Raw genomic sequence first — 144,179 nt, 5'->3', positions numbered from 1 at the left:
GAGTCCTGTATGTAAAAGCAAAGAGCCTTTATTCTCACACAAGTTCATGAACTTGGACTGTCCATGTGATCAGAGAGCCCCAAGCTCAGTTGGGGTGAAGTTTCTGTAATAGCGGAGTTTGGGGTGAGAGATTTCTAAGGTTCAGGACCCCTGATTGGTTGACATTTATCTAGGGGTGTCCTAGTGAAAAGGCAGGTGATCCTATCTACAATGGTTGGCACGTTAGGAATTTCCTTTGGATGGCCTGTTTCCGGGTGGTGCCTGGGTGGTCTCAGTTTGTAGTCTTTCTTGGAACCAGGTATTTATTGCCTTAGGGTAAACTACTGAGACTCGGTCCTCTATTGAGCTTGTGATGGCTGGGTCCTACAGTACAAATGTTATGGGAGTAACCACTTTCTGATGGGATTTAAGGCCCATTCTATGAAATGGAACCCATACTTGACACTGCTAAAGTGGCCAAGAAACTGAGACTAAATAGGTCATGGGCCTAGAGGAAAACCTACTACTATTGCTTGGCAAAAAAATAGCAATGAAGGCCGGGCGGTGGTGGCGCACGCCTTTAATCCCAGCACTCGGGAGGCAGAGGCAGGCGGATCTCTGAGTTCGAGGCCAGCCTGGTCTACAAGAGCTAGCTCCAGGACAGGCTCTAGAAACTACAGGGAAACCCTGTCTCGAAAAACCAAAAAAAAAAAAAAAAAAATAGCAATGAAATGGTTCTTAGTGATGTTGTTATACCCAAAGGTCAGTGCATTATGCAACCCTCATCAGAGAAGCTTCTTCTTGCAGAAGATGGAAATTAACACAGAGACCTACAATTAGACAATGTGCAGAGGGTGAGAGACTCAGCTGTAAATGGGATGTCTTCACCAAACCCCCTCAAGGCGTGGGGATCTATGTCGAAGAGAAGGTGGAGAGATTCTAAGAGCCAGAGCTGGTGGGTGACTCCAAGGAGACAGTGTCTTCCAGACACAAAGGACTGATGCACACATGAACTCACAGAGAATGTGACAGGACACACAAACCTGCACAAGTTCAAGGCAGATGGGGTCTCAGCACTGGGAGGGGGAATTAGACACAAGGTCCCGTTCCTAACCAAGATGTTGTTCATAATTGACAACTGCTGGCAAAGAGAAAGTCGGTTTTCTCTAAAGAAGCTACACCGCTACCTAAAATGTTATCTCACCCCCACCTTGGTCATAACCTGCTTTGGGTTCTTCTGTGAAGGCTTCCAACCTCTGTGGGTATCACTCCCTCGTGGCCTCTTCTGGCCACGCACCCTGGATACACCTGCAGCACCTTGTCCTTGGTCTTCACAGCACTTGCCATCCTTCAGGTCACTTCTTGATGATCCAGCTTTCCTACTACAGTGGAGCCCACACAAGGTCTGGAGCTAAACCTCTGCTGGTCAGTGCTGAGGAGCAGTGCCGCCACGTCCACAGGAGCCTCTGCTGCATGTTTGTTAAACAAACAGAGGAATGCCTAGTCCATGGGGACCCCAAAAGACCACCAAGGAGACCGACTCACTGAAATGCAAAAGCAAGGTTTATTGTGTGCCCAATACAAGTCAGCAGGGACCTCATCAAAGCAACTGGTGCAGCAGCAGCAAAGGAGTTACCCCGCCCTTCTAGAGGACATTATTTAAAGGCAAAAACCAGAAAAGTTACATTAGCAGGTGAGGAGTGATGGGTTCAATCTTCATAGGCTTGTGTCTAGGGACTTTTCCGAAATTTTATATTCGAACCTCTCCTGTTGCTTGTCAAGTTTTCTTATCGGCTGACCTACGGGTGGGGACATTCTGTGGTTGTCTGCACTTTCCAGATGGCTACCCTGTTCCTTTTGCCCCTAGCCATTTCTGAGGACTGGAATGTTTTACAGGAAATAGTTTACACAAGACACAAGATGGAGGCGGAGGACAAAATGGAGGGAAGTTTGGTTCTTCAAAATGCAAGTTCACTGAGTAGGCAAGGAGTTCACAGCCTGGGAAATAGTTCATGATCTAAAGCAAAAAAAAAAAAAAAAAAAAAAAAAAACACATAGAGTGGGTAAGATGGTTTAGCAGGTAAAGGTACTTGTGGGTAAATGTACTACCCAGGGCCCACATGGTGGAAAGAAAGAACCCACTCCTGCAAGTTCTTATCTAACTGCCACATGTATGTATATGCATGTGTATGTTTGTGTGTATGTGTATGTATATATGTATGCATGTACACATATATACACACATATATACACATACACACAAAGACACACAGAAACAAACATAGACACACACAGTGTAATAAAAATAAATCAAAAGAAATTTTAAAAAAGAAATTCACATAAATGAATGAAGGAGGGGCATAGATTATATAGGCAATATAATATAATTCTAGGAAAAAACATTCACAGAAAAATACTAGGAGAAAAGAAGGAATGAAACACAATAAAACACTGTCCATAATTAATTATGAATTAACTATGAGGGAGCTAAATGTGTAAATAATCTTTCATAATTGGGGCTGGCAACGTGGCTCAGTGGACCAAAGTGTTTTGAGCAAGTGTGAGGACCTGAATTCAGATTCCAGTACTCTGGTAAAACTTCAGTTGTGGTCACATGTGCCCCTGTAACCACAGCCCTAGAGAAGGTGAGGACAAGAGATGCTGGGGTTTGCTGGTTGCCAGCCTGGCTTCACTGTAGTGAGAGACCCTGCCTCAAAGGAACTCGAGGGACAGAGATAGAGCCAAGACACCTCTGGTCCTCCTATGGCATATGTACCTGCACACACATTGCACACTATATACCATGCACACACATAATTAGTAATCTCTAATAATTTCCAAATTCTCTGTAACATTTTCCTTGACTTCAAAATAAACTAGGTGGTAGTCCAAGCCTGTGATCCCAGTTCTCAGGAGGTTGAAACAGGAGGAGGGGCTTTAAGGTTACTTAAGGGGTTTAAGGTCATTCTCAGCTGTATGGTGAGTTCAAGTCAGCCTGGGATACGTGAGACTCCATCGCAAGAACACAGAACGCAGAAAATAAAAATTGTACAAGCATGCAAGATGCCTGTAGGGAAACTGGGCACTTGCCAGATACGTGCTAAGCACACGACGTCAGGTCAAGAAGACAGCAGCTGGCAGCAAGCCCGTGTGGTGACAGGCACAAAAGTTCTGCCTCGGTAACAGGGAAACTCCAAGGGAGGGATCAGGTGTGGGGACACCACCAGAAAGGAGTGATCCCTAGATCCAGGATGTCAGCTGAGCAGGTGGGCCAGGCAGGCAGAAGGCTCCCTCTGGTAGAGCAAAAGCCAAAGCAACAAGCTTGTGGTTCCTGTCCTCCCGCCTCCAGCAGTCATCTTCAATTGTGGCTGCACAGAAGCAGATCTTCCCAGATATTGGCTTGGGCCACCCTTTCACCCTCAGTCGGCAAACACCTTTGCCATGCTCAAGGCCAGTTCTGTCCTGTTCCAGTTCCGGGAAGTGAAGCACTAAGGTCCCTCCAATGATGGCTGGGGTGAAGAAGGGCGTGTTTCAGGGCCCTGTCCACCTGCCTCACCATGAGCTGGGGTGTATTTATAATTTGTCTCATTTTTATGATCGAGGAAGTAGCCTGGGATCTTGAGAAACTTGGAAAATCAAAAGGGGGAGGATGAAGACAGTGGGATGCAAGGTGAGATGGGAAGGCCCAGAGACTCCCAGGCAAGTGGCCCCAGACAGGGGGTGCCAGGTACATGGTCTCTTTGAGGTCTGTCGTGCATTGGACAGTGGCCGTTTTTTCCTTCACAGCACTCACTGGAGCTCACAGAACACAGTTGAGCTGCCAGTTGGCTATTTACCCTCACTGCTACGGTTTCTCTGCATTTTTCAAGGTGCTCCATGCTGGTAGGAACAGGTTGCCGGGCCCAGAAGCCTGTCCACACAGCTCACAGTATCACCACATTTGAACCATGAGGAGCTGGTCCTGACTCAGAGTCACACAGAGTGTCAGGATTCCAATCCATAAATAGTTCAAAGATGATGCCTCTTCTTCTGTCACCCGTGAGCTTAGTGTGACTGAGGCACAGGCTCCTCACAGTGATCCAGACTGACGTGAGCCTGTGCCCACAGGACAGGAACACGGGTCTGTCCAAGCTTCCCATGGGAGAGAGGGGAAACGGAGGCCCCAGCATCGTATCAGAGACTCCCTCTGCGGCATCTACCATTGAGCCTCTGAACACATTTATTCATCCCTTTGACTAAAGGTCAATGCCTTTGCTCAGGGTTATTGGAGGGCAAGCATCCTAACTCAGGTCTCGCGATTCTTTGTCCTACCTCTTCTCTTGTCTCCCAAAGCTAGCCTGAGCACCTGCACAATGCTGGTCATCCTGGGATGGGTTCGCAAAGCCCAGAGCCGTCAAAGGCTCCTGGAGACAAGCCACCTCTGTTTGACAAGCAGAGGCCTGTCCCAAGAAGACACCCCTGTGTACAATAGATGGTACAAAGTTAGGACTAAGGGTATGGATAAGTTGCTATAGCATCCACAGGCTGCTGAGCTGTGGGCCTTCCTTCCTCAACCCACGGCTCCCCCAGGACTCAGGCTCCTAATTTGGCCACCAAAGCCAAGTTCAGCTCCAAGGAAGGCCGCGTCTGGCACAGATCTTTGAAGACACAGTCCCTCCTAAAACCTTGGGGAAGCCAATTACAGTGGCAGGAGCTTAATCACTGTAATAAGGGTAATGAGTGGATTTATTATAGCTGACGATAGGATTTTTTTCCCTTGAGAAAGAAAAGAATTTACTGATATTAAAGCCTGATTTAAGCTTTCCTTCAAACCTCTGAGAAATGGCTCAAGGTCTGGGCTTTGTCTCAAGAAGCGGAAGGCTGGTAAGACATAAAGCAAACAGAAGCAGCTTTCGTGACGCGGCTCTCTCGATTGAGACTCTTGTCCTCAGAAGCGAAACTGATGGATCACAGGAGCCAGGAAGGTGCTGGGAGGAAGTGGAAAGAGCAGACACGGGGCTACCAGACTGGCATTCACTGTGTGTGCTCAAACTTCTCGGCACCCCTGAGCTTTGGCTTTCTCATCCATAGAATGGGGATAATAATACTAACGCTTCGGGGTTTGGAGGAAAATTAAATGAAGCTACGTTACATTAAGCTTAATTAAAGTATGTGTACATGTCTGGCAAGCAGGAGACAATCCATAAATATTAGCAGCCTTCCCTAATAGCAGGGATGCTCTGTGGAAAGAGCCCAGGGCTCACTGTAGAGATGTGTGTGTGCATGCATGCGTATGTGTGCACGTGTGTGCCACAGTACATGAATGTAGGGGTCAGAGGATAACTTGTGACACTTGCTTCCAGAAATCAACTCCGGGTGGCCAGGCATGGGGGCAGGTGCCTTTACCTGCTGACCCATCTCACTGACGCAGAATTTTTTCTCTCGCCTGCAAAAGCCTAGCGTTAAATAGACCAGAGCCAGTGTGGTGTTTGCACGATCTTCTGGGACCCAGGATTCTATGCTTGCCCTTCTGCCAAGATCAGAAGAAAGCTGCCACCTCATGGTCTCATCTGGCTGCCAATCTCCAGTAACCTACTTCCAGCTGGTGGGAAGTAGTAAGGTCCGTGGTAGGGCTTTCCAGCTCTTTTTGAAGGGATGGCCCAGAAGTCAGCCATTGCAAAGAATCTAAATTAAAGATGGACATCTTCCTTGGCCCTTTCCTTATGATCTTGAGGCATTTTTGTCTTCTTCCGCCCCCTTTTGGATTTTCCAAGTTTCCCGAGATCCCAGGCAACTTCCACAGTCATAAAAATGATACAAATTATAAACACCCCCGGCTCACAGTGAGACAGGTGGGCAGAGCCCCGAAGGCTGCACTTCTTTGCCCTATGCTCACTTTTAGGTATTTGAGACAAATACCTGTTCCTTGTATCAGTCAGAAATGGAGATCATAGCCACAGGTCACAGGAGTCCTGGAGAGTGTGGGCTGCCAGGTTCTCTGATCCACGGAAGAAATGGTCTAAACGAGCCAGCAGCAGGCTGGGTATGACCCAGTGAGCAGGACTTCTCTTTGGCAGATCCTCACTCTGAACGGCCCCTCCTCAGGCTTCTGCTTTCCTCTCTTGGGGGAGGTGTGGGTGTGGGTGTTACCTCTCAAGGGAAGTCAGAGCTCCAAAAGCTAACTGGGCAGAGAGCAAGGGGCCATAGGTCTAGGTTCTGGTCCCAGCTTCCAGCCTCAGTTGTCCTAACTGTACAACAGAGAGCTGGGGCCTTACCTCCAGAGCTCTTAGGCCTGAACTGCAAAGGCTCTCTCTCTACTCAGCACTCAGATCCACGGAATCTCTGGAGCAGGCTCCCTCTGAGGAGACCATTCGCCTCTCTCTAACCAGGACAGCCACTGTCCCCTTGAATGTACTGGCAGCCACCTCATATCCTGCCATTGAGCTATAAGAGAAGAGGCAGACTTTTGGGGTGTGGGGAGGTGGCCTCTTATTGAGGCAGGCGGAGAGGTGGGAGTGTACAAGATGGTGGGCACTCAGTCACCCCCCCTTTGTTCTTCTCCTTCATTCAGGCTGGTCTGACACTCGAAGCCATCTTCCTTCCTCAGCCTCTCAAGTGCTGGGGTTACAGGCTTGAGCTACCATCTTCTTCCCCCTACCTTTCCTTTGGACTCTTCCTGAAGGAACCCACACTTAGCTGGGTGATCCCTCCTGAACCCCGGATTAGGCACAAACCTCACCCAAACACCCATTTCCACAGAGAGATCCTTTATTAAGCAGGGAAGAAAAAGTAAAGGGGCTGCTTTCTGACCCACCTGTGTGGCCTTCCTTCCCCCTTTTCCTCTCCTGCCTGCCCCAGGATATAGATGGTTCCTTTGTCGTCCTTCCCTAGATGACAGACAACGTGGTACTGCCCTGCTCCTCAAATCGCTCAGCTCCCAGAGTCTCTGGCTCTCACCTTCTGAAGCCTCTCAAATTGTATTCTCCTAACACCACCAGGCCCTGCTTTCAGACCTCAGTTCCTCTCCAATTAACCTTCTACAGCCAATCTACTTCCCCGGCTTCTCTCGAGAACGCACAAATAAGGACTCCTCTCAACCAACAGCCTCAATCTCCCTACCTGTCTGTTCCTGAGGGTGGGATCCCTCCCCATTGTTCCCTGGTCTTCCCAACTACCAGGACTGTGGACCTAAAAGTTTCAATTATACATCTAAGACAATTTTTTTTCCTTAAACTTAACTCCACCGTTGACCCTAAATATCTATCCCAGCAGATTTCAAACCAGCTGCAAAAGCCCCAGCAACTTCACTGTCAGCCGTTACTATTTCCTCGAGATCGACATCCCCATCCCCTCTCCCCCTGCACGCACGCCATGGTCCTGCAGAACCTGGACATAGACCCACACAGCCTGGTCTTTCTGATCTTGACCGACAAACCAGGTTTCTTGGGTCTTAACAACAACACCCCAATGTCAGCAGGAAGCAGCCAGAGGAAAAAAGATGCCCACTTACTCAACACCCAGAAACCCAACAATAAAACAAAAAAGGTGGGAATGTGGGGTTCCAGCAGGCCTGAGCATGGCAGACATGGTACCCACAGGCTTGGTCATTTTGCCCTTCTCCCACACCCCCTCTGCCTTGCTAAACCATTAGCTTGCATCCCTAAAGCTGGCCACCAAGGTCTATTCCCTAATTTGGCCACTGTCTCCTTCTGAGGTTGATCACCAATGCCCAGCTATCCAAGTATTGAAGTTCAGCAATCAAAAGCCTCCTTTTGACTCATCTAATTAAAATGCCCAATCCAATTAACCAACTCATCCTAACACAGGGTCCCCCCTTTTTTAGGTTTTTCAAGACAGGGTTTCTCTGTAGCTTTGGAGCCTGTCCTGGAACTAGCTCTTGGAGACCAGGCTGGCCTCAAACTCACAGAGATCCACCTGCCTCTGCCTCCTGAGTGCTGGGATTAAAGGTGTGTGCCACCACTGCCTGGTGGGGTTTTCCCTTTTACGTTTATAAACCGCCATTTTCCTGCAAGCCACTTCTGTCTCCTCCCTGTCCAGAGGCAGTTCTTTGTCCCTCCGGGGCAAACATCCCTGACCCCTCTCCTCCCTTGTTCCTTTCTTTCCCCTTCTCCCTCATCCTCTATCTCTTGTTTTTGTCTTCTGTTCACTGCCCTTTGTCCGTCTGGGGCAAACAGATCTCCTTTGTGTTGGTCTTGGGGCGTTTTGTGCAGACACCAGTTTTTTTCCCCTTCTTTCTTCCCCCTCCTCTCCCCTCCTGCTCTCTCCCTTCTCCCACTTCCATTGCAGATGCTTTGGTTTGCAGTTCCCCCCATCTCCCTCTTGCAGTTGACTTCTGTTCTCCCCAGTCTGAGCCTTGCAGCCCACGGCTGCAGGCAGCCCATATTCCCTGGTGCAGAAGCTGAATGCCTCCCTTATGGGACACTAACTGCCTTGTGCTTCAGAGCATCCTTCATGGCCGCCCTCTAATTTAGTCAACTGCCCCACTCTCCTGTAATCACCGGCTGTCCCAGGAGCCTCTCTGTCTCCCTCCTTCTCAAGTCCCTGCGGGGCCCTCACAGCTCCACAACCAGGCTCCAGCCATCACTGGTCCCCCACTCAGGCTCCTGCACTGGGTGCTAACGCTGCTTCTCCCATTGTGTCAGCTCCTGACCCCATTGGATGAAGCTATTCTAGGCAAACAGTGGAGCCGGCAATTTCGGACTCATAATTACGTGTTATTTTTTCTTAAACAGGGCTTTGGAAACCGAATAAGCCTCAGGGCCCAGAAAACCCAGATCCACCCTGTCTCCTGTCCTGGCAGCTGTCACCAAGCAGCTCCTGAGGCTGGGGCCCCATGGTCAGTGTTCCAGCTAAGAGCCAGTTCTGTGAGTCAGAGCCTAGAGCGATACAGGATATTTTGGGGTGTATTTGAATTTGAAGGAGCCGTTCTCAGCTCCTGCTGAGCCTGGAGCAGGGGTGGGTCTCAGAAAATTCAACAGCCCCTAAAGTTGTCCTGAGTAAGTGGTTTTCTAGTTCTTTATTTTATATATAATTTTGGTTTTTCAAGACAGGGTTTCTCTGTGTAGCCCTAGCTGTCCCGGAACTCACTCCATAGATCAGACTGGACTTGAACTCACAGAGATCCTCCTGCTTCTGCCTCCTGAATGCTGGGATCATAGGTGCACACAATTTTTTGTTTCTTATCTGGGATATTCAGAGAATGAAATTCACAGACCTCAAGAAGAGTTTTAGAAAGTTTTTGGCAGAGTCATAAGTTAGAGCTTGGGAGTGAGGCGGGGATCTAGTGCCTATGTATCAGCAGCTGGCTCCCGCAAATGGGATGTTCTCAGGATGCTAGTCTGGGCACTGTTTGTCGAACCGTTGGCAGAAACTGGGGGTGAAGCATGGGAGGTGGTTAATGCAGTTGGGGCACCAATGAGGTGTCCAGGGGCTTCCTCTCAGGGTTCATCAGGCCTTCGCTGTGGCTTCCAGGCAGGAATGTGAGATAAGGAGGAGCCAGATCTCTCAGCATCCTGGCCTCCAGCAAGGACATTCCCAAGCTGCTGTTTTGGAGTCTCTTACCCCACTTGGACTTATTCTTATCAAGGTCAGTGCTCTGTCAACGCTTTCCCCTCCATCCCTCCATCCCAGCCCCAAAAGAGGCTTTAGATGAAAGTGGAGAGGCCAGAACACGATCATCCTATGGTCACTGTCCACCTAGCCTCCTCCTTTACCTGTCCCCTACGTGACACGGGTGTCCCCGCTCTCCACACCCCATCACCCCTCCCAGGAAGCTGCTATTTGCAGAGATATCTTTCCTAATTACACAAGGGACACAATGTCACTCCTTCCCATTTGCAGTCCAGTCCCCTCTTGATATCTGACAGGGGCAGATATTTCTTGCAGGGCATCTGATTTCTAGAACACCCAAGAGCAAATCTGGATGGATGCTCTCTAGCCTCAAGCTTGATCGGTAGAGCATGGGACTCTTAATGCCAGGGTTGTGGGTTCATGCCCCACTTTGGACATCAAATATCATTGGACTTTCTTTGCACTACCAACTCCCAAATAAGGACATGGAGGATTCTTATTAAGTATAAAAGCTTGGCCTTAGCTTAGGCTTGTCCCCAACTAGCTCTTAAAACTTACTTGACCCATTTATATTAATCTACTCCTACGTTCTGTCATGTGGTTTGTACATCTGACTTCCTCTGCAACTCACTGGTGAATTCCTGCCTCTCGGATTCTCCCCAAGTCGTCCCCCCCCCCCCCCAGCCTATCCTCTTCTGCCTAGCTATTGACAGTTTAGCTCTTTATTAAACCAATCAGAAGGTGCCTTAGGCAGGTGAGGTAAAACAGAGACATCTTCACACAGCGTGATCAGACATCCCACAACAGATGTGGACAGCTATAGAGCCTGCACTATGGGGCCGTTAGCTAGCCGGCAAGGGGCTGGAGATTGAAACACACACACAGAGATGTGGGTCATCCTTGAAACAAGAATGCCAACTTTATTGTGCCCCAGGGATGCTTATATAGGGATCCTTACCTGGGATAGCCACACCCCAGCTCTTGGGATTTTCAGCTGTAAACCCACCAGAAAACACTCCCTGCCATCAGGAATTCCTGAGGATCTCGGGGTCAGAGCAGCTGCAGGAACAGGAAAACAAGCTGTTTACTCTGTTCACTCTGGCAGGCAAAGGGTTGCAGAAAGTCAAGTGTCTGAGGATATGCAGCCCAGACAGACAGCCAGGTGGGCTGCTCACCACCCTCAGATCTGGGATTAAAGGCTCTGTGATACTACAGGGGGCCACAAAGGCAGGGTTCACACCACCTGGTCATTTAGAGTCACCCTTAAACCACTTAAACCAGGTCCAGCTTTCTCCCCAGGACACACAAGTATCCCACCCAAAGACAGGCTGAAGTCTTGATCCCTCAACCTTGGAATGCAACCTTGTTTGTAAATGAGGTCATTACAGACTTAATCAAGGTGAGGCTATCCTGGAACATGTGACCCATTAATCCAGTAAAGTCTATGTCCTTAAAATAGGAAGGAGACCCAAGCAGGAGCCGGAACACACAGGCAGAGCCCTGACACACAGGCAGAACCTGACACACAGGCAGAACCCTGACACACAGGCAGAACCCTGACACACGCACAGGCAGAACCCTGACACACACACAGGCAGAACCCTGACACACACACAGGTAGAACCCTGACACACACACACACACAGGCAGAACCCTGACACACAGGCAGAACCTGACACACACACAGGTAGAACCCTGACACACACACACACACACACACACACACAGGCAGAACCCTGACACACAGGCAGAACCTGACACACACACAGGCAGAGCCCTGACACACATACAGGCAGAACCCTGACACACAGGCAGAGCCCTGACACACACACACAGGCAGAGCCCTGACACACATACAGGCAGAGCCCTGACACACACACAGGCAGAGCCCTGACACACAGACAGAACCCTCACACACAGGCAGAACACTGACACACAGGCAGAACCCTGACACACACACACAGGCAGGACCCTGACACACAGGCAGAACCCTGACACACACACAGGCAGAACCCTGACACACAGGCAGAGCCCTGACACACAGGCAGAGCCCTGACACACACACACAGGCAGAACCCTGACACACAGGCAGAATCCTCACACACACACACACACACACACACAGAGGCAGGACCCTGACACACAGGCAGAACCCTGACACACACACACAGGCAGGACCCTGACACACAGGCAGAACCCTGACACACACACACAGGCAGAACCCTGACACACAGGCAGAACCCTGACACACACACACACACATACACACACACAGAGGCAGGACCCTGAGACACAGGCAGAACCCTGACACACACACACAGGCAGGACCCTGACACACAGGCAGAGCCCTGACACACCATAGGCAGAACCCTGACACACCATAGGCAGAACCCTGACACACTATAGGCAGAACCTCTTCCCAAGGAAAGGTGGCCCTGCTCACCCTGACTTGGGATGCTATCCTCCACAATTGCAGGGCAATGCGTGCTGTCATTTAAGCCATCAGACTATGGCTCTTTGCTTTGGTAGCCCCCAGAGAGCTAATACACACATGACCATTGTGACTTTCTTTGGGACACAGGCTTAGGTCTAAGGAGTGTGAGCACCTGCCCATTCAAATCGCCGTTTGCCCTTTGTAGCCCAGGGCACATCTCTCGCCTCCCCAGGGAATAGCCATATCTACATGACTTGCTCCCACCACCGTCAGCTCATGTTCAGGAACACTGTTCCCTGAGGTACCCATGATATCCAGCTGTGGATACATCTTTCAGATGGAGATGGGTGCTCTCTGCCTGTTCCAGGAAAGGGCAGCCACGCCTTTGTTTCAAAACGTTCCTATGACGACCTTGTTATGAGCACCTTGCAATCATGTCTTTGCTTCAGAAAGTTGTGATAACCAACTTGTTAGGCTTACTTTGTTCTTCTGTAACTCTGCCTATTGGCCTGCCAACCCTCCATCTGGAAACCCTCTACCCTGAGCTAGAAAAACTCTGTGAGAAGTTTACTTTCTGAAAGCCTCCAACCTGCGATGTCCAAATTTCTCTTCCTCTCTGGCCTCTCACCTCTCATTCTACCTTGAGGAAGGTCTTAGAAATGAGAATCCATTCCACACACAAGTCGAGTCATAGGAACCAATACTTACAGACAACCATAACATGTAGGAATAAGACTGGAAGTGTAGAATAGTGGCAGAGCACTTGCCCAGAGCACACAAGGCCGTGGGTTCTAGTCCCAGAACCCAGGATACAGCTAGCATAGCCATAGGGGCCCTGCTTTTTGCACTTTGAAATTGGTGAATGTCATTGAATCAAGCCCCTCATCCCATGTTTTTATTGTATAATGGACTTTCAGATTCTATAGCTGGCACTAACTAGACTGGGTGGGGGCAGGGGAACCTCACCATATCTGGAACTCTCCGCAGAATTCCATATGTCATCTTGGAGAACATAGGAGATGCCCGGACAAGGATATCCAAGGGGCCAGAATAGATCACACCAAATGAGACGTCTTGGAGTTCAAGGCCACTTAAAAATCCTCATTTTTCCATGTCCAAGACTGATCTCTTGAACCCCACTTTAGGGAAAAACAGTCCATGTATACGAATAAAGCCAAATTAATTGTCATAACAAGGTGATCATAACAACAAGTGGTCATAATAACCTTTTGGAAAAAAGGTCACGGTTGCCATTTTGTGGAACAGGAAGTACAGGTAGGGCGTAGCCCAATCCTCAAGAAACAGATTTAATCATAATCAGAAATAAACCTATTTTGTTTTTACTATAAAATGGCTTTTCAAGTTGAAGATGGAGGCAGGCTGGTTGGTTCATCACTTCCTGTCACCCGAGCTCCTTTCCTTTGGTTTAGCTGGGATGATGGATGCATGTGTGTCTAACTTACTTTTCTGTTGATAAAACACCATGACCTGGGGCTGGAGAGATGGCTCAGAGGTTAAGAGCACTGGCTGCTCTTCCAGAGGACCTGAGTTCAATTCCCAGCAACCACATGGTGGCTCACAACCATCTGTAATGAGATCTGATGCCCTCTTCTAGTGGGCAGGCATACATGCAGACAGAACATTGTATACATAATAAATAAATAAATCTAAAAAAAAAAAAAAAAAAACACCATGACCTAGGCAGCTTACAGAATTTGGGCTCATGATTCCAGAGGGACAAGAGTCCATCACCACCAAGACAGGGAAGCAAAGCAGGCCAGGCATGGGGGCCAGAGCTGTTGAGAGCTCACATATTAAACCATAAGTAGGAAGCAGAAAGAGCACACACTGGTTTTGTTTTGTTTTGTTTTGTTTTGTTTTGTTTCGTTTTGAGCCATAAGAGGGCAAACTAATTTGGAATGTGGGATAAGGAATTAGTAGCTGAGTTCAACCACACAGACAATGATCTGTGAATATATGTAATGGGACCCTGGAAAACTCGGGCATTGATGCTCTGGCTAGATATTCAGGCAAACTTGCAGGGCCATAGTCTTTGTACATGTCAACACTTCAACTGGGGAATCTGGTGGGACCCTGAGGATGACAGAAGCTTCCTGTTGGGAGCCTCCTAGTTTCTCCCCAATTTCTTTCTTTGTCAGCTCTAATTTGTATCTCTTTGCTACTAAACGCAAGAGCAAACAAGGCCAGGAGATGGCTTAGTGGGCTGAGCCTCCCGAGCCCAACAACAGGAGTTCAGCCTCTAGAAGTCACGCTAAGGTGGAAAGAGAGAACTGGTTTCAGAGAGCGGCTGTCTGATTGTCACAAGCACACAGTGGCACCCACCTCCCCACACACATCCTACACCCCCACAAGGTTAAACAGACCCTTCCGCATGGTGCTTTCCTGAGCCCTGAGAGTCATTCTAAGGAACTGCAGAAACTGGGGAGCCTGTGGAGACCTCTGCAGTTAGTCAGCTGGTCCTAAGGGAGGTGGCCTGAGACCCCTGGACTTGTAGCTGGTGTGTAAATGAGGCCAACATTGTGTGGATTGTGTCCTTAGCCTTGAGTCTGACTGACTTCAGGCAGCACCCCCTCTCTGGGGACCTCATCTTCTTTGCCCCTCTCCACAGCAACATTGACCTCTCTGATTGGCTTCATGCTTCCGAGTTCTTCCTTGCTATGCCAATTCCACGCATTGTGAGAGAGATTATCCTAACACCCTAACAGGGTCTGGTCCCCCCCACCCCTCGGCTTCCTTGGAATAACTCCTAGCCACCTCAAACCTTCAAGGGCACCTGTGACCTCCTCATCCCGCACGGGAAGACCAGCACTGTGGCCTCCCTCTGACCTTTCTTTTCCCCTGGGCCAGTCTCAGAGCTTTCTCCATGACTTCAGTCTTCCCTGGTAGCTTGCTGAACCTTGTTGGTACAGCGTAGGTCCTCACTCCACTTTGACCTTGAGAGTTTAGCAACAGGCGCCACATCCTCCGTCCTCTGGGAAGTTTATCTTTGACCCTTTTCCCAGTGACTCAAAACCAACTCAAAGCCACTTCCCTTCCCTCAGCTCCTCCAACCCCCAACTCCATTTGTATCCTGTGATGGAATTTTGGGTTTGCCCCTTGGTGACTGAACTGTGGCCTTCTCAAGGGCAAGGATGCTGTCATCCAACCTTGTGATTTCATCTAGACCACGTTCATGGGGTGGGTAGACCCATGAGTCACCAACTCTCAAGGATCCTCCATGATTCAGTTTCTAAATAGAGTAAGATTTACAAACGTTTATCAAATGGATTATCACCAGTAACCCCTTGGCCACAGGTTAAGCTAACACTGCACGAAGACGATTCAGACACCCACCCACACCTGTCCCTTTGTATCATCATGTGACATATTTCATCATATGTATCCTATGAATAGGATTCACTATGGAGATCAGATTACCTAATTTTAACTAAAGTAACTAAAAATAGAGAAATGGTTGGGCCTGGCCAGAGAGTTGGTTCACTGGGTAAAGGTGCCCATTGCCAAGCTTGATGACCCGAGTTCAGTCCTCAGGACCCACACAGCCAAAGAAAGAGCCAACTCCCTACCAGTTGTCTTCTGACATCCACAAGGGTGCCATAGCATGGGTCCTGGTGCACATGGGCATCTACACACACACACACACACACACACACACACACACACACACACCATGTAAAATGCTTCTAAAAGTAGAAAAGTGACTTTAAAACAGTTTAACAGGTTCCAATGAGATAACTCAAGGGGTAAAATGTTGGCATCAAAAGCTTAGCATCCTCCACTTGTGCTTTGTGGCATGAGTGCCCCCACAAATATGAAAACAAACCTAATCTGGGCATGTGGCTTAGTGGCTACTAAGAATGATTAAATGGCAAGCTAAACTATTGGGGTGGCTCCCAATAGAGATTAATCCCAGTATCTGAGCTCAAGTGAGCAATAGGTGCAGTTTAAGAAATAATTGAGTGGTGGTGGTGGTGGAGGTGGTGGTGATGGTGGTGGTGGTGATGGTGGTGGTGGTGGTGGTGGTGGTGGAGGTGGTGGTGAGGGTGGTGGAGATGATGGTGGAGGAGGAGGTGGTGGAGGAGGAGGTGGTGGAGGAGGAGGTGGTGGAGGAGGAGGAGATGGAGGTGGTGGTGGTGGAGGAGGAGGTGGTGGAGGAGGTGGTGGTGGAGGAGGAGGAGGTGGAGGAGGAGGTGGAGATGGTGGAGGAGGAGGTGGTGGAGGAGGAGGTGGAGATGGTGGAGGAGGAGGTGGTGGTGGAGGAGGTGGAGATGGTGAAGGAGGAGGTGGTGGAGGAGGAGGTGGTGGAGGAGGAGGAGGTGGAGGTGGTGGTGGTGGAGGAGGAGGTGGTGGAGGAGATGGTGGAGGAGGAGGAGGTGGTGGAGGAGGTGGTGGAGGAGGAGGTGGTGGAAGTGGAGGTAGAGGAGGTGGTGGTGGTAGAGATGGTGGTGGAGGTGGTGGAGGTACTGTAGTGGGGTTCGTGGTAGGCTGAAGACTTGACTCAGCAGTTAAGGGCACCTGCTGCTCTTCCACAGGTCCCAGGTTCAGTGACCAACAGTCACATGGTAGCTCACAACTATCTGTAACTCTAGTTCCAGATATCTGACACCTTCTCTGGCCTCCTTTGGCACCAGGCATCCATGGAGTGCACAGACATACATGCAGTGCACAGATATACATGCAGACAAAACACACATGCACATTATATAAAACTAACTTTTTAAAATATTTTCACTTTCAGTTTCTGAGACATGGTTTCTAAGACATTTGGAATCTCCTAGTGACAAGAGTATCTTCCCCTCATCATATGAATCAGGGTGTATAGGGGCACCTAGACCACTTCAGAGTGGTACTGGTCATCAGAAAGTGCTGGAACCTCAGCCCCACCCCAGTCAGTGAGTGAGATTAGGAATTGACTTAACTCTTTTTTGGGGGGAGGGGTTGGTTTTGGTTTCTTTGAAATGAAGTTTCTCTCTATGTAGCTTTGGCTGTCCTGGAACTCATTTTGTAGACCAGGCTGGCTTTGAACTCACAGAGTTCCACCTTCCTCTGCCTCTCTGGGTGTTGAGTGCTGGGGTTAAAGGTGTGCCACACCACTGCCCAGCTAGGTTAATTCTTAATAGCCATGTTTTTAATCAGCCATGCTTATGTAATTAAGCCTTGATTTAAAAAATTTAAAAGAAGAGTTTGGGGTGCTTTCAAGTTACCTAACACATTCATGTGCCAGGGAAGATGTCCCTCCCACCTCTGGGGACCGCTCTGATCTTGCTGATGAGTCTCCTCATGTGGTGGTCCTCAGGCATCATCTGTGACAGACGGTGACAGAAGGCAGAGCACTTCCCTGACAGCTAAGAGCCCTCCAGTGAGTGATCTACCACAGCTGAGGGGTGGGGACTGCAGCCCTACCTGCTGTCACCCAGGCAGGAGAGTTGTGCTCTGGTGACTCCATGTGTGGCTGCCAAGTGACCTGAGAGAGAGTCTTCGTGGGCATGAGACCTTTACGTTTTGAAGTCTGGGGCTAATTCCAGGCAGGTAGTGTCAAGACTGAATTAAGTTGCCTGACATCAAGGTGGTGTTGAGATTGACTGTTGGGGAGAGCAAAGTCCACTCAGCCAAACAGGTGGACTGGGCCGTGAGTCACAGAAACTGCAGAGTGAACCAGACGTCAGTCACTATGTCAAACGTGGCTTCTTAGCTGCTGACCGTGCTGAAGAGCCTCCTGCCCTGCTAAAGAGGTGGCCATGCCCTGGATGCCAGCTCCCCCCACCTGTGGAGCTGCTTCTGTTAGCTGCACATTTGAGGATGGGACATCCCGATCTCAAGACGAACCTTAGCACAGCTGCTCCTGCTTGAAGTGCCATGCAGCCCAGCTCTTCGCAAACTCTTGAAGACTGAGCAAACGTTCTTGAGAAATGCGTTTGGGTTGTTGTCAGCTTTGTTTTGCTTTAGTAGAAGATGTCTAGGAGGTAATAACATCAGGCAAGTATTGAATATGGACTAAATAACAGGTTGTAAGAAAGCTCAAACGCTGCTGGGCATGCTCACAGAACACAGCTGAGGCTGGGGAGATGGTCCAGCGGCTCAGGCTACGGTAACTATTGCTGCAATGGAACACCATGGCCCAGAAGCAGGCTGGAGTGAAGGGCTTTATTTTGCCTACACCTACACGTTGTAGTCTATCATTGAAGGAGGTCAGGAAAGGAATTCAGAGCAAGAACCTGGAGGCAGGAGCCGATACTGAGGCCATGGAGGGTGTTACTTATTGGCTTGCTCCCCATGGCTTACTCAGCCTGCTTTTTTATAGAACCCACCAGTCCAAGGGTGACACCACCCACATTGGACTGGGCCCTCCCCCATCAATCATCGATTAAGAAAGTGCCCTACAGGCTTGCCTGTAGTCCAATCTTACAGAAGCATTTTCTTAATCGAGGCTTCCTCCTCTCTGAAGACTTTGCCCTATAACAAGTTGGCATAAAATCATTTAGTACATAGTATGTCTTAGTTAGGATTTTATTGCGGTGAAGAGACACTCTGATCACAGTAACTTGGTTTTCTTTTTATTTTGTTTGTTTTTTTTTTTTTTTTTTTTTTTTGAGACAGGGTTTCACTGTGCTGTGTAGCAATGACTGTCCTGGATCTCACTCTGTATACCAGGCTGGCCTCAAACTCACAGAGATCTGCCTGTCTCTGCCTCTCAAGTGCTGGGATTAAAGGTGTGCGCCACCACCACCTGGATCGCAGAAACTCTTACAAGGGAGGACATTTAATTGGGGCTGGCTTACAAGTCAGAGTTTTAGTCCATTACCAGCATGGAGGGGAGCATGGCAGCATGCAAGCAGACATGGTGCTGGAGAAGGAGCTGAAAGTTCTATATCTTGACCTGCAGCCAGCCTGAAGCGACACCTGCCAGACTTGAGCTTCTGAGACCTCAGAGACCACCTCCCAGTGACACACTTCCTCCAACAAGGCCACACCTCCCAATAGCAGGACTTTCTAGGAACCCACGGGGCCATTTTCATCCAAACTACCATGCTGTGTAAACATGATGGCCTGAGTTTGGTCCCCGGAACCTACATATGAGTCAGACACAGCTGTAGGAGCCTGTAAAGCCAGTGTTAAGGGACAGAGACTGGTAGATCCTAGGAGCTTGAGGTCAGCCATTCTAGATGAAATGGCGGGCTTCAGGTCAGTGAGAGGCTCTGTCCCAGAGAATAAGCTGGGGAGCAATTGAAGAATGACATCTTGATGTTAGCCTCTGGCCTCCATACTGCACTGGTGAGTGCTCACACACACACACACACACACACACACACACACACACACACACACGCACGCACGCACACACGCATGCACACGCGCACGCGTGCGTGTGTACACACACATACCACACACACGCACGCACACACGCACACACACACGCACGCGCACACACACACACACAAGAATGAGCACACATACACGAGATACATTCAAATTTAATTAATTAAAAAATTAACAAACTACTGTTGAGGGCTAGGGATGTACTTTAGTTGGTAGAATACTTGCCTAGTATGTACAAAACCCTGGGTTTGGTCTTAGCACCACACAAGCCTCATCGTGGGAGCATATACTTATAATCTCAAAACTCAGGAAACAAGAGGATCAGAAGTTCAAGGTCATCCCTGTCTATGTAGCAAGTTTTGTTATCCGTCTGGGCTATATGAGATCCTGTCTTTGAAAAGAAGCAATAGCAGTCCCCACTGCAAAGGTACAGTCACAGGATCCGGTTATTCAGTGGGAACATGCCGTGTGCTGGAATAACACTCTGGGTACTGCAATTGGGGCCGACAAGATTTGCTTTTGTTTCTAGCCACCGAGGATGGACAGGGAAAGGAAGTATTTTCTCAACTGTAACTGACCTCTCCAGGGAAAAACAACATGTTATTGAAATACTTGGAGCCGTTGAAGTGGCATTTAACCTGGAATTTAAAAAGAAAAAGTCAGGATCCAGTTACAGAGATAGGACAGGAATTCACGGCCTTGTCCCTGGCAGGGGGAAGGGAGGGCACATATTCCATGGGGCTCTCCCATGATAAAAACAGGAATTTACGCAGACGTGGATTTTTTCCAATGCTTTGAAATGAGGGAAAGAGGGAATAAAATATTTTGTTCCAAAAATTCAGAGATGATCAGGGGACAGAACATTAAAAAGATTCAGTGAGCTTAGAACAAGCAAACCAAAGATTAACCTGTGGATTCACTGACCTTTCCTCTGATCTCAGTTGGTGTGGGTGGTGTGACCCTAGATTTTAAAAACACACACGCATATACATACTAATACATACACTTGCTCATGCATATATACATGGGCATGCATACACACATATACACATGTATACACAGGCACATACTCACACAAACATACACACACATACACAAACATACACACACATGGGCATGCAGATATACACATGTACACCACATATGCACATACACGGGCATGCATACACATGGGCACTCACATGTACACATACACACACACACACACACACACACACACACAGGCACACAGGGAAAACTGGTGGGCTCATCCTAAGAAAGCAATCAGTGGGCTAAGGATACAGCTCAGCCCAGGGTTCAAACTCTAGCACCATAAAGTTTAAAAGCAGGGGAAAGCAATGCTTCATTTGTACAGTGGAGCAGTTTGAAACATTACAGTGCTGTGTAAACAATTAACAATCGAGGCAAGCTTGGTCTACAAAGCGAGTTCCAGGACAGCCAGAACTGTTACACAGAGCAACCCTGCCTCGGGAAAAAAAAAGGAAAGAGAGAGAGAGAGAGAAAAAAAGAGAGAGAGACAGAGAGAGAGAGAGAGAGATAGAGAAAGAGAGAGAGATAGAGAGCAAGAGCAAACCCCTCTGGTTAATTTGCAAAAGCAAAAGACTGATAATGGGGTGTTGGGAAGTTAATTAGTCACGTTTTTAAAGGAAACAACTGGTGGACTTAAGCCAAAGTCCAAACTGGTGGACAACCGAGTCCTTTCTCCTTCGCGAGTCTGTATCTTGGCTGGGTGTTTCTCAGTTATGAAGACCATCCAAACCAAATCTGAAACAAATCAATAACTTAGAGGCAGACATTTAGCTCATTAACCAAAGCAGGTGTCTCTCTAGACTGACAAGCCCCAGTGTAAGCCGCCACAATTAGATGATCTCCTTTAAAAGAGTTGCCTTGGTCATGGTGTCTCTTCACAGCAACAGAAACCCCAAAACGACATGGCACCAAGGACGTTTTCTGTTAAGCCCTGCCCTGCAGAGCTGTGGCAGATGAAACAGTAGCTATGTAGCCTAGGCTGACCTCAAACTCATGGACCCTCTGTCCCAACCTCCTGAGAGCTAAGATCACTGCCGATATCACCAAGCCCCACACTGTGTATGAGTGCGCGGTTCACAAGTCCTACATGTATTCGTGTTGTTGTGCAGCCAGGGTCAACATCCATTTCCAGAACTTTCTTACCCTGATCTCACACTCTTTACTTACTCAGTACCAACAACTCCTCATTCCCCCTACTACCAGCCACTGACGGCTGCTACTACTTAGCATCCTGGTTCTACGTATCTGGCCACTCTGGGGACCTAAGACACCTGTTTGTCCTTCTGTGTCTTCTGTTGTGCCTGCCTAATACACCTCAGAAGGAAGCCCTGGTGCGTGTTTGAATCTCCATCTTTTAAAAGGCTAAATCCTATCTCTTTTTGTGTCCCAAATATCTCCCTCTAGGCCCTGCTACAACCTTGGCTACTCTGGCCAGGCTGCTCCATTGTCGTCTCCCCGCTTCCTCCAGTATGCCTGTCTCTGACCTTTGCTTACTCCATTTCTCCCTTCTGGAAGGTTCTTCACCTTCTCAAGCATGCCCTACTTTTGTGTCACAGCTCAGTTCAACCCGAGTTTCTTGCAGGAAGTATTCCCCTATGATAACTGTGTCCCTGGAGGGGCTTTGTCTGTCTCCTGGGGTCTCCATATGACTTCCCTGCCACATGCTTCCAAGCCCCTGCTTCCTAGCCACGGGTCAGCTTCTGGGAGGAAACCTTGGAGTCACTTTTTTCAGACCTCCATTGAGCTCACCAAGAGGCCTTGCACACGGCAAGTGGCTGATAAGGAAACATGAAGTGTCGGAATAGGAATGACCTTTGTTTTAACACCCTCATCAGTTTTGAGGCACGCACAGTGCCTGCCAGCCCATTCAGCCATCCAGGACTATTACAGATGGTTCAGATTGGGGGACTAATGGGCATGAATTCAAAGTCCTTCTGGGCCATTCAGTGGCCATTTGGGCAGTTGATAGAGACCAAGTTGGAAGAATCATATACAAGATTTAGTTGTTAGACCATCTTGGGTTAGGATAACGGCTAATTCTATGTTTCAACTTGACCAAACTGAATGAGATTCAGAGAGCTGACTAATATTATTGCTGATATGTCTTTGAAGAGGTTCATTTTATCTGAGGAGCCAATAGTTGCCAGGTCCTGTTCTCAGGGAAGACAGCGGATGGTCCAGGAGTTGCATGGGGTCCAGGAGGCAGCAGGTGGTCCAGGAAACAGTGGGCGGTCCAGGAGACAGCAGGCGGTCCAGGAGACAGCGGGTGGTCCAGGAGACAGCGGGAGGTCCAGGAGACGGCGGATGGTCCAGGAGACGGCGGATGGTCCAGGAGACGGCGGGTGGTCCAGGAGTTGCATGGGGTCCAGGAGACAGCGGGTGGTCCAGGAGACAGCGGGCGATCCAGGAGACAGCGGGCGGTCCAGGAGACAGCGGATGGTCCAGGAGATGGTGGGTGGTCCAGGAGACAGCAGGTGGTCCAGGAGTTGCATGGGGTCCAGGAGACAGCGGATGGTCCAGGAGACAGCGGGTGGTCCAGGAGTTGCATTGGGTCCAGGAGACAGCGGGTGGTCCAGGAGACGGCGAGTGGTCCAGGAGTTGCATGGGGTCCAGGAGACGGCGGGGGGTCCAGGAGACGGCGGGTGGTCCAGGAGTTGTATTTTACTTGTTACTGGAAAGTCTACTTCAAATGATGCTTTTTAACTGGCAAGAATAAGGAATACGCAAATAAACTTTTTGTTTGTTTTGGTTTTTCGAGACAGGGTTCTCTGTTTAACAGTCCTGGCTGCTCTGGAATTCACTTTGTAGACCAGGCTGGCCTCAAACCCACAGAAATCTGCCTGCCTTTGCCTCCTGAGTGCTGGAATTAAAGGTATGTGCCATCATCACTTGGTACAAATAAACTTTTAAAAAATATGAACAATGCTGATGTGTACATAGAAAAATCTAAAGCGTCCCAAATTCCCCCACCTTGAGCCAGAATCGGAAGAAGGAGCCCCAGCCAGGATGAGATTCTAGCTGGAGGAGAAAAACAGCCTCCAGTTATCTCACCTCTAGACCCAAAGAAAAGTGACCCTATGGCCCCCATAGATAGTGTCCTGTTTATTCCTGTCGCTGTAAGGACAAGGGTCAGTGTCATACCACCCCAGGCGTCCCTCAGCTTTCAGTGGATAGCAGGACTGTATGCTGTGGCCATCCCATGTGTGGAAGTCCACACCGTTGTAGGCTGTGCTTCTGTCTGACCTTAGCCCTTCCTTCCAGGAAGCCTTTCTTTCTCCGTCTTGATCTTTTGCAGCTTAGCTAGCACTCCATACAGCAGCCCCCGGGGCTTCCCATCCCGGAGATTAGATCTAAGAAGCGAGGTCATTTGGCCTTTAGTGTGAGCCGTGGGTGCTGGGTCAAAAATGAGCGGATCCTGTCAGGAACTGTCACAAAGCAATTTTCAGAAGGAAAAAGGAAGGATGGTTGGAGATGGCAAGAAGTCATGCAAGCCGTGCCATCCCGCGGATTTTAAAAGCACACATCCAATCAAACCAAAGCGCTTACTGTATGCCGTATGCTACAAGGAGCGAAAGGGAGGAAATGCAAGGCTTTGTGTCTCCAAGGAAAACCAGCCGTGGATAGCGCAGGCACTACCTGTTCATTAGTGGGTTCGGTCTGCCAGCCTCCAGGCAGAAAATATCCGAGTAAGGTCATCTCACATTCAAGAGATTAAAACTGGCTGGGCAGTGGTGGCACATGCCTTTAATCCAGCTCTTGGGAGGCAGAGGCAGATGGATCTCCAGGTTGGAGGCCAGCCTGGTCTACAGAGTGAGTTCCACAGGTGGTGGTGCACGCCTTTAATCCCAGCAGTCGGGAGGCAGAGGCAGATGGATCTCTGAATTCGAGGCCAGCCTGGTCTACAGAGCTAGTTCCAGGACAGGCTCCAAAGCTACAGAGAAACCCTGTTTAAAAACAAACAAACAAACAAACAAACAAAACAGAGTGAGTTCCAGGACAGCTAGGGCTACACAGAGAAAGCCTGTCTCAAAACACACACACACACACACACACACACACACACACACACACACACAGAGAGAGAGAGAGAGAGAGAGAGAGAGAGAGAGAGAGAGAGATTAGGACGGGGTTGAGGGCTCTAGCTCAGTTGGGAGAGTGCTTGTCTAGCACACATGAAACCCAGCTGGATGTCCACCTCGTACGGAATGTGAGCTTCCAGATATAATGTGCCTCACTTTGGCTCGGGTCTCTTTGCACACAACAGAGAGGTGGAGGCAGTATTCTCTCGCTCAGGATGTGTTAGAAAGGGAAGAGAATGGGGTGGAAGCTTTGTGAAGTAGCACATGCACACTCCAGGACACACGGGAACACTGTGCACGGCAGGCAGCTGGCAGAAGCTGATCTGAACTTGGGAGCAGCCTGTGGAGTTCCGCCACCGTGACCCTCGCAGGCCGTTGTCCCCACACCTGTGTATAGGCACTGGTCACCTGCAGGCCCTCGCCTTCTTAGGTCTTCAGCTTGAGCTCCAGCAAGCTCTTAGCACTTGTCTCCTGGTAAGGAGACACAGCCCGCTTTGTGCTGGACAGGGAGGAAGGAGGGGACCAAGGAGGGAGTTCTCTTTCCAGTGTCACCCTAAGTCCAGTAGTGGAGGGATGGTGACCAGTGACAAATGAGTCCTTGCGTTCCCCAAGGTGTGTGCAGTTGTGAGGCCTTGAAACATAGCTCCTTGTGCATGGTGAGGGGCAGGAACCCTTACAGAAGGGGAGGCTAGAGGGGGGGGCACTGGAGTGGGGCAGCAGGAAGGTAGGCTGGTGCCACCAAGAAGAGCGACTAAGGACTAAGGGACTGGTCACTGCTTTTAAACACTGGGAGTCATGGGCTGTTTCCCCACGGAGAGCCCCATCTGCAGTTTTCTCACTCTGGCCCTGTCTATTCTGCATCCCTCAATCAAAGCCCTAGGCACTCACAAAAGCAAACACTGCTGCAGCAGCGGGGAGCCCTGCTCCCCGAATGCCAATCCCCTCTTTGTCTTACCAGACCCCATAGTTCTCGGGGCTCTGCTGCTGTAAAGGTAGGAGGTGGAATCCTAATATCACTGCTATGAGGTTGCCCCCAGGCATGGGGAGCTGGGGCTTGCAATGGCCATGGCAGGGCAGCTGGACTCTGGTGGGCTACACCTTCAGGTGACCTGCCCTGGCTCTGCTGGCTTTTTCCATATTTACCCATGAACTATCTTTTAAACAATCAAGAGGAAATACTCTCAGCCCCAGATGGCCAGGATACACGTGTCTGCAGCTTTTTTTTCCAGGGAGGGAGCTGCTAGGTCAGGGATGTTGGTCACAGGAAGGAAACCTAACCCTCGCCATCAAGGAAGCAATAATCCCACGTCGCTTGCCTGAATGCTGAAGGCAGCGCATCCTCTAGGCCCTGAGAGAAGAGCGGGGCAAGCTGCAGGACACGTCTACAAATCAGCAGGCCTGAGTCCCCTGGGATGGCTCTCTTCATGCACCGGTAAACAAGTTCCTCAGCCGCCATCTGAACACCCACAGCCTCCCTTCTTTGCTGGTCAGGAGGTAGGAGGGGGATTTGGATTTCCTTTCTCTAGAACATTCCTTTTCAGCCTGATTTATAGGGCAGAACTTCAGCTTCACAGACTCTGTCCTTTTACTGCCCTCGAGGGATTGAGGAGGAAAATAAATACCGCTGGAACCTGTACGGGTGTGGGCAGTGCAGAAACTTCCCTGCTGGGACCCATGGTTCCTTTGAGTGAGTCCAAGTGCTGTGACTAGGGTCTCCAGAAGGTTGGCTCATTGTCACTGCTGTAGTGAATCATTACCAACAGATGGCTTGGACACAAGCTTATGGTGCTACAAGCCAGTGGCCCTGGTATGGCAGGGCTGTCACCTTCTCAGGCCGGGAGCAAAGGTCTGCCCCAGGTCTCTCTCAACATTGGTGCTTTGCTGGCGTGCTGGACATGGCCACTCAGCTTATGAGTTTCTTTTTCTACTTCTGCTACCATATCTACATACCATATCTACAGTATCCTCCCGTGTGTGTGTGTGTGTCCAAATTTTACTTCCTTTGGGGCACCAGTCATATGCGTAGCTCAATTTAAACACAGAATCTTGACCAGGGTGTTCCTGTAAAGATCCAATTTCTATGTAAGGTTATATTTGGAGATCCTAGGAGACCTGATTTTTCAGGGAGTAGGGAGATGGGACACAATTCAGCACCTAGTTCATATGTGGGGATCCCATAAAATAATTGGGATGTAGTGTTAACTCAGGTTGCCAGGCTTGGTGGCAAGTAACTTCACTCACATCATAAGGGCCTGCCTGTGTGCCCTGTTCTCAGGAAAACATGTGTGACCTCATGTCACGGTAGTGACCTGCAGAAGTACCTCAGTGCCCCAGCTCTTAGGGACATTCTGCATTGGAACCTTAGGGAACAACCTCGTGCCACCAGTTCCTGTGCTTGTGGCCCTCTGGGAACTCCCTGATGAGCCAAATTTGTGGGGAGACTTCTCAGCACAAAGGCAGGGCAGTTGTCCTCTGTGTCCACCTAAAGTGACAAATGACACCATGGTCAGAGCAAGAGCCGGGTCACCAGGCCATCCCCATGTAGGATTTACCATAACCAGAGCCTTCCACATTTCAGTCTTGCTGGCATGAGGAAAGGCAAGCTTCCTCTAGGCCTACCAGCTGGCTGTAGTGGGAAGTTACCATCCAATATCCCACAGAGGGGCACGGAAAGGAGCCTAGGGACCATACTCCGAGGTTGGCTTCACATCACATTGAGTTGAGAAGCTGAGCAGCAGGAGGAACGGGCAGTCCCAATTGCCTGAAGAAAGAGCCAGTTTCTCTCACAAAACAGCCTGGAAGAAAACAGACGGAGCTGTGGAATGGCTCTGAGCCAGGACCCAACCTCGCTGTGAGGCGTCATCTCATGGGGTCATGAAAGCGAACAGGGAGCGTTGTGAAAACTTTGGCAATGGTAAAGGGTCTCTGAATGTGCAGTCCCCAAAACTGAACTCAAATGTGTAGCAAACCCGATATGTTTCTGCCAGCTCTTCCACGTTGTACCATGTGACCTCACTGCAGTCTTGGTTGAGAACACCCAGCATGCAGTTCGTGTGGTGAATGGTGTCATAGAACACGACACCAGCCTGTGCTGCCTGAGACACCTCCGTTCAGCTTCGAAGCTCTTCCGTGCTAGGATTTGCAGTGTTTTTACCATCACAGACTCTCTCGCTCTTCTAGAAACAACAGTTCAATTATGAAAAGCAAAGACCTGAAATATTTTTCCACCATCACTCCTGAGCACGCGAGTATCAAATCAGGCAAATCAGGCTACCAATCAGAACGTGCGGTGCTAGAAGGCTACACTTTCAGAGTTCCTGTTTGAGCTGTGGATTTGAGTTTCATTAAAAAAAAACAAAACCTTAAATCAATGGTTCTCAACCTTCCTAATGCTGTGATCCTTTAATACAGTTCAGGTTGTGGTGACCTCAACTATAACATTACTTTGTTGCTATTTCATAACTGTAATTTTACTATTGTTATGAGTCATAATATAAATATCTGATATGCAGCATATATGATAGGTGATCCCCAAGGTTATGACCCAAGGTTGAGAACCACTGCCTTAAATAAATCTGACTTCAGATAAGGTCAGAATTTCTAACAGCTTCTGGGATAGCCCTGGGTATACTTTTTCCATTTTACACTAATATTTAGCAAAGCAGCAATGCATTATCAGCATTGATGATTATAAAATACAAACACTGATCAATCCTGAAAAATAATGAATATATCCCACAGAGTCCAGCCAAGATTTAATTCTTTATGAAAAAAGCATAAAAGCACATCCATCATTAGTATGTGAATGTACATTCCTTGCTAATACATAGCAAAATCACAGGTATTCTGAGTTGTTTTTCAATAACGTTATGATTTATTGTCAATAAACATTTGATTTGTATGCATCAGTCTATATACTTGTTTACTCAAGGTCATGTCAAAATTGTATCAGGTGGGGAGAGCCGAGTCTCAGCAGGTTGTCTTAGCCTCATCTTCTGCAGCCAAGTCTTGCCCCAGGACCTGGCTGACTGGGCTATATTTGCAGTTGGAAGCTGGCACCTGAGCCTCCAGCCCCAGGCACACTGTGCAGAGGAGACATTCCACTCGGCTCTGACCCAGAAGGAAGCTGGAAGCACGAGTCCAAGAGCACCGAGGAGGTGCGCTTCATCCCTTCCCATGCTGTCATGGAGCACCTTGGAGGTGCGCGTCATCCCTTCTCATGCTGTCATGGGGCACCTCGGAGGTGCGCATCGTTCCTTCCCGTGCTGTCATGGAGCACCGCGGAGGTGCGCATCGTCCCTTCCCACGCTGTCATAGAGGACTAAGACACTCAGACCTGGCTGGACATAGAGGAGCCTGGTGTTGGAGCCTGCGAGCTGGACATACTTGCAAGTGTCATTCCGCGAGGTGCGTCACCTGTGCAATGACCTGTCACCTCAAAGATGACACCACTGTACAGAGCCTCCTGCAGATGCCCCAGCCGCTCACCACGAGACCAAGGATGCACTGAGATCTTTGAAGATGATGAGGTGGAATCTGCCAGTGTGCCTGGACCAGAGTTCATAGACAGCGATTCTGCCAACACTGTTCTTGACTTGAACAAGAAGCTCGCCTGCCTACTAAGATCTTAACTTGGGCAAACGCCTAGTGAGCCGTTGGAATGCTTCCATTGTGCCGCTGGAAGCCTGCTGGAGTAACAAACCGTAAGGAGGATCCTGGTTGAAGGAACTTGTTAATTCTTCAGCAAAGGTATTTTTTGCTGATCATGTTGAAAACAATGACTCCTGGGCTGATTATTTACGACCGTGTCGTGACGAGGAAAGCTTAGGGACAGTGACACAGGGAACTGTGCAAGGTGTTCCCTGATGTGAAGTCAGATGACATCACCACTTGGCATTTTGAAAAGGAGTTTAAAATGAAAACTTTCACTTGTTCTCAAACAATCAGGACAAACACGGAGAGCAGGTCACCAGGACAGCTATCCTTTTTTGTTCATGGATGTTCTTGTTGTTTTGAAGACTTATTTTTTGTGAGTGACTGCATATATGAATGTATACGCACTGCATGCATGCCTGGTGCCTGTGTGGGTGCGAAGAGGGTGTCGGACCTCCCGGAACTGAGACTACAGGTGGTTCTGAGTTGCCATCTGGGCATTGGGAACTGAATCCAGGGCATTTAGAAGAGCAGCAAGTGCTCTTAACTTCTGAGCCATCTCTCTCCAGCTCCTGTTTTTCTTTTTTAAGACAGGCTGGGGTAGTTTGAAAGAAAATGGCCCCCAAAAGGAGTGGCACTATTAGGAGGTGTGACCTTGTTGGAGAATATGTGTCAGGTTCTGAGGTCTCTTTTGCTAAAGCTTCCCTTAGTGTGACAGCCAGTCGACTTCCCGTTGCCTTCTGGTTAAGATGTAGCTAGCACTCTCAGCTCCAGCACCATGTCTGTCTGTAGGGGGCCATGCTGCCCATCTCAATGATAATGGACTGAACCTCTAAAACTGTAAGCACGACACCCCGATTAAATGTTTTCTTTGTAAGAGTCGCCATGGTCATGGTGTCTTCTCACAGCGATAGAAACCCTGACTAAGACACACGGTCTCATAACGGTATCCCGCTCCTCCTTTTCTCTTTTCTTCTTTTGAGCCAAGGTTTCTCTGTGTAGCCCTGGCTGTCCTGGAACCCCCTTGGCCTCTGGAGTACTAGCGGTCCTCTGCCTTTCCTGCCTTTCCTGAGGTAGCACCGCCGCTGCTACCACCACTGGCTCGGCTTCACTCCTCCTATCTTATTAATTAAATTAAATTTACTGTAAGAGAGAGGAGGAAGGGGAAAGGGGGAGAGATATCACAGATGGGGAAGTTTAAGAATCCCTCCTCTAGAAAGGTACTTGAAGACCCAGATTCCTTTCATCTCTGGGTTCTGCTACATCCTATAGCTGTGTTTCTTAACCTTCCAAATGTTGTGACCCTTTAATACAGGTCCTCATGTTGTGGTGACCATAAAATTATTTCATTGCTACTTCATAATTGTAATTTTGCTATTGTTATGAATTGTAATGTGTTGGAAGATGGGGGCTGCTTGTTGATTCCTGGCCCGAAAATAATCACACAGAAACTGGATTAATTAAATCACTGCTTGACCCATTAGCTCTAGCTTCTTATTGGCTAACACTTACATATTAATTCATCCCATTTCTACTAATCTGTGTATGGCCACGTGGCTGTGGCTTACCAGCTAAAGTTCTGGCATCTGTCTCTGGCAGGGCTACATGGCATCTCTCTGACCCTGCTTCCTTTCTCCCAGCATTCACTTTAGTTTTCCCCACCTAGCTCTGTTCTTTTACCCTATCACAGGCCAAGACAACTGTTATTCATTAACTGATAAAAGCAACCCATAGTCAGAAGGACAATCTGTTTTCTTAGGCAAAATATCAGTAAATAATAGAAGTATCTGATGGTCTTAGGCAGCCCCTGGAAAGGGTTGATTCCAAATGAATCATGACCCACAGGTTGAGAACCTGTTCTACAGAAATGCTCTTGTCTTCACAGCTCAAACTGGGCCAGCACACTTTTGGTGCAGATCTCAGAAGAGAAAGAAGGGGAATGGATAAGCCATCACTCCTCTACCTAAGCACGTGGACTCTGCCATATCCATGCCCAGCTCCATTTCTTTGCCCAGCTATTCCTTCTGTGGGATGAGAGAAGTTCAGACAGTTAGATGTTACACCACACCTGACAACATCGGGGAGAGTCAAGTGTGAGTGGTCCCCACCCTTGGCCATGTCACCAGTCCCCCCTTCTGACCTAACTGCCACCAGCCTGGACAAGTAGCCTGTGGACTCCCATGCGGAATCGAGTAGCTGTTTGCTTCTGCCTCAAGGACTACTGGAGGGGTTCCATATTTGCCTGGGATATTCTGGACACACCACTGTGTCAGAATTTAACAATCTGTTATTTATTTCCACAACCTCGAGAATGACCGGTTAGTCCAGACCAGTGAAGGTTTACTGGGTACACGTTAATATACACACACATGGTACAGGATGGACACGTTAATATACACACACACATGGGTACAGGATGGACGTGTCCTCTGTCAACCTGAAGCAGGTCTCCTAAGACAACAGACTGTCCCCTCGCAGACATTCATCACATTGGTTTAGGAGGCACAGAGCGGAGGCCTCCAGTCACAGAATTTACATTTGACTCAATATAGTGTCCTGTCTCTTCCACAAGAGACAGCTACTTCCCAATGCCAGACTTGCCCACTCCCAGGACAAGTCTCCTCCCTGGGAAAGCCTCACCGTGCTTATCTTTGTAGTTTTGACCCTGAAATCTGAAAGGCCTGGTAGTCCCTGTATTTGTCTGTGGGAATAGGTCGGGGCAGCCTGCTGTGCCGAGAGGGAGCCAGCCAGAGGCCAAGCTGAAAGAAAGAATGTTGCATTCCTAGTGACCCTTTTCTAGGAGCCAAGTCTGGCTGGGTTACCAGAGAAATGCTGCTGGCAACCCTCTTGGGTGATGTCAGGGGCGCCTGGGTTAGATTGCTCAAGGATCGTCTGGCCTGGGGGGACATGCTGTCACCTTTGGACACACTTCTGAGTCCATATAGGAGCTGGGAAGAAGCAGGCTCCAGTCCATCTGTCTCCAAAGGTACCGTCTAGTTTAGGTTACCATTGTGGTGATGAAACCCCATGACCAAAGCAACGTGAAGAGGGAAGGGTTTATTCAGCTCACACTTCCACAGCACTGTGCATCATGAAAGGAAGTCAGGGCAGGAACCTGGAGGCAGAACTCAGGCAGAGGCCCTGAAGGGTGCTGCTCAGCCTGCTTTCTTACAGAACCCAGGACCACCAGCCCTGGGGGAGGCAGAGACAGGTGGATGGATCTCTGAATTTGAGGCCAGTCTGGTCTACAGAGCAAGTTCCAGGACAGTCAGAGCTACATAGAGAAATCCTGTCTCGAAATACAATACAAAACAAAATGTCAAGTCCCAGACTCCCTGCAAACCGCCTATCATTCAGACTGCCCTAGCCCACCCCAATGATTATACACCCCTCTCCAGCAAATAAAACCATCACCTACAACAGCCAAAGAAGGCTCTACTTTTTAGGGACTACCTCTCTTTCCTGTGTAATAAGATCCTCTGTGTTAGGATTATGGCTGGCTGTCCCTGTCACCAGCCCAGGGGCCTATGGTTGCTTATGCAGGTGCACAGGCCCCTGTAAGAGAAGCTCTGCCCACTTCCAGTCTCTCTCTTCCTGCCATTCTTCTGAAGAGGCAGGTGTCTGTCTCTTTCTCTCCCCCCTCTCTGTCACTATCTTTCTCTCCTCCCCCTTACCCCCCCAATTAACCCCATACCCAAGCTCTCTCTGCGTGGCGTATTGCTTCCCGCCCATGTTCCTCACCTACCAAGGGACCCACTAAGGTCTCTCTTGTGCTGTATCTTACACTCTGGACCTACACTGGGGCTGAGTCGCATGTTCATTTGAGTAAATTTCCATTCTGTGGGCTGAATTCTATGCTTCTGTGTTCACTTCTAATAAGTGCGCACTTTCCATTCTGTTCTTGTTGGACTGTTTGCTTGAAATACAAAGAACCCGGACAATGATCGTGGTACCCTGGAGACTCCCTCTAGTAACACTGGAAGCAGGAAGTGGCTAGGAGGCCTTCAAGTCCATTCTCCACAAACCCGACTTCCTGTTGCAGCTGTCAATGCATGTACAGGTACTAATAAAATACCAGAACAGGGGACAGTGTCCAGGGTATGTAAAAAACTTCTGTAAGGCAACAACAATACAATTATGACCCAATTAAAAACGGGCACCGGACTTGGCTGGTGGTTCCTTCTTCTGGTGGGAATTAGGTACTGAGAAAGATCCTGAAAGGCAACAGGGAAACCCAAATCAAAGATACAGGGCGGGGCCTATGCTTTGGCTCAGTGGGTGATGTAGCAGGCCTTTTTGGATCTTCAGACCCCAAATCATGACACAGAGACTTATTAGTTATGAATGTTTGGCCTTATTTATGTTTGTACCACTAGCTCTTGTAACAATTCAACCTGTTTCTCTTTATCTACGTTTTGCACTAGGGCTTTTTACCTTTCTTTCCTTCTGTACGTCTTACTTCTCCTGCCTATTCTGTGTCTGGATGGCTGGCCCCAGGCATTCGTTCTCCGGGTTCTCTCCTCTTGAGCCTAGATTCCTCCTCCTACCAGTCCCACCCTTCCTCTACTGCCAAGCTATTGGCTGCTCAGCTTTTTATTAGACCAGTCAGATGCTGTAGGCAGGCAAAGCAACACATCTTTAATCATTAAACAAATGCAGCATAAACAAATGTAACACATCTTTACATAGTTAAAGGAATATTCCACAATACAAATGTAACACATCTTTACATAGTTAAAGGAATATTCCATAACAAGTGCCTGCAGTCAAGTCTGAAAACTTGACTTTGCTCCTCAGGACCCAAGAGAGGGGGGGGGGAGGGAGGGAGGGAGGGAGAGAGAGAGAGAGAGAGAGAGAGAGAGAGAGAGAGAGAGAGAGAGAGAGAGAGAATCAACTCCAGCAGCAAGGTTTCTTCTGACACACATACAGACGTACATACTAAATAACTCTTTCTTTATAACGATGGGAAAAACCTTCGTAACTCCTCCCAAGGTTGAACAGTGTTCACAGTTGTACAATGCATGCTAACCAGAAGGAGGGAGTGAGCCAAGTGTCCCCCCAGTAACAGAGGAACAGATGGGCAGAAGGTGGTGTGCGTGCATCCAACAGGATTACTCAGCCACAGGAAGGAGTGACATGCCACCATGCTACCACAGGGATCAACCCCTGAACATGACTCGGTTAGTGGAATGAGCGAGACACAAAAGGTCAAGACTGGATGATCCCATGAGATGAGGCAACTTCACAGTCAGCAAGTAGAACAAAGGTCACCGGCAGCTGCGAGGACTAGTGGTCAAGGGGTCCAGAGTGTCATCCAGGCAGATGACAAAGCTCTGGAGGAGGACGGTGGGGATGCCACACAGCAGTGTGCATATACTCAGTGCCACTGAACTGCGGGTTTAAAAATGGCTAAAATGAGGGCTGGAGACACGGCTTTGCGGTTAAGAGAGGCTGTGCTTCAGGAGGACCCGAGTTCAGCGCTCATGGCCTACATGGGGCAGCTCATGACCGCATGGAACGCCAGCTCCTGGGCACCCTCTTCTAGCCTCCACAGGCACCTGCACCCGCGGCACACGCACACGTATTGACACACCTGCATCGACACATAAAAATTTAAAAATCTTTTAGAAACGGTTGAAAGGTCACTTGGCATGTGCCCCAAGCAGTGGCTAACTTGACAACTTTACAGTATCTAGAGTCACCTAGGAGACAAACCTCTGGGCGTGTCCGAGAGAGTTTCTAGATTAACTGAGGCAGGAAGACACACTTTAACTGTGAGCAACACTGCTCGTTCCATAGGATGCGGCCCTGGACTGCGTGAAAAGGACAGAGAGCTGAGATGCAGCCTTCATCCACTTTGCTCAGTCTGATTGCAAATGCAACGTGTCCAGGGGCCCCAGGCCTCTGCAGCCATGCCTTTTCCACCGTGGTGGACTACAGCCCCAAACTGTGAGTCAGAACCAACCCCTCCTCTCTCAAGGTGCTTTGGCCAGGGATGCGCCACGGGGTGAAGCTGCTGAGCTGGGCTTGCCTGCCGACTAGGCTCTGAAGCTATGGAGGTGGAATAGCAGGAGGCTGGCCATGCTGCCTGACTCCCTGCTGTGCTTGCAGACAGGACTCCTTCGGGCACTGGCCTCCTGCATGGAAACCACTGAAGAGTCGGGAGGGAAATTCAAGTTGAGTCATTGCTGCCGGATGTACACAGGCAGGGCAGGACCCCCAAACTTGGCAGCCTCAGAGGAAATGATTTTGCTTCGTGGCCTCCTGACACCTAGACGCGCATCAGGGACAACTGTGTTTCCTATCTTAAGACGTTTCCAACCGGGGCGTGCTGGCGAGCACTTCTGAGCACTTCTGCAAACATATCCGGGAGGAGCCGGCCACGCTCCAGCTCTGGGGCCCAGGGCCTCCCAGGCTTCCACAGGAAAAGGCTGCAGCTGGCAGGAAGCCTGGGGTCTCCTAGAATGCTTTCTGGAGTTGACCTGAGCTAAAAAAAAAAAAAAAAAAAAAAAAAAAAAAAAAAAAAAGCACCAGAATGGAGAGGGCCACCCAGTCTCCAAAGGGTGCTCACTCCACCTGCTCCCAATGAAACTGAGACCCCCAGGGGATCCTGTTTGTGCTGGCTTGGGCTTCAGCCTTGGCTCTTCTTCTCACAGATCCGCTCCCATGGATCATCTCCCCCTCCCCTCCCCCCTCCCCGTCCCCCCCCTCCCACCAGACCCCACAAGTGCCTACAACAGGAGCAACAGGCTCAGCCTCTGCTCTAGCCCCTGCGGGGTCTTCTCAAGGCACCATTTTGCCTCCTTGCTCTTTCAGCATTTCCCAGGCTGCAGATGTCACACACACACACACACACACACACACACACACACACCCCTGCCTTGCCACCACCACCACCACCAGTGCCCAACCCAAAGGGATGAAGATGATATCCAGATGGGCATCTCACTATCTTCTGACACATCCAGCGGGTACCTATGCTCCCTTCAGTTAAATGCAAACCCAAGCATCAACCCTGCTCATCATGGTCCTAGACGCTATGTGGCTGAGGGCACAGGGTGGGCAGTGGCAGGGTTGTCACTGGGACCAGAAACGGAAACCTTGTTAACACAGTTGGGAACACTCACCTCCCTCAGGAGGGCTGATGGCTTTTCACATTGGTCTTTTCAGGACCCTTAGCTCCCCAGGGAGGAGACATGTTCTGCTCATGGCCTTGCCCATTATCACCGTAGTCACCTAATACCTATCACTTGGCCAGGAGCCAAGTACACAGAGTGTCCTTTCCGGAAGCTGCCAGGGCTGGGAGCGGCTAAGTGAGGGTTCAGTCAAGAGCCAGGCCTGCTAAGAGAGGAGCTAAATTTTAAAGTAATAGCCAGAGGGGAGCAGAAGGAGATGGGGCCACTCTGGGCTGGTCTCCTAGGATTTGAACATGGCCCTGAGAACTCCCAGCCTGTGCGCGGCAGGGGAGATGTGGTACCACAGCACTGAGGTGCACAGAGCCCTGGCCCCTTTCCTGGCCTCTCTTCACATGGAGCTCTGCTTGGTTACATTAAAGGCAACGACCCCACTTGCAAGGCCAACCCCTGAGGGGGAAAATCATTCTTTCTCAGCAGCAGTATCTTCAGTGAGTCTTCGAAGAGCTCATGGGGCTCGAGCAATTTACTGCAGGCTGGAGACCTACCAAGCTGGTGCCCTGATAAAGGAGATTCCCCCACATCCTCCCCAGTGAAAGCCCACCCCACACCCCTTCTCAGGCTTCTGCTTTAACCTCTGCTTCTCTTCCACAGATGCTGTTAGGGAACCCCAGGGTTCTGTGCTCAGTCACTTCTCTCTAAAGCACACCTTCCAGGTGGGGTCTAGCCACACAAGGGACTTTACTGTCATGTTCTGTCCAGTCCCTGGGGACTTGCCAACTAGCCTCATTGCTTTCAAATCCCAGTTCTGACACTTACCAACCAGTTACTTCTTAGTTTCCCATTGGAATTCGAGGGTTTTTTCCTTTCGTGTTTTTTTTCTTTCCCTCCCTCCCTCCCTCCCTTCCTTTTTTTGGCAGTCACCTCATAGACTGTTCCAGGCAGCATCAAGCCCGCCACTTAGTCAACCAGGCCCCAGTTTGGTCTACTCCATTGTTTTTTTTACTTGTGAAGCCTGAGTTTCTGGATCTATGACAATTTGTGACACCTAACACTGTCCCAAGGTGCACTGGGAAGACCTGTGTCCCTAGGAGTATTGTAGGCACAGGCACACTGGGGCCCCCTCCCTGCTTCCAATGAGATGTGACCAAGTTCCACATGCATGAGCTCTAAGCCCCACTGCAGTCTGCACAGCTCCATAGCCAAGGGCGAGCAGCATACTTGCCTGCGGTGCGTGCTCTGCTTATAGAGTGCTCTGCCTTTGGAGTGCTCTTCCTGTGGAGTGCTCTTCCTGTGGAGTGCTCTTCCTCCTCTGCCTGTGGAGTGCTCTGCCTGTGGTGCGTGCTCTGCTTATAGAGTGCTCTTCCTGTGGAGTGCTCTGCCTGTGGAGTGCTCCACCTGTGGAGTGCTCTGCTTATAGTGAGTGCTCTGCCTGTGGAGAGTACGCTGCAGAAAGTGGTGTTTGTGGTCAGTGCTCCGGGCTGGCTTGTGATTATAGCTCTGGCTTTTGATGTTTGGGAGGGATCTGTACTACCCTATTAAGTTCACATACACTGAGCACATTTTGTAGCCACAAGGTAAGAAAGACCCGAGTGGGAATGAACACTGGCTCTTGTTTACCTATGACCCTGACTTCACTAATTAAGAGGGAGATCCTGTCATCCTTCTTAATTTTTTAAAAATCAGTATTAATCTCTGAGTCATCGAGTTGGTTCTCAAACCTTCTTCACTGATGTATCCAGACAAATGCGAAAGCACTAGTAACTGTGGAAGCCGGTGGCTGGGCTCCACTAGGTCCACGTGCCTGTGAGTACAAGGAGCCTCAGAAGAGGGAGGACTCACTGTTTGAAGCTCTCACCTGGCTCAGCACAGGGCCTGGGGAAAGGCTGCCCAGGACAGGCAGGCAACAGGCCAGGTGTCCTGTGGTGTGGGGACTAGCTGCAAGGAGCTGCTTGTTCGTCCCAGCCGCCCAGAACTGAAATAATCACACAGATACTGCATTAGTTAAATCACTGCTTAGCCCATTAGCTCTAGCTTCTTACTGGCTAACTCTTACATCTTAATTTAACCCATTTCTATTAATCTGTATATCACCACATGGCAGTGGCTTACCAGCAAAGATTCAGCATGTCTGATTCTGACAAATCCATGGTGTCTCTCTGACTCTGCCCTTCTTTATCCCAGCATTCAGTTTAGTCTTTCCCCGCCTACCTAAATTCTACTGTACCAGGCCAAGGCAGTTTTCTTTATTCATTAACCAATGAAAGCAACACACAGACAAAAGAACCTCCCACACCAGGGACTGTCACTTTGCGTTTGATTTTTTTTAAAAGTAATCTGTTGTTGTTGTTTTTGCTTTTCGAGACAGGGTTTCTCTGTAGTTTTGGAGCCTGTCCTGGAACTTACTCTGTAGACCAGGCTGGCCTCTGCCTCCTGAGTGCTGGGATTATGTGCCACCACCACCAGGCGTTTTGTGTTTGATTTGAGGGAGGTGATGCTCAGAGAATATAAATGACTCTGAGATTTTTGGAGCTATTTTTAGACTTGGTCTTCTAAAACTGGTGTGAGCAAGTTGGGAGGACTCTTACCTGCCTCCCTTGGTAGCTGAAGCGTTCCCTATGTAAGCGCTGTCCACCAGTCTCACATCAGCTGCCACTGTGTGGGTTTTCTTTCAATGACATCTTCCGTATTACGTGACCTCAGGGCTGAGCCACACCTCTAGCCTGTCTTGCATACTAACACATTCCACTAATTCAAACAGTGGAGTCCGCAGGGCCAACCACTTCAGTTCAGCCTCCCTCCACCCCAGTCTCTGTCACCATAGTACCACGGTGGTGATATAGGGGGACAGTCGGGATGCTGCTGCAGTATTGGAGAAGGCAGGAGAACACATCTGGTCTCAGGTGACCCAGGGTGGCAGAGTCACTAAAGGCAGAGATGACCCTATAAGAGCCATCAAGGTTCCTGTGGATCTTGGTTTGTGGAGGAGAAATGGGCCTTACAAGGCTCTGAACCTCCTGTGGAATGCAGGCTGGCATCTGTTGATGCCTTGAAGGATCACTCTGTTGCTGAACAGGACTCATGAGGTAGGTACTGTTACTAACCCCATCCTTTGGGTGAGAAGATGAAGGCTCCAGGCAGGAAAGAACTTTGCCTCAGGCCAATAAGTAGGTAAATGACCTCACTTCCTACCTGACCAACACTGGATGAGAGAGTGTGTAAACCATTCAGTTCCAGGCCTGACATTACCAGAGCATGGCACGTGTCAGGGTGACAGGAAGTCTCTGTGAGCGTGACTGGGCCCTGTCCATACACTGACCAGGAGTGCTGACCTCACCCAACCCATGGAAGGCCCGAGTGGGATGGCAGGGTGTGGCTGAGTGCCCTCCAGCTCTGCCCTTTCTGCAGGCAGAGCAGTCTGAAACACCAGCTCTTCACAGGTCTGTGAACTGTGTGTGACCTGTGGACTTCCATTGCTAGCTGCCCTGAATCTCTGGCTTGCAATCTGCAGACCTTGGAGGCTTTCAGCCTCTCAGAACTCCAGATAACGACTTTCTAGCAAATTCTGTTTCTAGTAACATCAGGACAGTGTGCCACCACCCCCCGGCCTGGTGAGTCTTAATGAACACTGTTCAATTAGTAAGTTCACAGCACCCAGCGCTCAACAGGCTCAGGATGGTTGTTGGCTGCATGGAGGAGACACTGTCCCTTAATGTCTTTTACAGATTTATTTTAGCTGGGCAGTGGTGCCTCACACCTTTAATCCCAGCATTTGAAAGGCAGAGGCAGGCGGATCTCTGGGGTTCGAGGCCAGCCTGGTCTACAGAGAGAGTTACAGGGCAGTCAGAGAGCAACACAGAGAAACCCTGTCTCAAAAAGAGATTCACTAGGCGCTAGGAGGGGTACTGTGGCCCTTGCCACTCAGAGCACAGAGGTCACCCTCAACAGCAACAGTGGGCATCATCACATGGCAGCTGGTAAGTGGCTGTGAGGCTCCATCCCCCCCATGACAAAACCCAGCAAAATAAAATTCACTCCTTATTGGGGACTTACAGTTCTGCCTTTGAAACTCAAGATTTTAAAACAAATCCATCGTCATGGTAACCCTCTTAAAACAAGATCCAACCTGGCCCGAGGACCTGCAGGGTAATTACAATAGTGCTTTGTGTTTAGCTCCACCTTTCTTCTGAGGGCTTTAATGGACCTCACTCATTAAGCTCCACAAACTCTCTCTGAAGTCTTCAGGGGACAGATACTATTAAACCCATTTTACAGATGCACTCACCAAGGAACAGCAGGTTAAGTGGCTGTGCCACTAACTGGCAGCTCAGCTGTGAGCAAGTCCAGACCAGACTGGAGTCTCCCCTTGTTTCCTCTGTTGTCTTCACTAACAGACTCCATGCTGGCTTTGGAAAGCCTCCGTCATTAAAGGATTACAGTTTCTCACAGCCTGGTCTGAGGATCCCTGACTCTGCCTTCTGTGTACAAACACTGATGGGTGTTAGAAAAAGTCTTAAGAAGAGCCTCTCCGCCGACGCAAAACAACTCCAATTAAACCAGATTAGACCAAATTAAAAATGCCTGCGTTTAATAAATGCGAGAGCAGGGCGGGGGAAGACAGCAAGGAAGCACCCGCAAAACCTGGCGTTCCTTTTCCGGTGCGAGCCTAAATAGCCTGTGGGAGTGGTCCCGGCCCTCCCTGGGGAGGGGTCAGCGTTTGGTGGGCTTTCAGGGAGGTGGAGTCTGGCCCAAGGCAACTCCCAGGGGGAGGGGCTGGGGTGACACTTCCAACTCAATATTACATTCCAAACTCTTTGAATATAGGGGTGTTAGAGGGCTGGGGGCTCACTTTCAATCAAACAGTTGGGTGCACTGGGAAAAGGGGGAGCAGGGGCAGTGGCCATAGGAGAATGGGAAGATTTGCAGGGGACACACCCACCCGGGAGGGATGACATGACCTAAGAATACAGAGCATCTCTCATCCTGATGTCCCAGGGGACACAAAGCTGACACCCATCCTAGCTTGGATCCCCTCTGCTGTGCCAGTCACAGTGGTGAACACTCTGTTCCATCCTCCCCGAGCACCATGGCCGGGCTCACCTCTAAGTCTCTGCTGTGGCTCTGGAGTCCCCGGGTCAGCCCCACACCACTCCACAGGGAGTATGGGCTCTAGGGCCTACTCGGATGTCATTCAGCCTTGCTCCAGAGTACTCGGCCTGTGTCCGTGCAACTCTTCTGTCGCCCCGCGACAACAGAAGCTGTGTAAGAGCAGGGCCTGTTTAGTCACTTGCGAGGACAGCCAAGGAATCAACACGGCAAACCACGTCTTCTCTGTCACCGGGCCAATGGTGAAGAGGAAAGAGGAACGTCACTGTGGGACACTGCGCTTTACTTTGAGTACTATGGACTTGAGGGACCAGAAGCCACCGTGAGTCTGATAGATGGTTCTAGAACATTAAGAAGAGATGACTGACACCATATAAAGAGAGGAATGAAGCCAAGAGCCTGTCCGCCGTGTGAAAGGGAACTGCAGGGGGTGGGCAGGTCCAGAGTAGAAGGAAAATTCTCAGAAAGAGGCAACCATTGATCTGGCAATGCTTGGCAATACTGGAGGGACACGATGGGGCTCCAACAGAGGGATGGTGGCCACTGGGGGTGAGGATACAGAGGCAGGAGTGGAGTCTGGGGAGGAGAGCTTCCAAGGTTACACTCACGCTGCAGAACTCAGGAGGGGCTAGGGGAAGAGAAGGCTATGGGCCTGGGGTCAGCCAATGTGAGCAGAAACCGGTGCGAGCAGGGGAGGAGGGGGAAGGAGTGCAGACAGGGAAATCTAACCGAGTAGGTGTTCCGATCAGTTGGACTTGAAAACCCTCTAACCCCGAGCCTAGAATTCATCACTCTGTCTTCTACCTAAGAGAAATGCAAGGCTACTTGAAGAATATAGCTGGACTCATTCCCATCTGATGGCTGTGAAGTCTCATTTGGGTTGGGCTGGGAGCAAGGACTGTCAGAGAATAGTAACTTCCTCTCTCTCTCTCTCTCTCTCTCTCTCTCTCTCTCTCTCTGTGTGTGTGTGTGTGTTTGTGTGTGTGTGTGTGTGCGCGCCCAGGAAGGAGCACAGCAGGCCTCTGCCTTCCTGCTACTCCCACCTGAGGCTGCTATGCCTCTAGGAAGCCCCCTCACTAACTGTGGTGGAGGCACCTTCTCAACTGAGGTTCCCGCTTCGAAGATGACTCTAGTTTGTGGCTAGTTGACATGAAACTGGCCAGCATGCCATCTCTTTACAGCCACCGTGAACCGATTTCTCTAACGTCATGCTTTCTCCTTTCAAGATTTTTTTAATTACAACATTTATTTATTTGGGTGTGTGTACACACGTGTACGGTGGACATCTTGTGTGAGTCAACTCTCTCCTGTCACGTGGGTTTCAGAGACTGAACTCGAAGTTGCCAGGCTTGCGAGTGAGCACCTTTGTCTACTGTTGCGTCTCACCGGCCAGGGGCACCAACCCACTGCCACACTCTCACCTGAAAGAAAATGCATTTTTCTGTTCCTTTATATTCCAGTTCTCCCAGGGGTTACTGACAAGGGTCATTTCCAGTTTCCTTTCCCCCAGTCTTCCTCTCATCTTTCTGGAGTAATCTTTTTAGCGTCCTACCCCCTCTGAGACAGCTCAGGCGGGAAGTTCCTCAGGCACAGAGTGTAACTTGACATTACGTACGCAGTTTAACCTTCCGTTCTCATTCAACGCAGTCATTCGTAACAGGGCAGGACAGTGCAGGGGTCCCCCATCTGGTATTCTTGCTGAGGCCACTCCAGGTTTTACTAGAATGGGATCTCCTTGAGGGAGAATCCCCTGGGAAATAACCCAGTTCTGTTCTGAGAACCTGAGGTCAAGATGCCCAGCTAAGTCGCCTTAACCTAAGTCGCCTGTTGCACTGCCTGCCGGGTAGACCTCCCTCTCCGGGTGCTCATAGTAACTTCTGCTAAACTGCTTGTTTGTACAAAGCTTTCCCCTGCAGCTGCCAAACAAGATACCAGGATGTGGTTTTGCCTTTAAAAAACAAAAACAAACAAATGAAAAACAAACCCTTAACCTAAAGGTTTGGTGTTATCCTTGGGTCCTGAATACCTGTGTATGGCTGGAATAAAGACTATATCGGAGTGGTCTTTTCTGGCGGGTACCCCATAACATTGTTTGAGAGATTAGATATACAGCCTAAAACATACTGATAAGACATCCTCCAATGTTGGAACAGGAGGCAACATTGGACAAGTAAACCTCCTAGAACGTTCATGGTGAGCAGGTGCATACTGCTGTTATCTGTTGCCTCAATGCAGAAAGGAGGTGGAAGTCACCAGCTGGGACAGGTTGGTTCATTCATGTATGTACTTGACATTTTCCACAGTAAGGTTCTAATTGGTTATTTATTAGTGTGTGTGTTCATGCACGTCTGAGTGTGTGTGCATGCATGTGTGTGTGTGTTCATGCATGTCTGAGTGTGTGTGCATGCATGTGTGTGTGTGTGTTCATGCACGCATGCCCAGAGGATGATTTACTGACGCTTCTACTCAGGAAGCCAGCTGGTGCCTCTACCCACTGGGTGTCTCTGTGGCCCCACAGAAAGGTTTTAAAAATGTGTTGTATATGGAGTATCATTTGTCATCTTGGCTTTGGGGGTGTGTGTGTGTGTGACAATTTAAACAGGGAAGAATTGAGCAGCCAGGGAGAAAGTAACCGGAGAGGCCTGGCAGGGCTTCCGAGTTGAGGGGATGGAATGTGAGGCTGAGGGAATGCTTGGAATGCCTCAGAAAGAGGAAGGTCAGTGTGGGGACCGACTGCAAACAAGGGGCCTTCAGGGACTCAGCTTGTTAGGAATGAGAGGTGAGCCCTGGGGACTCTGAGAAGAGCAGGATGATCGGAACTAGCCTTCCTAGATGCCCTTCTTAGTCTCTGGGCCTGGACCTGCCCCCTCCGCAAGCTGCCATGACAGTATGGCCTCCTGGTCTATCACGCGGCTCTGAGCATGCCTCCTTCTCTCCAAAGACTACATGGAGACGACTGGAAACAAAAGATTTAGACACTGGGTCTAGGATATCAGAGCTGTGATTGGGATCTGCAGCAGTGGAGGAACTGTCACTCCGGAACTCTGTCCCCGCACCCTGGAGCCCGGCTTTGGAGCTGCACTTCTCACACCAGCTCCTAAGCGCTCAGGGGAATGAATGCTGGCAGGGCTGGGAGGATCAAAGCCATGTCCTTGGGCTGTAACCAACAAGTAGGTAGAGGTTCGAATCTGAAATGTCCTCCTCAAGGCCCCTGACCCTCCAGACAGAGGTGCTATCTTGGAGAATGGGTGCTTTTGGAGTTGGGGACTAGCTGGCAAAACAGTCCCAGGTTCTCAGACAAGACCTTTAAGGCCATGGCCTGGCCCGGAGTCCATTTCCTGGCCTGCGGCGCTCTTCACCGCCTCTGCACATGCCGCCACCCCGAGAAAGCAAGAGCCAAGATGAACCTTCCTCTAAGTTGTCCATGTTGAGTGCTTTGGTGAAACCGTACCAAAGCAACTATAAACACAGAAAAATGGCAGAGTGGGGTGCACAGCATGCCCAACAAACTTCAAGGCAGGGAAGGGAAGGGTCTGCTTAAGGAGTGAACAGTAAGGCAGGAAGGGGTGGGGGGGCAGGGTGGATTCATGCACCACCAGTCAGTAAGTTCTCAAGTACACATCACAAGCTGAAGAGACAAGGGGCCACACTGAAAGAGGGAGACAATGTGATCACGTCCACAACACTGATGGGGTGGTGGTGTGGTATCCCCTCCGTATGCTGTGATTACCATTAATGAATAAAGAAAACTGGCTTGGCCTGATAGGGTAGAATAGAGCTAGGTGGGGAAAACTAAACTGAATGCTGGGAGGAAGAAGGTGGAGTCAGGAGAAGCCATGGAGCTGCTGCCAGAGACAGACACACTGAAATTTTGTGCTGGTAGGGCATGACCTCATGGTGATGCATAGATTAATGGAGATGGGTTAAATTAAGATGTAAGAGTTAGTCAGAAATATGCTTAAGCTATTGGCCAAACAGTATTGCAAGTAATATAGTTTCTGTGTGATTATTTCTGGAGTCTGGGCGACCAGGAAACAAACAAGCAGTCTCCTTACAACAGGGTTAGGTGTTCTGAGGCCAGGACCTTTCCACGGCACCATGAGACTATGCTAATTAATGTGTCCCACCATGTAGACTTGACACAGGTACAGTTCCCAGTTCACTTATACACACAAGAAACTCCAAACTATGGAAGCTGAAGTGACTTTTTAAATTTCCTCCAGTCTGAGGAGGTGAAAAGTTGTAATAATAATATTAATAATAAAAAGAAAAAAAAGAAAAGAAAACAAAACAAACAAAAATTTCCCCCAGTCCTCCTCAAGGAAGTTGTCCAAATGAACGTATCTCCTTTCATAAGCATTTGCTTGCCTCAAGCAGTACCTCATTAGGAAATGACTACGGGATTTGGTGACAAGTTAAAACAAACAGCCAGTAGCATTCATTTATTATTTATTATCATTAATTTATACTCTTGATATAAAAATAGCTTTAAAAGTATACCAGAGGAATACAAAAGCCAGCAAATAAACCTGCCAACATAAACTCATGAACACGAACAGGGTCAACCAGATGACACCACGTAAATAGGAGTGGGAGTTCTGTGTGACTCAGTCCTGAGAGGGGAGGACACTGTGGACAAGGACATTCTGGCTGGGCAGTGGTGGTACACTCAGGATGCACTGGCAGGCGGACCTCTGTGAGTTTGAGGCCAGCCTGGTCTACAGAACAAGTTCCAGAACATCTAGAGCTACAGAGAGAAACCCTGTCTCGAAAAACCAAACCAAACCCAAACAAAAAAGACTTTCCTACAAGATAATTGTAATGGTAAAAATAATAATCCCTCATTTTTATCAGAGAAACTTTTCATTTCGTGTAGCCCTTTCCAATATTAGAAATGATGCCTGTTTTAGAAAAAGCACCCAGCACCCGGAACTGCTCAGGCCAGGTCAGACCATCGTCACCACGCACACTCATCTACATGGAGGTTTAACTACCGCGTTCCCTCGCCTGCGTTTGCTGTCCTAGTCACACACAGGCAGACTTCCCTGGTCAGTGAAAGGGCCGGCCTCTTCTGGGTCTGGAGTGCAGGTGACCAGCAGATCTCCGCAGCCTTTTCCTCTCCTGGCGATGCAGTTTCTCCGCCTCTTGCTGCTTCTTTTGCTGTTCGGACTAAAAGAAAGTGGGGTGAGTAGAAGAAAAGGAAAGGAAAGGAAAGGAAAGGAAAGAAAAGAAAAGAAAAGAAAAGAAAAGAAAAGAAAAGAAAAGAAAAGGCCAGCGGTCACCTGGAAACCTTCGGGATGCAGCAAAGGGCTGCATGGAGCCCTGGGACCAAAGCTGAGCAGCTCAGCATCAAGTGCTGGCTGCTGCGGGTAGTGGACGGACAAAGCTCAATTTCCCCTGTCAAAAGGAGACATTCTGAATCCGCGGGCTAGGAGAAACATCCATATACCAGCCTAAGCACACAGCAGGAGACCCTGGATGTTGTATGAGGCCAGAGAACTACCCAAGCTCATTCAGCTTGCACACCTGAACTGCGACTTCATTTGCACAGACTTAAAATCAAACACACAGACAAACAAATCCTATTTTATCCAAATGTGTTATGACACAACCTGACTATCTCACTTCTTAGTACTAGCTCCAGAGCTTCTGGGTGCGTGCAGGGGAGGGAGCACAGACTAATCCAGCCTCCCTGCAAAGCACTTGCTCTTCTTAACCCTTGCCAGACTTGGCAGATGGCTCTAGGTTCACAGCTCCGGGACGCACCGGGCCCACAGAGGGGACGGTTTGCACATGAGTTCTCTACCTTCATTTGCCTACTTGAGAGGTAGGATTGCTCCCAGGCGCACTTGCTCCCCAGCAGCACCCCTACTCCCAGCAGCAGGTCAGCTGGACAGGAGCGGAGCAGTCTGAGATACACATCAGTGTTGGAGGGAGGCTGCTGGGGGGCTGCACAGGGCAAGACCTGGCCTCACAGACCCCAGTGCCTGCTGCTCTGAGAACTTTCATAATCAGTGTTTCCCTCTTGAGTTTAAACAGTGGGTGTGGGAAGGTGAGGGAAGGGAAGCAACTGGTGATGTCAGAGAGAGCCATTTCCACGTCCTCGGAGCTCTCTGTCTGGGTCTCTGAACATCACGCCAGTCTGTTTTATGAAAATCCATATCTCCTGTGCATTCTCAGAGTAAGCCATACCCAGCATTCTCTCCAGTTTAGCAGGGAAGCCGCCCAGGGCTCTACCTGAGGCTCCCTTCCTCTCTGAGTGGGGGTGGGGAATGGTGAGGCAACCACATCCTCCTGGTTCACTCCTGTGGTCATGGCTGGCATGCATTTTTTAAAAATAAAAACAGCATGTCAGGTGGCTGAGTAGGTAAAGGTGCTCGCCACCAAGCCTGAAGACCTGAGTTCAATCCCCTTCACCCACGTGGGAGAGGAGAGAACTGATTATACATGTTGCCCTCTGACCTCAACATGCATGACATGGTGCGTACACGCGCGCACACAGACACAGACACACACAAATATATAAAAAGTGTATGTCAGCATGGGCCTCTGCTTCCTAAAACACAGATTGGATGCCTTGCCACAGGTGCGCAGACACCCATCTCCTCCTGGAGCACTTACTTTGGGCTAATTCTGTAAGTGTGTCATTTACCCTGCCCATATCCTTAGCAGAAAGAACCGCAGGGAGACTATAGAACCTGGGGGCTGCACTTGCCCTGCAGACCAAACTGCAACATTGAGACCCTAGCAGAGTTGACACAGCTATTTGATTATGATGAACAAGGCTCTGGGTTTGTTCTGGTGAGAATTTGGAGGCAGGGGCAGAAGAGGGGGAGAACATTTTGCAGTTATGTATTAACAAGTCTCTCTAAAAAGCGTTCCCAGCCCCAAGTATCTACAGAGTGGCACTAGCCTCAGACTCATCTTCCTGCCTCAGGCCCCAGGTGCCTGGACTAGGGTTACAGACAAGCACTACCATGCCTGGCTTATAAAATGCATTTCTTTAGATACTGTTGGAAAATGATACGCTGAGTCCAGAAGGGCAGAATGTTGGGAGCTGTGAGGGAAGGGCCCTCTGGAGTCTCTCTGGAAGTGCTGGCCTGCTGTTACAGCTCAGCAGGAGGAGCTGGGCAGAGGCCGCTATTGTCTGCAGACAAAGCTCCCCGCACACAGAGGTCTATCATTAGCCTCCTTCCCCAAGGCTGCGCCAGAGACCATGCCACTGTGTCACCCACTCATCAAGCTTTATGGAGCAATTAGCTCTTTTCCAAGTCAGCTTTTCCTGTCTCCTAGTTCCTGCCCTGACTACCCTGCTGTAGCCCACAGCCTCATGGAGAAGGGGCGAGAACACACACAGAGCGCTAGTGCACACAGCCTCCTTGTGAATTCTACTGACATTGCAGAAAGCATCTGGATGTACTGGACAACTCCATGATTTTGCTTTAGTGTATCACATATAATAAACAGAATAGAAAGAAACTTCTATAAACAAATACAGATTCTCTAAATATATGTATTTAACACTGATATATTTAATAATTAAGAGCATGCCAATCAAGTAATAAAACACACAAATCAAACACTAATTGATGTAGTATATTCTCCCAAGTAGTTTCAAAGCATCCATTTGATTCTGAGGTCACTTCAAGCAATTTTTAGGGTGTCTTTTCATCTTTTCATTTTACTGCAAATTTACGAAGTGACATTCAACATGGTATCTTCTGATTTAAAAGTTCAGTGTGGGGTGGTGTCGGGTGGGGTGGGAAAAGACTACATCCTCTCGCTGCCCACAGCCAGGCCTCTGGACCAGAGTTCTCCCACTGGGCTATCTTCCCCCACTCGGAGATGCCAGGTTAGACTGAGATGGCTACAGACTTGGTGAACATCCTAGAAAGCACTGGGGATGCGGTTCAGCTGTAGTGTGGTCTACATGTACATGGACCTGGAGGACCACAGTAAGCACCAAAACATGAAAATGGAAAGAAAAGAGTGAGGGAATAGCATGAGTGTGCGTGCCCTTTTCTGTCTGTGTTTTCCAACTTCACTCAAAGAATTAACCAGATAACCCCGCTCGTGGGCTCAGGGTTGCTTCTTGTCTTCCCCTGGCTCAGGGCTAGCATGGTGAAGGAACAAGGGCAGCGCTGCCCTGCAATCAGCAGCACAGAGCCACAAAGAGAAACTGCAGGTCTGTTTCTAGAGCGGATCCTGCTGGCAGAGGGGAGATACATTTGCCTCTTATAGAACAGATGATAAGCTAACAATAAGCCTTGTTAACACGTACAGAGTAGAGACAATAAGCTAGCAATAAGCCTTGTTAACACAAATCAAACTGCTCATTTGGTTTTAGAAAAAACTAACATATCAAGTAGTTTTTTATTGTTCTTTTAAAAATGTTATAAAGTCCCAGGCGGCAGCTGTAGGCAGGCAGCGGACTCTGGGAGCAGCCAGTCCCAAGGCAGAGACTCGCGGGTCCCAAGCAGGTCGCCCAAGATCCCCGGGCAGTTCAAGAGCGGTGGCTCATCCCGGGCGAGCTGGTCCGGCCATGTGGCAAGCGGGGAGAGACAGACAGCTCGCGGCGGGTGTGGACACGCGGCGGGTAAAAGGCACATAGACACAGTAGGCAGGCGTAGAACTGGACACTAAGCTGTTCTCCACTATTGTCAGTTCTGTCATCAACCTTGTATTCAAGCAGTTTCTTCTTTCTGCCTTTTTTTACGAGTGTAAATCTTACTTGTTAAGAGCCAGTACAGTCAAGCTCAGACCCAACCTTTCGGGTAGATTCTATACTGCAGCTATACCTAATAAGCAGCCCTCAACTGCTCAGAGATCTGGGGAATGTGATATTTAAAGATTTAATTATTAAAAACTTTTCATAACAAAAAGAGAAAGGTTGGCTCCTTAGCAGCAGCTCTCTGCTACCTCCAAAGACGACAGAAGACAAACAGGCACAGAACAACGTCCTTCTGCAGTTCGCTTCGACTGTCGAGCGCAGACCATTGGGCAAAACTGCCTTTCATCTAAACTAAAGACCTCTAGACATGGACGGAATCGCTGGAATCGACAGCCTAGATGCTCAGGTCAAGGTAGGCCTGTCTTCCTACAGATTTCTTAGCCCACAGGATCTTCTGGAGCCTGGCAGGCCTGGCGTTAACCAGCAAAGGTCAAGTGCAACCTTCAACGACCATGGAGGACCCAAAAAGAGTAGCTCTTGGTGCCAACCAAGTAAGTTCTCTGTCATTTTTAATCAGTAACTCAGGTAAAATCTTTTTTTTTTTTTTTTTTTTTTTTTGGTTTTTCGAGACAGGGTTTTCTCTGTGGCTTTGGAGCCTGTCCTGGAACTAGCTCTTGTAGACCAGGCTGGTCTCGAACTCACAGAGATCCGCCTGCCTCTGCCTCCCGAGTGCTGGGATTAAAGGCGTGCGCCACCACCGCCCGGCTCTCAGGTAAAATCTTATCCTTCTCAAAGATCTCTGACAGTTTGATAGCTGAGAGGTTTTACCAGGTTACCTCACCAAATAAATTTCACCAAATAAATTTCAAATCAAATTTATCTCTTACACTGCCTTCCATAGTCTCAAAAAAATACTTTTCATTGTACAAAAATATGCTACAGTCATTATGTGTCTAAAGCTTCTGTTTTCACAAACCCAAGGAGTTCTTGTGAGTTCCTGGGAGCCGAATTAAAGAATCCACCTTAAACAGGTCAGATACATCCCCCTCAATTCCCTGATCTTAAAATTTTTTTTTCCTTAATTTAACTTTGTTCTTTGTTCTGCCAATACCTTAAACAGGATAAGGAACACCAGACATTTCCATGCCATACACACCCAGTCGGGAGCAAAGAGACCAGCTATGCCAAGATGTTGCCAACACCCAGCCTTCTCTCAGGTTCACCCCCCCTCCAAAGACGATGCCCACAAATCAGCTGGAAGCAGTTTTGAGAATCTACCACCCCAATTCCGTCAAACTATGGTGTCTAATCTCCTGCTTTTTATTATAAAAAGGATCCGGGAATGTTATTCTTTTGGCCCTTTAAGGGGCAAGCCACGGCCACTCCCGATGACCCCTGACCTCTCGCCACCATCTTGAATCTCTCTCTTCCTGTCCTCTCTGGGCGTGTGCGCCTCCCTCCCTCCCTCCCTCCCTCCCTCCCTCCCTCCCTCCCTCCTCTAAGTAATAAATGTCCAGTTCTACGCCTGTCTACTGTGTCTATGTGCCTTTTACCGGCTGCATGTCCACAACTGTCTGCTTGGATGGCTCTCCCAAACCCACCGCGCTGTCTCTCCCCGCTGTCTCTCCCCGCTAGCCACATGTGGGGGACCAGCTCGCCCGGGATGAGCCACTGCTCGTGAACCGCCTGGGGATCTTGGGCGACCTGCTCGGGACCTGCCGCGACCACCAGGCTCCTGCTGCTCTGTGAGCTCGCTTCGCCGCCTGCTCACATGGCTCCCAGGGTTCTTGCAGGGACCCACAGTCATCTCATCTCTACCTTGGGACTGGCTGCTCCCAGAGTCTACTGCCTGCCTACAGCTGCCGCCTGGGACTTTATAGCTTTAACAGTCTGGTAAACTAGACTGACAGTTTCAGGAAGCTGCAAAAAAACGCACTGCTAGAGCGTGCTCCTGTGAAGCAGTTAGTGTCTCCTTTGACAGTGCTAAAAGTTAAACAAGTGCACACTTAACAAAAAAACAGGGCATGTAATTTTATGGCATGTGAGTGGCACATGGAGGACAGCAAAGGAGCCACGGGTGGTGCTGCGGTTGTCCTTGCGGTCACCCTTTCTACTGGGTGACTTTGTTGAAGGGACTGACTGGGAATGAGACAATGCAATGACTTAGAGAAAGAGACCTTTGTTGTTTCTCTTATTAGCTGATGGCAGATACTTAAGCAACTTAGCCCTCCCACAATGTTCAAGAGGCATTATCAGGACACCTCGTTTAAGAACCTAAACCGCATCTTTAAGACAACTGATAACACATTACCACTGGCCGAGAATGGCCCAGAGAATGGCTGTATTTGGGCAGCCCCATGGGATCACCAGAGGCAACACAGCTGGTCTGTTCCTAGTCCTTTCCAGGTAAGTACTGGGTGTGTTCATCCCTTTCCTCAGCCAGGGGTCACAAAGACCCAGAGAACAGCAGGTCGCCAAGCAGGACCCTCCAGCTTGAGGCCCACCTTTGCCCACAGCACTAAAACTCCCAGCCACTCTTCCTGGGCTGTCACCCAGCAGGGGATCCGGCTACAGGAAATCACTGGGGTAGGGAACAGATCTTCCTCAATGGGAGAAGCTTGGGACTGTGGTCCCAAAGCCAGACACATACCCACTGCTTTCCTGTATGAATTAAAAAATAACATCAGGAAACAACATACCCTCTTGAGTGTAAACGTCAGCTGCTTGCTGCCAACAGTGGTGTCGGATACATTCAACGTCCCATGTTTTGCTTCGAGTTTCAAACGATCTTCAAGAGTTTTGCTGTAGGAGATTGAAAAGAATGGCATGTTAACTAACATGCTTTGATTTAATATTTGGAACAAGGTTGAATCAGGACTGATGGCGTGAAGAAAAGTCGTCTGTGCACACGGTAAACAGGAACACTGCCTAGCAGAGCCCAGAGGAATGGGTCATCCTCAAACTGTCTCCCTCCATAAGCACAATCTAAAGCAATGAATGGCAGAAACACCCACTAATCTGCGACTCAAGGGCTAGAGCTCCACGGCTGCACGTATTTTACTGGATTATATTTCTGAAACTAAAGCACAGGAGCGATGTTTCTGGCGCATGGTGTCCTGTGATGGTGACGGTGATTCTAAATCACTGTGTAAACCAGCAGGGTGGGTGAACATGTGGCTCTTGGTCACTGTCTACAAAACACTGCCTCAAACAGTTCTCAGTTACAGAGGGCTGCTGTAACACGTCTGCTGCTCTTCCCTCAGCTTCAAGCAGTCCCCATCTTTTACATGGACAACTTGAACACAAATCCACCTGTTCATACTGTCTAGGAACAGAAACAACTGGCACTTCGGGGAAATCCCCCCCTCCCCTTTTTTTTGGTTTTTCGAGACAGGGTTTCTCCATTTAACAGCCCTGGCTGTCCTGAAATACTTGGGGTAAAGTCCACCTGATTTCTTTTCACTGAGAACGTCAGCTAGGATCTTAAGGTTTTGATACATTTTATTCCAGAGTTAAATCTCAATTCACTTCTTGATCGAGTTTTCTAAACTGTTTTAGTCTTTTTATACAATGGGAATCTCTATAACCGTTGGCTGACCTGTAATTAATTTTTTCTTTATAACTAAAAATCCTTCATGCGATCTCCAATGCTGGTGTGTGTGTGTGTGCGCGCGCTCATACTAAGACAGAGACTTTTATTTGACAGTCCAAGCTAGCCTTGAACTCTAAGCAATCCAGCCTCAGTCTCCCTAGTTTTGGGATTACAGGCATGCACCACCATGTCCCACTCTCCAGGACCAATATTACACTCAAATTCTGCAGCAGCAATGATATGTAAAACTTACCTGCAAACTACTGGAATGTTCTATCATAAACCCCCAAACTTGTTTTAAAGGAAGAAAACTGAAGTAAACCTAGACACATGCCGTGCAGTTCAATGACCACTTCAGAACGGCTGCAGCACACACTCACCCCTCTGAGGAGAGCAGGAGAGCACAGAAGAGGGAACCAGAAGGGAAGAAAACAGTTTCCGTTGTATTCTGTTTCCTCCTCCTCAAAACAAGCAAGGGCACAAGACAAAACCTTTCCTACTTGAGGGACCCCACCACAGACCTCTAAGTTAAAGTTGATACTAGAAACTCAACTGTGAGCCGCCCTCTCTACCCTGGATGAGCTCTGGGGCTAATTTCGGATGGGAACCCTGCTCCTGAGGGAGCTGCTACACGGTGAGGTTCCTGTGAGACTTTGAAGCCGACGTTTGATGTCCACGCCATGAGAAACTGCTCTCACTTTACAACTGGGGTAAGGGGCTAAGCGCTGGCGTTACCGTCTGAGGCCTAAGTGGTTAGCAGAGAATGGAGCTCTTTCCTAGGTGATAATGCTATTCAGAAGCACTTTTAAAGCACTCTTCATCTTCAAAGATCTTTACAGACTAACTAATTAATCCTTTCAACAATCCTGAGACACAAGTGTTTATCCTTTATAGATGGCAAAAGGGAGGTAGATGCTAAATGACTTGCCCCGGGCTGTATGTGGATCCTGTCTAAAGCTGGGGTTCCAGGGGAGGGTTCTGAATTTCAGGTGTTGTGTCTGACCACACTTACACGCACACCTCTGCAGGAGACATGTCCATCAAGTGTTCTCAGTGACACGCTTCCCCAGGACACACTTGTAGAAATAAAAATCTAGTTTCAATTTTTTAAGTAACTCAAGTGAGGTGCAAGCTGCCTGCAGTGTGGCATGCTGTCCACCTGGCAGGCTCCTCAGTCCGCTCACAGCTGCTCTCTTTCCAGCTCCGCATGGTGAGCTTCAAAGCCACCAGGACTCCCAACAACTGTGGAGCCCCAGAGACAAAGTGGGCCACAGAACACCTTAATTTGGGAAGTAAAAAGGCTCTTCAAGTCAATTGTGGGAAATTACTACTCTTTTAAGAATGCCCCAACTTCCTCCGCGCTAGGGCACATAACTGCTTTTCTCCCAATGTTCTCTCCTGTGCCTGTAAAAACTTGTTCTGTCTAGGCTGCTTGGAGAGGCAAGCTGAGCTTTAGGACGAGCCATGGCAGAAGATCAGAGACGGCTGGGGATGGTGTGCAGACTTCTACATTAAAGCAAGCTTGACTTCCCTCCCTTTGAACGTCAGCTTGCTGAGTGTGGCTGCCACCCAGCAGGTCAGTGTCTGCTGCTTGAGTGTGACGGGCCAGAGACGATGAACACTCTGAACAGCTGCAGAACACCTGAGACAGGATGTAGAGAAACACACAAGTAGGGGATGGACTGACTTCCTTTTTGACCTCAGGCCCTCCTTGTCTCTCCCCACCCCAGGTTTCAGGTCTGGGGTATGTGTGGGTGGGGGTGGTGATGATACATGACACTTTCTATTTGGTACAGTTATGTATTTCAGAAAAAAAATGTAAGCAGGACAAGTTGAAAACCACGATGACTGCTAAAAGAAGACGCGGAGTTAAGATGGGAAGCTGAGCTACCCAGCTACCCAGGGTAGCACACAGGCCTCTCGGGAAGAGCCTAAATGATTAGTAAGGATACCTTAATATTAAAAAAGAAAAATGGGCATAAACTACAAGGGAAAAAATCAAATGAGATTATTTATTAGTTGCCTCAGGAAAGGAGAATGACTTCTTTGAGGTTTAAAACACACACATATACTTTATAATTTCTTTAATTAGCAACATTTAATTAAAAATCACTCCTCGACCAGGTTTTTAAAAGTCCCTCTGCAGGGCTGGCAAGCCAAAGAGCAGAAGGCAATGGAGAGGAGTGTTCCTCCGCACAGCAACGTAGAGGAGTGTGTATGTAGAGGAGTGTGCCTCCGCACGGAATGCAGAGGAGTGTGAATGTAGAGGAGTGTGAATGCAGAGGAGTGTGAATGTAGAGGAGTGTGAATGCAGAGGAGTGTGAATGCAGAGGAGTGTGAATGTAGAGGAGTGTGAATGCAGAGGAGTGTGAATGCAGAGGAGTGTGAATGCAGAGGAGTGTGAATGCAGAGGAGTGTGAATGCAGAGGAGTGTGAATGCAGAGGAGTGTGAATGCAGAGGAGTGTGAATGCAGAGGAGTGTTCCTCCGCACGGAATGAAGTTACATGGCAAACGGAAGCCAAATATATAGAGTACTTTAGTATTTTAAAAATTTAATCTTAGGTATTCCTAAATAACTAACTTTGAGGGCTTAGTGGTTAAGAGCATTTTCTGTTCTTGCAGAGGACCAGAGTCTGATTCCCAGAACCCACATCGGCAGCTCACAGCTACCTAAAACTCTAGTCCCAGGGCACCTTGTAGCTCCCACAGGTATCTGCACATATACGGGGCACATAAATTCATACAAACACACATACATGCACAATACAAAGTCAATCTTTTAAATAACTGAAAAATCTCTGCCTTTCCAAAAAGGCTATAAACTCTCAATATTTCTAGCTTGCAAACGGCGCTTCGAAGACTCCAAGGAGGGAATCAATTCAAGCAGACAAAAATGTGCCTCCTCACCTCTCAGCACACGCAGCGGTTGCTGCAGAGATGGGGAAGCAGCCACTCTGCTAAGGACAGCCTGACAGTGTCAGTATCACAACAGCTTTTGATCCAGCATGTGCCACTGAGACATCCTGAAGAAACGCCTGTGCGCGAGGACACTCATAGCCACGGAAGCCGGAAAGGTGCGCGAGGACACTCATAGCCATGGAAGCCGGAAACGTGCGGACAACCTAAATATACGCACCAGGAGGAAAGGCTACGTAAACAGCCACACGCCCATCCTAAAGACAACTGTGCAGCCACAAGGTAGACTTACGATACAAGCAAAATCTCCAAGACTAACTGTTAAAAGAACCAGCCAAGCACTATGACTGACGAGACCTGCGCACGCTGAAGGAGGAAGTAGGTGCACTCTTCGGAGTTACAGTTCATGTTCATGTATGACATGTGCTTTCACACTGTCCTTAGAGAATGGAACTAATGTTAAAATTAGATTTCTAAAGCTGGACCTTGTAGAACATGTCTGGAAGAATTCCAGCACACAGGAATTTCTTTTTCTGAGAAAAAGAAGAATTTGATACTCTAAATGTTCCATTTGCAGTCAACTCTCCTTCACTGTCAGTGGGGGAAGCTGGCCACAGAGGGACAGTGAAGCCACATGACAAGACCCACGAAGATCTACTGAACTACCTACTGCAGATGAAGTCCTCAAAGGCAGGAACTACTTTAGAAATCTGTGAATTCCCAGAACCTACCCCAGAGTACCAATTCAAAGACAAACACTTTTACACGGTGGACCAGAAGAGCACGGTATACCCAGCATTTATCTAAGGACTCCATTTGGCTTCTGTTCCTCCATGTCATGTCCCGCAGGTCTCCACCGCCCCACACACCCAGAAGAGCCTATGTTCCTATACCCCACTGAGGCCAGCGAGCACGGTTCACATCTTTCTACTCTCTCAGCTCTGAGGAGGCATGCACACCTGCCCTTGTGAGCTAGTATCTGACTTGGCCCTGCCCCACTGCTACCTGCTTCCTTACTAAACCCACTGTCAATCAACTCCCTTCTCTCATGCTATTACCCACTTCCTGAGGTTGAGTTTCCCTGCCTGTAACATACACCCTCTCAACCTAAAAGACTGCGACACCTTTTCACTGCCAGAACTATTGGGGTCAACTAGGCTGTTTAAAATACGTTCATGATCCCACACCCTCTCGTGGCATGGGAAAAAAAATACATTCATGACCTGCTGAGTATTACTCAGTCCATCCAGACAGGCATTTGGCTTGAGAAACAGTCCCAGAAAGTCTCCATCTGCCCACTGAACGCCACCAAGAGGACAGACTCTGTAGAGTTCATATGTTGAGAACCCAGCTCCACACTTGGAGTATGACATCTGCACTACTTCACAGGGAACATGCAACATGCTGGACACTTCAACGCCACCCTCGACTGTGCCATTCTGCTTTTGGAGTCAAGTCAGTTGCCAGTGCTGTAGTTGGTGTCCATCTCTCCCACCTTCAATGGTCTTTTAGGTAATAACCTGGCTCTGCGCCAGTCAGCTCCTCTTGCCTTGCAGCTTAGGCTCAATTTCTCCTGAGACCTGACTGACCGAGTGGTTCCTCCGGAGTCCAGACTCTCCCACACCACTGTTCTAGAGCTGAGGCACTGTGCTGTGGGTTTCTAGATAGGGACTCTTACACGTCTATGATTTGACTCTACCACAAACATGCAGTATTGTTATTATACAAGTGTTCATATTATTGAGGGAGAGATTGCGATAGATTTGATATTAATCTCAGCTGGACAGTGCTCATGGCTTTCCATGGACTTGGCGGGACCTGTCCCTACCCCACTGAGTGCTCAGCTTTACACCTTCCAAAAAACCAGTTCCAACATGACTCTCACAAAGACTTTTGTGAATTTTCCCTAAATCAAGCCCTCTCTTTCTTCTGTCCCTCTCCCACACCTCTCTGACTCAGAGGATATCTGCTAGGATAAGAGCAACACAGGCACATGTCCTTCCTTCCTGTCCTCAGGGTCTAGGAGGGTCTTAGCACACCAGGCACTCCTCGGATGTTTGATGAATGGATGGTGGGTGGGGAACTTGATAAGTGGGTGAATAACTCACAAACAGATTTAGCAACATGCAAGGCATGAAAATCTGTGTTGATAGACACATGCATTTCTCTAAACCCTGCTTACTACTGACTGCATTTACTTTCTGTCACAATGATATTCAAGCTGGGTGAGTCCAAGTGAATAGTTAAACAGGACACATCCCATTCTGCCTGCCTTGTGGTGACTCACGCAGTAAACATAAGGAGTCACTTCAGCTCTCTGAAGGATAATCGCTCAATGCTTTATTAAATAATATTAAGATCTGCAAAGTCAGGATTTGCTACAATAATCCAGTCAAGACTAGCATTCAATAAGCTGCTTTTGCCAGTGCTAGCACACTCTAGTGGATTAGTTCCTTAAGTAGCAGGACTTTTCAGGCTTACGGAAGGAAGCAAGGTAGCTCCCCCAGTTCTTCACAAAGTGAATGTTTAACTCACTAAAAGTGTTTTATTACAGAGGGTTCATTCAGCTGTTGCTTATTCATCTTAAAAACATTAGTTCACTATACTTCATTTATTTCGTGTGCAGAGGGAGAGCGTATGTGATAGCCAAACAACTTAGAGTAGCCAGTTTTTTCGTTCCAGTATGTGAGATGTGAGATCAAACTCATGTCGTCAGTAAGTGTCTGTACCACAGAGCCACCTCACCAGATCTACTGTTCATTCTTTGTTTGTTTGTTTGTTTTTTTTTAAGATTTATTTATTTATCATGTAGACAATGTTCTGGCATGTATGCCCACACATCAGAAGAGGGCACCAAATCTTGTTATAGATAGTTGTGAGCCACCATGTGGTTGCTTGGAATTGAACTCAGGACCTCTGGAAGAACAATCAGTGCTCTTAACCTCTGAGCCAACTCTCCAGCCCCATTCTTAAATTTAAAAAAAATGATGTGTGTAATCTTCATGAGTGTGTGTTCTGTGTGGGGATATCCAGAGGGGCCGGAAGAGGGGCTCAGATTTCCCAGAGCTGGAGTTACACGTGGTTGTGAGCCTCCTGATGTCAGTGCTGGAAATGAACTCAGGTCCTCTGAAGAAGCAGCGCTCTCGAACACCAAGCCATTTCTCCAGCTCCACTAAATAAGAACTTAAAAAATCCTTCAAAAATTAAAGAAATGCATTTTATGTGTTTGACTGTTTCACATACATATATGTGTGCATGCCACGTGCAGGCCTGGTTCTGTAGTGGTCAGAAGACAGCATCAGATCCCTGAAACTGGCATTTCAGATGGTTCTGCACTATCATGTTGGTGCTGGGAAGTGGGCCCCGTCTATTGCAAAAACAACATGTTGCTCTGAGCCATCTCTTCAGCCCCTAAATATAAATTTTTATCCTGTTTGTTTTTTACATTAATATCCAGTTCCAGCCCACAGGAAGAAATATCAGTGAGCTTAGTCACACCCCCACCCCAAGTGTGGCCTAATTTCAATGGTTTCCCTAAAAACAACCACTCCAGTTTCCTAACAGTGGTTTCCAGGGAAATCAGTTTTTTTGAGTATTCTCTGAAGGGGTAACTGACAGTCAGCCCTGGGCCTGTTCTCGTTCAAGTACCAGCTGAGAGCACGTGAAGAAGACAAACACATCAGAAAATCTAACAAAGACATGCACATGCAGCCTGCAGAAGCTTCCATGCAGTCTGTCCCAACACAAGGCCTAAGAGTGACATCTGGACAAAGCAAGTTAGGATGCACCGGCCCTGCAAAATGGCTCAGCACTTCTCAAAGGGTAAACAGAGAGCAGCAATATGACTGCAATTCCACTTATAAGTAACTGAAAATGTAGTCTAGCCTGGGCTATGGAGGAGAACCCAAGCCAGCTTGGACTCTCTGTAGAGTGAGACTGTCTCTAAAACACCAAACCAAACAAACAGCAGTCCCTCAAAACAAAACTCTATGATGTGTGTGTGTGTGTGCGCGCGCGCGCGCACACACACACACACACACACACGCTTGCACAGGCATGTGTAGTATCACTAGCTTCTTTATTCCATAACACACCTTTGACTAATTAGAACAAGACACATGTGCTTCTAGATGCTAAGTGGAAGGAGCCACTCACCATTTGCAGTTCCAGGTGTGTGTGTTAGATGAGCGGTTGATGCATGAAAATGAGAAAGGCATGCCTGAACCCCAGAAGCAGCACTGGGTGCTGGGGAAGCTCAAGGGATGGGGCAGTCCTCTTTGGCCTCATAGTGGCTCCCAAGGGTATCCCAGCTCTTTTCTCAGGACACCTCAAGGACCACTTAGAGTGCCCAACCATTATCTCAATGCTCTACAGTGATGTTTTGTGTTTTAATAAATAAAGCTGGCCTGAAGATTAGAGTGGAAAGCTAGTCACACTAGTCAGCCACACAGGCCAGGCAGTGGTGGCACACACCTGTAATCCCAGCAGCCACACGAGTTAGCCATAGGGACTGGGTGGTGGTGGTGCATGCCTTTAATCCCAGTAACAGAGAGGAATATAAAGCAGAATGAGACAGGAACTCGCTCTCTTCTCAGTCTGAAGATTTCAGAGAGATAAGAGTTTTCTAGCGGGTTGGCTGCTTTGCTTCTCTGGTCTTACAGCTTGAACCTCAATATCTGTCTCTGGGTTTTTATTATTCATGCTGCAATGTTCTGCTTACAGAGCCTCAAACAGAAGAATCATCACTTGCTACTTGACAACTGAAAATAGTCCAAAACAATACAACTTTCTGAGGGCTGATATTTTTCCATTATGGTCAATATTTATGACATAAAACCATCTAAGCCATGTAAGGTGGACAGCCTGGGAGCATCAAGCATATTCCCATTGTTGCACAGCCATGACAAGCAACAGCATCTTCCCACACTGAAACTCTGAACCCACTGAACACAAACTCCCAACCTCTCTCGCACAAGCCCTGGCAGTCACCTCTCCGTCTCTGCATCTTTCCATTCAGTTGCAAAGGGCTTAAAAGTTCTAGCAAATTTCTGAGTAAATTTCCAATAATCAGGTAACTGAAATATAGTAAACATGACCAACACTCTTACACGTGTTAGGTATATTTGCCTATGTGTGTATGTAAATACACTCATACATGTGTGCACATATTATGCATAGGCTGGTAGCTAAAGGTGAGTATCTTCAATCACTCTCCACTTTACTTTTTAAGATTAATTAATTAATAAATTATTTGAGACAAGGTCTCTCCATATAGACTTTGCTATCCTGGAACTTACTATGAGCCCAGGTTAGCCTTGAATTTGTAACCCTCCTGCCTCTGCCTCCTTTAATCCCAACAGGAATTAAAGGTGTACACCATTATACCTGGCTTCCACTTTTTCTTTCTGAGACACGATCTCTTACTGAACTTGGTGTGTGCAGATATGGCTAGACTGACTGGCCAAGCCCCAGGGTCCCGTCTGTTCCCAGGCACTCTTTTGCGTGGGAACTGGCAATCAAATTCAGACCCTCACATTGGAACAGTGAACACTTTACCAATGAGGAAAACCCCCAGCCCTTGATCTGGGTGCTAAAAAGAATTTCTGGTCAGAGAGTGGTAGTGCATGTGTTTAATCCCAGCACTTGGGAGGCAGCTGGATCTGTGAATTTGAGGCCAGCTTGGTTTACAGAGAGTTCCAGGACAGCCAGTGCTACACAGAGGAATTGTCAAAAAAACAAAACAAAACAAACAACAAAAGAAATTTTTGTTAGCCTATCATCCCAGGACTCAAAAGCAAGTGGAGACAGGAGAATGGCAAGTTTGAGGCCATCCTGGGCTTCATTACAAAACTGTCTCAAAGCAAACTAATAAAACATTACTTTTTGTTAAGTAGCCTCTGCTACTACTGTCTGACCTCCAGGGCATGGAACAAGGCAATTGACTATAGGTTGGGGAGCCCAATGGAAAACACAGGGATTAAGAGTGTGGTATTTGAAGGTTAAAAGTGTTCTTACATATGTTAATATACAAAAACTCCAAAAGGTGCTTTAACAGGCAGCTAGGGCCCAGTGGCTTTACCAGTGAGTTTCCAGGGTTGGGGTGCAGGATCCCCACACTCTCCTGGTACCCATCCCCTAGAGAGGACAGGTGCCATCTCTGGGGTGGTGCGCAATGAGGGGAGCACATTACTCACTTCATCAGCTTCTGCTTGGTGGCAGACTCTCTGAAGCTTCTGAACTCCTCTCCCGCTTTGATCTCATAGAACTGGGGCTTCAGAACTGTCTGCTGGTCCTCCCTCAGCTGCTCCTGCCGCTTCACTCTCTCCTCCTGCTGCAGGAGTCTGCGCTGCTTCCTGACTTCCTCAACCCAGGCCTTTTCATCATCTGAACTCTCCGAACTTTCTGCATCACTCGGCCTTCCTTCTGGTTCTTCCTCCTCTTCCTGAAATTAAAAACAGCAAGAAGAGCTCTTCCCCCAGCCAAACACGGTTCATCAGAGGCAGCGGCCCATTAGAGTCCATGGCAGCTGCTCCACAGCACATCAGAAGAAATGCCTTTAATTAATAAGACAGACTCCAGGGTGAATGTCAAGCAATTAGCACACAACTAATTACCTCTTATGTACAATGAAAGGCTTTGTAATTCACAGAAAACTGCAGGTCAAAGAAACAGTTAACATACAATATCTGTCTTTGTGAAATGTCATGTGAGGTTCTTAGGTTTTGTGTAAACACCGAGAATCATGTAAGTACATATGACGTGAGAGCAGAAGTGCACCTGTCTAGTGGAACAAAGGGACTAACAGGGGAAGGGGGTAAGGAAGAGAAGGCGGAGGTGTGGGGGACCTGCTCGATGTAGACTTGCAGCCCAGGTGTCCTAGGTGACACAGCAGCATGTGCAGGGCGGAACTAAAGGTCTCTAAGACAGGCACACAACAAGAAGCCACCCCAGCTAAGTGACGGGCGTGCTTTACGTTCTTAGCTTGAAGCTCTTGCTGCTCCAACATCCTCAGCTGCTTCTTCCTCTTCTCACTGATCCTCGAGACAAGCGGGTTGAGAAGCCGGAACTCCTCACTCTCTTCATCCACCTGGAAGTCGGGGTTCTCAAACATAACTTTAAATCGGTCGTCTGTGAGGATATTCGGGAGGCTCTGCAGGAGAAACAGGACCAGTTTAAGTGGGTGCCCGAGTGAGCTCTCATCAGCTCTCATACAACACTTCTCCATTATAAACCAACCAGCCACACGAGACTACTAACATTATCAAATGTCCAAATTTTCTTTAGAACTGGTTTTCAGAACTTCCTAATCGATTCTAGGTTTTACTTCTCACCAACGAAACAAATTCTATTGATATACTTAGCACTTGATTGATAATTCCTGGACATTACACAGAATGATTGAAGAATGAATCTTTTCAGCTAATTTTATGCTTACTATAGAGGGAAGAAGATTCTTCAGTTGATATTTCTAGTGCAAAGCAAACACAAACAACCCAACATTTCTCAAGGAAATACATAAGGATATGGTTTTTAAAGCACAGCTACCATATTAAACTAAAATAAGGAAGCTTCCCAACCTCACATTGCACAACAGAAGGAGTCTGAGTTGTCAGCGCGGATGTGCAGGGAGAGCTGGCACAGAAGTTACTGACTTTGTCTAAGTCACCTGGAGTTGGGACACCTTCATGCAGTCTAAGGAAGTTTACTAGCTTCCCTCCTTGGGCTGTGACTTAGTCTACAGGACACAGAACTATCGCTACATAATAAAGCTTTGCCTGTTCAGGTTCATTTGCATAGCTCAGAGCTGACATTAAATTCCTTTTTATTTGTACCATTTTAAATAGCAAGCTTCCTAATATGTACAATAAACACATGACACAGACGACAGGCTGTGCTCATGTCATATATGGTGGTATTCTCACACTCAGGGCCTGGAAGCTGGAGGGGAACAGCCACCCAGGGATGATTATAAATCAGAGTGACAGCCTAGAGCAGAGCTGGGACAGGCCAGTTTGCCTGTGATGGCTCTCGCTTGACAGAACAGACTTTATTTTACCGGCTGATGCTCCACCTCTGAACTAAGTTCTGAATGCTGCATTTGTGTGGCAGAGCTACATAAAAACACGGCAAACCACAAGACATGGGGGAGTATGACCCGTTTATTACTTATACGAAACTCTGAATTGATAAGCTATTAACTAAAATTCCAAGAGACACTAAGTTCAAAAGTCTTCCTTGAGTAAACATCATTTCTAAAATAGATCAAGGAAAGAAAAGCTCCAGTTCCTGAACCCAACTTCAAAGGAAAGAAAAAAAAACCACAATGTGTTTGCTACAAGGCACCATAGAAAAAGCATTCGGATGTATGAAGGATGCTCAGATGTAAGAAGGATGTTCAGAGGTTATGAAGGATATAAAGATATATGACAAACATGCAGATGTAAGAAGGATGTGCAGCTGTATGAAGGACGTGCAGATGTATGAAGGACGTGCAGATGTATGAAGGATGTGAGATATATTTCTACAGAACTGAAAGGTAAGAACTGAAAGGTAGTTGGATGAGACGAACTAAGAATTAAACATGGGGCTGGAAACAGCTCTTGGCTGTCAAGCCTGAGTGGGCAGACCACTGAGAAGGACGAGTTTGGAGCCATCATTAGGGCATCAGGATAAATGGTGTGGACCAGCACAAAGGGCAAGAAATATGTTCATTTAAGACTGAGTATGGCACAGGTATCATCCACATTCTGAATGATACCATTAGGTATCTTGAGATCAATAATTCACAAAAGAACACAGGAGACAGGAGGGGACACCAGGTAAATTTTAGAGTCACCTGTAAATATGGGAAAGGTGGTATTGGTGATTTACCAGTATTTCAGGTTAATAGCTATGTGTCCAACTTTAGGTTAAAAAAAGGAAAAAATTTAATACCTTGCTGTATTTACCAGTTATTATATTTAAAACAACAGACTGTTAAATAGAACATGTTGCTGGTATTTAAAAGATTTTCCCCCTTAATTTACAACAAATAAATTATTCTGCCGAAAGACAAATGTACTTTAGATGAATGATTATAAAATAAAAACTCCTTTGCCCAGCTGTATTTCCCTCAGATATTTTTGCTTGTCCAAATGCTTGTTTTCACATCTGACTTAAAAGAAAAAATATAAAGAATACGACAGAAACGTGCGCTCACACATGCACACACACACACACACACACACACACGCACGCACTCACTCACACTCAACACTTGCATTAGTGTTTGGTAGGGGGGGTAGGAATTCTCTTAATTTGTGAGCAATCTGGTTTGACTCTAAAACCATTAGATGACAAATTAAATATTTGTGCCTAAGAATCGATTCTGACCGTATATTATGCCTACATTTCAATAATAAGACTGAACACTGATCATGGAGCCTGATTTAAGTCAATAAAAAGTAAATTTGGGCCCATTTTACTAGCAGAGCTTCCTTCTTAGCAGAATTTGGTGGTCAGTGACATAGTTTTAAAGACAGAACCAGCTATAAGGAGCCAGGAGGAGACAGTGCAGGTGACAGAAGAAGGTCACCTTTTCCTAAGCTTCACCCTCTCTGAATCAGCACAAATAGTACAAGCCCAATATGAGACCCTAAGATAGCGTCTAAAGAGCACGCATGCTGTCCTGGTTGTGAAGCATAGGAGAGGTGTGAGCAAGAGTCAACGCTGAGGGAACACAGGGAAAAGACCTGTTTGGAAGTGACTTCCAGAACATCTCTCATAGGGAGTCTGCAGATTAAGTTAAACAACACTGGGCCCCAACAACAGGATTCAAATTTCAGTGACCTGTCAAACTACTCCACTGTGGTAGCCTGAAGTGTGAACTTCCACAAACTCCCACTCCTATGTGAATATGAGCCAGGCTCAGGACCAGGGGCCACCAGGTGCTTCTGTCAACCCTTTCAGAGATGGGCCTCATGGCCACCAGTTTCCACAGCCCAGGAGCATACGGTGCGGCCACTCTCATGGCTTACATCCCAAGGCTAAAGTCACTTCACAGAGTCGCTAATTAACAGGGAGGAAAAGATGAAAACGTAGCAGACGGAGGGGAGGGGAGGGGAGGGGAGGGGAGGGGAGGGAGGTACTGAGCAGAGCTGGGAGAGGAAGGGGACACTGATGCAACTGAGAAAGTCTATCAACGAGCCCCAGGCACCAGCGAGACACTGTCTAAAAAACAGTGTGGACTGCGCCTGAGGAATGCACGAGAGTTCAGTGCATTAACACACACACAAAGACCCTGTCCCCCACAGTCTCCAGGGGATGAGCAGACTTCTGCATTTTTATCATCACAGGCTCTGCTGTATACCATGATGCTTAAAACAGCAAAACTGAATTTAGTCCAAGTACCCCATAACACCACTGTGACGAGGGCTCTGAGCACAAAGTATATCCCAATCTACAATCGAAATTAGTTCCACTCTCTTCTAGGAGCTTAGGTCAGGAAAGTACAATGACCACTCCACATGGCTTGTAAATGACACTGCGGAGCTGAAAAGGCCATAGGCTAATTGTCCTCAGGCTCGGCCAATAAGATCAATATGACACTCGGGGAGAACACCAGCAGAACAGGAAGCCACACATTTCCACCCTGTTACACACTTGGTCATACACACTGGTGTACATTAGGGAGGTGTACAGCTACAGCACAAAGATGTAAATTTGAGTAAGCTTAAGTCATTGTTCAGTATTGGCTGATTATTCATGTAATGGAAACGGAAACATAAAACCATCTATGTATTTTACCTTAAAAGAGTTTCCTAAGATTTAAATAATTTACCTAAAGATGTACTAAGCCAGGAGGAAAGGCTGCTGGGAGAGGCTGAGGGAGAGAAGGCAGCAGAATGGTACAGCGCGTGTGAACTCCCACAGAACCACAGCACTGAGATGTCCCTACCTGTCCTTACACGGTACAGGTAACAGTGAAGATGAGGGGACATCTAAGTCACAACCAGTGCACAAGACAGTTGCGAAGAAGAGCCTGAGTTCTGAGGAATGCAGAAAAACCAGAGAGCACAGCGGGGCTCATGCACCTGTAGCTTACATTCAGCTGCCTGGTTGGAGAGCAGAGACAAAGAATAAGTAACCAGACAGGAAGCCCCTAGGAAGCCCCAAAGCTCTGCCCACAGCCACAAGGTCAGGTCCTTTAGTCCACTATCCAGGTCCTGCATGACCTCTCCGGGGCGGGGGTGGGGCCGTGTCTACTCTCTGCAGGAGAGGAACTAGGACTAGGGAGGACCCCAGAGTCTTAGAAATTTGGAAAAAGAGGCACACCTCCCCACTTTGGCACAGCATTAAGGCTGTGCTTACTTTTATGATTTTTCTGGCTGGTCCCTGTCTACTATCACCCCAGAAAAGGCAGGCAGGTAGCAGCACATGACCTCCCATAATGCCAAGTCAAAAACAAAAAGCACTTTAGTCTAGAATTAAAAACTCTTGACCCAGAAAATCCTACAAAACCATGTAGATCATGAGGTTCAAATTCGCATGCTCATTTTAGAGCCCCTGCAAAACTGCCCAGGCCATCATGGGGTGCACATCTGAAAGATGTCACCTTAAAGAAGTCATGTGTACCTGCTCCCCAATATGATAGTGGAGCAGTGAGGGGTGCCCCGGCCACAATGTGCATGGACACAGGATTGGTGCTCCTAAGAGTGCTGCGTTCAGAGAGCAATGCTGACATAGCACTTCTGCTGGGGTGTCCATCACTGCCCACACCCTGGGTCAGAGACCCCCACTGAGGGCCTGGAGACAACAACAAAACCCTAGTCAGAATAGAAACAAGCAACAGCTATTTAGAAACAAAAGGTTAAGTAAATTAGAACACAGAATATGTAGCCATTTAAAATACAGAGAACTTTCAGCAATGTGGGAAACTAGCATTGCTAACTTCTAGAACCAGGGTAAGATTTCAGCATACATGGTATTCCTGATAATAAGGTGTGCAACTTTAAAAGGACTGAGGAAATCTGCCCAATACTAAGGATTTCCCTGTATGAAGATTACAGGGTGCAGTTTTCAACTTGACATCCCCCACCCCCATTTTCCAAACTTTCTAGGTTAAGCACATTTTCTCTCAAAAGCAAGGGTAGCAGCCGGGCGGTGGTGGCGCACGCCTTTAATCCCAGCACTCGGGAGGCAGAGGCAGGCGGATCTCTGAGTTCGAGGCCAGCCTGGTCTACAAGAGCTAGCTCCAGGACAGGCTCTAGAAACTACAGGGAAACCCTGTCTCGAAAAACCAAAAAAAAAAAAAAAAAAAAAAAAAAAGGGTAGGGGAACCCCAACAATAAAAAGATATACATTATTACCCATTACATACAAATCAACTTACTGATGCTTTCTCTGCCTTAGGACATCTTACCTTTACTTTCTTTTTCAGTGTAGACTTCTGTTTCTCCTCCTCCTCTTCAATTAATTTAAGTGCCAGTTCTTTATTAACTTTGGGCAGTTTCTGGTAAAGAGGGAATAGATACACTGAGATAAACACATGCAACACTAAATACTAGCAGTTCTGAGAGCGTGTGAGCTAACAATGGATGGTTCACTCTTATTTTATCATCCCACGGTAGGAAAGAATGACAGAAGGAATAGCAGCAGGTGGGCCAAATGGTACAGAACGGTGCTCTCTCCAACTCACTGGGAAGCTAGCCACGGAGTCTGGGTCTCTTGGAATTGCAGACACCTGCCCTGCCCTCTGTCGCAGTTTTGGGAACCTCTGAAAAGCTCACTGCATTGCTCCTTGCTCCCTAAAGGTTGAATTCTCTTTTTTTGTTTTGGTTTTTTTGAGACAGGGTTTTTCTGGAGCCTATCCTGGAACTAGCTCTTGTAGACCAGGCTGGCCTCAAACTTATAGAGCCTGCCTCTGCCTCCCAAGTGCTGTAAAGGTTGAATTCTTAATGAAAATTCTAGATGGGAGCTTGAGGACTCTCAGATAAGCGATGAGCTACCCACTCTCCTCTTCTACATCATGTTCCATTTAATGTTCTAAGTAAAATACAACTCTGGCAGGTACACGCCTCCTCTGCTAAAACACACACACACTCGTAATCTCTCTCTGCTATTATAAATTCTGAACAACTGTGGATAATGGAACAAGTATTGAGATAATCTCAGGAAAGTCACTAGTCTTTTGTTACTGAGAGTGTATGAATATTTTAAACCAATGTTCAGTAGTAATTATTTTATCGCTCTGTGATTTGAGTCAATGGACGGAATGCCAAAGAGCCAGGAAAGCAGGAACAGGCAGACTGGAAGCTCCTCCCTGTGTGCACATCGTCTGCTGGAACCACCCAATAGCAGTTCTTTGCCATGGGAACAGCAGGTAGCCCCAGCAGCAGAGGTAGAAACCACCCTGCAGCCCCTTCTTAGGAGTCTGGGTCCTCCTCACTAGACCACGTCTTTCTTGATGCCTGGACCCAAAGTGGTAGGTGCTTCCCGCACTTAGCACCTCTCTTACCCCGACCTCAGTGTTTCCGCCTTTCTGGGGCTCTAATGTCTGGTGGACAAAGTTATGTATATTTTAAATCTTCCCCATCAATACAATAGATGCTGCTGGTTTCCTGACTCTGTATTAGGCATTCCAGGATGCAGAGAACCTGAGAACCAAGCACACCAGGAAACCGAGACAAATGGATTTCTAACGTCTGTCAAACTGAAAATCTCTGGCAACATCATCAGGTGTTCTTAGTGTGCTGAGAGCAGTTGCTGTAGATCACTGCCCAGTGTCTTAGCCTTTGGTTAAGATCATGTACATACTATTCCCCAAACACTTGGCCACCTTCCCTCATAACAAAGTACACCAAGAAAGCAAAAGACGTGAACTAAAAGATGGAGAACCATGGACATGATGGCAGACGTCTTCACGACCTTTCTCTGGCAAGCTCAATGCTGAGCAGAATTTTTACCTTTAATTGGACTCTCTGTGCGCGTGTTTCTTCTATCTTCTGCCGAATTTTATCTTTCCTATATTCTTCATAAGCAAATGGATTTACCATCAATTTCACCTTTTCAGAACAAAAGAATGAAATGAAAGAGAATTAATAGAGTAGCATTTATGTTCCATGACTACTGTACCAAAGAAAGTGGATCCCTCACAGAGCAGAAGTATGCTTTATGAAGGCTTAAATAAGGCAGAAGCAGCTATAGATGGTTTAGCATCACCTGAAATACCTAGAGCCCATATTTACCTTGTGGTAAAGTCTGATATCCATGAAAAATCCATGCATATAAGCCCGGAGGAAAGGGGATCCGATGAGATGTGTGAGCCCTGCAAGTTCACCAGAAGAGGGTAGGACTTTATGAAGTTGTCAGTAAAATGTAAGTTTTTCTTCCTTTTTTTAATAACCTTTCTTTTTATTTTATGTGTACGGGTGCAAAACACCGTATTATTTTATGTGTATGGGTGTATGTCTGTGCACCATGTAGATAGATGCAGTACCCACAGAGACCAGAGGTGGGTGTTGCATCCCCTGAGACTGGAGTTACAGAAAGTTGTAAGCAGTCATGTGGGTGCTGAGACTCGAAGAGCAGCCAGTGTGCTCTTAACTACTGAGTCATTAAACCTTAAGTTTTTCTTAAACACAATTTAATTATAATACAGTTTCCCTTTAGAGTAAAATATTTAAGGACTAAAACTGTATTAAATAACTGCATTAATGCCATTCTCATTGTCTTAAGTGTCTTAAGTGTAAAACTAATGGGAAAGGCTTGATGGACTACGACTATGGAAAAGAAAGTTCCTTATGATAGTGCTTCTTGGGTTTTGAAATAATTTGTTCATTTATTTACTGAAACAGGGTCTCTCTATGTAGCACTGGCTATACCACAACTCTCTATGTAGACCTGAGTGGCCTTCAACTCAGAGTTCTACCTGCCTCTTCCTCCTGAGTGCTAGGACTAGAGGCAGGTGCCACCTGCAGGGCTAAAACAGCTTGATTTTAAAGCAGTATGTTGGGAATCAACAGTAGGTTGCCAGATATATATATACTGTTAAGTAGGAACGGGGAAGCAGACCTGAAGTAGTTGTCAACATTTCCAGAAACAAAGGGCAGTGTCAAGGCCTGGTCTTCCCAAACACAAACAGCTGTCAAACTTAACTCACATACACACATACGTATGACATTAAGACCCATGACACTGGGCTGGGGGTATAGGTCTGGAGGAGCATCTGTCTAGCATGCACAAGACTCTGAGTTCAATCTCAGCATCACAAACATCTCTAGCACCACCAGGCATGGACTACAGAATATGGGACTACAATACAATCTCAACACTGGGGAGGCAACCACAGGAAGGGGAAGGCTTTGAGGCCAGCCTAGGCTACAGATAGACCCTGTTCAAAGGTCTACATTATTCACACAAAGTTTCAGCATAGACTAAGGAGTTCACTATCAGTTGGTGTTCGGGAACCTTCACTTAATAGATTACACTTAGGATAGTAAGTGTAAGGGGCTGGTAAGAGACAGGATCAGGTAAAGCAACTGCCATGCAAACCTGATGACCCGAGTTCGATCCCTGGAACCCACATAAAGGTAGGACAAAACCAACTCTATACAGCTGTCCTCTGTCCTCAACATGCATGCTACAAAAACACACCATGTGTGAACGCACAAGTGTAGTAATAAAACAATAAGAAATTCAGAACAGGAACACATTAAGGAAACACAGGAACTCTGCTACGTCAAAGAAATTAGTTCTGTTAAACATCTATAGTTATGTTTATATGTGTCTGCACATGTGTGAGTGCAGGTGCTTGTATAGTCCAGAAGAGGATGTTGGATCCTCTGGAGCTTGAGTGACATGTGGGTATAAGCTGTCTGATGTGAGCATGGAAACCCAACTCGGGTTCTCTGCAAGAGCAGTATGTGTTCATAACTGCTGAGCCATTTCTTCATTCCCTAGAAATTATTTAGGTGCAAATTCTAGGTGTGTGTGTGTGTATGTGTGTGTGTGTGTGTGTGTGTGTGTGTGTGTGTGTGAGAGAGAGAGAGAGAGAGAGAGAGAGAGAGAGAGAGAGAGAGAGAGAGAGAGAGAGAGAGAGAGAGAAAGAGACAGAGAGAACACACACACACAAAAACAAAACCAGGGATGTTATGACATGGCTTATCTTCAAAAGAAACCATGCGTGATGCTGAAACACACACAGCTTGTAGACTATCGAGTGACTGCCTTTCTTCTGTTTGGTTTGCTGAAGACTGAACCAAGAGGGGCCTGTGCACGCTAGGCAAGCTCTGTACCGCTGAGATACAACTCTAGGCAGCTTTTTATTTTTATTCTGAGATAAGGTCTCACTGAGTATCCCTGGCAGGGTTGGAACTTGAAATCTTCCTGCCCCCATCTCTCCAGGGAGACTACAGGCATTTGCTATCACTATCGTTCTGAACAACACGTGACTCTGACTTCCGTAATTCGACCTGAAAATCAGACTGGAAAAAATCATGTAGCAGTTTAAAGTAGTATGCATTTTGGAACAACAACGACAACAAAAGGCAAAATTAAATAGGGTGCTCTTTTATTGGAACTATAAGAGTTAATCAGAAAATACTTCCTAGAGGTCAATATATTAGTGAAATTATAAGGATGGACTTTTGCAATGGAGTCTTAACAGAGATCCGTATGACATGTAAAAACACACAACTTAAGTATGTGTCTGCATGTGCTCGGCACCTAAATTTTCCTCAGAGTATGTGGTCTGATTAATTACCCAAGTATAGATATATTTGCCAATGATGTCGTGTGAAAGGCCTTTGGGGAATTAGGAGTCTTGCTCTTTAGCGATTGATCTCACTATGGCTCTACCCAGTGAATGTGCCCAGTCAGACTGCAAAATCTAAACTTATCTTGATTCAAAATAGATCTCTTTGCAAACTGATTAAGTAAGGTGGTCACTATAGTCATGGAAAGCTTTGAGTTCCTAATTTAAAAATCTAGGCTCAAAAGCCTAAAACATTGGAGTGTCAAGTCAGTGCTCAGAAAGTTCTGACCTCTGGAGCACTTCAGATATCGGTTGGAATGTTCAGTCTGCATGAAGAGTCTTTTCTATTGGAAGGCTTGAACCCTAAGCTTTGGATTAGGTTCTTCATGAATAAATTTAAAAGAGACCCAAGAACCACCTGTTTACAGTCTGTGAGACTTCAGTTACTACGCTTCCATTTAGCATACTCTCAAGGTCGCGTTCCACTCCCGGAGACCCAGGGAGCAGCCACTCTCTGGACAGGTCATCGGTGATGGCACAGGGAGTGTCAGCCAGTCGGACTTACCTAAGCCTTTTTCTGAGTAGAGATTATAAATTTGATCATTTAGAACATTTTTGATATCTGATTTGGCAGAAATGGGACATTTGGAAAATCAGATAAAAATGGCTCAATCAATTCTAATGTTTAAAACTCCTAAAAGTGGAAATAAGACAATTTCAAAAATAATTTTTAGCACATTTTACCCAAATTTTCAAGGTCTTTCTTGGTGACGAATTTGTAGTCATCATACACTGTGCTCTCTGGATTCTCTTCTAATTCTTCTGTCAAGTTGTCCAGGAATGAACACCACCTGGGTGCAGGACCCAGAACCTGGGGGGAGTTATTGAAGGTCACTGTCAACCACAACACCTTAGAGCAGGGTTCTTTAATCACAGCTGTGTTTGTTTCCATCAGAATAAAGATAGCTACAATATATGTAAACTCGGCAGAGAATATAGTGGGAAAAATAAACAAAGTAGAAGAATTTAGGCTGGAAAGATTACACTGTTACATTAAACTATCAAAATACAGACAAGCAATTCAGATACTTAAAGTCTCTTCCTTTACCCATCATGTGACTCACTGAAAAGAGTGCTAGAACTCTATAACACAGCACCAGGATTTTATAAAAGCTTGTCGACCACAACAAACAAAGGTCTAAAGTAAGCATTACCCACTTTCAAGATTTTTCACTACTTGATAATTCTATCCTAATTTTATGTGGCCTATTTAAATATCATTAAAGTACTTAGCCAACGGAACAATGAGAATCTCAGTTTGATCCTCAGAAACCATGATAAAAAACAAACCCCAAAACTCGGGCACGTAGCATGTGCTTGCAAGCCCTGCACTGGGGAAATAGAGAAAGGCTCACTAGTGGAGCCTAATAGTCAAAAAAAAAAAAAAAAAATGGCGCTTGGAGATTTATAGCTGAGGTTGACCTCTGACCTTTACACATATGCACACACATGGGTATTCACCCCTCCCCACACATAAACACATACAAAATTGAATTCTAGACTATACCAATAGCAGTGTATTATATTTTCAACAACGGTTGAGAGTGTAAGAGATTTTAAATGTTCTCATTAAAAAAACAAGCATGGTCCTAGCCAGTCTAAAATAAACCTTAGTACACCAAAAATACTGGTTATATTAGTACCTACACTTTTATTTTCATACCCAGACTCCGTCAGGCCTGACCTAAAGTAAATAACCATTAGGCGGCCCAGGTAAAGGCTAGGAGCCCGGGCAGAGCTTACAGCAAGCTAATACAACATGATCCCACTCCTCCCTACAATACTGTGACTGCTGGGTAGTTTTTTAGTGTTGACAGTATCTTTCCCTGTACCAGGCTACACCCATTGCGATCAGTGCTTAGTTCAAGGGAAATATGCTCATTCCCTGGGGATACTACAGACAAGTGAACTCAGAACCCAGGGTCAGCACAACGGAGCTTCCAATGACACCTATTTACTTCAGCAGTAATTATACAGGGGAGAAACCAAAATCATAATGGAAGCTATGAAATCAGGTTATAACTTTTTGGGATGGTAGGAGGAAGAGGCAAAACAAAGGGGAACAGCTCTTGTTAACACCTTCTTCAATTAAAGGCGGCACGTGGGGGGGGGCAATATGCTATCATAGAGACTATGGGGCAAAGAACAAGAAAACCAAGTCTTAAGGAGCATAGAGGAGCCTTGCAGACCAGTTTCCCAGTATTACAAATTTATACTATTTTAAATAAGTGAAATAGTTTGATTCCAACACACATAAACCTTCAAGAAATGCAACACATTTTGAAAAATTCGCAAAGGACTCTCTTAAAGGAACTGCTGTGGTTTAAATTGTGGGGCAGTAGCTGGAAATCAACAGACACCTATACTCAACATTATAATATACAGAGTGCTTTTTGGCCATGATCCCTCTGAAGTTTAAACTTTACCCCCAGAGCAAAGATATAGATAATGTACATGTAAGTACACACACACCACCACCCCCACACGTGTGCACGTGTGCATACACCCTAGGCACATACAGCAATGAACCGAGTCCAAAGGTATCTGCAGGGATCTCAGCTGAAATAAACCCAGTGACGAGTTAGCTGCTCACAGGCCCTGGCAGAGCTGATAAGAGCTTCTGCCCTCGCAAGCACAGGGCTCGTCCAGCAGCTGCAAACCCAAAGGAGCAAAGCATTCCCAGCAGGCCTTTCTTCTTTTGGACAGGAGAGAAGGGCTCCACTGTCACTTTTCTATAACATGAGGTCCCAAGGTGAAAACTACAGAGACGTGAGCCCCTCATCGGTTTTCTTAACGCTGAATTCTTAGTACCTAGGCCAGTCTCCCAAGCTGCAGGTGCTTGACAAGTATGGGACAAAGTGCGTACGGTTTACAACTGAAAATGTCTGGCAAAACTATTTCCAAATGGTCTCTTTTTCTTATTCAGATGAAAATATTTGTGTCTTATAAAACTGTCAGATATAAGATCATTTTTAGGTGAACATCAGATCTATATTGACTGTGGTGCAAGAGACTCCTGGTGCCATCAGGAGACCAGTTCCAAGTCTCCTGCTTACATCAAACCATGCAGGTGCTGATGAAGCAGCCTGCTTATGCTTGTAAACTGGAAGTGTCCTCCAATATGTTTTAAATCACAGTAAAGGACTGCTGAGCAGATGTGCTCAGTCCCCATCACTGTGAAAGTCCATCTGTACATTATTTATGAAAGTAATACTTTAAATTGTTTTTTGTTTTTCAAGATAGGGTTTCTCTGTGTAGCCTTGGCTGTCCTAGAATCCACTCTGTAGACCAGGCTGGTCTTGAACTCGAGATGCACGTGCTTCTGCCTCACAAGTGCTGGGATTAAAGGCATGTGCCACCATGCCTATAATATTTTAATTTTTTAAAAAAAAATTGGTAGAGGGTGGGGCTGGAGAGTGTTTATCGCTATTGCAGAGGATCTGGGTTGACTTCCATCAGATGGCTCACAATGCCTGTAACTCCAGTTCCAAAGAACCTATTGCCCCCCACCTTCTAGTCTTCTCAGGTCCCTACACAGATGTGGTACACATAAACTCAGGCAGGAACACACACATACACATAAAAAAAACCATTTTAAAAGCTAATATGATATAAGTGCAGCCGGACAGTAGTGGCGCACGCCTTTAATCCCAGTGCTCGGGAGGCAGAGGTGGATCTCTGTGAGTTCGAGGCCAGCCTGGTCTACAAAGCGAGTTTCAGGACAGCCAGGATTACACAGAAAACCCTACCTTGAAAAACCAAAAAAGCAAACAAATAATAAGGGCTATGTAAATAATTATTATATTTCTTAGGGCAAAGTGACCCCCGAAGCCCCCAAATTAAATAAATAGACCAACCCAAATGTTATATAACAGTTTCCTCCAAGACTGAAACAGACCATTCTGAAGAGAAGCACTACAACTCAAAATCGCTCCCGGAAGTCCCTGAAGCTGACTGGATTCATTAAGCTCCTTCCTGTCAGAGTAAACAACAGAAGCTGCAAGTCCCTCTCACACAAGGTAAGCTGCAAGAAAACTCTGGGGCAGCCCTGGAAGCAGCAGAAAGCAGCCGAGCTGCCTGAAGAGGTTCAGCTCAACAGAGGCACCTGGGAAGGATGCTCTCCAACCTGGTGAGCTGCTGGTGGCCTCTGCAGTGCTCTGGGTTCCCAGCTGTCACCTGTGCTGGGGCAGGCTTTGGTGATGCAGTTGTCTTTTGAGGAATTTCTGCTCCTGTAAATAACCCTTCACCCGTATTCCTGTAAATGACCCCAGTAAAACTCATGGTCCTCCAAGCTGGACTTTGGTCTGTCACAGGTTCTCTATCTGGGGTGAGTAGACGTGTGTGTTGTGTCTCCCCAGGAAAAGTTTTGTCACACAGCACCACGTCTGTATATAGATGTATATACATGGTCAAGATGTAGACCATGTTTTTGCAAGTATTTCCAATCTGTAGCTCACTGACTCCAGGTGACTACAGCTACAGAGTCGGACCTGAAGGACAAAGGAAAGAATGGATTTCAAGCTCCTTCGGGATGGTGGAAGGGATGACCAATGCCAGACCAGCTCTAAATCTAGTTTTCCACTCTTCTTTTAAAAAATTATCATTACATTTATTTAATTAGTGTGCGTAAGGGGGGGGGGGCAAGGTGTCATATGGAGGGCAGAGGACAATCAGCAGAAAATGGCCCTTTTTATCAACATGAGTGTTCCAGGGATCAAGGTTAGGTTGTGAGGCTTAGTGGCAGGCACCTTTATTTACTGAGCCTTCTTACAGGCCCTTGTCATGTCTGTGACCTTCCTTTTGATTAAATACCTGGATTTTCATGGAGTTCTATTAATCTGTCTCTCAGGAGACAAGTCTACTTATGATAAATAATCTCTACAATCAGACTCGTGGCCATTACATTCTATAGGAGTAAATATTCCCACAAAAACCAAAATTAAACCTAGTGGTGACTTTATTAAGCACATGTCCCACTTCCTTTTTGGAGAAAACCTCACAGTTACCGTAGGAGGTGGAACTTACTCAAGGTAACTGCATGCTCATCCAAGCCAGCACTTTTTTATAGGCCTACCATTAACTTGCAAAAAACATGGTTGCGTCTCTGCTGTGCTTACAATAATTGCATATTAACATATCAAAGTCCCTTGCTGTCTTCCAAGGCATAACATTACATGTCAACTAATTCTTAGAGATATATTGATTTACAAAGTTTTGGTTTTACACCTTGAGGAAAACTTACTTTTTCTTTTTAAACAATCAACGGACATTACCATTCCACCAACCACGTCATGTTTTCTGAGATAGGAGTTGCAGTTCAGTGGCAGAGAATGCACTTAACATATTCTAGATGCTGAGGGATGAGATGCTTGGTGGGCAAAGGCTGCCTAGCCTGACGCCTGAGTTCCATCCTTGGTACCCACATGGTGGAAAAAGTTGTCCTCTGACCTCCAGATCTGAGTAGCCACAAACATAAACATGGACAAAGTAAATAAATAAAAAAATAATAAACTATGTTTACTGACTCCCAGCAAGGCCAAGTTGGACTACAGAATAAGTTTATCACTCAGCAGTCATATGAGTTAACTACTCAGTTATTTTAACTGTTTTCAGGATATTCTAAAAACAGACAGAAATACAAATTCTGAGAGTAGAGCTACGATCACCAGCAGCACTGGTGACTTTAAGGGGTAAAGTCAGACCCAATGGGGTTTAAACTTAGGTCTAGATAGGAAGCTGCTTTTCTCACTGTGAAGCCATGCATCTTTATCGCAAACAGCTGGAGTCAGAATTACAGCCCAGAATTTCTGGCATCTTAAAAAATAATAATACAGTAAATATACCATAGGTTATATGAAATCTCAGTGGATTCTGGCTTAGTGGCCCATTATTAAACCCATTGAGAATGTCTACAGAAGAGTCACATATATTCATACCACTTATTTGGGACAAAATAAAGATAAAATAAAGAACCTTATCATTGTCAATCTAGGTCAAGCTTGTGCCCTAAGGAGTCAGGTCGGTTATAAAAAAGAAAAGCTTTTTTAAATATAAAAATTACAGGTAAGAAAGAGATGAAGACACTGTACTACAATAAAAATATACATACTAAATACTGCTCTATGTAGTAAATATATACTAAACTTAGTTAAGCTATAATACAAATATTATGGACTAGTTTTATTCATAATTTTTATGCTTTACAGTATGATTCTTTAGGGAGAGAATAGATTTTTGTAAATTATGATGTTCAACTCTAAGACAAACTCGGAAGAAAATTTCCTCCTACAGCTTACTCCATGTTTGCTACATGAACCACCGTCCCCAGTATGTGTTTTCAATTCTGACAGCTGAGGCTTAATGAGCATCACAGACTGGGTGAGCCAAAGGGAGGGGCTGTCTTGAGCATGTAATTGTGTTTGCAGCATAATGAGCTGCCTAATTGCACATCCAAGTTTACATGCATTAGCCTGAGCAGCTGTGAGTCACTCAAAGGCACACTGCTCTGCTGTAGCCTTTTGTCCCCTGTTCCTAAGACTCAGGTTAACGTCACTATGATTTAACCTCAGGGCTTAAGACTTGTTTTATTTCTTGGGAACAAGTTTAGCCTAGGCTGGCCTCAACTCATAATGTACGAGAAGATGACCCTGAACTACTAATCATCCTAGCTTTGCCCCTCAGGTGCTAGAATCACAGACCTGGACTACCTCAATGCAAGGCTTACTTTGGGAAAGGAGAAAAATGATCTGTGATTTAATCTTGATTTGGTTTAGAAATGTAGTTTAGACACTGAAATTAATAAGAAAAATAAGACCAAGTAAAACAAACCCTGTAAACAGGGTGCTCTCCCCCTGTCCGATGGTCAAGGGAGAGCTAGTCTACACAAGGCTCTGAAAGTACAAATGAGCATGAGGCAGCATGTCTGCATTCAAGAGCCAGGGGAGACGACATCCCTGGCAAACAGTTAAATACAAAATTAACATCAATATTAGAACTACAAGGAGCTTTCAGTGAGTGATGCTGCTCCAACCCCAAGCCTTGTGTCGGAGAATACACGTGGTCGGCAAGAGCACGCAGAGGCAGGCGGCAGTGAGGAGGCAGAGACAGTCCCTTGGTGCATCTGGGACACCAGGAAGCGGGTGCAGGGGCTAGTAAACACCTCTAAGGACACCAGAGGACATAACTCTGGAAGAGAACCCCGAGCTACAGCACATGGCTATGGGGCTGTATGGAACAAAGGGGCAAGTGACTCAAGCTGTGGAGCTGAAATGACAGCTGGTCTAGATGTCAGGACCCTTCCTAGTCCCCTGAATGCCAGAGGCCAAGCATGCACGACTGTGCTTCTACTTCAGTAAGAACCTAGGAGGTATTCTCTGGAGAAGGCCAAAGGGCCCAGAAGGTCCTGGGTCTTGGTATCTGGAAATTGGTTCAAAAAGTCAAGAGGAAAACTTCCAGAGGAAAAAAGACAAGTCATATGGGGCTTCCCCAGGCAGCATCCCACTGCCTCAATCTCAGGGGATCCTCAGGAACAGCCACGGATGGCCTCATGCTCACATGGGATCCCCAGGTGCAGCCACGGATGGCCTCATGCTCACAAGGGATCCCCAGGTGCAGCCACAGACGGCCTCATGCTCACATGGGGTCCCCAGGTGCAGCCACAGACGGCCTCATGCTCACATGGGGTCTATAGGCAACACTCTACTGCCTCATTCTTACACAAGAATGGATTGCTAAAGATGGCCAAGACCATCAAGTGAAAACAACTTCCGCCGAGTGGCAATAGCTCAGGCCTTTAATCCCAGCAATCGGGAGGCAGAGGCAGGAGGATCTCTGTGAGTTCAAGGCCAGCCTGGTCTACAAGAGCTAGTTCCAGGACAGACTCCAAAGCTACAGAGAATCCCTGTCTCAAAAAAGAAAGAAAGAAAGAAAGAAAGAAAGAAAGAAAGAAAGAAAGAAAGAAAGAAAGAAAAGAAAACCACTTCCAACAACACAGAGAAAGAGAGCAAAGCAGCAGAACCCCCACCCCCGCCCCCCAGCCTAACCTCTATTAAGAGAACTGTAAATGAGGAAACTGTTACGCTGTGAACAGGCACCGAGGGGAAAACGGGCGGAGACATGTGATGAAGAGGAGGCGGGCAGGCCATCCCTAACTGAAATGACTGAACAGAGACCCAAACAGAGAGACTGCAGACTGGCAACTGCCCGTCCTGTGTGAGGTCAGCAAAAAGACGTGCCAGGTACAGCCAAAAGGGGTCATCTTGCAGGCCACTGCAAGCCTTACTTTTCCTTTACTGAGCGAGACAGAAGCCATCAGAGGCCTTGGCACAGGACTGACATGATCTGACTTGCATTTACAAGATCGCTCTGATAGAGGCTGGGAGACTTGCTGGTTCCAGGCATTTAAAGAAATCTCTGTTCAATCATTAACTGACAATTACGCAAGGCAAACAGAGACTTCTGGAGCTCCATATAACAAAGAAAGCAGACTTTACAGTTAGCCCAGGAGCCTTACCAAACAAGCAACAACAAACTGGGTGGGGTGAGTGAAGGTCCACATCTCCACATTCTAGTTTCAACAACAAATGACAAGACATGGGGCTGAGGGGACACACCATGTGCCAGAAACGGGAGAATAGAAAGAGCTTCCTGCGTGGAGTCATAAAGATAGTCAGTGACTAACAAATGGGGGAGAGGAGCATTATACACACAGAACGAACTAAATCTCATCACTTGGCAGGAAGTAACTTTTAATACACACCACAGCATAGATGGGCCCTGAAAACAGGTAAAAACCAAACCAACCATTTATATGCAATGTTCAGAAACAGCTCTCTAGTGACGGAAGGAGACTGCGGGGAGGGAGGGAGAGAAGAGAGACAGAGAGGGAGGCTTCCTTTTGGCGTGAAATACTCTCGAGTTAGACGGTGGTGGCCACTGCAGTATTCTGAATGTACAGAAGCCGCTAGACTATACCCTTTAAAATGCCAGCACTAGAGCTCTTAACAAAGTTGTTGTTTTTAAATAGCTAATGAAGGATTGTATGGTGCACTTAACTAGAGGATTCTCCTCTGCCATTCCTGCCTTTTAGATGGGGACATCTCTACGGCTTCGGCCAGAGGGCCTGTGATGTGGGATTCCCCTCTGTATGCTGTGAATATGTTTTATTACCATTGGTTAATAAAGAAGCTGCTTTGGCCTATGGCAGGGCAGAATAGAGCAAAGAAGGAAATCTAAGCAGAGATAGAGGGAGAAAGAAGGCAGAGTCAGGCAGATGTCACATAGCCGCGGAAGGAGAAAGGTGCAGGAACCTTACCAGTAAGCCACAGCCTCGTGTTGATACACAGATTAATAGAAATTAAGATGTAAAAGCTAGTTAGCAATACACCTAAGCTACTGACCAAACAGTGTTGAAATTAAAAGAAAAAAAGAAAAAAAGAAACTCCCCTGTTCAGAAAAATGATTCCAGTATACACAATAAGACAGATTCAGATGAAAAAAGAACTCTGAATGGGCACAGTGTTAGATACATGTACATGGGCTTAGGAGAGAAAGAAGAAAGAGTAAAGATAATAAATATAAAAAATAGAGAAAAAAGCCACACAAAGATGAAAATGCACAGTCTGGATTATACATATCATTGTGTTTTCTTTGAACTTTTTGACTGCAGAGAGACATTTGATTCTGGGAGCTGCTAAGATAAATCAACATATATATTTTAAAGGTATCTTGATTTCAAAATTTGAGTCTAAAGATATATTGCTTTGGAAAATAGGTTCTGCTTTTGTTTCCACAGAAGATGAGAACCTGTGGATTCCTTTCAGGCTAATGCAGTTTGATGGAACAAGACCCCTGCCCCAAAGGTCTTTGTGAACCGTAAAAATACTTCGCCCAACAAACAGCAGAGAGCAGTTTGGAGAAAACAATGCCCAAATTCCCAAAATGATTGTTTATAAATGTTTTGTTTTCATCCAAAAGAGATTGATTATAGATGATTAATATGATATAGAAATGAATACTTTACATTAATATGGATCTTGGTCTACTGACAAATTTAAGGTCAATTTTGTTACACTAAATATATATATATGTATATATATACATATATATATTTCTACTCTTGTTTAAAGTATTGTTTATACACCTCATTTAAAATGTAACGTATAGTTAAGAAATGCAGATTAATAGATAGTCATCTGTAATAAGCAAACTTTTGTGCTAGTTAGGTTTTCTAGATGTACAGAGATATATTTCAGATGAATAGGTATTCTTCAGACCTTTCAAAGACCTGCGGAATATGGCATTTAAAATGTTTTAAGAACTTAGGCTTTTCTCAACAGTGAGACACGTCTACTTCTTGTAGCAGCAATTACTTCAGAGAGGTTGATGGCCACTGAAGAAATTCATTATGGAATTTGCCTTCAATGTGACAAGGCTAGCCATTTGGGCAAGAAACTGCTCTTGCCTGGACTGCTTAATGGTATGCTATATAAACTGGGCATGTAGGACCCACAGAAAAGTGACTGCTGAACATTCCAAAAGATAGGATGGTCCTTCAGGGTTCCTGCTTCACAGAAGAAACTGCTAGACATTCTGCAGGACACAGAATAAAGCCAAGTAATAAACTTTGCCAGTACAAGGCAGAACAGATCTTCAAATTTTATGCTTTATTGAAAAATCTGCCAGATATTACAGGCCTATAGGCTGAAGATGGATGCCCCAGTGTTACAAAAAAAACTTTGGGTGACTGTCCAGGCAGCTATTGGCCAAACAGTGTTGTAATTAATATAGTTTCTGTGTGATTATTCAGGTCTGGGCGGCTGGGAAATGAACACCAGTCTCTGTCTACAGGCCTATCCAGGTCCCCATCCTTAAGAATGTTCCTCATAATTAAGATTATGCTGACTGCCCCTTGTAGTTAGACCCAGTTAAAATTTTCTGGCAGGAATCCCAGGGAGCGTGTGCCAAGAGTACTGAAACACCTTCTGCCCTAAGTGTTCGGCTTCGTAGGACTTAACAGTTATATCAATCTTTAAGTCTTTTCCTATATTTTCAAGTTTTGGGACTAAACTGGGTAGGAGACAATGGGTTGGTTCTAGGGTCAATTTCTAGCAGTCCTTCCTGGCAAAGCTGAGCCACAGAGAGGCCAGAAAGACCCAAGTACATTCAAGGTCCCCACTCCATCTCTGAGAAGACTGCCTAGAGACTGCTTCCTAGCTCACCAGAAGGACACAGAATCAGCCCACCCCTTTGCATTTTAAAATTTTAACACTGCTTGAAGGCTCAGGCTTCTGTCAAAGAAGCTGTTAAAAACCATCCATTGAAGGCTGTTCTACCAAAGCTAAGAACCTGGAACCAGACAGCAACCAGAATATGAGCTCAGCAAGGACCAGTCGCTCTTGCTAAACTAGAAAATAGGGAAGCATAATGACACTCGAGTGAACCCCTTAGTTTATGTGAATAAATATCCTATTAAAAAACATGAAATGCCTTCATCAAATAATCGGTCTCAGATATTTAAAATTAGACATATTTAAAGCCAGGCATGGTAGCGTGTGCCTTTAGTCCCAACACCCAGGAGGCAGAGGTAAGAAGAACTCTGTGAGTCTGAGGCCAGCCTGGTCTACATAGAGTTCTAGAACACCAAGGGCTAAAGAGAAACCTTGTCTCAAAAATAAGAGAGAGATTCAAACATAGCTCATGAAGTAAAAATGAAAAGTATTACATCTCTTTCTGCTTTGCATTAAAAAAATAAATGGCATACAGTTTTAAAAAATTAATTATGTGTGTGTATGCGTCTATGAATGGGTTCACACACATGAGTGCAATAAGGAGGCTAGAAAGAAGCATCAGAGCCCCTGAAGCTGGAGTTACAGGTGGCTGTGAGCTGCCCTACATGGTTCTGGGAACCAAATGTGGGTCCTCTGCAAGAGCAGTATGGCATTTAATTATGAGCCATGTTTCCAGCCCCATGAATGGCATACTAAATAGCATGAAGAACTCCTCGGCTTCCATTTTCCTTCAATATTGACTGAAAAACCAAACAAGGAGGAAGAGAGCAATGTTAACACAGCCTCATTCTTCAAAGTCCACTGTTCGTTGAATGAGAAGGACAGATATTTAAAGGTTCCACCATCCACTTTTTCCTGAGGAGCCTGGCCTTGCACCTCGGCTGCAAACCACAACAGATTTTTATATCATACTGCATTTGAATTCCAGAGCTTCCTAGAGTTCACACCCAGAGCCTGCAGTAACAAGACAGGAACAACGTCCCCTCCTCACAGCTTTTCCTCTTACACTTTCCTTCCTAACTGCTCAGACTAACCTCACACACCCCACGGACATGAGAGGCACTAGGCCAACTTTCCCACTGGAGAATGGAGTTATCTCTTTGATCATGCACCTGGAAGTGAGCTCTCCCCCAAGATCTTGGCTTGCCATTTATTCTGCCAAGAATCACAGATGGTTTAGTATGCTGTCCTTGGCTGTCAGCACTCCAGTGCTTCCGTTCTACCTGACTTCCTTGCCAGCAAAGGATATGCTAATAAGTTTTCGGCACATTCTCTGTGCTTTCCAAATCAATCCTGAAGTCTGTAAACTAAGGGTACGAGATATAATATACAAAAACATCCAGGGAAGGAAACCTTAGAAGACAAAGCTATGAATAAAACTATTAAAAATTCTACAACACTTTCTCACAGTGTTATACTGGGAAGGTCAATCTTTTGCCCCCTTAATGATTATTCATTATCTCCAGGGGGACATGCACAGTGACCAGGAAACCCTGAAGAAGACATTTAAAACCCAGCAAAAGGCTTCCATGTTCTCCAAATAAAGCCAGGGTGAAATGGCAACCAACCAACCAACCAACCAACAACAACATGATAATCTGACAATGAAATCTTACACTCAGAACAGGAGAGGAAACAGAAGAAGGATGAGAAAGGAGGATGGGAGAGGGCACTGGGGAAGGAGGGGAGGCCTCATCAGCACAGACACAATGTGTGTGTGCACATGTGTGCTTTTTTGTGTATGCTGAGAAAGATCCACCTGAACATTTGTGTATGTGTGTGTATGTATGGACACACATGTGCATATGCACGCACATGTACTGAGAAAGATCTACTTGAACACTGGCGGTGCATCCCACGGTGAGGCTGAGGAGAGAGAGCCGAGCACCAGCGGTTCCCTCCCTGTCCCTTCACTATGGACACAATGTGACTAGCCTTTTTGTCACAGCAACAGGCAAATCACTCCCTAATCAGCAGGTGTAACTGACTGTTCATATCCACACAGGTTTGTCATAATGAACAGAAATAAGCTGAGAAGCTATGAAATCACTATGGGAAAAGACAACATGGAACAACTGTGTGGTGGATGGCTGCTGTATATTCCAGAAAAAAAAAGGGCAACATTATGAATACAATTAAGAGGTCATTGGCTCCTGGGGAGACAGCAAGACTGATGAAGGGAGGAACAGATGGAACACACGGGCTTTTCATAGGACATCATCGTTCATGGTAACCAATGACACCACCATTTGTGAAAATCTACCTCGGGTAACCAACTAATGCAAGTTATGGACACAGGCTGATGATGGAGTCAAGGGCGGCTTCAGCAAGTGAGAGAGATGATACAGAATACTGATAGGAAGGCAGATAAGAGGATGATGTCATCCTCACGGTTCTGTGAGCTAGAAACTAGTCCAAATCTAGTGATAACCAGAAAAATGAGGACATATGCTCATGGACAGATATACAAGAAATAAGGACAGACATGCTGACCTTTCCATCAAGAATACCATTTAGTTTAATAAGAGGGCAGCACTATATCAAGCTGAGTATAAAGGTGTGTGCACCTTAGTTCTGTAAGAGGGTAACACTATATTAAGCTGAGACAGAAGGATTGCTTCAGAAATGGAGTTGGAAGTCAGCCTAGGAAACACAACTGAGACTATCTCAAACAAAGCAAGTGGACAAGGAATTCAAGGTCAGCCAGCATACACAGCAAGTCCCTGTCCTTAAAAATAAATAAATAAATAAATAAATAAATAAATAAATAAATAAATAAATAAAGGGGAGCAAAGCCACACAAAGCTGCTCTCTCGTGGAGACGAGTCTTAGAAGATTTGCTGGGACTGGGACCCTGATGGGAGGATGGACAGTACCACTCTCACAGTTCCCTTACTTTGTCCCGTGTATCCCCAAATTTCTCTATCATCCAGCTGTGTCACTAGCCCTCTGCCTTCTATTTTTAAGAAAAGAAAACACAGCTACTGGGCACATTAATGGAAGACAACACACAAATTCTGTCTGACATTCTCAGAAGGTGAAGCCAATCCCTGTGCAAACGCTGAACTCCACTTCTGCCATCAAAGTGACCTTACTCACAGGAAACTGGTATACAAGATTTACTGTCAAAGGACAGCAGGGAGATCAGCCTGGAAAACCCCAAGATGGAAGGAAGAATGGAGCTTGTAGGCAAGGCCTTGGGTGTCATTAGATTCAAACTGCAGTCAGACAGGTCATTCATGGAAGAATGAACGGCCTGACATGTGCCTACTTAAGCAAAAACAAGAATCATCTGATACATTAATATATGCCATAAGAGTATCAAATACACTGGGCGGTGACGGCGCACGCCTTTAATCCCAGCATTCGGGAGGCAGAGGCAGGCGGATCTCTGAGTTCGAGGCCAGCCTGGTCTACAAGAGTTAGTTCCAGGACAGGCTCTAGAAACTACAGGGAAACCCTGTCTAAAAAAACCAAAAAAAAAAAAAAAAAGAGTATCAAATACTTCCACTTGTAAATTTTTTAACCCAATATTTTTAACCCAATCAGAACTGAAGTGAATGTTTGAAAATGTGGCAGGATGCTCAGAAAATTACTTCCTGATCTTCACACATTAATGCCTTAGGAATGTCTGCTATTTTTGTGGCCCAATAATTGTGATGGGAAGTGGAGAGGGTTTCCTCTGCTAAGAAAAATGTCACAGATACTGTCACTGCCTGAGTGTTTAGATTAGAACAGGAAGCTCCCGTTTCCTCTGTGTAAAGTTGAAGAGAGCACACACTGCCACCTACACTGAGTGTTACCCCTCACTTCAATTATAAACATAAATGGACAACAGCACCCAACAAGAGCACAGCCTTGGACTGAAAGCTCACACACAGATCAAGTTCACTTATGAGGGAAAGCTATGGACTTGGGTGAGTAAGGAAAAGCAAAGAACACTCCCCCGCTTTTGCTAGTTGGGAAAGTTACGACTCCAACTTTTCCTAGCCTAGAAGAGCTGCTTAGCAGCAGTTCCCAAGTGAGTGCCCAGGAGATCCCTCATTGTTCCAAACCTTCCCCTGGACCTGGCTCCACCTTTCTGCCTTCCGTGGAGGCTAAAATTCAGCAGATGCCCCTTATTTACTACACAGCAGGACTTCTGAACACTACCTCTCTCCAGACAAACTCTAACTCAAAACAAGGGAGCCTTGCCTTTCCATTCAAACTCGCCCTCTCTTTGCTCTGGAAGCTTGGGCGTGTCCCTCTCATGGTCTGAGCTCTTCAAGCACAGTCAGCGATGGAAGATTTCCTCAGCCCAGTACGCTGGTGTCCTCACCTCACTCACGCTGCCTTTAAGAACTCGCTCTCCTTACATTTTGAACACATGCTTTATGAGATTGGTTTTACTCCTAAACTTCCTTCTGAGTCTGCCCCACACCACAACTACCAGAAACACGTCTCAGTGAATACCAGGGAACTCAGGAGAACCCAGCACTGCCCCACCTTGTCATTCATCCTGCGCACACGGGGAGTCGCTAAGGCTCTTGGACTTCACCAGCTGACCAAAGCCCCCTGCTGTTCTGCACAGACGTTGCCGAGGTCTGTCTTGCCCATTCTGAACTTTCTCACTGGATCTTTAAATCTCTCCCCCCGCACCGTTTAGTCCACCCATTATATTTAATATTTCTTAGCTTTAATTTCATTGGTTTAAACTCAGGAGCTGGAGAGATGGCTCAACGGTTAAGAGCACTGACTGTTCTTCCAGAGGTCCTGAGTTCAATTCCCAGCAACCACATGGTGGCTCACAACCATCTGTAATGAGGTCTGGTGCCCTCTTCTGGCCTGCAGGCATACACACAGAATATTGTATACATAATAAATGAATGAATGGATGAATGAATAAAGAGCTGCTCTTCCAAAGGACCCGGGTCCAATTCCCAGCACCCTCACAGCAATTCACAACTGTCTGTAACTCCAGTTCCAGGGGATCTGACACCTGCACACAGACATACATACAGGCAAATCCCTAATGTACACAAAAATAAATCTTAAAAAAGTTAAGCTCTAACACAGTCAGTGGATTTTTTAAATCAAGTGGCTATAACCAAGTGGAACAAAATGTCACGGGTAATGTGGCAGCACATGCAGCCACAACATGTGGAAGGTGGCAGCAGCATTTGGAGCTGGCTAGCATGGGAAGTCCCCGCCTCATAGAGAACAAGCTGGTCCTGGAAGCACAGACCTATGGTGCCAGCCACTTGGCTGACTGAGGCAGGGGTATCTTGAGATTAAGCTCAGCCTGGACTATAGATAAAATTCATAGCTAGCTTGGACACTTAGCAGGAACATATCTCAAAATAAAACACACAAAAAAGGGCTGGTGCTGAGGCTCAGCAGTAACAGGCTTCTTAGCGTGTGTAAGAGCCTAGGTTCCATCCCCAGTACTACACACAACACAAGCAACTTTATTATTTTTTTTTCACAAGCAACTTTAAAAGCCTCTGGAGCATTCCCTCTTGGAGCAGCACTGTATAAGCAGGTGACTTGTGTCCAACAATGAGTCATGTCCAAAATCCCATTATCTGAAGTGACCAGGGGCACTCCATTGTGACGTCACCTTGTGCTGTGTTCATCTCAACCACAGAACACAACAGAAATAACAGCACGTCTGTTTTCTCCACGCTCCCAACAATGATGGTCACTAGCACTATCCTGGATGCAGGAGGGAAAGGAATGGGGATCACACGAATACTTGCTGCTAAAAAAATGCTCTCCCAGTTCAAGTTAGTGGAAGACAGGTGCCCAGGGAGTGGCAAAGGACAACCCCTAACTGAGAGAGCTCAAAAGATGCGCTCCATGCTCTGGCTCCCACTCTCACCCTGACCAGGACATGGCTTAGAAAGGAAAGTGACTCTGGCTCGGCCAGCGCTCACTCAGCTCTACCTAACTCTAAAATCCGAGGGATACAGAGTTGGGAAAGCACCCCTAGTCAGTGCTACTAACAAACGCTTTCTGACCTTGAACAAACAACCTGGTGCCTCAGCTATAAATCAAGAAGCTGGCTCTGGCGACCTCAAAGATTCCTTCCTGCTCTCTGTTCTGGGCTTCAAAAGCTTCCTCCTCTCTTCAAAGCACACTCGACCACCTGTAGTCGAGGGCGTCACAGCAGCTACTTGTCTACTTGTGTTCTGTCTTGTACATCCTCTGCTTGCTGGCAGGCCCCTGGGGGATGGTGTTTTTGCCTATGGCACTACTTCCCCAAACCAAGGAACTATGTTGCTACTAGTCCTATAAAATAGCAATTTCTAACAAAATTACTTCTGTTACCATGTCCAACGGTCCTCTGGTTCAATAAGCCTTTTATAGGAAAATATCAATCACTGCCACAAGTTACATGCACACTAATACGGTAACAGCAGTTTTAGTACATACTGATGTACCAATAGATAGCTCACCTGGGGAGCTCTCTGGAATAGCAAGTTAGTACTCACAATAAGCCAGTGTTGCTGGCAGTGAGCTGATTTGATTCTACAGGGCCCATCATGCAGACTGGACCCTAGAGTTTAGGAAGGAGTCTGAACAGCATGTTTAGCCACCCCAGGAAAGAGCACAGATCCACACACACAGAAAAGCAAAGACTATGTCAAGTCTTTGCACATGGACCATAATGGCAACTGTGCCCTGCATACAAAGCAACTTTTGCAGAAACTTCAATAAAAAACAGCAAATGCTATACATATCCTCATAGACAGCAAAAGCTGCACATCCTTACAGACAACAAAAGTTGCATAGCCTTGGCTTTCAGTTTCCTTGGAAAAGTGCTGGTGGCTATGTCAGAGGGTCAGCAGGTAGCAATTGAAGATTGTGGGTTTCATGCCACAAGGAGGCAAATCTCTGATGGGTGAATCTCAGATAGGAAAGGCCCTGAGAGCACAGCCCCCAGAATGCCCTTCGGTTCTGCTGTGCCTTCACGTGTTTGCTACTGCCATCCTTCTCTGGTATCTGACGTGGCGTGACTAGATGTGCAGAGATCCCCACTGTCTGTAATGTAGTGTGTTTACCTCATGGAAATAGCCTGCTCTACTGGAGGCACTTTTACCTGTGGATTATTATGAAAATGATTTCTTCGTAAGCTGTACTATCTAGTACATAAAAATGTTAGTTTTTGATGATTTAAAAATAAAACAAGTGTCACACAGCTAGAACACATGAGTTTCTATTGAGAAGCCACATAGATTGTGACTTAGGTTAATGACTAAGAAAAACAATTAAGTCCCAGTATCCCATCTAGCTTAAATTCTTTTAACCTTAATGTTGGGAGAGGTGTTCACAGGTTTCAGAGAGCATCATAGCTGAAACAAAGCTTTGAAAATAATTTAGATTAAGATGTTTTTGTTAAATAGCTTTGAGGTGAGAAACCCAAGAAGACAATCTGAAGTTTTAGAAAGGCATATAGTTCAGTGAGGAACTCTTAAGGTCAGGGAACAAGAACAAAGCAGTCCAGTTATCATTGGCTGAAATACCTTTCTTGCCAGGAATGGTTGATGACCAAAGGTGATGATTAATTCCTTATACCTATTCCTGCTCTCAAACTCCTAAGATAAGAAACTACTGATGAGTGGGTCTGCACCCTAGAGATTTAAAGAAGAGCCGATTGATTTTCATATATAAAAGGTGAGGTTTGTGATTTCTTTAAGATTCTTTATAAGATTTGTCCGTCTGTCTGCCTGTCTGTCTGTCTGTCTATCTATCTATCTATCTTTTGATCTATCTATCTATCTATCTATCTATCTATCTATCTATCTATCTATTTATCTATCTATCATCTATCTATCTTTTGGGTTTTTTTTTTTTTTTTGAGGTAGGGTTTCTATGTGTAACATTCCTAGCTGGAACTAGCTCTTGTAGACCAGGATGGCTTCGAACTCACAGAGATCCACCTGCCTCCGCCTTCCGAGTGCTGGGATTAAAGGCGTGTGTCACCACCACTGTACTTAGGTAACAACAGCAGAAGAAAACTAAACTAATGCAAAATGTCAATCTGCTCTAAAGACAGCTAAAGTACTGCAAATCATCCTTGTCAAAATATGCAGCCACTGTCTAGAGCTCCCAATATCTGGTCAGACTTCTCACAGGAATTTGCTCATGGATTTTAAACACAGAAGATTCACAGTGAGACAAAATTGCTTTGGGTGCTGGGGAAAAGAAACAACTTCCCTTCAACTTATGTTTTATGTAGCGGGGGAAGAAAACACAGGGAAATAGGTAAGTAGGCATAGTTGGGCATGTGAGGGCTCGCAGGCCACATGGTCCGTGCCACAGCCACTCAGCTGTGTTCAGTGAGAATGCTGGACGCACTGCTTTGTGATACAGCCTTGTTTTCAAAAGCTTCGGATAGCTGGTGCTCACTAGATCCCTGGTATAGAGTACAGCAATCAAGAAGACTTGATTCTGGTGTGTTGGGACACAGGTAGCCAGCCGGAAGCAATGCAAAACAACTGGGTTGTCTGGTGGCCAGTCAGCCCTCCACAACTGTGGAAAAGCTTCTGTGCCTGCACATTTTCACTCAGTGTAACTTGATCCATGTGAACTCCTACCTTCCCAGACTTCTCCTAGGATCTGGTTGTGAAATATACCTTTTCCTTAGCTTAATTAGCGGGTTGTTAAAATTTCCAGGTGCTTTTTGGTTCTGTCTGTGCAAGGGTCAGCCTCACAGACTTTTGAAAAGTTATGCTTGAACAATTCTGAAGGTCTCTTGGAGACGCCCTACAGACAGACGCGGGCAAACGTCTCCTAAAATGCACCTCACTCAGGCTAGCTAGTCCTGGCTCCGTGCGCCTTGGCTCCCACAGGTGACTCCAAGGAACCAAATTTCATTTTTCTGTTCAGACTGCTGGGGATGTAACAGTAGAACGCTTACCCAGCACATACAAGGCCTTATGTGCAGTCCCCAGGTGTCCCAGTTTGCCTTGTATTGCTGTGACGAACGCATTGACTGAAAGCAACTCGGGGAGAAAACGGTTTATTTGCCTTACACGTCTTAACCACAGTTCAACATTGAGGGAAATCAGGAAGCAGGGGCAGGAACCATGGAGAAATGCGGCTTGCTCGGCTATCTTTCTCCCCCCACACCCTATTTTTCCCTCTCTTCCTTTCTTTCTGAGACAGGGTCTCACTCTGTAGCACTGGCTAGCTTAGAACTCACTATGGAAACAAGATTGGCTTTGAATTCATAGAAACCCATCTGCCTGCTTCTGCTTCCCAAGTGCTAGGATTAAAGGTGTGTGCTTCCATGCCTGCTTTCTTATACCACCCAGGAGCACCTCCCCAAGGAGAACACTGCCCACAGTGGGTTGGACTCTCCCACATCAGTAATTAATTAAGAAAATGTCCATAGCCTTGCCCACAGGCTGACCTGATAAAGGCAATGAATTCCTCAATCAAGGTTCCCTCTTTCTGGGTCACTCCAGCGAGTCAAGCCCACAAAACCTAACCAGCTTACCAAAAGCCGCCCGCCCAGAAAACAATTTCCCCTCTAACAACTTCATGTTTGGGTTTTGGTTTATATATGGCTGGCTTGGCTGGCAATCTGACCATTTGGTGATTCCTGTAAGTAGAAATGGTTTTACCAAGATCTACTCTGAGCACAGGGAGATGAGACAGAGAATCTGGTCTCTAGCCTTTTCTGTCTGTCATACAGAACACTGTAAACTACGCGAGGCATTATGAACATTCTGAGCAAACGGATCGCCTACTGGACCAGTTTTAAGCAGAGTACAGGACTGATTTATACTTGTTTCACTTGTCTTTTTACTGCTAAAGTCAATCTAATTGTTGCATGGAAAACAGCTTGCAAAGCCAGCTATGGGAGTGCACACATGCAATCCTACAATACTGGAGGCTGAGGTAAGGACAACTGAAAGTCAACAGCCAGTCTAGACGACACAGTGAGACCGGATGAACGTGGGACATGGGTTAAGAGGCCAAGATGAATATTCCAGGAAAGTTTGTGGGAGCCAAACACAGGCGAAGGACTGCTACTGAGGCTCTGCATGGACACGCGGTACACAGTGGAGACATCCAAGTGGAACCACTCAGGAGACAGGCTAACATGTCAGACAAGGCTGGAGAGGAGTCTGGTGGCTGGTCATAAAGACCCAGGGCGATGGGCTGCCAGGAGCGAATACAGACAGAAAGGCAGGCTCTGAGCCAAGTGCGCCTAGCCTTGAGAGGGAGGGAAGAGGGGGCAAGGCCCAGGCACTGGGCTACAGCAACAGGAGACAGAGCCAGCAGAGAGCGACACCGTCTCGCAGGAACAGCATGTTCCACATGCTGTAAAAACTACATGGAAACATGGTCACCACGAAGAAGACTGATGTGCATGTCCACGCACGTCAGGGAGAAAGGGAACTTGACTATCTGTACACCTGGCTGTACAGGAAGAGCAGAGCCTAGACTGCTGGCCACCCTCACCCCACTGCTGTTGTGTGCAGGCACTTTGGACCAAAGCCATGGCACTTACAGTATCGACCCAGGTTTGTACTGCGATCATAGAGAAGATCAAACCTCAGGCCTTAAAACAAGCACTAGTGCAGGTTAGACAATAGTCTCTGGTTTGGTTTGGTTTTTAAATGAGTTATATACTACTATTAGTGATTGTATGTATAAGCATGCGCGCTTGTAAGTGCACAGGCATATAAAGGACAGAGGGCAATGCCAGGTACACAACTTGTCTCTCACACTTGTCTATTGCTTTTTTAGAGACTCTCACTGAACCTGGAGCATGGGTTTCTGGCTGGACCGGCTGACCAGCAAGCCTTTGGAATTCGCCTGTCTCTGCACCCCAGCACTAAGATTATAGGTGCACAGCACTGCACCTGACCTTACATGGATGCTAAAGGTCCTAAGTTTGGTCCCCATACTTGCACAGCAAGCATCTGCCCACGGAGCCATCTCCCTAGCACACCCACCCCTCCACCATGCTTTAACTCTGTCCTATGTGTAGGGCTAGGCATTTAAAATACCTTCCAATTTTTAAATTAAATAGTAAATGTTAAAATATTTAGTCAGTATAATTTGCTGATTTGATAAGCAATCAAAAATACAGGATTTTTCTTATAAATTGTTTAGAAATAAAATAACTGCCAGGATTGAAAGGTAAGTTAGGCATTTCATATAATCTTTATAGCAGCTTAAATTTATGTTTCAAACAAAACTAGAAACATGTACTTTTACTGAACTGAGTTATTTTTGTTTTTCTTTTTTTCTTTTGTTGACAGGGTTTCTCTGTAGCTTTGGAGCCTGTCCTGAAACTCACTCTGTGGACCAGGCTGGCCTGGAACTCACAGAGTGCTGGGATTAAACGTGTGCACCACCACCGCCCTGCTATTTTTGTTTTCCTAAATCAAATAGCTTTCAAAACAAGTAATACATTTTCCTCTGCTATGCATGCACATCCAGTATGGAACATGCAGGCAACCCAGGACCCAGGGGCTTCTGGTTGCCCAGAGACTGCCAAGTCAGCAACTACTGGGGTCTGCTGCACATAGAGCCTTGGAAGTCAGGGACAACCCACTGCAATGCTAACCTCACAGAACACTTAGGAGTTGGCCAAAGGCCTTCACTATGCAAAAACCAACCCGAGCCTGAGCCGCACAGCAGAGGAGGAAACAAGCACAGAACTCCTGAGGGAGAACAACGGGAAGGACTGGGAAAGTGGGAAGATGACGGGAAACCCATTTGGTCCTCAAGGATCAGCATAGGTCAGGGTGCGGGGAGCTAAAGTCAGGAACTTTGTTAATCTCCAGAGAGTCCAAGAATTCAGGAAAGATGGTATCAACTAGAAGGGCAGAAGCAAACACGCAGAGAGAACACCAGGCTCCTCCTCTGCAGTAGCCTGCAGGGATGTGGGGACAGCTGTAGTGATTTATAGGATGTTCCTACAAATCACAGGTCAGACCTCCTACACTTGGCACCAGCCGTGGGCTGAACACACACTTCTCTGGTTCTATAGGCTTTAAATGAGCCTTCAAGCCAAATGCAGCTCTTAAGTTTGATATTAATCTTCCAGTAAATGGCAAGCTTTCAGCCCTGGGGCTCGCTCTTTGCTTTGAAGGAGCAGGAAAAAAAGCATGTGCCAAGCAAAGACAAATGGTGTTGAGGAATACAACTTGGTACAAGAGTGGCAGGGCAGACAGGGGTTCAGGAAGGAGAGCGGAGGACAAGCTGAAGCTCAGTGCTCGGCCTAGCAAGACCTCTGTGCACACTGGTCTCACATGTACAGGCACCTGAGTTTTGGACCCAGTTCACAGCTGCCTGTCAAATCTCAGCTACCAAGCTGAGATCGGGGCCTTGTGATACAGGCCTGCGAGTCAAGACAGCAGCTTTTCATTGTTCGGCTACCATCAGCCCCTCTTGCTCTTGCACTCAAAAGTCCCCATTACTTGGAACAAAAAAACAATCCCCACTGTCGGCTGGGGTGAAGCCTGGGGGGACAAAGTGCTTGGGCAACATGATGTGCAAGGCCCTAGTGTGATGCCCAGCGCAGGAAAGGACAGGAAGGGAGCAAGCTACCGCAAAACAGAACCAAAGAACTGCATGTGAATAGGGAAGGGGGCTCCTCAATTCTAAAACAGCCCCACACACCAGGCAACAAAATATGACACAGAGGCCAAACCAAGCAGCACACAATGTAATCCTAGATACAAAGAAGGCAGGAGGACCAAGAGCTTGAGGCAGCCTAGGCTACAAAGCTCAAGTTCTGGGCCAGCCTGCACAACACTTTGAGATCCCACCTCAAAAAGAAAAGAGAAGAAATATAGTGGAAATGACTGCTATGTAGCCCAGGCTATCCTCCTGCCTCTGATCCTGAACTCTAGAGTCACAGGTGTGCCCACTGTCCCTGTCCGCTTTAGGGTATTTCTTTTTCTCCAGTGTTAGGTATTGAACCCAATGCCTGTGAAAGCTAGCTTTAGATGATTTACTATTTTGGCATTAATATATGAAGGATCAATGCTATGAAATCGGATATAATTTACCTATAAAATGCCATATCACCACTCATGGTAGAGCACATATGTTATCTCATAACCTAAAGGCAGCAAAGCCAAGATCAGGAGGGCTCTAGGTCACCCTTGACTACATAGCAGATTCCTGTCAACCCAGGCTTTAGGAGACCCAATCACAAAAAAGAAGCGAAACTAAAAAGGAAAAAAAAATGCCAACATAACAGAAAAGACAATGTTTCCAAATATTAATAGCAACTATGATTCTACAGGGGCAGAATACATGGTTTTCTTTCCTCTTACTTTGCACAACACTGAGAATAAGAACATGGATAAAGGGCCGGGTGCTGGTGGCACACACCTTTAATCCCAGCACTCAGGAGGCAGAGGCAGGAGGATCTCTGTGAGTTCAAGGCCAGCCTGGTCTACAAAGCAAGTTCCAGGACAGCCAGAGCTACACAGAGAAACACTGTCTCAAACAAACAAACAAACAAACAAAGAAGATGGATACATTATTTATGAAATTAAAACATTTGTGCCATTTCTGCAAAAGGCCACTTTACAATGTGTAAACATCAAAGGGGACGCTCTTTAACAGTCCCGCACCTCTTCCTAGATGGTAATGACGTCAGCGTTGTGCGTTGGCCCTGGCAGAGCCTGGGGCCACACTTATTTCTTTCTTCTCCCTCACATCCCACATCTAAACTTATACAAGTTTGTCTTCCAATCCACACCTGCCTTCTCTATACCACACGGCACCCAGGCTCTTGTCCTGTACCACTCACTGCAATACCAGGAAGCACTCCTTAGAGGAGGAAGACACGCCCCTAACATGCAGATGGGAACAAGCTGAGTTACTCTCCTCACCAAGCAGTGACACCCAAAGGCCTGTAGAACCAAGGGGCAGAGTTTCTTGTGGTCCACCCACACCTCCACAGGTGGACATGGATTCCAAGCCAGAGTTGCTTCTTTCTCAAACTGTCCCAGGACCCATCGAATTCCTAATGCTGAAAATGACAGCCCAGCTCTGCCTTCCCTCGTGGGGACTGCCACAGTCTGTTCTAGCTGCTTCCAGCTTAAACTCTTTGTTGTAACCAAAACCTTTCCAAAGGGCAGCCCTGGCTCTGTCACTTTGCTGCTCGAGGTGTGCCAGGCTCCCTGTGCCTCTCGTGCACACACTTAGACCCTTCCTAGTCTGGGGCTTGTTCTGCCCCATGAGTGTCTCTCCCTGAGCTCTCCACAGGCATCTTCTGCTGCTGAACACTACTCCCACGCAGTAGCTCCAGGCATCCAGGCCACAGACTCAACCTCTAGGCTCCCTGAAGTCCCTCTGGGTATTTCTCTAAGTTTCCCTCAGGCACCTAGCCCACACTGGGGGAAAGGTCTCTCTTCCCGAGCACTCTCTGAGTCTTGCTCCTATAGCTCATGGCCAGACCTGAAACCCCCTTTCTTCCTGTTTTAACTCTGAGGATGGAGCCATGCTGATATACTGTGTACTGTGATGCTGCCAGCATCCAGCATGGTGCCTGACATTAGACAACGGAAACACAGGAGGCTGTGAGGCTGGGGGAGAGGAGCAGATGACAAGGCAGGCAGAGCAGCAGCTTCCTGCTTGAGCAGCCTCACTTTACTATCCCGGGACAAACACTACGACTGCTGCCGCATCAGCTCCCAGACAGCTCAGCAGCAGGCGACTGGGAAAACACACACAGCCGAGCTACTCCAAGGGAGACTTCCCATGACTGGTGGCCCACTGCTCTCAAGTCCTCCCATTGCAAGACCGGTCTCCCGCTTCTCCCCCACATCCCAGACTAGCTAATGTCAGCTCTACACGAAGACTGCCTTCCTAAAGACATATTCCTGCTCTCTACTTCTATAGACTAAAAGGTAAAATGTGGAAACTCCTGGTACAGAGGAACAATGCTTTCAGGATGACAATATAATAACAGATTTTAAACTTATATGTCATCACTGATAATCCTGACCATCTAAGATGGTCTCTCTCATGTGCAACTTATTTGTAAAAGCGAGGTAACAAGAAGAGAACTAGATTCTTAGTTTTGATTTAGACCTCCAATTAGTCAATAGATGAATCAATGTTCTAGATTCTGAAACATTTCACAGCCAAACAAACAACAAAGCTGAGACTACTAGTTTTTTCCAGCCTGCACTAAGACAGCATAAAACAATCCACACTGCAGCATGCTGAGACATTTACTCATTGACAGTGAGTCCGCAGTACAGCACAGCCACACAGAGCCCAAAGGCTGTCAGCACAACCAGTTCACACACAAACTCTGTGCCTGCTCCTGCTGGCTCTTACCGGAATGTAGTAGATGCCCATCTTGGGGGACTCATTGGCAGTAAGAAGCATTCCTAAAAACAAACACAATGAGAAAGTTAAACACATGACAGGAAGTACCCTTTTCTACTTGTTTTACATTTTGAAAGGTTTGTATTGCCAGTACTTGCAAACTGCCTTTCTGGGCAAGGGACCTCAGTGGTGGGACAGCTGACTCCCTATCTGTGAACTCCCTGTCTATGAATTTCATGAGCAAAGGCCATGAGCAGGCTCCAGAGAGGTACTCAGCTCTACACAAGATCCAGAGCATTTCCAGCTTCATGCATAAAATGCCCAGAGAATAATAATGGAAAAAAAGACTCCCTGGAGTCAGGACTCAAGGAAGCAAAAGATTTCAGCATCAGAATTTCTGCATTGAACTTCACAGCCAACTACAGATCAAAATGACTAAGGGAGCATTGTATAGAACTACCCCCAAAAGACTCATGTCCCAAAAGACGTGTCAAGGCGGGAGAGATGCCTCAGTGGCTAAAAGCACTTGTTGCTCTTGCAGAGAGCCAGGCTCAGTTCCCAGCACCCACAGGGTGGTTCTATCTGTAACTGCAGTTCCAGAGGATCTGATGCCCTCTGCTGACCACTCTAGGCACCAAGCACACATGTGGTATACATACATAAATTCAGGCAAAACACACAGAAAATATTTTCTTAAGACCCATATGTCAGAGTGTTACAATCATCTCAGGGAATATTTTTTTAAAAAATTAACTAGAGAAGTTAATTTAGTCTCCATGGCATCCCCATTGTGAGAAAGCAAAACCAGGCTGGAGGGCAGCCCTGTTATTTCCTATAACCCCAAGAAATCAGAGATCCAACATTTGTAGGTATTTGGCTACTTCACGTCAGGTATGAAATGGTTCAGTTCCCAGCAAGTACCCTCCAAGGTGACAAGATGTACTACAGCCACACCTCTCATGTCTACACATGAACTCAGACAGCATCTACCCAAACCTCCACAAGATAATAATGTATGTTTCTTGATAAGCTCACATATGATCTCAGTGAGCATGGTACTCTTTAAAATAAACATTACCAGCCCATGTAAAGTGGATCATGAAAATTCCACTCAAAACAGACAAAATGAAAAGACATCAGCATCTGTAGTCTAAGACACTCTCGGAGATCTGATACAGTGTGTGTATGCACACCCCCACCCCTCACCTTGAGCACACACACAAGTCAGAAGTCATCTGCATGTACTTCAGGGAAAAGGCTCACCAGGGTCCAGGACACAAATTTACAGACAGTGCTCTACAGCAGTGCTACTCAAGGTAAGTGCCCTGGGCCATCTGCAACCCACTACCAGGCTGGAGATAAAAGTACAGAAAATGAACCTAAAAGCCTGGAGGCGGCTTAACATGGCAGTGTGGAAAAAGGACAAAACAAAACCGCGGGGCAGTGTTATCCCCGTGTGTGACCATTTTGCTAGTAATTATCTGGACTGTACTGTACAAAAGTACCAATTTGCAAGGGGTCCGAAGGTTAAAAGCACAGAAAAAAGGAAGGGCAGACAGGCAGGCTGACTAGCCAGCTGGTCAACCACATTTGAAAAGCTCTGCAATGAAACACATAGCTTTAGTCCCACTCTGAATGGTTCAGGGCAGACATTCTGGGAAGAGGAGCAGCAGGAACACATCTGCCCCATCAGCTTCTCACTGACGTGGGGAGCAGTAAGTACACTGTGAGACTTCATGTGCAAACGCCCATGGCTGTTTGCCATGTCATGCTCTGTTGGAGGATGCTGAGGGAAATGCAGAGCAACTTGGCATTTTCCAGAGTCCAGGAAGTCTCCTGCACCTTTGTATGGCATGTGAGAAAGCTGAGGGGCGTGATGGGCATAACAAAGCCTGAGGCAGGTCTTTCTCGAGTCCAAAGCCCACTATCTCTTTCTACCAATGGCTCTGAACATCTAATCCTGTTTTTACAGGCTGGGATGGGTCTCAGACATGCATCATCTTTACATGCTTTCTTCGTCAGTGAGCTATACACATTGGGTCCCACCGTTGTGCTGCCTGACAGCACCCTGACCTGTACAGAATGGCTGGTCAATGCATGAGAGCTGTGCAAAGGGCTGCCTGAGTAGCCAGATACAGGCCAGGAAGGCAAAATCATTTCTCAATATTCCAAGCTGTCTTTCACAGAATAGAAAAACACTACTAAACAAGTGTCATGATTAGGCTCTAATCACTCTAAAAGTGAGTGTGTGAACATACAAAAAGGGGTGTTAGGTTGTCTAAACTATGAGTAAGTACCTAGTGATGACGACCACAGCGCAGAGGGAAGGGAAGAGCAAGTATGGTAAAGCCAGTGCAGAACAGAGCCTCCGAGCATAGTGAGGAGCCCACGCCAGTGGGCCAAGGCCAGCACATGACTGTACCGTGGTCTTGTGAAACAATTACTGGCCTGGCTGTTGTATACCTAACTGCCTCTTGTAAGTCATCTGACAGAAAAAGCCATTCTTCATCCAAACCACACATGGCAAAGGAGACTCCCAAACACACCGAACCAACGCTATCACGATGTATGGATGACCTGCTGGAATGAGGGCTGATGCACAGAACCTGCTTTGGTTTTTCAGAAGACAGGATTTCTCTGTAGCCATGCTATCCTAGAACTACATCTGGAGGCCAAGTTTACCTCAAACTCAGAGATTCGCCTGCCTCTGCCCCTCAAGTGCCACCATACCCGGCCTGTCCATGATCTTTAACCTACACACACTTCTTGGAGCTAGCAGAGCTCACTAAGTTCCATCAAATTGGGGGAACTCACTGCTAAGCTCAGTCAATCCTTCACTGCTACTTTAGGTCCAGCACAGGATAGAAAACAAGCTAAATAACACCAGGAGGAGCAACCACGTGTATCCAAGAGACAGACATTCTACCACAAGGTTGGCCTGACTATAACACAGGTTATAGTAAATAAGTGACCGACTTCCATTTCTGCACTCAGACTGAAAATGCCAGTGCGTCTGCTCCTTCCTTCAGGCTCCAGCTGCAAGCACAGACTGCCTTGGACTCTACCTCAGGGTCAGAAAGGCCAGGCGCTTCATTCAGTAATGAAGCCCTCCTGTCATGTTTCTCCATCCACTCTTCTCCCGTGGCTCCTAACAGAATGGTTCCTGCTATTTACAGACTTGCATGTCCCCTGGGGGGTGGGGCATATCACTTCCACTTCTTCAATGATCAGCCTGTGTTTACCTAAGAACATTCTCTCAGCACACCTGCCTACCTGGAGATCACATATGCTATTATACACAGACGGCTCGGGTGCTGAGCTGTGGTCAGTGCAGGGCCTGCTGCATCAGTTACGCTATGGTGCACAGGAGGCTCGGGTGCTGAGCTGTACAGACACTATGCCTCTCATGTCACTGCTTAGTACTTAGATGTCAGAAGCACATATATGCTCACTGCCTCAATGCAGAACACTACTTTCCTAGGTACTGCAGTTCCAAGCTAGCCCACCTTCATGTGTGTGGGCCATCTGGTGAGAGATGGAGCCCAGGTTCTTAGGCCACTCCTGGGCTGCCACCACCTGCAGTCCAGTGTCCGTTCACTTCAGCCTTCCCACAACCCTCCCTGTTACTCCTCTGACGTTGTCTTCTCAGTCAGTCACCTCAACAACAGAGCCATTTTAATCCCACTCAATGACTGCCCTCCACACATGCCCTGCAAACCTCCTCTGCCCACCTTCGGCGGCTCTGGCTCATGACTCCTTCTAACACACTGGCATGGGACTATCTCCATGTGCATGATGAGGCACTTCAGGCTTTGCTGTCTGTCTCATCAGCAGAACTACATGTGCCTGTCCTTAGGGGACATGGCTTGAGATGGGGAGGGTTCTCATTCTCTCAGATCCCCGTCAGGATCTGCCCTGAATGTGTTGCTGAATTTTGAAACCTATCATATAATTTGCTGAACAGTACATGATGCATTATCTCCCCAAACCTCTATAACCATCTGTATTACCTGGTGACTGCAGCCTCCTCTATATCCCTAACCTCGATTTCCACATGCTATTACTAATCACATAAAGAATATACCAAAATAGCACTTCACCTGCCACCTGCATGCAGTCTGTTGCTAGTTTCTACTAATAGCCGGGCGGGCTGAGCACTGAGTCATGAAAGTGCCCTTTCCTGAGTCACCCACACTGCTTCCTGCTTTTCCTTCTTCCAAGTGTCTGATAAACCCAGGCACTGTCCTGACCAGGCCAAATGTTATTTTATGAAGTAAATGCAGTTTGAAACTCCAGCACAGGAACGTGAGCGCCTACCTGAGTTGGGATAGAGGCAAACGTCATTAAGGTCATGTTCTGGCTCCAGTGAAGTAAATATTTTTCCCTAAAACAGTAAGCAAAACCGGATTACTAAGATCATGAAAGACAGCTTTTTAGCAATGGCACATAAAGAAAATAAAATGGAGACCACAACCCTCCTAGTGCTACATAAAAGAAATAACCTAATTTAAAGATTTTATACTTAAAAATCGTATTTGTCAGCCAGGCACTGATGGTGCAAGCCTTTAATCCCAGCACTCAGGAGACAGAGGCAGGCAGATCTCTGTGAGTTCAAGGTCAGCCTGGTCTTCAAGAGCTAGTTCCAGGACAGCTAGGGCTATTGGGCTGTTACACAGAGAAACCCTGCTCAACCACCCTCCCCCACCCCGCCTAAATCTTACTTGTCTTATCAACATATCAAATATTCTCATCTTAGAAATGAAACTGTGGCAGAAAGTTGATCTGTTCAAACAAAACAGAAGACTCCAAGTTTTGGAGATGCGGGTGCACAGCAGAAGACAGAGTTAAAACTGAACTGTGCAGCATCAGCATCACCAAATCCCAAAAGGCAAAGAAATACCACAGGGAGCCCCATGAATACGAAGTATCAGTCACTACACTGTGAAGGCTAACACATCCTACTTTAAAGGTGGGGAGCAGTCTGCTGTACTATTAAAAATTGATAGAAGAAAAAAGGCCCAGAAAGAGGTAGGTGTGGAGAAAGATGAGAAGGATAAACAAGGAAAGCAGGTCATGCAGAGCTGGGTAACCTGTTAGTCAAGAGGAAGTGTTTAGTCTTAAGAAACAAAATGCCAAAATAAAATCGATTGCCATAATTACGATGTGATGTCTTCAAGTGGGGATGCTGACAAGTTCTGCCAGCTCTTGCAGCCATAAGTCATGACCAGAAGACCGACAGCAGGATATGGTACTGCCAGGGCAGAAGTAGGTGGAGCTGAAGCCCAGGCAGGATGGTGATTTCATGGTTCATGAAAACGGTAGCTAAGTGCTGGCCCAGCTATCTCCCACTGAAGCGGGAAGGAGAGGGCAAGGAAAGGAAGAAGACAGAACTGTGATGGTGAGGCGCAGCAGACACATGGGGCACACAGAACCAGAGACAAAGGGATCCATGGGTCACAGGACCCTGGAGCACAGGAATGCAGCAGTAAGGGGTCTGGAAGGACATATCCAAACTGAACGGGTCACTAGCTTAGGCAGGATGGGAGCCAGGTCAAGGGAATGCCTTCTTTACAGTATCTTGGGAGTTTTCAGACAGAAGAGACAGCCGTGGCAGCTCCCACCTATAATCTCTGCATTTGGAAAGTAGAGGTAGGATGGTGAGTTCGAGGCTGGCCTGAGCTACATAGTGAGTCCCAAGCAAGCCTTATCTACATAGTGAGAATATATCTAAATAAAAATGTATGCACTTATACAATTAAACGTAACCAGCAGGAGTTATTATTATTATTATTATTATTATTATTATTATTATTATTATTGTTATTGTTATTGTTATTGTTATTATTAGTAGTATTATTTTATTTGGTTCAGGGTCTCACTGCAAACTCTTGGTCCTCCGAACTCAAGTCAGCATCTTAAGTGTTGAAATTATATGCGAGCACACCCCACCCAGTTAAAGTTTTTCATTAGTTAGGACTGTCAGAAAAATTATTTGTCTAAGATATACCAAGTCCCCCAAGAGCCCTTGAACCCTCCAAACTCAAAGTCTACAAAGCAGAAAACATAGTCAATGCCCCTGTAAGCGTCAGAGTGATAGTTCCAATAATTCAGAAATGCCATAAGTGGTTCTCCTCTTGTAAGTTACAGTCACAGGAATGGATACATCTCAAGAATGGCTGTGAACACCAAGACAGAGCCAGAAGAATACAGAAAGTAAGGCCACCACACTTCTGGAGACAAAAATGCAAAACTTAAAATAAGATCTTAAGAACTTAGTTTCATTTTATGTGTGTTAGCCTGAATGTAGGCCTATGCGGCCTGTGCATGCAATGCCTGGAGAGTCCAGAAGAGGCCGCTGGAGCTGTCCTGTAGGTGCTGGGAATTGAACCTGGGTCCTCCGGAAGAGCAGCTGGTGCTTTTAACAGCTGAGCCGTTTCTCTAGCTACAAAATGCAAAATTAAAAACAAACAAACAAACAAACAAACAAACAAAAACCCTAAAGTACTGGCTACAAAAGCTAGAGTGACAGGTGGCTGGACTGTAACTGAGAGCCTGTAGCCCTCTGCCCAAGCACAGCAGGTGCCCATAGGTCCCAGTAGCTGCTCTAAGCAATGAGTGCAGTGGGCATGGGCCTCCTGCCCAGTGCCATCTAGGAGTGTTTTTAAATTAACACTTTTAAGCCTATAGAATTAGCGTATGTACTAAAAAACCAAAATTAAGGGCTGGAGAGAAAGCTCGCAGTTAAGAGTACTTCCTGCTCTTCCAAAGGCCCTGAGCTCTGTTCCACAACCCTGGTTAGGCAGCTCACAAACACCTGCAATTCTTGCTCCATGGGGGCACCTGAATGTGACAGAAACACAGATATACATGCATACACATGTATAAAACTTTAACATATTGTTTTAATTTTTATAAAGAGCCAGGCAGCGGTGCCACGTGCATTTAATCCCAGCACTCGGGAGGCAGAGGCAGGCGAATCTCTGTGAGTTTGAGGCCAGTCTGGTCTACAGAGTGAGTTCTAAGACAGGCTCCAAAGCTACAGAGAAACCCTGTCTCAAAAAACCAAGAGAGAGAGAGAGAGAGAGAGAGAGAGAGAGAGAGAGAGAGAGAGAGAGAGAATATAACAGAGAAGCAATTGCTGTATCTGATTTGTTTTATTGATGTAATGGAATTACCTTCAGTCCTCTCAGATTTTAAGACAGAGTCTCACTCTAACCCAGACTGGCTTTGATTTTCCTATCTTATCTCCTAAGCATTGAGATGACAGGCATGAGCCATCACACTCAGCTAATACTTAGGTTTTAAAAAACAAAATAATGAGCCTAGGCATGGTGGGAGGATCCTACAATTATGTACTCTGGAGGCTCAGTAGCAGATCAATAGTTAAGGTCACCCACAGCAAATCTGACGCTATCTTGAGCTAATAAGACCCTGCCCTTAAAACAACAAACTTTTAAATAAATAGTTAAAAAAAAAAGAAGGTAGATTAAAATCAGCAATGCAGAACTGTTGTTACTTTTTAACACTTGGAGTTAAAGGGAAACATCAATTTTTTTTTCTTTTCCTTTTTTTTTTTTTTTTTTGAGACAGAGTTTCTCTGTGTAGCCCTGGCTGCCCTGGAACTCACTCTGTAGACCAGGTTGGCCTCAACTCAGAGATCCACCTGCCTCTGCCTCCCTAATGCTGGGATAAAAGGTGTGGCACCACCACCACCCAGTATCCAAACATTAAGGAAACACTATTCACGTACCAAAACCCTCTCTTGAAATAAAAAGTAAAAAGAACACTGAGGATGTAACTCAGTAGTACAGTGTTTGCCAAGCACACAAAAGGCCTGGGCTCGATCCCAGTACCACCACCAAAGACAGACAGACAGACTGACTGACATGAAATTACTGTACAGGTTCAATCTCTAACTCTACTTGTCTGAGGTGGTGTGAACCTGAGTCATGAAGTGACTCTGGCGTGGAAAGGCAATGTCAGCCCTGAGGATTTTGCTGGGGTGGTGAGTGAGCCTCTGGCACTCAGGATGGAGTTGGGGAGATGGCTCGGCAGATCACAGTGTTTGCTGTCACCCAGCTGTCCTATGATCCCCACATGCGCTACAGCACACACCCTCACAGGCGACGGTTAAATAAAGACGGGATGTTCAGGGTGTAGTCTCTTTCACAGTGATTGTTCTCCCTCTAACATCCCTCTAAAATGTATGCCGGGGGCAGCAGGACGGCTGAGGGGCTGGAGACCCTTGCGGCCAAGCCTGATGATCTGAGTTCAGTCCCTCAATTGTCCTCTGGCTGGCTTACGCACATGGCAGCACAAATGCACTTAAATAAATGAAAAGCACACCAGCCAAGGCTGGCCAAGCAGGATGTTCCTTAACTGGGGACAAGCTCATGCCAGCTTTACTCAAACACAGTTGTGCCCTGTCCTACAGTGACGGACCTGCTGGTTACCAGATGGCCAATCAGCACCTCTTTCTCAAGGACTCACACAAGCCTCCAAACACAAAGGAAACAAAAGAAGCACTGGGAAGAGGTAAGGAAAACAGAGGACAATTTCAACAAAAAGTACATACGGAGTTCTTGTTCCACATCTTGACAATTCTGGAGTCTGCAGACAAGACCAAATCTAATGAATCCTGGAAATGAACTGACTTAATGGGCAGTCCATACTGGTGATCCTTGACCAGCAATGGCTTGTCCGAGCGAAGATCATACAGCAATACCTAAAAGAGAAAACAGTTATTTTAGTCAAATGAGCAACGTCCAAAACAACACATTTAAAAGTAAGAACCCTGAAAGCTGGGGAGGTGGCTTAGCTAAGAGAGCGCTGGCCTAACAAGCACGAAGCCCGCAGTTCATTCCCAGCATGGCAAAAACCAGGCATGGTGGCACATGCCGGTAACCTCAGCACCTAGGACAGGGAGAGGAAAGAGAATCAGGGACTCGAGGTCATCCTTGGCTTCATATGGAGTTTGAAGCCAACCTGGGCTGCAGGAGACGGTCTCAAAAATAATAAATAAATAAATAAATAAATAAATAAATAAATAAATAAATAAATAAATAAATAAATAAACTTGAAATAATGACTGTCATGTATTTCATAACCTATGAACACAACAAACACATTCACTCAAAGCCCAACAGGAAAGTCAGCCTGTAGAATACATTTTTATGACTTCAATCCCAGGAGTAGCTTTTAGGTACACTGATGTAATAATTACGGATCTACACTAAGTATATCACTTGTTAATGAGCAAATCTGTATGATGGCCTATGCCACAGCAGGTGCTGCTGCCACAAGTGACGTGACAGAGAATGGAGCCAGTGCATTTCTCAGTAAGAAAGGGCCTGGCAGGTCCAAGACAGGAGAATCTCTCCTGACTTCCATCGTTAGAGGCAGGGGAGCCCAGAAAGCTGGGTTTCACAATCTCAGGTGACAGGTCTCCCACAGCTCTGGAAGAGAGGCAGTAAATCTATTAGAGGCTCTCTCCATCTCTTTGTGGTCAGACAACTTACAAGGGTTCAATATAAGAAAAGGCGTAAAACAGACTGAAAAGACGAAGGCAAGTTCTGTGGGCACTGTAGGATGATGTTTAAGTACTATGTGGGAAAAGAAAAAAGAGTTTGCAGGGTGTTGCATGCCTTTAATATCAGCATGGGGGAGGCAGAAGCAGGCGAATCTCTGTGAGTTCAAGGCTGGCCTGGTCTACAGAGCAGGTTCCAGGACAATCAGGGCTGTTACACAGAGAAACAGCTTGAAAAAATCACACACACACACCCCTGAGGACTACTCCACTTCAACTCCAGTTCCAAAGAACCTAGGCCAATCCCCAGGTACTAGAAGGCTCTGGCATTCTGGAATACTCTCTCCACTCTAGCCAAAGAGAACAGCCTCACTTCTTGTCCCAAGTATGTGTCTCCCAATACATATCCAAAATACTGTCTTACATGTGAAATTTCCACCTTGAACATATTTACCTGTCCTGTGGAGGTTCCAACTGCCATGGTCAAGGCACCATTAAACTTCAAAGCAGAGATGGTGGGCAAGCTGTTTATCCTGAAAGGCAAATGTTTGTTCTCTGTGACTATGTGACCAAACCTTTTACTAAATAACAGGCTCATCATTTATCTTCACTTCAAATATGACAAGCGGGGGGCCGGGGAGACATGCCTTTAATTCCAGCAGAGACAGGTGGATCCCTGTGAGTTCGAGGCCAGCCTGGTCTATAGTCTGCTGTGACTGGCTTATATGGATTCTAGGATCTGAACTAAATCATGCTTTGTACAGCAAACAAGCACTTCATTGAATGAGCCAAACCCAGAGCCCCCAAACATCCCATATTTACTCAGGGAAACAATGTATCTTGGGGCATGGGTATGCTTACTTCTCGTGTAAAAATCAACTTTCACTGAGGCAAGAGATGGCTTAGTGGTTTAGAACATGTACTGCTCTTACAGAGGACCCAAGTACAAGTCCCAGCACCCATGTCACAACCACCTATACTCTAGATCCAGAGGATCTGATACCTTTGACCTCTGCAGGCACCTACACTCATGGGCACATACACATATACACATAATTAAAGAATATTTAAAACATGAAATAGATCAATTTCATTCATCTAAAATAAAAGATTAATACCCAAATGAAGATCCTAGGATCTCCAAAGTACTGAAGATAGAACAAAGGTTATGGCTACAATTCTAGACCATGATTCTCACACACCAGCAATGAACACTAGCACCAAAAGATCGAGGTGGGAAAAACGAGAGACAATAGGTCAGATGCAGACACCAGCTTGGTGTGGTGACACACGCCTGTAACCCCAGCACTCAGCACTGACTAGGACTATACAGTGAGATCACATCTCACAAAAAGAAGTGGACAACAGCTCTGCTTTCAGTCCTCACAGGCCACATGCTGCTGGCCACGATTCCAGGCCAGGCTGACACCCACAGCACCATCAATCCTGGAGCTGCTCTGAGCAGCGGTGAGGAAGGAAGCCTCTGGTCCACAAAGACTCCGTCATCTTCTAAATAAACTTTAGAATAATTTTTCATATGGAAGTACTTTCCTATTTCACCAAGATTCATTTTATAGTGCAATTTTATCACTTTCTTCAAGTGAGTGACTCCTTCAGTTAATGTTACGAGAACTTTGGTCTAATGCCTCTTCCTACTGGGGCATTGCTAATAAATAACAAACTCAATGGTTTATGGACATTTACTTCCTGACCAACTTATGGAACTGTCATATTAGCTCTTCCTGGTTTTCAGGTAAGTCTGTCTTTCTCAGGCAGAGAGACATCAATCACTCATGGAAAAGAATGACAGCCACCCCTCTGTCCAGTGTTTATATCTTCTTCACCTTCTAGAGTTTATTAAATAACAGAAGTGACAGGCTTATAGGATAAACATAAAGCTAAACATAAAAAATAAAACACAGGGGTTAGAGAGACGGCTCAGTGGTTAAGAACACTGGCTGTTCTCCTAGAGGACCAAGGTTCAATTTCCCAGAACCCAGACAGTAGGTTCTATAACTCCAGTTTCAGAGGATCCAACACCCTCTTCTGCCCTTCATGTGCAGGTACACACACACACACACACACACACACACACACACACACACGAATAAATAAATCTTTATAAAAATGATAAAATACAATAAGATCATTTGAAACTTAATCAGCAGGAAAAAAAAAACCATTTTTAACATTTTGGTATGCCGTATTTGGATGTTTTCCCATGACTGTACACACATAAGGTCATTGTCCTTTCTACAAAAAGGTCACAAAGATGTAACAAACCTCCCTGACAACTGTAGGAAGGAGTACCTGCAGGTGTTTTATGTGCCCTTCCCTGCATGAACATGCCTCTGAGACACAAGTCTCAAAAGCTGAACACTGCACATGCCACTGATGGAGAGTCTTCTACAAAACACATCAAATAAAAGAACCCAACAAAAACATCACTTTCTGTATGGAAAGAACTCATCAAAGTCTCTGGCAAATATAAAGCACTTCAGTAGGGGCGGGGTGGTGTAATCCTGGCACTGGGGAGTTCAAGACCAAGCTCAGCTACCCAGTGAGTTCAAGGCCAGCCTGAAGCTATGAGAGCGTGTCTCAAAAAACATTTTTTTAATATAAAAATAGAAAATAAATAGCCAGGCATGGCATCGAACACCTTGAATCTCAGCACTCAGGAGGCAGCGGCAGGCGGATCTTTGTTGAGATCAGGCCAGCCTGGTCTAAAGAGCAAATTCCAGGATAGCCAGGGTCATTACACAGAGAAACCCTGTTTTGAAAAACCAACCAACCAACCAACCAACCAACCAAACAAACAAACAAAATCACTATCTACTAAGCAGCAAGGTAGCAGTTAAGTAGCTCTTTCCAAAAATAAACTGGGTATGGTATTGTATGTCTATTGTGTACTAGAAACTTGGCCAGAAGACTCCCTTAAACCCAGGAGGACAGCAGTATGGACAAGTGAGCTAGAGGGATGGGTCAGTGGGGTCAACCGTGGGTACTTGCTTCCAAGCCTGGCAACTGGACCCACGGGTGGAGAGAGAGAAGACTTCAGAAAGTTGTCCTCTGACCTCCACATACATGGAGCAGCATGGGTGTACCCCACCCACGAAAAGCAGATCAATAAATAAATACAATAAAATGGGGAAGGAAGAAGAGCGATGAGCACCTGCTAGGGCGGAGCATAAGCTGTCCAGGGAGACAGTATCCCATCCACAGGTTGGTGGATGCTCACATGTATACTAGATTTTCTGTAAGACAATTTAGCATGTTCCCAAGTCCTTGGGAACATGTATGTGCTAACCCAGAAATCCGAGTTCTAGATGTTCTGGAAATAATCACACAACTGTAAATATTCTCATTGTTCCTGGGGGCACTGGTTGGCTAAACTCTACTGCATGGCAGGTGGGCCACTGTTACTCTTCTGGTTTTGGAAATGGCTTAGCATCTTTTGTTTGCTATGTTAAATATAATTATTTTCAAAATAACTGCTTTTAGCAAATATACTCAACTACAACAGCTGAAAAATGCCTTAACTTTAAAGGACAGGAGAATTCAGTACAAAATGTGAGCCAACTTTATTTATTTTTATTTTTTCCCGAGAAAAGGCTTCTCTGTGTAACAACCCTGACTACTCTGGGGTCAATTTTATTTTTAAAAGGTATTTCCATATTTCAGCCAGATATGGTGGCCCATGCCTTTAATCCCAGCACTGGGGAGGCAGAGACAGGCAAATCTCCTAGTTCAAGGCCAGCCAAGTCTACAGAGTGAATTCCAGGATAGCCTGGACTACAGAGAAAACTTGTCTTGAAAAACCAAAAAAAAAAAAAAAAAAAAGGAAAAAGGAAAAAAAGTAGTCCCCTATTTCTCAAGAGCAAAGTTAGATGATTTCCTTACTGTCTAATGTCACATCTCCTAGAGTCACTGCGTTTCTATTTGAAATAAATAGCTTTAAGATATATTATCAGTGATTCCTACAGATCTGTTTGCTTTAAAAAAAAAAAAAAAAGTTGTATGAATACACACAGGAATGTACCTGGAGGTCATAGGACAGCCTCCACCTACGTGGGTCCCAGGCCTGAACTCAGGTCACCAGGCACACACCTTTGATCCCAGCACTGGGCAGGCAGAGGCAGGTGAGCTCTGTGATTTGAAACCAGCCTGGTCTACAGGGTTCTAGGCCAGGCAGGGCTAGAGTAAGTATGTCTCACAAAAACAAAACAGATAAACAAAAGAAGAAAAAACAAACCCAGCACGTGATGCTTCCAACAGGGTGAATACAGCACACAACTCAACAGTAATTCAAAGACAAGCCAATGCCTATGGGTGAGAGAAAATTAACCTCTCTACTTCCTTCAGAATGAGGAAATATCTTTAACATTGCTGATTTTCTTACTTTCTAATATACTAATTTTTCTAGTTTTTTTTTTTATGCTGATGGGTTAAATAATATAGGAACTGAAGAGCTGGCTGGTGGGGGAGCACAAACTGCTCCGCAAAGGACTGGAATTCCGTTCCCAGACCCACACTGGGCGGCTCACAGCGCCTCCAACTCAAGCTCTAGGGGGTGCAGAGTCCTCCTCTGGCCTCCTCAGGAACCTGCACTAGTGCATGCACACCTGCTCCTCAACAACAACAACAAACCTTAACATGCAGTTCTGCATTAGTCTAGGCTATGTGGGAGTGAACTTCGTGGCTTAAAACTGCTCAGTATTCCCCACACCACGTCATGATTAATGACGCTGATAACCACTTTAACTGCTTCCACTGTCACTTTAAATGATAGTTTAAAAACAAACACACAAATAAATGTATTTATTAACACAGAGTAAACTTATATATTTAGAAAGACGCATCTTCCTAGCTCCGCTCTTCCTGGTCTGTTTTCCACTGGATTGTTGTTGTGGTACTGAGAACTGAGCCTGCAGCCTTACTCCACGGCCCCACACACTCCACGGTCTCAAACACTGCAGTCTTGCACACTCCCTCTGAGCTGCATCAGCTAACTGAGTCATTCATAATTTTTTTACACCAAAGATGTTCCATACCAACAAATTTTTCAAATGAATGAGTTCCCACCCTAAAGGTGGGAAAACTTTGCAGTAATTTAAAGGGTGCTTAGTGTCACTGCACTGTGACCATCAGACACTTCACCCTCCCACATGGATATCAGCAGAGGGTGTGCCAGTTCTCTCTGAAGTACACGAGGATGTACTGGGGAAGCAGAGGATGGTGAATACCATGAGCTCATAGGAAAGCATTTCTGAACTGACTGCAGCAGATGAGTCCAGGGCAAGGATCTGCCTGAGGGTGATCTGCCATACACCCACATCAAACACTGGGACAGTGGTGCCAGCCTGTGAAATCAGCCACACTGGTAAGTAGGGGACCCCCAAAGATGCTTCCTCTATTTAATGCAACCCACTACTTAGGCTGCAGGCTTCTCTCTCCAAGTATGTACCATTCTCTAAAGTTTTAAGTATAGGAATTAGACCAAAGAGAACAAGGAAAGCATCGTAGAGAGCATTCAAAGCACATTTTCCAGCCTGCTAACTGAGGTACAGTGCCACCCAATCCACCGGTCCTGCAGAACTGAAATGTCAGTTCTTACAGCACACTTGACAAACCCCGCAGCAACTCAACATGCCGCTCTGTGCGGTGTTGGAAAGAGGCAATCTCCCCGGCCTGCCCCAGCTTTACAGGAAAGAACGTTTGGTTACAGCACTCACAGACACCAACTACAGAGGTAAGTCCCAAAGAGCCCCATCCTCCGGCAGTCAACGTCATGCCGACAGAAGTCTGACTGACAGACTGCAGGGCTCCACTACTCACTCCGAGTCCGCCGTGACACTACTTAAGGCGCAGTCTAACACGCCCACTCTTTTCCTCACTCTCGGATCCCAGCATTCCACTCGACCCTGAGCAAAGGAAAAACCAACTTTAAGTAAAAGCTGCTACTAGAAAAATTTCAAACATTTACCAAAAATAAAGATTTATTACCACCAATTTCACAGAGAATCAAAGCTTTGCTTTTAGTCTATAATCTCGGCACTGTCATATTTCACCGCGAGGTCATTTGCTTTCATCACTAAGGAAATGAGCAATGAAAAGTCCCAACTACACACATGAGCCTTGGATTGGCTCCCATGGAAAGGAGCAATAAAGACATTTGTATTTTATATCAATCATCACAGTAAAGTTAAACTTCTTAGTGATAATAAAGATATTGTGGTTTTATGAAAAGGTCTTCATGGTTTTGTTTATTTGAATAAGGACCTTACTCTGTTCTCCAGGTTTAGCCTCCACTTCCTGGGCTCAAGTGATCTTCCCGTGGCAGCCTCCTGAGTAGCTAAGGCTATAGGATAGGTCTTTGCTTTAGTCTATATTATTTTATACTTTATATTTTTTGATATTTTGAGATGAGGACATAATAATTTATTTAACTTTATGTGCATTTGGGCTTTTTAAAAAGTTTTTATTTATTATGTATACAATGTTCTGTCTGCATGTATGCGTGCAGACCAGAAGAGGGTGCCAGACCTCATTACAGATGGTTGTGAGCCACAATGTGGTTGCTGGGAATTGAACTCAGGACCTTTGGAAGAGCAGGCAATGTTCTTAACCGTTGAGCCATCTCTCCAGCCGTATATGCATTGATGCTTTCCCTTTATATACATGAGTATGCTGGAACCTCCTTATTTTTAAGAATTATACTTTAAGCTGGGTGGTGGTGGTGCATGCCTTTATTCCCAGCACTTGGGAGGAAGAGGCAGGTAGATCTTTGTGAGTTTGAGGCCAGCCTGATCTACAAGAGCTAGTTCCAGGACATGCTCCAAAGCTAGAAAGAAACCCTATCTCAGGGTGGAGGGGGGAAAGAATTGCACTTTAAATATTTAGGCATGAAATGTCATAATATCTATGACTTATTTTCAAATGGCTCAGGAGACATTTTTTAAATATAACATTTTTATAAGAAAGTGGAGGTATAGAATGCAAACCCTGAACTATGTTTTCAACATTTCTTTTCTTTTTTTAAATTTATTTTTATGTGCATTGGTGGTTTTGCTACAGGTGTCGGGTCCCCTGAAACTGAAGCCACAGATAGGTATGAGCTGCCATATGGGTGGTAGGAATTGAACTCGGGTCCTCTGGAAGAACAGTCAGTGCTCTTAACCCTTGACATTTCTTTAGCCCTGGCTGTCCTGGAACTCGGTATGTATACTAGGCCAGCCTCAAACTCGGAGATCGCTTGCGTCTGCTACTGAACGCTGTGAAGGGGAAAGCCACTACCGCCTGGCTGTTTTCAACATTTCTAAAGGTATAATATTTTTTTAAAGAAATTAAATGCTGAGGCTTGATTAATTGGTTTGACTAATTGATTGGCTCACGGATTTAGGCACTGTTAAGGACCAAACCTAGGCCTCACAATGCTAGGCAGGTGTCTATTTTTAATTGCATGTATATGTATGTCTGTGTACAGGCATGAGTCTGTGGGTGCATGTGCCAAAAGAGGCCAGAAGATGGTGTCAGACTCCCCCAGAGCTTGAGTCACAGGCAGCTATGAGTTGACTTACCTGGGAAGTGGAAACCAAATTCAGGTCCTCTATAAGAGTCATACACACTTGTAACTACTGAACTATCTCTCCAGGTCCCAGAAAATCGTTTTTGAATAAAAACAGAACTGTAGGCCTTGCAAAATGGCTCAGCGGGTAAGGGAATTCACAGCCAAGCCTGACAACCCGAGTTCGATCCCCAGGACTCATATAGAAGAAGAAAATCAACTCCAGTAAGTTGCCCTCCTATCTCTACATAAGCACTGCAGCAAGCGTGCACATGTTCACACAAAATACACACACACACACATAAATGTTAAATGTTTTAAAGAAAAAAATAGAACTGCAAACAAGTGAAAACACATTGACAAAAAGGAAGTCAACAGGTGCTAACCTCTATTGTTCCTGTGGCGAACAAGCCATGCACTGTATTTATGTCACAAACATTGTTCTCCCTAAAACAGTAAGGCAAACACAGGAAAGAAGTGTTAGGGGCATCTAGTTAGGGAAGAGGCGCCTGACAATCCTTCTACGTCTGGAGCTCACCAAATGCTGCAGACAGACATGATCAGGCTCTCTGCTACATGAAAAGCATCAAGGCAGGGGTCAGTTAAGGGCTTGGCTCATAGCCACCTGAGGCCCTGAGACCCAGGGTGACACTACCTGCCGGATGCCAGACAGGGGAAGTTCTCCCTCTGAAATACTATTCCACCATGAGAAGAAAGGCCCTTCTATTTCCTCCCAGGCAATGCTGCATTCTTAGGAACACAGGCCATCACTATGGCAATCTCAAGACCTGGGAGTACAAACAAAGCCTCATTTTCTTACTCACTGAAGTGAATTTTGACCTACCTCAATGGGTTATTGTGAGGATTAAATTAAAGAACAAAATGTTCAACAGTGTCCAGCGTATAAAAGATACGTAATAAATAACAGAGGTTATGAACAAGGAGGCAAGCAGCTGAAGAGCAGGTAACTTTTTTATTATGCAATAACGTATTACGAAGTTACAAATTTTTTAAATTAAAAGTATTTTAAGCCCGGGCACAACAAAACCATCTTGCCAGCTTGGAAGTTTTACCACTCTGTGTTCTCCTCTCAGATATCTCACAGAGAGAAGGCAAAGTTCGAGTTCTGGAAGTACAGATGGGCAGGAGTCCAGCTCCTATGCCTACCTAGCGGCAGGACCCCGGGCAGGCCACCTATCCCACGGCATGGAGACAGAACTGGCCCTGCCAGAACCAGATGTCATTGAAAGCTGATTTCAAAAAAGAAAAGTACCAAAAACTTCTATACTAAGAAAACTTAATATTACAGGTAAAAATAATACACTGTAGTCAGAAAAAAGTCAGTCAGAAGCTTTGTTGTTGTTACATTAAGACAGGTCTCTCTATATAGTTCTGGTTGGCCTGAAACTTGCTATGTAGACCAGGCTGGCCCTGAACTCAGAGATCCATGCAATTCTGCTTCCTGAGTGCTGGGATTAATTTCTAAGTCTTTTTGTATGAGAACTTAAACTTTTAAGGAATCATTTGGTTTTCTCAGCAAATCTTTTTGTTAATAACAACAATAACAAAAAACAAAAAAAACCCTAGCCGGGCGGTGGTGGCACACACCTTTAATCCCAGCACTCGGGACGCAGAGGCAGGCGGATCTCTGTGAGTTCAAGGCCAGCCTGGTCTACAAGAGCTAGGTCCAGGACAGGCTCTAAAAAAGCTGCAGAGAAACCCTGTCTCAAAAAACCAAAAAAAAAACAAAACAAAACAAAACAAAACAAAACAAAAAAAAAAAAAAAAAAAAAAAAACCTGAATCCTTCATTTATTTATCTGCTTAGCAGCAAACCAAGGGCCTTGTGTATACTAAGTACAGAAGATGGACTGATGGTGTTAGGGGAAAAAAGAAACCGAACAACACCTTCAGTTCCGGTTAAGAGCACAGCTAATGATATTCTACTAAATGATGGCCCAGGATGCTGCTGGGCCGCAGCTAGGTTACTCAATGACAACACGAGCCTCTGGCTCCATCTCCTGGGCAAAATAAATAGAGCAGTAGGGCTGAGGTACTCACGCGGCATCTGTCTGGAGAGGATTCAGGTACCGCCCTTGTTCTAAATTTAATCTATACACTTCAGAGCTGCAAGTAACAAAGAGAACCTGGTAAGCGACATGCATTTCTGTGAGTAAACATAAGCTTCAGAAGCACATGCAAAGCTATCACCCATAAGCCATCACTTCACTCTGAAAAGCTGATAAAAAAAACTTATTCTAAATATATTCACTTTGTTCAAGAATTTGCCAAGTCTTGGAGGTGAGGAGCTGAGACTCTAGCAGGAACCCAAGTTTAGTTCCCAGCACCCCCTCAGACCATTCACAACCATGTGTCACTCCAGGGGATCTCCCTCCATAGCTCAGCACTGGGGTTACTGGCCTGCAGCACAGCCATGCCTGGTTTTTATATTACACTGGGGATCTGAACTCAGGTTCCCACACTTGCACAGAAATAACTTTACTCATTGAGCCATGTCCCCAGACCCCTAAATACATATGACATTAATGACAAAATAATGAACAAGCTTAAAGCAGGAACTAGAAGCTCGGGGGGTAAAGGAAAACTTGAGGAGCAAAAACAAAACTAAACAACAGCGTCTTATAAACTCAGCAACAGGGCTCCTCTGTGAGACTTGTGTGGGTTCTAGCTTAAACACTCGACACGTGCATATTTTAAAGTCAAGTCTTTCAAAAAGATCTTAGTAAGGCAAATATCAGGTGCTAAAACATTACAGTAGAGATGGAGAGATGGCTCAACAGCTATGAGCACTGGCTGTTTTTCCAAAGGTCCTGAGTTCAATTCCCAGCAACCACATAGAGGCTCACAACCATCTGTAATTGAGATCTGGTGCCTTCTGGCCTGCAGGCATGCATGCATGCAGACAGAACACTGTATACATAATAAGTAAATTAAAATAATAAAATAAAATAAAGCATTACAGTAATACCACCCACTAAAAACTATGTATCAACTAGGTAAACTACTAGATTTTTGTTGTTGCTGTTAATCCCTTTTTCTAAGATTGAGTCCCTTCCACGTTAACGACACATCACTATCTCTATTAAGAACATTTGTCTACAGATCATCTAAGTGAAGCTAGCTGTGTAAGAGGTGAAAAAGGAAAAAAACACTGATCGATACCTCGCACCAACGAAGTACAAGTCACAGGACGGGTAGTGGTAAGAGAAGTCTCTGCCGAACTTGGGAATTCTGGTTTTGTAGTAAAAACCTGACTGTGAGTGAAACTCGATATATCTGTCATTATGCAGGAAGACGATCTGGAAAGAAAGCAATCAAAGTCTAGTCTGCTTAACTTTCAACATCAATGAAACTACCAAACAAGAAAAACTCTCATCTCTCCCCCTGCTTACTCTCTGTATGCAAATACACAGACCTATGTGCACACACTTTCATTTAGCAGACTACAGAAGTGTGTATAAAGTTTGCATGGTGTTTAAATGTAAATCAATCAATACTAGAGATGATGGCAACCAGGCAAACAAGCCTAGGCCAGTATCAATTATCAGAACCACAGATGGAGACCATTAGACACCTGGCAAAGGGCAACTGTGACAAGTTCCTTAGAAAACAGGCGAGGTCCTATAATGCTGAGAACCAACAACACTAGTCAGTCAAAGGCTCTCTCCCCCAATGCTGTTTTAAAAGATAGTACACATCATGCATGCACCTGGCCAAAAATCAATAGAATAACAAATTATCTATTACTACGTAGTGATTTTTAACTTAATACTGGGACGAAAGAAGAAATATTTATTAGAAAAATGAGTTCCAGGGCTGGAGAGACAGCTCAGCAGTGATGAGCCCTTGCTGCTATTGCAGAGGACCCGAGTTCAGATTCCAGCACCTACACAGCAGCTCACAACCACCTGGTGATCTGATGCCCTCTTCTGGTATCCAAGGACAACTGCACACATGTGGTGGACATCCACACAAACACACATACACATATAAATAAAAATAAAAGTAAATACCTTTGAATAGTCATCAGATAAAATCTCAAAGGTGACAACTGAAAAGTAGCAATAGAAAAAAGAAACCACAATTATCGACCAGTGTCCTAGCAAAAGCGCAAGCTTCTTGCAAGGATTCTAATTGGTTCTGACTGGTGAATAACTGTACACAAATGCTGTGCGCGTCCTACCTCTACATAAAACAAGAAAAATCCCACTAGATTTTTTTATAGAACTAAAGAGAATTTACAAATATGACTCCTTAAAATTTTAACTACTGCCTTACTGAGACGTCCAAAATAGTTTTTAAGACTTTCAAACAGAAACTGAAGAGTGCCCTTTAGGGCACTGCTTTACATAGGGCCCCAGGCTGGGGAGTCACGTGCTGGCTCGGGCCTGGGAAGGAAGGAAGATCTCTGTGAGTTTGAAGCTTAGTCTACATAAGGAGTTTCCAAACAGCTATGGCTTCAGGAAGAAACCCTGTTTCAAAATAAAAAGAAGGCAAAAGAGGCAACAGTAGCTTTTGCCTAAACAAAGTTGACCTCCAGACAGAAACAGTAAACAGCTATGAATGGCACACAAAGTTCCTGCCGTTCTTCAGAAGCAAAGGGGGGACTAGAACGCTATGCTGGTACTTCTACACAACACTGCATCCCGCTTGATCCTAAACACTAGACTAACTTATAAAAGTTAACTGTGTCATTTTAGTGTGCTTTCTGTGTCCCCCTGGTGAGAGCAGGTATGGAGCCTTGGAGTTACTGAGACACTGCTCCCAGGGATTATGTTATATGGTATGACAATGGGAAAGATTTGTTTAATCAGATGAATCTCTTAACAGAAGAGGTCTGTCAGGGCCAGGGATAGGGCTTCGTGGTTAAGAGCACTTGTTGCTCTCCCAGAGAAGCCACGTCCATGGCCCAGCACCCACATGCAGCTCACAGCCATCTATAACTCCAGTCAAAGAGGATCAGATGCCCTCTTCGGCTTCCTGTGGTATCAGGCACACGCATGGTGCACAGATAATGTAAAACACCCATTCACATGAGATAAAATAATGAAGACTAAAAAGAAGATGTGAAAGAGGTCTCCAGCTGGGTAAGAGTGCTGGCAACCTCTATAAACGAAATGGAGCCCAACTGAGAACCAGCGAGAAGGGAGACCCCACCACCCAGTCCCACGGCCACAATAAGCTGAGTCTGGAAGTAGACTTTTTTGTTTGTTCAGTTTGGTTATTCAAGTCAGGATTTCTCTGTAGCTTTGGAGCCTGTCCTGGAACTAGCTCTTGTAGACCAGGCTGGCCTCAAACTCACAGAGATCCTCCTGCCTCTGCCTCCCAAGTGCTAAGATTAAAGATGTGCGCCACTACCACCTGGGGAAGCAGACTCTTGACGAGCCTTCAACAGCCCACCTGGCCGATCTACTGAGGGTAACCCTATGCAGAGCCAAGGGCCCAGCCAGTGTGGGTTACAGCCTGTAAGTGCAACAACATATTTAACTACTTAATCCACAGCAACCAAAACCCACTACACAACCCATTCCCAATCTAAAAAGCAGCATGACTGACAAATACAAAAAGCTATCTATGAGTTCAAAGTTAGCCTCTTACCTTCCGAATCCAAGCATCTTTCAAACTTCAAGGATAACTGATAAGTGTCATAACACCGAACCCGAGGTTTATAAGTTCCTATAAAAAAAATTAAATTGATAGAAATCCTAAGAACACACTCTTCATAGTCACAACCTATAAAACTGCTGCATGTCCTTTCTGTCCTGAGGTAAGATAGTTATCATCAAATCAAAGAAAGGGCTTTAACAGCAGCACCATACAAGCATCCCAAAGTGAATGACAAAGGGAAAGCAAGCAAGTCACAGAGAATGACGTATAATGCCTAAGAAGACTCACAATCCAGTAAAGGTAGATAGAAACAATCAAACAGCTGCCATGAGAACAGAAGATGAAAGAGATGCTTAATATCTTAATGCTTCTGTCAGTGAAACAGTTAAAATTAACCATAAACAAATTGATACAGCTTCCCTAATAATCTCCAATACCTGGAAGGTCTGTCTGTGTGTGATGGAGAACCACTCTAAAACTATATGTCAGCTTACACAAATCAAGAACTACAGAAACCCGGCCACGAGCACACCAGCAATGGGAAAAATGTCCACTCCAACTTCTGTCGCACATGGCCAGAGTCTAAAAGCAAACAAACTCATTGATCTACCAGTGGATAGATCAATAAACAATGGTAAACCCACACCAGAAAACAGGAAGCACATAAAGATGAGCAGGTTCCCGAAGACTGCCAGAGAGTTGGTTCTCTCCTTCCACCATGTGGGTTCCAGGATCAAACTCAGGTTGTCACACTCGGCAGCAAGCACCTTTACCTGCTGAGCCGCCTCAGCAGCTCCTAAAATGTGTTACAAAAAGAAGTGAGCTCAGGCCCGGAGGTGACTGCTACAACACAGTGCATATGATCCCGACTCTGTACGGCTAAAGACTGCAGCGCAGGAATGATGAGGAGAGCACAGACACAGCAGCTACCTCTAAAGCACAACTTGGGGACGCTCACATCTTATGTCACAGCCTTCTACACTGTTTGTATTTCAGACAAACACACCATGCTTGCAATAAGGAAAAACAGGGATCAATTTTTAAAAGCAAAACATGATCTTACGGGAGGAAAAAAGAGGAAATCATTTTTCTAGCATGCATCAAAACCTAAGATTTCATTAAAAAAGAAAACACTGAACTATACAGAGCATGGTGATGCATGCCTATTATCCCAGCAGTTAGGAAGCTGAGGCAGAAGGCACAGAAGCTCTAGGCCAGAGAAGACATCTGCCTCCCACAGCAACAACAAGCCCTCCCAGAGCAGAAAAGCTTGCAGACTTTTTTTGAGTCCACTGTTGGACAATGATTTTTGTGTGATGTGCCTTAGGAAAAACTATTAATATATGCAGGGCCTTTGCTCCTATTGTGCTTGGCTTTGTTTTTCCTTTATATTTCTGCATTGTCTACAAGGTTCACTTGTATCATCTTGACTCTCAGGAGAAAGAAAATGTGGCAAAAAGCACACAGTTGTATAAAATCAGTACTTCTGCATCCGTTTTCATCCCTGTGTCCCAGGGAAGTCTCACGAGGACACTAAGGATAGCTCTGCAGCTGGACGTCGCTCAGTAGCTAGTGCACTGGGCTTGATCCACAGCACTGGCAAGGAGAGGAACAGATTTGGATCTGGCCTGATTCTAAACTGAATGTTTCCAAAAGAAACCAAGAGGTTGTTTAGCTCTGAGACAGGTCCACAGTTCACACGTCCCCTGGACTGGCTTCCTGGGGAAGTTGATTTCCCCAACTAGACTAAAACATCTCCAAGGACAAATTTTATCCAACTTGTTTTAGCCACAAGTCCTAGGACAGTGACAGAGATGGAGACAGTGGCAGAATCAAAGATGAAAGTGCTAGCTCGACTAAAGTCAGCAGACAGACAGCAGGTGGCACCGTGGGTCTAAAGGGCCAAAGGCAGAGGCGCTAAGGAAACTGCACCCAGCCACGCTGTCCCATGACAGCCACTAGCTGTGTACATAGTTATTTAAAATAAAAGCAATTAACATCAAAACTTTAGTTCTGCGATCACTATCAATATTCACAAATTCTTGATGAAAACAGTGTTTTTGAAAATAAAAAGTAAAACCCAAGGATTCTTTTTGTTGTTGTTTTTGTTTGTTTTTCAAGACAGGGTTGGGGCTGGAGAGATGGCTCAGTGGTTAAGAGCTTTGCCTGCTCTTCCAGAGGTCCTGAGTTCAATTCCCAGCAACTACATGGTGGCTCACAGCCATCTACAGTGAGATTTGGTGCCCTCTTCTGGCCTTCACGGATACATGCAGGCAGAATACTGTATACATAATAAATAAATAATTTAAAAAAAAAGACAGGGTTTCTCTGTGTAACAGTCCTAGCTGTCCTGAAACTCACTTTGTAGATCAGGCTGGCCTCGAACTCACTGAGATCCGCTTGCCTCTGCCTCCCAAATGTTAGGATTAAAGGTGTGTACCACCACTGCCCAGCTAAACCCAAGGATTCTAAGTAAAAAAGCAATTAATCTTGTCAGAGTAGAGAATGATTTCATAAAAGAAAATATAATTTAGCATTAAACCTCCCTGCCAGGTGTGGTGGTGCACACTTTTAATCCCAGCACTTAAGAGGCACAAACTAGAGGATCTCCAAGAGTTCGAGGCCAGCCTGGTCTACACAGTCAGTTCTAGGATAGCCAGTGTTACAAAGTGAGAACCTGCCAAAAAAGAAAACAAAACAAAAACCTCTCTCTCACTTAATCTACACCCTTGAGCACTGGACACCACCATTTAGTGTCTCTGGATCTGAAGATCAAGACCCGAATTGAAGGTCTAAGCCCCTTCTAGTCCTCAGTAATTGTGCCCAAATAGCTCACATCTTCCTAACCCTCCTTACCAGTTTCTTGAAATAAAAGCAGAAGCTAAAGGGCTGGAGAGATAGCTCACAGTTAAGAGACTGGCTACTCTTCCAAAGAACCAGGGTTTGGTTTCCAGCACCCACATAATGGCTCACAACTGTGTGTAACTCCAGTTCCTGGGTTCCAAAGCCCTCTTCTGGCTTTCAGGGCACAAGGCATGCATAATACACTTAATCACATACAGGCAAAACACTCATACAACAAAAATAAAAATAATAAATGGAAAAAAACAGAGGCTTAGCGATGTGGCTAGCATGGGTGCTGAGACAGCCATTAACACAGCACAAAGGGACTGGCTTGGTATGTACGAAGCCGTTCAAGTGGAGTGGAGCAAAACCTGGGGTGGAGGCACAGGCCTGTATCTCAGCAACTGAAAGTGGAGGTGATGAGGGGAGATTGTGAGTCTGAGGCCAGACTAGGATACACGGATAGCCTGAAAACCAAAAACTAAAAACTAAAATGAAAACTAAAAAGCTGCTATTTGTGACCTACTCTGAAAAGTCATTTAAAAACTATATGCATTGACAGAGAAACACAGCAAACTGTTCACGGAAGAATCTAGTTCTCAGGTAAATGGGTGCTCGTTTAACTCTCCTGAGCGTTTCTGTGCGTCTGAAGTGATTATCAGTAAACACTGGGGTAAACATGGTGACCCTTCCTACCAGAGCACTTCCTGCTATGGAGCACATGCAAGTCGCAACCACAACGATGCTTACCCGTCGCTAAGATGTACTGTCCATCTTTTGACACCTTGATAGTGGTACACACAGTGGGCATTTCAAAATCCTGAATAAGTTTGATTCTCCTACGAACATCTACAGAGAGAGAGGGGAAGAAACTAGTTCAGCACGGGCATCAGGGGAGAAGAGAGCACAGTGGAGAGGCACAGCGACTGCAAACAGCAGTATACAACTCGAAGGTTCCCAGGCCTGAGAAAGACCCCATCACAGCTCACCCAGCTTCTTCTTAGCTCCTTCCGCTTTAACAGTTTGGATCTGAAATGCCCCCAAAAGGCCCAAGGGTACCAGGGTCTGGTTCCTAGGTTCATGGCTTAATTGGGAGATGGTAAAACTTATGAGCCATGGAGCCCAGTGAGACTATAGGACACCCGTTTGTTCTGTCTCCTCTTGCTTCCTGTTTAGTGAGACATCCCTTGCACCATGAGCTCCCACCACAATATGCTGCCTCAACCACAGGCCCCAGGAACCAGCGGCACATGGACAGCAGGCCCGAAAACAGTTTCTTCCCATAAATACTCTGAAGCCATTTTGTTACACATGAGCACACTGGAAGGGGGATCAGATAAAACCCGAATCTGTGAGCTCCGAACAGCATTTCTTCTGAGTTAAAAATCTCATTTTCCACCTGACTTTGGTACTTTATATAAACGCTATTTTCCCAAGAAGCTTGCCAAAAGATCTCAATCTCACAGCCAGAAAACTCCTCATGCTCAATTTTTAGAAGACTCAGTTAAAGGGAAGATAAGTTTCCTCTCATCTACGGCACCTGAACTGGAAAACATTTAATGGAAATAAATTTATCAAAGTCAGTTAAGTTACAATTCAATTTCATTGTTTACATTCAGATATTTTATATGTAAAGTTCTTTTGTTCATTTTAAAAAAAAGTTTACTGTCTCTGTATTGCAAAACTGAGAGATTCAACTAACAGATAAGTCTCTGGGGCTGAAGAGATAGCTCAGCAGTTAAAAGCACTGGCTGTTCTTCCAGAGAACCTGGGTTCAATTCTCAGCACACACATGGCGGCTCACAACCGCCTGTAACTCCAGTTCCAGGAAATCTGGGATCGTTATACAGAATATACACTGCAAAACAGTGCATACTAATTAAATTTAAAAAAAAAAAAAAAAAAAAAAAAAAAAGGATTCTGGCCCGCTAGGAACAAAGCAATTATGGAACTTTTGGGAAAGGCAGTCCTCCTTAGGCCTCGTGTGTTCCTGCGCATCTTGCTTAGTGCGGCAGTCCTGCAAGGGTCTGGCCACTTGTACCTGAGCCATGTTTCCGGGTTCCTGGCAGGTCACTGAAGGGTAGGCCTGTTTACTGCCTGCTAGCAAAGCTATGCAGGGATCCTCCCTGAAACACAAACCCACGGTGTGCACGCCTCATCCAAGCCATGCTGAAGCCCTCCCAAGGGACTCAAAGGGCAGTTGGGACAAACATGCACAGGGTCGTGCCACCTGTGCCATGCCGTGAGTCTGTCTCTGACCCTGGAGTCTTGATGCCACCCATGAAACCAGAAGAGGCTAACTGTTAGCTTGAAAAGGAGGTAAAACTAAGATCCACACCATCAGCAAGACAAAAAGCTCACTTCCCACACCCCACATTGGAAAGCCAGAGCTGAGGACACTGTCACATGGGACACTGGCAGCAGGAGCACTGTGGATACTCACCCACATCTTTCTTCTGCAGAGCTCTCTTCTTCCTGTCAGAAAGCCACTAGGAGAAAACAGACGCTGTGCTTTAAAACACACCTGGATCGTCTTCTGCTCGCAAAACAATAAAAGTTCATTTTTAAAAAACGCAAACTTACAGGAAACAATAAAATGGAAAGTGGAGCTATTCTATAATCTTAACTGCATGATAATATATCCTCTGATTTTTAAAATTACATTTACATATTCTAAACAAAATTTTTTGGATAGCTGTTTTACAAAGCAAAAAAAAAGAATAAAATTAATCCATCTAAGCTAAGAGAACGCAGAAGCTCTCAATGATGGGTTTTAGTTTCTATGAGGAGTGAGTGCCATCCCGTGTGTGTGTGTGTGTGTGTGTGTGTGTGCATGCTCCTGTGTGTTGACACAGAGTCACACTATGTAGCTCGTTACCCTAGACTAAACCCCACAAACTCACACTCTATCTCAGCCTCCCACATACTAGGATTATGAACATGTCCCTTTGCTAACTAAAATCTATTTCTTACAAAGAATAAGAACAGATATACAACTGGCCTAATAGCCAACCCTGGATAAGAAGTAGTTGTTTTTTAACTGACACATTCCACATTCACTGAACACAGATTCTGCTCTGCAGGCAGCAGTTGAATGAACGGCAATGATGAAACACTTGTCAATTAAAGTGACACTAAGCGGCTGGGTCTCAACTGGGGCAATTTTGTCCCCCAGAGGGCTTATGGCAATTCTTGAAGATTCAGTCTGCCATCACACCTGGTAGGTGTAATCCTGGTATCTAGTGGGTATGGGCTAGGGAAGCTGGCAAACAGCCTATAAGACAACAATCGCAACAAGTAATTGTCCAGCTCAAAATGTCAATAAATTCAAAGTTAAAAGCCCCAAAGAAATGAGGAAAATAAATATCCATCATTTCTAAAAGGGCAAAGCCAATGTACTATTCTTTTTTTTGTTGTTGCTGTTTTTGCTTTTTGTTTTCCAAGACAGAGTTTCTCTGTGCAATGGCCCTGTGAACCAGGCCATTCTGTGAACCTGGAACCAGTCTGTGGACCAGGCTGACCTCAGACTCACAGAGATCCACCTGCCTCTGCCTCCCAAGTGTTGGGATTAAAGGTATGCATCACCACAGCCCAGTTCAGTGTACTATTCTTACTAGACAGGGCAGAATCTCTCTACTCAAGCAGACTCGCCTCTCAAGACCTTAAGTATACAAAGGAAACATTGTGTACATCAGAATGACACTTTCAAATGTCTGGGGATGGGCCGGAGGTTTTCTTCTCTCTGCAGTAATTGAGTTGCTACTCTGTGATGATATTGCTCTGACTGTATTTCAGGCAATGATGTTTCTATTAAAGGATGTGAGAATGGTTTCAGCTACAGTTCACACCACGCTCTATCACTGAAGTCAGGACAGAAACTCAAACAGGCAGAAACCTAGAGGTAGGAACTGATGCAGAGGCTGTGGAGGGATACTGCTTACTGGCTTGCTTCCCATGGCTTGCTCAGCCTCTTTATAGAATCCGGGACTACCAGCCCAGGGATGACACCATTCACAGTGAGCTGGGACCTCTCCCGTTACTCATTAATTTAAAAAATACTCTACAAAGCCGGGCGGTGGTGGCGCACGCCTTTAATCCCGGCACTCGGGAGGCAGAGGCAGGCGGATCTCTGTGAGTTCGAGACCAGCCTGGTCTACAAGAGCTAGTTCCAGGACAGGCTCCAAAGCCGCAGAGAAACCCTGTCTCGAAAACAAAACAAAACAAAACAAAAAAAATACTCTACAGCTGGATCTCATGGAGGCATTTTCTCAACTGAGGTTCCCTCCTTTCAGATGACTCTAGCTTGTGTCAAGCTGACGTAAAACCAGCCAGCACGGTCAGTCATCGTTAAATTAAAGATATATCACTAGGGCAATCAGAGGGGCAGCGACAGTGACGAGGAGATGAAGACTCACCTCAGGGAGGGACTTGCCGCAGCTGAGGCTGTAAATCTTCACCTCGTTGAGGCTCGAGACCTGCATGGCGGCACGGAGCACCCGGGACCCGGCAAGCAGTCACAGAACGCGGGCCACTCCGGTACTCCAGCATCCAAATCCCAGGCTCACCGGTGCAGCGTGCGGGAACTGGCGCTGGGTGATGACGCACTTCCGGGTGCAGGAAGTGCGCGCTCATTCGGACTCCAGCAGACTGCTGAGGTGCGGAAGGAGAACGGAAGAGGTCTGCGGGAACTTACAGTGGCTCTGAGGGCTGAAAGAAGTAAAATGAAAAGGGAAACTGTCCGAGAAAGCGTGAGGTGAGGAAGTAAGCCTGAACCTGGTAGCGTATGAGACAAATACGTGGCAGTAATAACAGCGCTTACCGTTTATAGAGAGTTCGTAGGTTGCTCCTTCAGTACGGGCTGCCTCTGTGGTCCAGATCTGAGGACTTAGATAGAACGGCTTTAATACCGAAGAGGCTGACTGCTGGCTAGAACCCTCTCCAGGCTTCCTCCGTGTCTTCTTCCCTCTAAACGTTTACGTTATGAAAAGTGAAATCTGGGAAAGAGAAAGGTTAAGTACTGCTTTCTCCAAAGCCCTGTGAAACTACACCAAATCCTCCTGGCTCCCCCTGAGAACCTTTGCTGCTCCTCAAGATCCCTCAGGTCCACATCGGCGGAGGACGGGTTGCTTTCATCTTCGTCTTTCGGCCGTGGCTCACTAGTACCTATTGGCTTTGAGAGGGCTTGTACAGTCTCGTCTGCTTTTTCTTTCTGGGCAAAGCGGATCTGCTGTAGGACTTTCCTGTGTTGTATATAAATACTGTTAACAACAGATTTGGGTTTTCACCCCCCTGACTGGCCCATTTTTAAGAACAAAATGCACAGTTATTTAAAACACCCCCCCCCCAGGTCGAAAATATTGAAATCAAAAGTAATGCGATGTTTTCTTTTTAAACTTGGCTGTTTTCTTCAGACCCCGTAGTTTCTGTGAGACGGTGGTCCCTTTGAAGTTAATGAAACACATTTATTTTAAATTGTGTATATGTATGTGTGCACAAGAGTGCAGGTGCCTACCCAAAGGCATTGGATCCCATGGAGCTGAAGTTACAGGTGGTTGTGAGGGTGCTGGGAACCAAAAGTTGGGTCCTCTGGGAGAGCAGTAAATGCTCTTAACCACTGAGCCATTTCTCCAAATTCAAAAACTGTCATTTTAAAATAACCTAAAAATCTTGATTTATCCTGGGAATGGCTCTCCTTTAATGTATTTGACGCTGTGTTTCCTTTCTCCCACATGTTTGTTACTTTGGACCACTGTAAAATAATATATAAATATTAAATAATGTCTCCGACCCTCTCTATATCACCCAGTTTCGACAGTTCACTAGGGACCTTACCATCCTTGAATTATTGAGTATTTGGAAGCAAACCTCTGGTAATTGGCATCAAGGATTGTAGCTCTCTGGCCATCTCCCTCATCTGCTGTCAGGGCCATCTCTGGGGCCCTTGCCTGAGCTGGTGGTGGTTACAGGACCCTCCCAGTAACTACTTGGTGACAGAATGAAAAACTTGGTCACTCCGGCTGCTATAAGGAAACACCTCAGGCTGGGTAGCTCATAAACACCAGAAACTTCTCACGATTTGGAAGGGAAGCAAGTCCAAGACCAAGATGCCCTCAGGCTCTGGAGCGAGCTGACTTCCTTCATCTCCTAAGTAAGGCACATGGTAGAACAGGGAGCTTTCCCAAACCTACTTTATAAGAGCACCTTCATACCTCCACCCTCAACTCTGTCAGCCCCGACTATGTTTGAATATGAACTATCACACTCCCTAAAATGTTCATGTTTTGAATCCTCTGATCCCCAGCTGATGTCGATATTGAGAGGTGACTGAATCATCACTGTTCCACCTTGATCAGTAGATGGCTGGATAGGCTCTTAAGAGTTGGAGCCCTTGTACCAAGCCAGGTGACCTAAGATTGACCCCCAGGACCCATGTGGTGAAGGAGGGAGATGATTCCTGCAAGTTGTTCTCTAACCTCCAGACACAACATTCACCCACACAAAATAAATTCAAAGATTTTTATAAGATTATTATTATTTTTTATTTTAAGATAGGGCCTGCTTGGGAGAAGTTGGTCACTGGGGGCATACTTTTGGAGGCTCTCGCTTCCTCCTCTTCCTCTTTCTCTACCTTCTTTTTCTCTGTTTTTCTGTCTCTCTCTTCCTGGCACCTTGAGGCACACATCCTCCCTGGCAACATGTTCCTGCTATCATGTTGGTTAGCCTCACCACCGTCCTGAAGCCCATGGAGCTGCCAGCTGTGGACTGACACCACTGGAGAAATGAACCAATGTAAACCTGTGTGCTTTTCAAGTTGCTTTCCTAGGAGTTTTGTTGAACTGCAGAAAGCCTGCTGGAAACACTTCAGGACCTCTACCCCTAATCTTGAGAGGTTGATTTCAGCACAAGAACTTGAGGGAAGAGACAAACAGGACATAGCACTCCTTGCTGGGAATTTAGTTCAGTGGTAGAGTGCTTGCCTGCAAGCTCAAGGCTATGGGTGTGATCCCTGGCACATGCACATAAAAAGAAGAGAAAAAAGTCATCCTAACCCAGAGTCCTTCAATGTTGTATACACGTCAAGCCTTTGTTGTTAATACCACACAGCTCCATGAAAATGATTTCTTACTTCAAACACATCCACTGTCCAACAAGAACAACACATCCAAGAGTCGGCAGCTATGCACAGGAGAACACAGCTTTGCTTGAGTGTGAGCAGAGTCTCTGCACACTCAGCTAGTCTGCCCTACTTCACTCCTTGGCCTTCTGCTAAGGCAGTAGCTGCATTCAGAGCATGACTGTACCAGTGCTTGTGGCATCTTGTCTAACAAGGCGCTCAGTCCCCAGGTAGCAGTGAACTCAGACAGGAGGCTGTGTTACATGTCTCCTCCTGAGGCTAAGAGCACAGGCTTCTGAGCTAGATGCTTGCACTTCACCCCTGGCTCTACCATGTGCTGCTGAATAACGAGAGTTAACCCCCTGCCTTTGGTTCCTTCTTTGAAAAAATAAGGCTTGTAACAGTGTCTCCTGCAGCTCCTGTTGTGAAAATTAATGTGTATCCTATGATGAATCACTGATTCCAGAGTGTCTGTCTTTCAGACCAGGCTGGCCTTGAACTTAGAGATAACCACCACTTTCTGCCTCCTGAATACTGGGATTAAAAGCATGTGCCACCACCCAGACTTGAGCTTTTCAGTTGTAGAATCCTTTGACTAAGGGCGAGAGAAATAGCTCAGAGGGTAAAGGTACTCGCTGCTAAACCTAACAACCAAAGTTTGATCCCCAGGTGGAAGGAACAACCTGACTCAAGCAAATTGTTCTCTGATCCCCCACAGATCTGTCTCCCTGCTCCTTTTTCTGAAATTTTTTTTGTTTGGTTGGTTTTTTGAAACAGGGTTTCTCTATAGTGATGGAGGAGTGTTTATGTGTTACTTTTATTATTAATAAAGAAAACTGCCTTGGCCCTTTAAGAGAAAATTAGGTAGGAGGAGTAGACAGAACAGAATTGTGGGAACAAGGAAGTAGAGTGGGAGAGACGCTTCAGGCAGTCGCGTGGTGAGTCTCCATGCTGCTCCTCTCCGAGATGGACGCAGGTTAAGATCTCTCCTGGTAAGCCACACCTCGTGGTGCTACCCAGATTACTAAATATGGGTTAAAGAAAGATGTGAGAATTAACCAATAAGAGGCTGAAACTATGGGCCAAGCAGTGTTTTAAAAGAATACAGTTTCCGTGTAATTATTTCGGGTGTAAAGCTAGCCGGTTGCTGGGAACTGGGCGGCGGGAACGCAGCCCGTTATAGCTTTCCTTAGTTATGATAAAAGATAAAATAGATTTAAATATTGTAACTGTAATACTTGCTTGATAACTGTTTTGTTACATGTAATTTTACTATGTTAAAGTTAAAGCCTTTCTTTTTTGTTTAAACAGAAAAAGGGGAAATGATGGAGGAGTGTTTATGTGTTACTTTCATTATTAATAAAGAAAACTGCCTTGGCCCTTTAAGAGAAAATTAGGTAGGAGGAGTAGACAGAACAGAATTGTGGGAACAAGGAAGTAGAGTGGGAGAGACGCTTCAGGCAGTCGCGTGGTGAGTCTCCATGCTGCTCCTCTCCGAGATGGACGCAGGTTAAGATCTCTCCTGGTAAGCCACACCTCGTGGTGCTACCCAGATTACTAAATATGGGTTAAAGAAAGATGTGAGAATTAACCAATAAGAGGCTGAAACTATGGGCCAAGCAGTGTTTTAAAAGAATACAGTTTCCGTGTAATTATTTCGGGTGTAAAGCTAGCCGGTTGCTGGGAACTGGGCGGCGGGAACGCAGCCCGCCGCTTCACACTACACTATAGCTTTGGAGCCTGTCCTGGAACTAGCTTTGTAGACCAGGCTAGCCTTGAGTTCACAGAGATCTGCCTGCCTCTCGAGTATTGGGATTAAAAGTGTGTGCCACCACCACCCGACTTGCCATGTTTTTGAAAACAATCCTTTGACTAAAGGTGGTTAGATATTCACTGCAACCCCCATCTTTATGATGGAATTGAGTTCATGCTCTCAAAATTTGCAGAGCCTGACCACAGAGGATCAGGACTGTTCTGCACAGTCCAGAAAATGGCCTGTAATTAGCCATACTTTGGATTTGAATGAATGAGTTTATTACATATAAAGAAGCAAAAGTAAAAGAACAAATAGCAAGTAACAGACAGAAGCAGCAGATAAACAAGAAAACATCATCAACTTGGGCGCTCAGAACATCTGGCAGAGATGACTGAAGCAGCCCAATTGGGAGAACAAGCTCACATTATCAGGGGAGCCCCCAAATGTGCATTTGCAAACACCCAGCAGAAATCAAGGGAGGCTGAGGCAGTCAGCTGGAGTTTTCCCACTGAACTCACTGTGGGTGTGCTCTGGGCCTTTTTCCCACTGCAGATGAGATAATCAGCAGGGACATCTGTTGGAAATACTTTACCTTCTAGCTGTTCTCAGCCATACAAATTCTTTAAAAATATTTTATTTTTAAATATTTTTTAAAATATTTATTTTTTGCTATGGTTGTGACTGTATAGCTATGTGCATGTGAATGCCCATGAAGGCTCGAGGTGTTGGATCTTGCAGGACTGGAGCTACAGGCAGTTGTAAGCTGCCTGACATGGGTGGTAGGAACCAATCCCAGGTCCTCTGCAAGAGCAATTTTTGCCCTTAATCACCGAGCCCTCTCCAACCTGATGCAATATTTTTAATTCTCTTAGGTGTTTATGTTTTTCTCTTCTGCCCTCTTACAGAGTCAGGCGGCCAGCCTGACCCAGAACAGGGAGTTTTGGTGGAGACAAGGAAGGGCCTCGTTGCTCCCAGAGTCAACATTCAACGAGTGTAAACAGGTTGGCATGTGTAATGTGAATAACACTGGTGCACCGTCACCATTTAACACTGCTGGTCAGATCTGGGTGAATGGACCATGGTGCTGTGAATGTTTAACTTAACAAGCATAATCCTAGTGAACAGGTTATGACAGAAGACACGGAACCCGGTTCATTTCCTGGGTGATTTGGTCAGGCAGAGATGGTAACGGGGGTCTGCATGTGGCTTACCACTTCTCCCATCACTACTGCTGTAGAGAGCAATGATAGCAGTGATCATTAAAAGGCATGTTTAAGAAAATGAATAAAGGTGTCTCAAGACTTGGGGCTGGAGAGAAGACACCGCAGTTAAGTGCACTGGCGGCACACTCATGAAGCCCAGCATCCGCACACCAAACCAGGCATCTGGCAAACACCTGTGATGTGACTCCAGGGGAGCCAGGGTTTTCTGATCTCTGCGTGCTCAAAGGCCTGTCCACCTGCACAAGCACATACACATACATTCACACAGATCCATGCATATAATAAATAAAAAGTGAAAAAAAAGATGTATCATGACTGGAAGAAAATGTTTACAAAGTGCTTGTCTAACAAAGGACTAGTATTTGGGCCCTGTGAAGAGGCCCTAGCTGGGCATTGTGGTATACTCCTGTGATCCTAGCGCTGGGAAGGCTAAGTCAGGAAGATACCGAGTCCATGGCTAACACAGGTCACCAGGGAAGAAGGCTGGAGAGATGATTCAGTGGTAAGGAGTGCTTGCTCTTGCTGTTTTTCTGTTCCCAGCAACTACAGATGACAGTTCACAACTGAAACCCCAGCTCCAGGGGATCTGATATCCTCTTCTGGTCTCCAAGGGCAACTGATCTCAGGAACGCATTCCCCCCACACAGACACACATGCGTACAAAAATTAAAATTAAACTGGACGTGGTGATGCATGTTTTAATCCCAGCACTTAGGAGGTAGAGGCAGAGAGATCTCTGAGTTCAAGGCCAGCCTAGTCTACCAAGTGAGTTCCAGGATAGGCAAGTATACAGAGAGAAACCCTGTTGGGGACTGTAAATAAATAAATGAAATTAAAATGAAAAAAAGAAAAGCCAGCTTTGATGACATAGACCCGTAAGCCTAACTACTTAGGAGACTGGAACAGGAGAATTGCAAGTTTGAGGCCAATCATATATATATATGAGATATATATATATATCAAGTTCAAGTCTCAAGTTCAAGGCCATTCTAGGTAACCTTGGGAGATACTGCCTCAATATTGAAAAAAAATTTAAATAGCTGTTATTGGTGGCAGAATACTTGTCTAGTATATAAGATCGTCTCCAGGACTGTAAAGGAAAAAATAGAACTTATAAAATCAAAACAAACAGAACTCCTGGTACTCAATAAAGATAAAATAACCTAATAAAGTAACATCAATATATTTATGACCAATAAAAACAGGCAAATGTCTTCTACATGAGTAATCATTGGAAAAGTAAGAAGTAAACCCACAACAACTTGTACGTAAATATCTGATTGGCTAAAATAAAAAAAAAAAATCTGGGTCAGTGAGAGGCTCAGTGAGTAAAGGTACTTGCTGTCAAGACTGACAACCTGGGTTCAATCCCTAGAACTGACATAAAAGCAGAAAGAGAACTGAGTCCAAAATGTGTCTCTAACTTGCACATACAGTGGCATGCATGCCCCACCTTACATGCACACAGTACATGCACACATCACATATACTTACACTCAGAAATCATTACATTAAAGTAAATATTTTTAAATACAGGAAGTCACTCTTCTGTTGTTTGCTTATTGCATTGCTAGGGTTCAAGTCCAGGGCTTTGGCCTGACATAATAATTCATGTCTGTATTATCAGCATTTAGGAAACTGTCAAGAAGATCAAGAATTCAAAATCATCTGTCATAAAACATTTTAAAGGCCAGCCCAGCTTACCTGAGACCCTTTCTCAAACAAAACAGGGCCAGAGAGGAGAGTTTAGTGGTTAAGAGCACTTGCTGCTCTTGCAGAGGACCCAGGTTAGGTTCCCAGCACCCACATAGAGGCTTACAATTGTCCTTAAATCCAGTCCCAGGGTTTCCAGCATCTTCTTTTGGCCTCCTTGGGAAACAGGCATGCAGTTTGCATGTATGCATGTAGGCAGAACACTCATACACATAAAAAAAAGCAAACCAATTAACGAAACAACACACAATGGCAGGAGGTCTGTGGTTGTCATGGTAAGATCAAACCCGGGGTCTCAGCCTGGCATGATAATTCATGCCTGTCATCCCAGTACTTAGCAGATGAGAGGCTAGAAAGTCAGGAGTTCCAGAAATAGTTATGTTCAAATCAGAAATGTTCTCCCCCCGACAGGCTTATGGTTTGAACGTAGTCCCTAACTTGTGACATTGGTTTTGAAGCCTTTAAGGGGTGTGGACTGACTGGCGGGTGTAGGCCACTATGGCCTGGGGTTCAAGAGTTGCACTTGCCTCGGAGTGGGACCTTCTCTTGGTTCTCATCAGCTCTTTGGAGCTCCTGGTCCTCAACAGCTAAGAAACCTTGGGGGCTGGAGAGATGGCTCTGTGGTTAAGAGCACTTGTTGATCTTGCAAAGGACCCAACTTTTGGTTCCCAGCATCCACATGATGGCCCACAACCATCTGTGACTCCAGTTCCAGGGGACCCATTACCCTCTTCTGGTTTTCTCAGGCACTTTGCATGCATGTGCTTCACAGACATCAATGCAGGCAAAACCCCAGACTCATTAAAGAATAAATAAAAATAATTGTAAAAAAAAAAAAAAGTAAGACCTCCTCACCCCAGACTACCACTACCACCCAGGCATGCCACCCTGCCTTCTGCACTAAATAAACTAAACCTCTCTAAAATTGTGAGCCTTCTTCTGTCCTTTTAATTTTTTCTTATGTGTGTAATAACCAATGAACTGCATCCCTTACTTTTGCTCTTTGATGGTGATCATGCATTTGTTCACTGACTCTCCCTTCAAGAGGCCAGTCCCAAGACCAGGGGCTGTGTTGCCAATAACTGTTCCCACAGTCTCAGTGCTGACCCAAAGCAAGTGTGCACTGTGTATTTGCTGAATGCATGAATAGCCAAGTAGCCGAAGGAAAAGGGACAGCTAAGGAAAGGTCCTGTGCCAAGAGTTGAGCCAGCTGACCCAGCAGTGTGGCTTTTTCTGGCTTGACTGTGATGCAGGAGGAGAACACTAAATAAGAGGCCCTTGCTGGGCCAAGGTGGGGTTACTGGCAGAGGAGTGGATGCATGGAATCTGTGCTGAAGAGACAGTGGCTGAAGGGTGCCTGGAATCCATGTAGTGAGGGTGGTCCAGTGAGCTAGGGCTCAAGCCTGGCTGTAAGGGACAAGCAGGGGGTGACAGAATGCAGATGTGTGTGTGCAGAGTAAGGGGAGGCCCAGAGGCAGGCAAGCCAGAGGTGGGGGGAGGAGCAGCAGGTTGTGACGAGAGAGTGGGATACTGGAATTCAAGATTTCAGAGGTGGGGCAGTTTCAGCTGATGACGAGGCACAGGGTGTGGCTACAGGAGTGGGCAGCTGAAGGACAGGAGGAAAAGGTCCTTGGAGAAGGCAGCTCAGATGCAGGTGTTGTCTGTGGGAGCACTCAGCCTCTCCTTAGGTCCGGAGAAAAACAACTGATCAGTGTCAGATAGTTGAGTCTATACTGAGCAGGGCGAGTGACTGGATGAAAACATTTCATTTATTAACCAATCTTTCATTCAGAAAACATGTATTGTTTATTAACTTCAGCCCCCAGTGAACCAGGCAGCCATGTAACTATTCTGTGTAAATTCCCTGAGCACCTGTCTTCTTAGACACACGTTGTGGCTTTCTCTCATCCCTTCCTAGCGGGAACGAGGGGCGGAGGGGGGGACAAGTAGGGGCTTCTGTTCAGGCATGGATGAAATCATTGGTAGTCTGGTTAAGAAGTGAGAAGGGGCCAGGATGTGCTGTCTCTACAGTTCCCCCACTGGGCCTCAAGGCAAGGGCCTCACCAGGAAGCAGAGGCAGGTGGAAGACAGTGGAGTTGGCCTACTTTGGAGGTTTTTCCATGGAGCCCTGGTCTTGGTACTGCACCCTAGGAAGAAGGAGGGTGAGGAAGCAGAGTCGGGGAAAGACAGGGATAACTGGAAAACAGGCAACCAGACAGGCCTAGTGAACAAAACATCCCCAAACGCCCTCCATACCTTTGCAGATAAAGACAGGTCAGGCCCAGCCTGATCGCAAACACCTTTTACTCCTCAGGAGAACTTGCTCTGTCTCATTGAGGTCACAGAAGTCTGTTTTGTCTGTTGGTATACTCCCGACAGCCACCTACCCACACCCAGCAGAGAATAAGACAGCTGTTGCTGTTCTGTGGCTCTTCCTCCCTCCCTCCCTCCATCCCTTTGAACTTGTAATCAAACCTAGAACTTCATGTGTACTGGTAAGAGCGTTCTGCCTCCGAGCTATATCTCTATCTCTCTATATCTCACAAAAACTCAAGATATTTGTTTTCTTTGTTGTTTTGTGGGATTTTTGTTTATTTGTTTTTGAAACAAGATTTTCCTTTGTATCTCTGGCTGGTCTTGAACTCTAGACAATTCTCCTACCTCAGCCTCCTGAGTGCTAGAGTTACAACTATTTGGGTTTCTTTCTAACATCTCCATCCAAAATTCCCTATTCTCACAGTTCCCTTCTTGCAGAAGGCTACTCCTGAAAAATGGTGGTGAGCTAAAGGCAGAGATGTTGTGGTCCATTGCACTGCACCCCATCCATGCACCAGGGAGCCACTTCTCTCTGCTAAATGAATTAGCAGAGAGAAGCTGCTCCCATTAGGAAGATGCTTGCAGGTGATTCCAGCCATTCTGAAAGGGGTCTTAGAAACTTTTCTAAGGAAATAGTGAGAGCTGGGGAGACGGCTCTGCCCATAAAGTGCTCGCTCTGCATCTTAAAAGCTGTGCTCTGCAGCCCATGGCTGTAATCCCAGCACTGGGAAGGCAGAGACAGGAGGGTTCTGGGGCCTCAGAGCCAGTCAGTCAGTCTAGCTGCCTTGGCCAGCTCCAGATTTCAAGAGACTACCTCAAGGGTAATCGAGGAGGGCACCTGACATTGACCTCTGCTCTCCACACAAATGGGTCCACACATGGATGCCATATAGGAACATAGACATTTGCAAGAAGAGCTGTATTCAGCACCTTAAGGAGCTGCCTAAGTTGTTCTCCCAAGGTGCTGGGGTAAGGAGGTGTGGCCTCCCCATCCGTGGAATAGAAGGACAAGGATGACAGGACCTGCCACCTCCTCCCCACCCAAGGACAGAGGTTCTTGGCCTCTGTCCATAGATTCCCTCCCATTGGACTTTGGCCAAGTGGATGTCTCCTTCTATCAGGCCAGGTGGAGCAACCCAGAGTTTTGTGACTTTCTGGGGAGCCTTCCCTGTGTGGGATACTGTGCCAACACACCAGGGCACAGGTACAATTCAGAAACAGGACTGGGAGGAGCTGTGGCCATCAGAGCTGACTGTAGGGAGGGAACTGGAAACTGCCCGGGCTTCACTCTATTTCAGCCACCTTCATGATGTCCAGCCGCTCTTTAGAAATGTTAGCCACACAGTGTTGTGACCAACAGGGTTAAGTATTTGGAAAATCTGACGTTCCTGACCTCTGCAGTTATTAAATGAAATGTGTTTCCAGAATCTTTCTTTCAGCAATGTTTGTCAATGTCTCAGGGTTTCTGTTGCTGAGATGAAATGCCATGATCAAAAGCAAGTGGGGAGGAAAGGGTTTATTTGGCTTAACTTCCACATCTCTGTTCATCATTGAAGGAAGTAAAAAACTCAATCAGGACAGGAACCTGGAGGCAAGAACTGATGCAGAGACCATGGAGGGGTGCTCAGCCCGCTTTCTTATAGAACCTAGGACCACCAGCCCAGGGATGGTACCACCCACAATGGGCTGGGTCCTTTCCCATTGATCACTAATTGAGAAAATGCCCTATAGCCAGATCTTACAGAGGCATTTTCTCAATTGAGGTTCCCTCCTTTCAGATAATTCTAGCTTGTGTCAAGTTGACATAAAACCAGCCAGCAGAATCAGCCATTAGTAAATCAAGGATATATCATTAGGGCAATGAGTAATACTTATTTGTTAAGTGATTCAGTATATATTTATTAAATTATTAAATATTACAAAGTTCAGCAAAATAGGGACAAGAATTTATCCATTAAGCAAGCACATACCAGTTACCAGGTTTGTGTTATGGATGGTAGTGACCTAACTAGGTAAGACAGGGATCAGTGGCCCCATGGTTCCCATTGCACTCCCTAACTACCTTGTTTCCTTGAGGTGGGGTCTCTCACTGAAACTGGAGCTATTAGCAAGCCCCGAACAGTTCTCCTGTGCACCCCAGCAGTGGGGTTACAGATGTGCAGCCACACCTGGCTTTCTAATGGGTACTGGAGATTGGAACTCAAGTTCTCATATTTACACAGTCACTAAGCCTTCTCTTCAGTCCCCAACAAAAGTTTCTAAATGAAGTTCTTTTGCTTCCTTTTGTGAATTTTGAGGTTATATTGAAACCATGTCTTAATTCAGAGTCATAGATATTTATTTGTATTTATATACCTATTATAAGAGTTTTTATTATTATACTCTAACAATTCAGTTTGTGATCACAGTGAAAGAGGCTGGGGAAGGTCTACTGTGACTTAGTTTTTCTCAAAGATTTGATCAACAAAGTTCTCTCATGAGGGTGGTATAAAGTTTTTTTTAGCCTGATAAGCCTTTCTGCCTACACAAATTCAAATCAGACCAAATCAAATTGAATTAGAAAAAGCCCAGGTTTAATGGATGCCAACACTACCAGGAGGACCTCTGGGAAAACACAGAGAGGGGGAAGGAGAACCAGAGAGACCATGTGTTCATTCTCTGGGGGCAGTTTAAATAGCCTGTGGGAGTGGTCTTGACCCTTTCCAGGGAGGGGGTCACCATTTGGCAGGCTTTCTCGGAGGTGGAGTTTGGACTGAAGCAACTCCCAAGGGGAGGGGGCTTGAAATGGAACTTTCCACTCAAGCATTCCAAAATGAATGTCAGAGGTTGGGATGACACTTCCAACCAAACATTCCAGACTTTTTTGGAAAAAGATGTTAGGGACTGAGGTGATGTTTCCAACCAAACATCCCAGACTCCTTGGATAAAGGGGTTGCAGGCTCAAGTCTGGCTAATTCCTGCGGGCATGGGGTGACATGAGAGAGGAGAGTTGGGAGTTGGTGGGCTCACACTCAGCGAGAGGTGTGGCTGGAGAGGCATCTGGTTTACTGCCCTCCTGGAGACCTAAGGCATCTGTTCCTTGAGGGAGATGAGAAAGAAGGTGGGTAGGAGAAAAAAATATTGTTATTAAAGGTCCTATGAATGGGGCTAGCCATGGAAAGGATCATTAGCTGTCAGAAAGAATGGGACAAAGAAATACCCTGGTTCTACAGGTGAGGCACGGGTGAATAAGTGAGACATGAGAGCAGATATGCCCTTTAATACCAGATTTTATTGGTGGGTGTCCTTTTGAGCCAGGAGACTTAGTCCCAATGATGAAGTTCCAGGAGCTAGTGCCGGTGTTGGCATTGTCTGGAGGGCCCTTTATAAGTTGGTCTTGGCCCAGACAGCAGGAGTGACCAGTAAAATGTGCTTGAAAATGGGTGAGGTTAAAATAGACTCTGGAGACTTAGTTTTACCAGACCATATTTCTTAATAGAACTTTTTCAGGAACCTGCAGGTATCTATCTGTAAGACAACTGGAACAGGAATATTTTTAGAAGACAGTTAAAGGGAACTGCGAACTCTGGATCTTTTAAGGTGCATTTGAAACCTGTTCATTCTGGACTTTGAAGCCTGTGAAAGAGGCACACCTGTCTATATTTTTTAGCAGGAAAGTTAACAAATGAAGTAATGATTTACCAGTACCTTAAGTCATCAAATGCCATTAGATCTAAGAGGGATAAATGAGCAGAAATGAGACAGCATTTTTAGCTACACAGGCAATCCCAAGTCTCTCTGTAGTCTTTGGAGAACACCAGCCTTACAAGCAGTACTTGCCATTAGCTGCTGAGTCCAAAAAGCCCAAAGATTTTCCTGTGGGGGGAAAATTTAGTCTACCTGTCTTGGTAGGATGAGACGATTGACCCCCCAGTGTAGTGTCCAGGACGCTGATGAGGTGGAAGGCCACTTTTTGCTATATGAACGACTTTTCCATACCCATAGACAAGCCTCCAAGTGGTAGGTCTTTTATAACCATGTATCTTTTTGGAGGAGCTATAGGATGCTGCAGGAGCTGGCATGTCTCTGTGTTAGAAACTCTTTTGTTAAATGCCATACTCTCAGATATGAAAAGGCACTTGAGAATTGGGTACCATTACCTGTTAGTTATATTTAAACTTGACATATATGTTAAATTTAGACATGTATTTTACCCAATTAGTTATAATTTACCAATGCTAATAAATGTAAGAAGATTAAAAGGAATATTTTAGTAAGTTAAAGAATTTTGGAGGTGGAATGTCTCCTTGGTAGGTCCAAAATGGATTTGTTGTAGAGCGTCCCAGCATGACCAGATTAATGCCAGAAATGGAGACAAACAATAAACAGCTAGAATGGGGACAGGGAGCAGGGAAGGGGAGTGGGAGTGGGAGCACAGCATCCAGAAACCATGGGCATATGGGGCCTTGTTTGTTTTATGTTAAGATATTAGATAGTCCCAATTTAAAAGGATTTTTATAAAAGGCAACCCAAGGGCGTTTGGAGATCAGGCCTTGATTGCAAGTGCCCATTTTTACAAGTCTATACCAAATATCAGGTCTCAAAGCCTACCACAGTGTGTCCACTGTGATAAGAC

The 144,179-nt window shown here is 46.2% G+C and overlaps 1 protein-coding gene across 1 annotated transcript; it reads right to left on the bottom strand.

Moving 5' to 3' along the window:
* Window positions 1-45,753: 45,753 nt before the first annotated feature.
* Window positions 45,754-130,020, bottom strand: Nol10 (nucleolar protein 10). Its single transcript, XM_038320817.1, has 21 exons — window positions 129,858-130,020; window positions 127,886-127,931; window positions 126,193-126,291; window positions 122,590-122,667; window positions 121,005-121,042; window positions 120,154-120,290; window positions 119,032-119,097; window positions 117,358-117,418; window positions 115,243-115,328; window positions 109,862-109,940; window positions 108,457-108,606; window positions 104,199-104,265; window positions 99,891-99,943; window positions 73,978-74,104; window positions 70,727-70,806; window positions 70,445-70,543; window positions 68,902-68,991; window positions 63,475-63,651; window positions 62,696-62,943; window positions 52,692-52,794; window positions 45,754-46,490 (listed from the first exon to the last, which is right to left on the bottom strand). Exons 1-21 carry the CDS (start codon window positions 129,921-129,923, stop codon window positions 46,371-46,373), a joined length of 2,070 nt encoding a protein of 689 aa, XP_038176745.1. The 5' UTR covers window positions 129,924-130,020; the 3' UTR covers window positions 45,754-46,370.
* Window positions 130,021-144,179: the final 14,159 nt, after the last annotated feature.

The sequence above is a fragment of the Arvicola amphibius genome, chromosome 2 (genome assembly GCF_903992535.2).
Source record: "Arvicola amphibius chromosome 2, mArvAmp1.2, whole genome shotgun sequence".
NCBI lineage: Eukaryota > Metazoa > Chordata > Mammalia > Rodentia > Cricetidae > Arvicola > Arvicola amphibius.
The sequence above is the reverse complement of the archived record's forward strand: the minus strand, read 5'-3'. Positions and strand labels throughout refer to the sequence as shown.

What these genes read in the sequence shown, in the direction of transcription:
- Nol10 (XM_038320817.1), bottom strand. Translation starts at nt 129,923, where the DNA reads ATGCAGGTCTCGAGCCTCAACGAGGTGAAGATTTACAGCCTCAGCTGC. An exon ending in AGATGTGGAACAAGAACTCC is followed by an intron (nt 104,266 to 108,456) that starts GTATGTACTTTT and finishes TTACTGTTTTAG; the next exon opens with GGAAAAATATTTACTTCACT. An exon ending in TTGCCTCTATCCCAACTCAG is followed by an intron (nt 99,944 to 104,198) that starts GTAGGCGCTCAC and finishes GTTTGTTTTTAG; the next exon opens with GAATGCTTCTTACTGCCAAT.